Source organism: Lonchura striata, chromosome 3 (genome assembly GCF_046129695.1).
Source record: "Lonchura striata isolate bLonStr1 chromosome 3, bLonStr1.mat, whole genome shotgun sequence".
Taxonomy (NCBI): domain Eukaryota; kingdom Metazoa; phylum Chordata; class Aves; order Passeriformes; family Estrildidae; genus Lonchura; species Lonchura striata.
The window spans coordinates 70,790,380-70,934,558 of NC_134605.1; the positions used below are offsets into that span (position 1 = coordinate 70,790,380).

Sequence of the window (144,179 nt, forward strand, 5' to 3'; positions counted from 1 at the left end):
GAATCTTTTCAAAAGCAGGATATGGAATTGTTACCCCTTTGAGCTAACTATGGAAAGGCAAGCACATGGCTGAGCTTTGGTAAAATCATGTTGAAATACAATTCTTTTCATTTAAAGTGCTTCTGAAGAAGCCAGTTGTGATTTAAATGTCCATTACATGGGTTGTAGTTGAAGACTATCCAAAAGAAGGCTTCAAATGGGCAGATCTGCCCTCTGATGAGTCGGGTAATCTCTGTGAAGAGGCTGAAGGCAAATGGCTCTTGCATACATTAGCAGCTTAGCAATTTTCTCAGCATCCACAAAAAATCTGGGGATGATCACTTGCCAGTAAAAGGGACATTTTGCTAGCATGGACCCAGTTATTTGCTTCCCTGGCTGCCTGTATCCAGTCATGGAGATGTCAGTGCCCTGACAAAAGCACTAGCTAGCTCCATATCACTGGCTTTTCAGCTGCAGGGAAAAGTATTAGCAAAGGAAGATGTGTCAAAACAAGGGAAACCCTAAAAAATAGTTATTTGGTAATATCAACCCAGGAAAATACTGAAGGGAGAGCTTTGGCAGGGTGGCAACAGGCTTCCAAGGAGCCAGAAAGCATTGTGGATGTTACAGTTTGTAACATTGAAATTTCATGCCTCAGAGTAAAGTCGGAGATGAGAAACTCTGGACCTTTCAATGTGGGAGAGCTGAATCTATCAAAATAGTTTCACTTTGCATCTGCAGACTGTGAAAAGATGTTCTTCCTTTTTTTTCTTTTTCTCTTAGTTGTGTGGGTCCCCTCACTTATTAGGCAACATGTTATCCAAAGAAAGGTAGTGTTTCACTGCTTCACTTCACCAGAAATTCCCCTCCTGGGAAGACTGAAGAAACTGGTGGCCACAAACTTGCAGCACTGGCAGGGAACCAGGAGCCCCAGGGATGCTCACCTAGAAAGCAAGAGGACAGGGATGTGCACAGGGAAGGGGAGAATGAGAAAGGTAACAGAGGAAGAGTGGAAGGTTCACCACTCTCCTGTGCCAGTCTGTGTCACAGGTGACAGACTTCTCCTGGAAGCAGTGCCATGGCCAGCAGAGCTGGTGGATTGATGCATGGAAAGTGCCAATCCTGCTGTGTTGTGCAGCCATACCACAGGACAGTCACAGAATGGACGAATCTTACCAGTGCATGGGCTTTCCAAAGCCTCAGTTTGCCCAGGCAGCTGGTGAGGACAGCACTGAGGCAGCAATCTCAGGCACTCAGAGGATGAGAAAAACTGGAATTAAGGTTCAATCAGTCCTTCATGGATGTGCATAATGATGTGGTCTTTACAAGATGTGTGTTAGCTTTGCCCTTGGCCTTTGGAATTGGAACCAAAGGAGGCTCTAATGTGTAAACCCCACACCTTGGAGGTGGTCTCTTGAGAGAGGGAGGATAGATGGAGGGGCTGTCGTGGCCAGAGACTGGAATGCTGCCTAGGGGGAATGTTTTCCACTGACTGTTACTGAGGAGTTGTGCATTGCATGGCACAAGTCAACCTGAATTTTCACAGGTCATGTAGTGTAGTTATTCCTGGTTTGTGCTTGGTTTGAAGGCATTCAGGATCCCAGTTGACCCCTGAGGTTAAGATAAGCTAAAGTCAAATAACATGTGGGATAAACTGCCCTGAAATTCTGGGCACCCAAAGAGAGTTTTTTACTTTACACTCCTGTATTTTATTTCTTTTTCAGTCCTGCCTAGGGATACCACCTCCCTCTCCCATATGGATGCTGACTGACACAGGTGAAGCCTTCCGCCATCTTTCCAATGGTCCACTGAAAGCACTCTGGAACAAATGGCCCCAGCTGGAGAGTGGGGCAGGAGCACAAAGGCCAGAGCTATGTAGCCAGAAAGGAAAATGGGGTGAGAAGGGTGGCATCCCTCCCCTGTCCCATGCAGGATGAGCATTTCCTGCCTTGTGCACTGAGCAAGGTACAGGTCCTGTGGGAAAAGCAGTGTGTGATCCTGCAAGCAAGGGCTGCTCCTGAAGCCATGTGTGGACAAGCTTAATTAATTCTGTCTCTTCAGAACTCTCTTTGGTGCTTGACATTTGAACCTTGCTTGCAGTGCGGTAATGCAGGGAGAGAGGTGAGTGTGCATGAGCAAGTGAAAGTGGTGTCAGCATTTTGATCAGAACAAGGTTTCCATTCAGTGCAGACACATGTCCAACCTGGTACCTGTTTGTTTCCAAGCGATGCAAAGGCCCACTCAGTTCAGCACACTTCTGGGGGCCCAGGTTTTTAATAGCATGTAATATTAATTTCTGGCAACAGATGAGAGTTAATACATTTTGTTTAAATCTGGGATGAGTTGTTGACCAGCTGTGGTCTCTGTGCAGAGATACCAAATGCTTTTCTTTGGATAATGTCAGTTCCATCCTGCAAAACACATGTGGGTCAGAGGCAGGACTGAAGACCAGCAAAAATAACCCATTTAATGTTATGGATCCATGTGTCTCCTGCAGAGCATTTGGCGTAGTTGTCCTCTAATGATTTAGGAAATTCAGAAAGTTCTGGATGAGATGGCTTTTTTTTAGTGCAGCATGTCAGTCAGTGCTGGTGGGAGGTTTCTGCCCTTCTCTCTGCACCAGTGAGGTAAATTAGGTAAGCAGAGGCATGAATTATTTGCATGAAGCTGAGGTGGCAAATGTGTTATCTCAACAGCAGAAAAGGAAATGATTCTCTATAGATTATTAATTACCGAAAAAGCAAAGGCATGTCTTTTGTTGCCACCACACCACTGGTCTGACTGTTGAGTAGATATGGATCAATATATCCCCTTCCTCCTCAACCCCCTTGCTCTTCACATTTTCACTTAGGCTGAGGTGAAGAGGTTTCACTTTAATTTATGTCATTCTTGTATTGCCAAATGGCATGCCAGCGCAACCGATCTGGGTGTGATCTGACTCTCTGTTGTGTGCTCTCACATGCAATCCCCTCGTGGGAAAATGCTGAGAGAAAATGGAAATTTAAGCTGTGCACCTAGCCACTGTGGTTTTTTTGGTTTTTAATAGTGCTTTGTTTGTAAGGTCCTTCGGGCAGAGAGTTTGTGTTGAGTTCAGGGTAGTCATAGCCCATGAGGATTTCTAAATATTATGATATTGCAGATAGTACTGTAAGCAACTTGTTCTCTCTATGAACAACAAACTACTTGCAGTTACACATCAGAGGATCTCAAAACAAGGTCAAATATTAGTCCTACACCACAGCCTGAACAAGTCTTGTACCTATTCTACAAATGAGTTGGGTGCTCTATGGGAAGGTCAACTGACTTGTTCCAGACCTCACGACTAGTTAGTGGAGGTACCAAAACCAGAACACAGCTATCTTAGCTCCAGGGCCCTTGTTTTTATTGTTTAGCCCATGCCTTGAAGTACTGACATTTTTAGATTAAAAAGAAAAGTTTGTCTTTAAACTGTTAGGCAAGCTTAATCTTGGATATATTCCCCTGTGTAGATACTCATCGCTGTCTTAGTGTTCAGATTGATCTAAATAATTACACTGAAAATTAAATTTTTAAAATGTAGTAAGAATGGCATCAACTGGTATTCCCATACTTAAACATCCTGAATCTGGGGTAAATGAGAACTGTAACTAAACTCTGTGTCTGGATCCATCTCTTGGTAGATTTTTGAAGTCAGACTCACATGGGGTGAGGCATTTCTTTGTGGCTAATGGATGCAGAAGGAGATAATGGGCAAGAGACCAGTGGCAAAGAACTGAGATTTAGCTTGTTCAAGTCTAACAAGGCACTTAGATTGTTTTGCAGGGGTGTGTGCTGCTTCAGGAAATGGGTTTAATGGTCAGGAAAGGCCCTTGTTTTCCAGCCTTTCATTTTGGATGAGTAGCAAAGATTTTGAAGGAAACTGGAGAGCACTCTGCCTCCACTAAAGTTTGTCCCCTTCACTCCTCAGCCTGCCTCTCTGTTGAGTGCTCCCTAGCAGGATAAGGATAATCCTGCCCTACACAGCAGAAGGGCCTGGGCCATGTTGCCTGTGCTCAGCAGCTCTTGAACCACTCGCACCTGCAGCCACTGTTCCACCTCATCTCCTGGGCTGCTTTTTGAGGTCAAGCAAGACCAACGACAGTGCAGCAAACAACAGAGTCATTCTTGAATATTGTATCTGGAGGGGATTACAAACTCAAGCAGATGTGAGGGAGGAAGAAAATCTACATATAGCTGCTACGTAGGTCATAACTTCATCTTAGAAATACTCAGGTGTTTTATGAACAAGTTTCCCAGTGATTTGTGGCATGTGGCTCCCAAGGAGGGCAATAAGAACTGGGGTATCCCCTGGGATATGCTGAATTCCTGAATGGCTCCTCTCAGTCACAGCCCACGTAGGGACAGAGGGACAGCCAGTATGGACATTGGTGTGTAGTGTAAAAGCTGTGTGTTTATAGCAAACATATGTAAAGATAGCAACGCTCATTTGGAAATCAATTGCACAGCTGGGCACAGGGGTGACTGTTGAGACCACAAGCCTTTGGAGCAAAACCAGAGCTGCTACCCAAGGGCCATGGATGTACCTGCCCTGCCCTTCCCTTGCTGCCATCTCTAATCATGGGCACAGTTTTGGTCAGGGGCTTGTGGCTAATCTTACTCAGGGCCAGCCCAGGAAGAATGGGGATGGGCAAGCACCTCCTGCAGCTGCCCAGTTTGTAGCTGCCAGGCTGGGCCCCAGTACTGGGACATCAATGCAAGGGAACGGGGCTGAAGCAGGATTTTAGGGCAAAGGGGATGTAGGAAGAACCCCAGCCCTGAGATCCTGGCTCTGTTAGGTTGGGTCCTGTCTAGGGGTTTTGGCAGATTGGAATGCTCTGCTGAGAAAAAGCCCTCTGGTTGTCACCTCTCTCATTTCTCTGTGCTTAAAGTGTATTTTCTCAGTTTGCAGTGTCAGGGGGCTGGGTGCACTGTGAAGCAATTTGGATTCTGCATTGATAAGGCAAGTGCAAACTGTCTCCGCAGTTCTCGAGAGCAGAATCAAACTGAAACTTACCACTCAGAGTAGAAAGCACATAACACCCACAGCTACAGACATGCACAAATTGCTGTAATACAGGTTAGAAAAGGAGCCCTGTTCTGCACTCTCTGGTCTCATTAAAAACATGCACACAACACCAAATCTTCACTGAATGACTACAAGCACCAGCGCATGTTCCCTCCTAAACACCCAACTTACTTGTAACGGCTTATTGAAAGGCAAATTTTCACTTTTCACGTATTCTTGCTCCCCTTAGCACCTGGTTGCAGTTTCTACAACATTTTTAACTTCTTTTTTTATCATGACTGGTTGCAAGTAAAGTGAGACCTCTCTGGGACACCACCCAGCCTGGTTAACTGGGTCCCCACCTGGAGACATGGCTCCAGCGTGCCGGAAGAAACCAAACCTCCCCCTCTTAGTAAAACATCTGCAAGGGGCTTTGAGGATGACAAGAAGAGCAGATCTGGTCTGTAAAGATGTACAGAACCTGTCCCTTAAAAACAAAAGGTCATCAGAACACACAAGGTAGACTAAGAAAGTAAAGGTGGGGAAAAAATGTTTCCTGGGGCTTACAGAGGGACAGTTCTCAAGCAGAAAATTTTGCCATCGGGAAGTTGTTGGCAGACTGGGAACTATAATAGGCAAAAAATCACATTCAAAATGCTGCCTGCCACACTCTTCTTCCTGCCCAAAAGCTGACAACTGCTTTTAAGTTAGGATTTACTGTATAAGACCTAACTGGTAAAGGCAGGATCATTGGGTCTCCCTAACCCCAAGACTGATATCACATTTTGACAGCTGTCCTCAGCACAAATGAACTATGAAAGAGGTTTTTAGCCTCTGATTTTGCTGTGTGCGGTTTCAATATTGCAGGAATTGTTTCTCTTCCCAGTGCAGTGTGGCCACTTTGGGGCAGGAATGCTGTAAGGAATCTCACTCGGTCCTTGGATAAGGAAATGATCAAGGACTTGCTTATTCACAATTAAATGGAGAAAAAGAGCTGAAAGCCTTTATTAATCATTGCACAATAAGGAAGTCATACTGGTTTTGCTCCTTTCAATATGGCTATTTGGTCACACCTACCTAAGTGGTTTGGCATCCCAACCATCTCTCTGCGTGCAGCTGAGGAGGAGGAGGAGGAGAAGGAAGGAAGGGCGGGCCTTGCTTCAGCACTACCAAGGTGCCTGGCTGACAGCTCACAGGGAAGGGAGAGCTCTGAGTGTCCATCTCCCTTTCCTGAAGGGCCAGGCATCTCTTTTTAGAGATCTGTGCCCAGAGCACACACCACTGCTGCCTGTCCCCATGCTTTGGGCACAGGTTTCTGCTTCAAGCCCTGGTGGCAAAAAGGAGCAGAAATGAATGCATGCCCTGTGCCAGAGTTCCCCCTGCCAGCTGCAGGGGTCCCTGCCAGGGAGAGTCAGCTCTTGGGGGTGTGTGCCACCCACCCAGTCACTGCAGATCCTTGCCTCACTACTGGGCTTCTGCTCCCTCGTTTACCTATTGTGGCAGCCAATCTGTGTAACCCCCAGCTCCAGAAAGCAATTTGTGGCTAGATGTGGTGGCTGGCAGGTGCCTCTGAAGTGCCAGGAGACAGATGCTCAGGCTCCAGGCTTTGGCTGGCACAGGGAGCCATATTGCCCTAGAAAAGGGTGCTGAGGTGATGTCTCAGGGGTCTTTCCTAGATGAGCTTGTGCAGGCTGAAGTTTGTAGAGCTGCACAGCCTGAGCCAGCAGTGCCTGTGCTGCCTGGAGATGGAAAGCATCATCCCAGGAAAACCTGGGCTGGGTTTTCCTGTGTAGAGCACCACTGAACTTGTGCCAAGCTGCAAGCTCTCATGGTGGAACTAAGGATACCTTGGCTGTGAAGCAGAAGGCAATGTCTGCTTGTACACACCCCCAAGGAGACACCTGACCCCTCTGTCATGGGATGAGAATACAACTTTGCATCAGAGGTCTGCACTCGGGCAGCAGGGTCTCAGTGAGGCTTAGTGGCCCCTCTCCCATTTGGCTGCCACAGTGAATTGCTGGGAAATGTTCCCCAATCTCTTAAAGATGAGTGAAAGCAGAGTCATGCAGCATATTGGAAACTCTGTCATTGATGGCAGCTGGTACAAAGGTGGCCTCGACTGGTGTGCAGGTGTGCTCTTTGCCAGCTCTTCCATGTGCTTCTCGGGAGAATGGGAAGGGCAAGCAGACATGCTGTTTTCAGGATGGGTCTGTTTCAGCATCTCATGAAAAATTAAACACTTGTGATTTTGGGAAGTGCCACATCTTTGACAAAAGCTCTTGTTTTTCTGCTGTTCAGGTGAGATTGTGCTGATGTTACCAAAATGTCAACCTGTGCTCCCCACATCCCAGGCCAGGCAGCTGCCTTTTCCCTGCCAGCCTACCCCAACCTTGCGGGAAACCTCCCTCTCAATGCCAGGGCGGCTGCTTTGATGCTGTCAGTGAGTTTTTCTTTAGCCACCGTGACAGCCTGTGTTTTGCAGATACCTGCCCCATGATGGGCACATTCCTCAGCCGCACCGCATACACTCAGCTCCGGCTCATGCAGTAATTAGACAAGTGTTTCCTGGCTGCCTTTAATTACAGCCACAACTGTTTCCCTCACTCTAATGTAACGCCTCTGAATGACAGGAAAGCTTTTGGGCCGCATCCCACACGGTCCCAGCACGTGTTGAGACGCGGCCGTGCACTGGCAGACACTGACTTGAACCCAAAGGGCTCATACCCCCTCAGTGAGTCACATTTTTCATTTTCGACCTCAAGGCCATAATTGCCCACACTGGGAATTAGCGGTGCCTCCCCAGTACCCAGCCGAGAAGCAACTGGGCTTTATAAACTGGGCAGCATCCTCCCTAAATCTGTGCTTGAGTCTATCTCAGCTGTAATTTGCCCTGTCCTGTGGCAAAGCAGTTCAGCTGACAAGGCCACATTGCCCAACACTTTTGGCCCCTCAACATTTTCACACCGGTGGCAGCGAGATGGGCACAGGCAGCCGGCAGCTCTGCGCCGGGCACGCGGTCTCGCGGGGCCATGCTCCCAAATTGATGAGCTTTCCCCTTCCAGCCCCTTGCTGAGGCTGCTGTGGCTATCTGACCTGGTGGTGGTGGTGTTGCCATGGCCGAATCCCGCTGTATGGCTGCTCCGAGCCCCCAAGCCGTCAGCGGCTCCCAGCCGGCTTGGGGGCTGCCAGAACCCAAGGCAGCAGCTGGCGCGCTCGGCCTCGCGAGGCTGTGATCTATAACGTGCATTGTCTTTTTATGTAATGTGTTTTATTAAACATCTTCTAAAGCTTACAAGTGTCCCCAGGACATAACTCTCCAGCACAACGTAACGCTTTGCCAAGTAATGAAGTATGATTTATGGCGGTAATGGTTATCCTATGTTTTTTTAAAAAAAATATTACAGCAATAGCTCTGTCGAATATAGGAATATAACATGCTGCATTTGGCACGTTTATGACAACAGTGCTCTGGTTTTCTTAACTCCACAGTTCAGTGTTGGCAGTATTTCAAATTCTTGAGACAGATGTTTAAATGAATTTTTTTAAGAGGACAGTGAAATACTTTTAAAACATCATACGGCACTGAGTGTCTCAATATGTGCAGGAACGTTATTTCTTTAACATTCAGGTAGGGCAGGGCAGCACATGGCCTCTCTGGTTTAGATCTCACGGTAAATGATGGAAGTAGCAAATGTTGAATTACCTTTCTGGGGCATCCTGGCCTGCTGTTACTCTTGGGCTGAGGTGGGGAGGGAGGGGCAGACACTTGACCTTCCCCTGGATTTAGTGCAGTGTTCACATCTCCTTTGTGAGCACTTACAGCAGATCCACGTTTGTTTTGAATGCAGTTCCCACCATGCTGAGACAGGACTAAGTGGTCTCACACTGACATTTTGAGTGTGTCATTGTGGTCCCGGTGGTTAGGGTTTCAGGCCAGAAATGACAATCATTTGGAAAAATGTAAATGAGAACCCTGGTCATGTATCTCTGAGGCAGATAGCATTCAAGTATTTCCATTGAAACACTGAAAATTCTTGGCTTTTTTTTTTTTTTTTTTTCTAAAAATAGGTACTGTCTGAAACTGAGGAAACCTCTGTACAAAATGAAGCCAGGGTATTCAGCTCTGGCATTGCTGTTTGCACCTTTCAAAGAGGGAAAATCAGAACCCACAAAGGCAGGAGTCAGCACTGCTGAAGACACCATCACCCTCAGTGTACCAGTGCTGGGGCCACAACCAGGCTGGTGCAGAGAGATTGAAGACAAGGGAAGCATCAGTAAAGCAATGAACACTTATATTTAATTTACATTTGACAATTTGCACATAAATAATGATGTAAACCAATACGTAAACATATAATAGTTTGTTGTTCTAGCAAAGTAAAAAGCCTGTTAACTTTGGTCAGAGTCTTTCTTAAGAGAGACAAAAAACCCCCAAAAACACTGTTGATTGTTGCTACATTCACATGTAAAACGTCTAAGGGGAGGGGGAAACAGTAAAGAGAAGTAACAATTCTTAAAGCTGATGCATATAAATTCTTGTAAATTTTGTATCAAATACAAGAAAGCACTACAGGCAATTATAGGAAAAGTGTGTGTCCAGTGACAGAGTAGTGATACTTTGGTTTATCCTACAATTAAGTACTATATTTATGAACTATTGCTACATTTAAAAAGATGTCAGCCTCACAATTTGCAGGAGTGGAAATGTAATGAACTGGAGTCCTTCAAAAGCTGTGTTTAGAGACTTGTATTTCAGAATTGTTGGTTTTTTTAACAGAAGGCATTAAAATGAAGTTTGCTGAAAAAAAAAAGACCACCGAATCCTGAATTGTTGAGGTGGACTCGTAAAATTTTTTTTAAGACTATAACCAGACAAAAAGGGATACATGGAGGGGAGGTGTGTAATAATGCTACTTATGTTCGTGTGAGTTGACTGTGCAACTCCTTAGTGGCAGGGCACAATGAGACAAGGGCCTTGTCCCACCTGACTTCCATCCTGCCCTTACTGTGATTTGTGATCACGTCACGCACGGGTCATATTTGGCTTCTTTTCAAGTTCTTTCAGTACTATTTTCTAGTTGTCTGTTGACTGACCACCAGCCTCCTTCCCCCCCAGTGCAGACTGCCAGGAGAGTAGGGGACTGAAGGAGTCCTGGCCTGCAATACAGGGTCATTCCCACCAAATTCACTGAGATGCCACACGTGGATGCAGGATGATGTCATTCACGTGTTTGCAAGTTCCAGCTTCATCTTCAGCTCTGTGTGTGTGTATTTGCAAGTGATAAATGCCTTGGTACATCCTTCTGGTTTTGAGGTCATTGGTTATTTGCAAAACTGGATAACATTTGATTTTCACACTTAGATGAAAAATAGGTTTTATTACATGGTTTGGCTCACAACTTAAGTGGTATAAATATATATACATATACATATATCGTATAGTGGTATAAATATATCTATAAATATACATGTATTCTTTGCTACACCTCAAACGTCACCATATCATCTTTGGGCTTAGCAAAACAAAAAGATAAAAGGATGTGCATTCTATCTTTCCCTGTGCACATTTTGGTTTCTTCTCTAAAGTAGCAAAGCATTTAGGTAAAACAGCATTGTCTGCACCACTGGACACAAGCACTGAGGTAATTGTTGTTCAACAACTTTGCAATGCCCTTTTCTTCTTTAATTAAATTAACCACAAAATGTACAAACACAAATACTGAGAAAAATCTGAGTCGTACAGGAAGGAAGAAAAAAAATTTATGTGCCAGGAAAGGACTTTGTAGCCCACTTCTACCCAGGCGAAGTGGGAGAGAAAAATACAAGTAAAACTGAACCCCTTCTTACTCAGGGAATCTGACCATCATTTTTTTTAACCCTGGAAGGCTCTGGCCAAAAAAAAACCCCAAAATAAAACAAAAGTCGTAAGAAAGAAACCTGCCCAAACCCCGCTTTAGGCAGAATAATATTTGTGTTGTTGCTTTTAAATTGCTTTTGGAAACAAAAAAATGTGAGATTTTATTTTGGAAAAGCCACTTTAAGCTCATGTGTTCCTTTGGTCTTAAAGTTACATGACAATGTGTGGGGCTGGAGCTGTGTTCTAAAACCCTGTGGTATTGTCCATGGCAGGTCAGTGTTTGCTGTGCCACATCTGTTTCAGGGAGAGCTGCAGGTAGAAGAATCTTTCTCCTCCCCTCAGAGAGGCAGGAGAAAAAGCTTCTTCCCTGCTTGCTGCTGCTCTGGGCTGTTGGTTTGCTATTTTTTTTTTTTCTTCTTTTCAATTCCCACTGGGGTGATTTACTCATGAAAGTACACGGCCTTTTTTTCAAACCAACAGATCTAGGATTCCGTATGTCACATGTCCAGCTTTGGCAATATGAAAAACCACATTTGTTTAAAAGACATTGGTACATAAAACACATTTACTGAAACCCTAATCTTAGGTTCTTAAAACAGATGTGCAGAAAAAAAAATATCTACAAAGAATGGCCATAAAACAAAAAAAAAAAACCAAAAACATTTAAAGTAAAAATTACAATGAATTTTTCCAGTCATTGTAAACATTTTCCTAATTATTGCTTTTAGAATGATTAATTGCATAATAAATTATGAAGTACTATCATTGAAAAAATAATTATGAATAAATGATTGTCTCTTAGTAACTGGCGAGGCAATGCAGAGTCCTTTGCCCCTTTTTATGCCCTGAGAAAACAGTAACTTTGGAGTTCCTTCTTTTAGCTGGAGAGCGTAGGGAAAACTACTGTAAGCCAAGATTGCTTTGCAGCATTGAAACTATGTACAAGCAACTGCTACAGGCACCCTGACTTGCCAAGTCATAAATAAAAAAAATCACTTTGCCAAAAAGTCTTAAGGGTCCATTGGTTCAATTGTTTCTTGCTTGACCTTTACAGGTAACAGAGGTAGTGGGTGACCGTGAGGCAACTTCATAACTGACATATCTGACGACTCGTAAAGGTTGCATCCTGAGGAGATAAGCCCATTTCCCAGGTTCCTCTGTAGAGAGACTTTCAGGTTGGCTCCCTCCATTTCCCTCCTGAGCATGGTCAGTATATCCTTCTCCACGATCGATGTTAAGTCGATATTGTCCTCCACTTCTTCCAGCTTGTCAGCATTGTCACTGATGTCGAACTTCTCAATCTCCTCATTGATTCGGTTCAGGTCCTCCATGGAGAGGCCGGAGGCCGGGGCGACGGGGCAGTTGCCCTTCAGATGGACCTGGAGGCTGCAGAGGTGAATGTAGCTCTTGTGGCAGTGGATGCATTTATGGGGGCGTTCGCGGGTGTGGAGACGCTTGTGCAGCTTCAGGTGCACAAACTGGGTGAATTTGGCTGGGCAGAGCTTGCACTGGTAAGGCTTCTCTCCAGAGTGGAGCCGCAGGTGGGTTTTGAGATTGCTGGTGCTGCTGAACCGCTTGTGACAAACCTAATGTGCGGGTGGCAGAGAAACAGCAAATGAGTGGGAGGTGATTTTATAGTTTAAATCACAGACACCTAGGAGGAGATGGCAAGATGAAGCAGCAGCTTTCTACATCTTCACACTTTCTCACAAAGGGAAAAAAAATCCCCACCTTTTTTATTTTAAATATCGCTGAATGTCATTTTGAATGTATCTGACAGCAAAACTGTATCAGGCAGGTGTTGCTCTAGCAGGCTGCAGGCAATCGTGCTGTCTCATGGACGCTGCTGCACCAGGGCTGGGCCCGGCTGTGGTGCAGATTCTGGCCCTGAGCAACCAAGGGTTTTTCCCTCAGCCCTCCCTGCACACTCTAGGGGATGTGCAAAGCTCTGCCATCCCTTTGGCCTCCGAAGGAATCACCTCTCTCTTTGTGTAACATACCTGACACTCGTGGGGCTTTTCTCCCGTGTGTACCAGATAGTGCTTCTGGAGGTGAGCCAGCTGTGTGAAGCCCTTATTGCAAGTCTGGCATTTAAATGGTCTCTCTCCACTGTGTACTCGGAGGTGCACCTAGGGAGAGACAAAGCAATTAACAATTTGCAGTTTCCAGTACTACAACAAAAGTGCTTTCAGATGTTTCGTACAGTCAGCGGAAGAGTCCCATTGCCAAAATACAATGTTATCTGGTTAATTAGGTGGCGTCAGTATTAAAGCACACAACCACACTTTCTTGCTGGGGGATCCTGTATTAAGCCCAGACTTATAAACAGCCTAACAAGCAAGGGAGGCCTGACCCTGCTTTTCTTCGAAAACCTACAGGGAGAAATCTGAGCCTTCAAAAGAAGGCTCCTGTCTTATTCTCCACTGCCTACCTTCAGATTGGAGAGCTGGCCAAAGGTCTTGGAGCAAACATTGCATTCGTACTTGATCTTCCCATTCTGTTTTTTCAGTGGGTATGGGAGGGTTTTGTAACCGGTCACATTCCTCTTACTTTTAATGAGATTCATGGCTTCTTCACCACCGGTGGCAGCCAACACCACTGAGGTAGGTTTAGGTTGCATTATGTGTTCCGAACTGGCTGCTGTACCAGCGGTGGGGGACCCACTGGTAGGGCTGCATGGCTTGTCCTTCATGCTGGCAGCAGCGCCCGTGACAGAGAAGGCACTGTTGGGTGCTGGTATGAGGAAGTCTCTCGGATGATCAGGCTGCAGCAGTCGACGGCCTCCTTCACTGGGCAGTGAGCTGGGGAGCGTGGTGGGGTTGAGCATGTGGTGGGAAAGGCTACCTCCGCTGAGCAGGTTGCCATAAAGAGGGTACATCCTTGGGAAGAGATTGAAATTGTTGATGCCGTTGATATTGTTCAAAGCGCTCAGGTTATTACAGCTCATATTGAATGAAGGTAACAGGAATTTGGGATAATGGGGGTTATAGGATGGTAGAAAAGCAGGTGAGAGGTGGCCAGGGGGTGCATATCCGGGATAAGACCCCAATCCTTCTGAGCCATATGATCCATTCAAGTAAGAGTATGGCTCTCTGTGCTCTTGGGAAGTAGGTGCCAGAGGTGAAACTGTGACCCCCGGACTACTGTGAGGGCTTGAACTTTTTAAACTTTGGTCTGGGCTGCTCCTCCCGGAAGGACTTGGCGTAGTAGATGCCTGGATGGGCGAGTGAGTAATGTAGCTGGGTCTGTCCATGCCATATGCTAAGGAAGCTTTCAGATAGTCTTCTGGAATGTGAGGTCGGATCGGGTAGACAACTCGAGGGAAGAAACACCTCTCCGGGCTATAGTTCTTACGTAAATCATCCAAGTCTTTTTCTGGAGTAACTGGTGAAATGTTGGTCTGAAAGAAGTCTTTTCCTTTAGGAGGATTGGATTCCATTTTCAGGATTTCTTTCACACTGTGCTCCTTCTTTGGGATGCTTTTCTGATAAAGCTCATCTTTATCAGCGCTGTGCTGCTTTGGATTAATGTGGGTTTGTGCTGAAATACAAAAACAAGATAATGATTATTTAGATATGTCACTGGTGTTATCTCTTTTCAAAACAAATCTAACCCCTACAAGTTTAGTGGGAAGGAAGGGCTACTCTCAGAGATGAGCAATCATTCAACTTTCCACAAAACTAATGGTTGTGTGAAGAAATGCCTGCTAGTATTAAGTGTTAATAAAAAGCATTGTTAACTTAAGGGATACTGACCAGTACATAAGATCTGGATAATGATGCATTTGCAGAGTGCCAGCCTCCACTCCGCAAACTGATTTCACCTTCCCTCCCCCTTAAATTTGCCTAGCTTCGCTGTGGAATGCCTCTTTAAGCAGTATTTCTAATAAATGTGGTAATGAGCATTTGTTCACAAAACAGGTTTAACTGAAGGACTTTGCAAAACACAAGCTCCCAGAAATGTTCCTCAGTAAAATAACAAGGCATGACAAATCGGGTTTTGCCAAACCACAGCAGTCACTTCACCAGCCAGTTCAATTACTTACAGTACCAAAAAAACCATGGCTGGCTAGGATGAAAGCCTTCTTCAAAGAGAAGGTATTCTCCATCAGTAAACAGATCATTACTCATTAAATATACTGCTTAGGAACATCTACAACAAAGCAGACTATTTACTGCAGATTTCTGTGGCATTCAGTCTATGCAAAACTCCTCTGCTTACAGCTGTATTTTATAAAAAAAATGCTGAAGCAAAGCAAAAGAAAGCAAGACTGGTTGGCTCCAGCTTAAGTTGAAATGTGCTTTAAAAAAAAAGGGAAAAGAAATAGGTATTTTGAAGAAAATAGAAGCTAGCACACATTCATCTCAGTTCAGCACATACTCTATTTATCTGTATTCAAAGACCTTGCTGTCTGGACATAATATAATCTTAACAGCACACTGAAAGATGACTTCAGTAGAAAAGAAAAATCTGCCTTTATCTTTGTTACATAACCTTGATTACTTGTAAGATATCATATTATAGGGGGGGAAGACTACAAGAAGGTTTCATAATCATAGTTAGTTAGTGCAAGGCTTTCCATCAGGAGGTAGAAGCCAACACCAGTAGGTACGTGACTCAAGAACACTGCAGTCCTTTAGACACATTTCTACTTCCTTGACTGACTGTTCTTATTTCATTATCTGAGGTGAGAAACAGTTATTTCTGATTTTTGGAGGATCATCTGAACAAAGTGAGGAATGTGAGAACAGGCAACTACCATGCCGCTTTCAACACAGATTCTTTGCTTCACTATTCACTACCCTGATGGAATCTATCATTTAGCAACATTACCCTATAAGGCAAAGAAACAGCCATTTATTAAACATATCCAAGAAAACAGCTGCTTGCAAAGCATGCTCCTACTTACAGCAACCCACTTTACAGTAGCATTCTTTTTGAAATGGCATTAGACTAGCAACAAGAAAATTTAGTTTGAGATTTTTGAGTAGCTTTTGAGTAGTATACTTTCAAGCTCCAATGAAATGCAATTGAACACAGTTAAGTTCAATTAAAATATTTATGATAAAAATTAAAAGTGTTGTACAGCAAGCATGCGCATACATAAGCTCACAGGTAGCTTTCCAATTACTTCTCTTGGTGTCCAAAGTTTAATGCAGATATGTATCAAAAATGAAGTAATAACATGTTGTGTTTTCTGGCTTCAAAAACCATCTACTTTCTTTGGTAATTTTGTCTGTACTTCTGGACTGGTAACTCATTTTCTAAATGTCAGCCAGGTTTTGGGGCATAGCATAGAGGTCCTACTAGGTTCAAGAAGCTCTACAATGGCACTGTGAATAATATTATCTGTATCTTCTTATCAGCTGCCTTTCACCACAGCAGTGTCTCAGAGCAAACATTCTTGGTGACACTATCAGCATCAGGAAGTATCAAGACCAGGCAGTACTGAAAACTGGACATGGGGGTGGGAGGCAGGACTTGTGAAGCCTTGCAGCAGGAAAAATAAATAAATACCACCTTATCAGGCCCATATCAGTTTCTCAGTGGGGCCTGTCAAACAGGAAGTTCAAATTGACACTTTTCTCTTTTAAAGAAAAAAACCCAGGGGGAGGGGAAGAGGAAGGAGAAATGCTGGTGGTGCTGGAAAAGTGATAGAGAAACTGAGGCCTCTTCAGCTGGAGAAAGAGCTCCCACTGTCACAACATTAAACACGAGGGTGGGGATGTACGTGCCTTATGTGCAGGAGCAAGCCCAGGAGTGACAGAAAGGAAGCTCGTGCAGAGATGGTAACTTTCTTTGTGCAGCAATCCCATGCTCCCTCTTGACTGACTAAAGATAATTGCTCTTTTCTTCCCTTCTGAGTTATCCCAGGAAAGCTGTCCCTCTTACTCATTTCCATGTGTAGACAGAAGTCGTGATATTTAAAGATAATTTTCCACGTCCAACTGTGACAGCTCTCTTTAGTATGCAAGCTATCTTTGGTCCATAAATCCCCTCCTGGCTTTTTCCCTTATTACTGGAGCACAAAGGACACTTGGGAACACCAGAGAGATCAAAACATAAACAAGAGTGTCAGCACTGTGTAAAATAAGAGAAGGTAATGTCCGGGGCCAAGTAGAGGTTCTTGAGTTTTATACTGAAGGTGAATTTAAACCAGGGCTGAAATTGATTGAGAGGTTTACAACCTTTCTTGTTGCTCTTAAAGGAGCCATACTTCAAAGTTAAAGAGATATATTTCTTATAAATGGATTTTTTTTTTAACTTGTGGTCTTAGATTTAAGGTTTTACCAATTAGAATGTATCCCATTCACTCTTGAAATGCATTTCTCCCCCTGACTCCCATATACACATACATACACACACACACACAAACATATATATATATATACAGTAAATAGAAGCACATACTCTTCCAAGATCTGTCTCGTTTCTGTGGTCAGAGGGATGCACAGAAAAGAGAATCATGACAAAACAAGAATGGTGCAGCTGCATTTTTAAGTTACTGATCTGAGGTGGGGGGGAGGGGGGGTAGAAAGAAGAAATAAAACCAAAAACGTGCCTATTGTGGAGCCTGATCCACTTCTGAGGTCAACAGATTATTTGCTCAGATCTGAGATTAGTGAGTGCATGCAAGAGGAAAAGGGACAAAACTCCTGTTACTTTTAAGTATTTATAAAACCTGGGTGAAGGAGCTGCCTGAAGTCACTCCAGTGTGGGTGTTCCAGCTACAGACTACTGCAGAGCTATAGACTTTGCTCTCAGTTCTTGTGCTCTGAGCTGTTGCCTGAGAAACATTTCATAAAAACAATGATTTGTTCTTCTGTAAAAACTTGAAAAACGGTTGTAGGCAGACAGTAATTGCAATAGTAATTTCAGGAGTGAGATGGTACTGAACACTTTGAGTGGTAGAGCTTAATTATGCCGATTCACATTTTCGATCTAAATTAAGCACCTCTTTTCCTAGTAGAAAGAGAACCTCGAAGTTGTAAAGCGGGCAAAACAAAGACTGTTTCCACTCAAAATGAGAACAGAGACCAACATTTACAAGTACAAAATTTGATCATCTGTTTTCTAAATGTGTCTGTGGCAGTGTGACATGCTTTTGAAAACTTTTTGCTCAGAGAAGGTCTTTCTGGGAGCCTTCAAATAATTCTCAATATTAAGACAACTTCTGCCCCCAAATTCTGATTTTGTGAAGACAACTTCTCATATAATATAAAAATAATTTTCCTGAGCCCTTTTGAACATTCCAGGAGGCATTTTTTTAAGCAAGTGCAGATGTTTCCTCTCAACCCAAACAGAAAAGCTTCAAAACCAGAAAGTGAAACTGGCCATAAACAAAAGGGAAAGCGAGTGACAGGGCTGAGCTAATGGCCAGCATGTCAGGGCCAGCAGGAAGAACAGAAGAATAAATTATATTTAAGATAAAAGCATTAAAAAGTTGATCTTCATAGAACCAGAAACATTTTAAACCATGTCTCGCTAAACCTGTTAATGAAACAAAAAGATTGCCAAATATTTTGTAAATATGCAAATTATCTTCCCCCAGCTTGAAGTTTTTTTTCTGAAGCTTGACCAAAAGATGTCACCTGCCTGTACTTGACTGAGGAGACAAACATGACATGAGCAGCAGGAAGTTGCATCATATGATTGCAATATATGAACATTATTATCAAATAGTCATGTCCTGAGTCAATGCAATTGTTTGGATTTTGTTGGGTTTTTGTTGTTTGGTTTTGGTTTGGTTTTTTTTTGGTTTGTTTTTTTTTTTTTTTTTAACTGTTACCCTCTCCATCCCTCCATCCTAAAATAATCCTCCCATGTTGAGGTAAAAATGAAATTCTAAACCATTTGGAACCACCAAAGCAAATTTCCTCAGTGTTTGCTAAATAAAATATCACAGACAAAAAGACAATCTGAAGGAACAGTTGAATAAGGTTAAGCATATCTAACTAATTACTGAAAAATTATTTTTAGCAGAGTACAGAAATCTTGTGCCACCATACTGAAAACTATTTACTGGACAACGGCATCATCTGAAGGTGACATCTCAAATCTTGACAGAAAATATCAGAGGTCTCAAAACAGACAGGAAGGGAATGACACTTGAGTTTCCAGCATTGGGATAATGTGGAGTCTTGCCTCTACCACTGTTGTGCAACTCCTTGCAGGCACTTCAACAACTATTTGAAGTTACGTAGCTCCACTCGGAGCTAATCATGGCCATGAAGGTAGGTGTGTGCTCCAGCGTCTGAAGGACTGGGTCAAAGGCCCCAATTCAGGAAAACACAGAGGACAGGGTTAAACCCACAACTAAGTACATGCCTAATTGCTGTCTTGCATCTGGATGCTTTCCTTCTGCGGCACAAATGAGCTAATGCTGGGGAAGTTACCTTTAATTTGAAAGTTTGCTGTTACAGAGGCAAGTAGATGTTACATGTGGGTGTGTAAATACATTTATGCTCTAAAGTGGTAGTTCTCTCATTTTTGAGGCCACTAATTACAGGAAATAAAGCCAGAGAAATTCCCTGATACATTTTTCCCCAGAGGCCCATCCTGCTCTGGTGCTTAAAGAGGAACTAAGGTGCTGAACTCTAAGGCTGTGATCCCCAAACCCTTGAGGCACTTAAAGCAGCTGCCTATATTTTAAGCTGGCAAGACTGGAAGGTCTCTGTAGGTGTGTGTTCCAGGTGGTCTCTCCTGTGCTGGGCAACCAGCCAAGGTATAACTCTTCTGAAGCCTCCCACGGGCACCAGTGTGCACTGCACACCCGAGACACAGCGAAGGGAGCGATCTGGGTGCAACACACCATGGCTATTGCTGCCTCCCACCCAGACCAGCATGTATCCCATGGGAGGAGGCCCTGACTTCAGCTTGCCTCTTGGGACCTGGACCCCAACTTTCCCTCCCTCCTCCTCAGCGGGTGCCAAACCCAGCAGCCACAGGCTGGGAGGGCTGGTGATGCACCCCTGCTCTTCTGAGGGAAGCCATACCACTTTTAAACACCAAATTATTAGCAATCCATCTGGCTGGAGAGGACTTTCCTGACTTCCTAGCAGGTTGTGGGGGGAGGAGGAGGTCCTCTTCAGCAAGGCTGTGTTCAGATGCCTTGCTGGGCCAAAGCCCCAAATCTATAGCAGGTACAGGGTGCCAGTGTACTGGGGACAAACTTCTGCACTTTACTCATGGTTGCATGCAGTGCCAGGATACCTTGGCCAGCCTTTGTGACAGAGAGAGGCTGGAGAGGCAGTATGATGCTCTCTAATTCTAGATTTAACTAGTGGCCTGGGAGAAAGAGCAGAAGAAAGCAAAACAGTGCTGGCATTCACAGTAAACTCATCTGGTTCCAGTACTAATGCTGGAAAAACCACCCCACTTGCACCATTGCTACAGGGAATTTGACAAATAAAGATCTTTGGGAGAATTTTGGGGTTTTCTTCCACACTTTTCAAAAGGCTAATTTCAGAAAACCTCAATCCTTATGGTATCTGTAGGGTTTTGGCCCATCTGCAGGCTTTAGGGCTGAATGTGTTGCTCACAAGAATGAGGGGAAAGGAAAAAAAAAGTGAGAAGTTTTTCTCATTTTCTGAACTGCTATTTTCTTTAGGTGGAAGGAGCTAACATAAAATTTCTAAATGGTTTAAATGTAATTTCTCAAAGAAAATAATATCTATTTCAAACGCAGCATCTGGAAATACTGCAAATATTAATGTTGAACTACAAAATTGTGCCTCAGGTTCCCATTTCATTAAATCCTTATACTGAGCCTACTACTTTTACTAAAATTAGTTATTCTACCGTGTCCAGACACCCCTAGTTTTGACCTGATTAAGAGTAACCGGACAAAGTAAGAAACACTTTACAAATACAGTAATTGCTACTTCTGCAAGGAAGCCTAAGGTGCCAGCAGATGCAGGAAACCGATCCTGTGTTTGTGTGTCCTTCTAGCTAGTGACCAAATGTGCCTGACTCGATTTTAACAAACTCCTCATCCACCAGAGCCCTACATGCTGTTGTCTCATCTCACCTCCAGGTCCCACTGAAAAGCCAACAGTTCATTACATCAAGAAATAAAACTGCACAGAGAGCAGTGAAATGACATATGTGCAAAGATGACAGAATCAGTGACACAGTTTTTGAATAGAAAATATAGCTGCATAAGACATTCCCTCCCTCTCTTCCCTCTATCAATAGAAGACAACAGATTTTCTTCTATTAGTTCATAGGGAAAGACAGGAATCTACTGAAAGGATAACACCAACCGAATATAGACGTACTTTTGATTAATCTGAATGTGTGATCTGAGTTTTATAGTATGGGATGACAGCTCTAATGATTCAAAGTAAAACTGATATTTTATAATCCATCCCTTCTTGCCAAATAACTGTAAATAGTTATTTTTATAAAAAAACAAACAACAAAACAAACCAAAAAAAACCCCAAAAACCTACTTGCAGTTTTTCCTTCAAGTTTCAGTGTAGTCCCTGGTAGAAGGACAAAAGAATACTCTGCTCTATCTTAGAGTAGCAGCAGGGGAAGTAGCCTAAGAGTCCACTGAGAAGTCAGCAAGAATATTTTCTTCTCTAGAAGGGGCTTTGGATGAGGTGTCAGGCAGTGATTAAGTGAGACGTAAAGCACCAAGGCTAGAAATAATCAGAAACCACAGAGGAACACAAACTCCTGGAAACACCTCTTCCCTCTGCTACCAGTGCTATTATTTTTGAACAGAAAATGAAAGCTGCAATAAAAAGTCAAGAAATGGGGACAAAGTACACTGAGCTTAACCAGAATGAGAAGAACACAGGAGGTTTGCTCCCATAAGATAAGTAAGGGTAGATGCAAGGCTCAAAAGTGCATTATGCAGTAAACATATATTTTGTCAGACAGAGTCATGGCATGTTGCCACTTCTGGTACAGTGAGGGCAGCCCTTTGGGAGCATGAGTGGACAGCTTTTAGTATATGCTACCAAAGCAGGCTTTTGCTCAACACACTGTGAGATCTGAAATTGCCAAGTCTGAGAGCGAACCAACAGCTATGGTTAGGAAGACAGAGGTCAGGTTGTCTGTCTAGAATTTCACCAGTTAAGACTCAGATTCAGATATTATAATCTCTTTCCACTTGAACAGGCACACGGACCTCATTGTCTTGTGTTGGGTTTTTTAATTCCTTTTTTCCACTCCAAGCTACCCCCTGTGACACAACAGATGATGCAGCTGTATAATTATACAACTTATTATTAGATCTTATAGGCAGAAGAGACATTACTAGCATTCCTTGTTTATACTGTAATCCACTTACTGAGGTTCATCATTGTCAGCTCTCTGGAGGGGGGATAGTGCAGCCTTTCTGCAAAGTCTCGGCAATACCACACAAGCAGCTCTTGGTTGGCAGGGATGGGCTTGATGGTATAGAAGTAGATGTTCATTCCATTCTGACAAGCAGCCAAGTTCTGCTCCTGAACAGAGTAGCCAGGATTTACATAACGCATCCAATTGCTCTTGTCCTCGTTAAATCCATCAATGAAGTGGTGAAGTTCACCACTTGAATAGATCTGGAATAGAGAGGAAGTGCTTATGAATATATATACATATATATAGGCACAATATGCAGCATGTACGCACAGAGTCCAGAGGGAAAAAGTGATAAGCTCCCTTTTTTTTTTTTTAAGATGAGCACATATTACTGAAATAAGTGCTCAAGCTGTGTTCCTGCCTTTCCAACAACAGCCTCTGAGTTAAGACCGTATTTAAAGGCAAGTCCACAGTCACCTTTTCCATTTAATCTGAGCCTGTGTCTCTGCTAGCTTTGGAAAACAAGACCAAAATCCGAAATGCAGAATAGTCTCTCTGTGTAAGCTGTCTACCTTAGAGTCCTTTTCCTGGTGCTCTGATCAACAAGTGGGTGATGCTGATGACTGCAGGTCTGAGTGTATGCTTGCCTTAATGCTTTGAGTCACCTGCGTATAAGACTGACTGGCTACACTATGTCAGAGTTCTTGCCTCTATGGCCTCTGTACTTGCAGTTTCCTACCACCTCCACCCAAAGGTTTAAACTATGCAAACATTCTCCACCCCCCAGAGTCCTAAAGCAACACTTGCTCATAGTTGAACTGTAACCCTTTTGTAGGAAGGCTGGGCGAGGCAAAGATGAAATTCACCTGCCATAACTGAAGGAAGACCTGGTGAGGGTTTAGCCCATGAGATGTCACTTTTCCTACTAAGGGACATGTTCTGACTTGTCCACAGAGGGGCAAGAAAACACGAATCTGAAAACTGCTTAGCGGTTTTGAGGGAAAGAAGTTCCCATCACTGACAGAAGCTACTGTTTCTTGAAATGGTAATAAGAGAATTATTTTTTTAAAAAAGAAAAAAAATCAAGAGAAGTCCAGGAAACACTCTTGTAAAAACACCCTGCTTACTCTCAAGGGGAACTAGCTCCATGCTGGATGGAATGGGGTTCCTGGTTTTTGGAAAACAGATGACCAGGCAAAAGCCAGACCTGGAAGTGGGAGCAGCGTGCAGCAGCAACGCACCTCGCTGAGCAGGAAATGCCTTTCCAAAGGGGAGACAGAGCTTATCTCGGGAGAAAACACTCCAGAGGGTGCTGCTGCCCGTGTGCCGCCAGCACTGCCTCCCGCACCTCCCTGGCCGGGCAGCGCCCCCCGGCCGGCCGGGACCCTCCTGTGCTCCCCGGAGCCCGGCGGGCAGAGAGGGGAGGCGGCCTGGCCCTTTAACGCGGGCCGTAAACACCAGAATCACTTTCTTTTAGAGTAACTTCCTGTAAACTGAGAAGGGGGAAATACATGTGGCCTCATCAAAGCAGCTTGCGAGAGATTTTGCGGTGTGTTTGTTATGAGAAAATGGAAGGGAGCCGGGCGAGTTGAGTTGCATCAAGAGGAGCCTTCGGGTTTCTCTGCTCACCCCGGCTCGCAAACTTCCAGGAACGCGGGGCTCTGGCGCTTGACGCCTGCCACCACTTCCCAAACCAGCCCTCCACCGCTCCCACGTCAGGGCCACGGCTCCGAGTCCCCGGCAGAGGCAGCCCCAGCTCCCACCTATTCTGGGGAAGGCGCGCCCAGATGTGCCGAGTCACGGCGCGGTTCCCAGAAATGACGCGGCCCCGGCGGCCCCGCTCCCCTGGCGCGGGCAGCGTCCCCGGGCGCCCAGCAGATGTTCCCGCTCCTGCCAGCGAGCCCAGGATTCCTTAATAACATGTGGGAAGTCATCTCCCACAATTTCCTTTGCATATGCAAGCCTGTGTCAGACCCCTAGGACGGAATTAATTTTCAGTGCAGCGGTCTGTTTTGAACAAATCAAGAGATTATAATAGGGAATTTAATGATGCTTAGATGGCTCCTAGGATATTATTTCTGAGGATCCCTTCACATTAAGGCTCAAAATCACATCATAAGAATGATGTCATCTTTCTCACTGCAATGTAGGAATGAAGTCCTGCAAGATGGTTATCAGCCTCTCTTCCCTGTGTCAGCCTCCCGGTCTCTTCCTAGACTGGACACAAGCTCCCAAAAAGTTCAGCAAAAAGAAACATTTTGTGGCATTATTAATGTGAAAACAGTGCCTGCTCTGTAAAAACACTAATGCAAATAACTACCTATGCAAGGCTGTATTACATTGTACAAAGATGATCTGAGAAAACCAAAATTATTCAATTAGGTAGGAAGAAAGGAGTGTGGGGAATGCTGATGCATGCCCTGGGTTTCACCTGGATATGAGGTTGGGATATTACTAAGGCAGGCAGGCACCTGAGCACAGAGGCTTGGACACAGTCCCAAATCCACGGATTTAGACACAACCTGCATCGCTAGAAGGCAGCAAAACAAATCCATGGAATGAGATGGGGCTGAAGGAATGTTCTCTAACAATTAATAATGTGTCTGTAAGGAAAATGAGGATTATGTCAACTGATAAACTGGAGGCATATTCCACAGCACAGACTGCCTGCGCCAAAACATACTGGCTGCTGCTTTCTTCCAGCTTATACTATGGAGTACAAATTAGGCACCACCTCTGGTGTTTGTCTCTTTTCACTTTCCTAAGATCCATGAGCTGCTCTTTTAACAATTCTGAGGAGAAAAATCTATTCACTGAATGATACATGCTGAAGACTACCACCACAATGTTACAGCAGCTCTATACATGAAGCAGGAAAAAATGTCAGAAAATGTATCATAATTCTAGAGTGAAAGTTTATGCAGTACTTTAACAGCTTCTTCATGGTGGGAAAAATCAAGGACATGATACTTGCATAAATCAGAATGACTCTCCATTGTGAAGAAATGCAAAATAACCTGTCCTCACAGCAAGCAGCAGAACTATTTCTGTACAGAATCAGCATCGATACATTTTGGAAGAACAAGCCAGGAAAGGCTGTGCATCTCCACCGCTCTCTCCACCCACACAGTCCCTACATCCAAGACAGCCAGGCTTTTACTCGGCTTAATTCACCCGCTGGCCCTGTTTCTGCCTGGCCACATATGGAGGCTGTCCCCTGCATCACACAGCAGGAAGTGACCCAGCTTCTCAGCCATACTCATTTAGTGATCTGCTCACTGCAACAACGTGGTGCTGTTTTTTCCTACTTACCCGCCAAAAGTATTTTCTGTTTGCATTCTTGGGAACCGTATCACTGGTATAGATCTCTCCTACTAGGGGTCCAAAGCGTGTTCCTTTTGGGATGTACTCTTTGCTTATCACTCCAGTGACCTACAAGAAAAGCAGCACAGGATCAGTCCATTGCCAGTAGAAAATGAGATGTATCCCTCTTCTCCCTGCCCCCCAACATCACAAGGTAAAGCAAACAATGCAAGAAATTTTTTGTGACAGGTCAGCAAAGCAGAAATGAATAAATGGACTATTGTGTTGTTACTATACGAACAGTTTTGTTAGGTACTAGCATTTTCCCAAGACATGTGGAAGCTAATGACAAATACCACCTTAAAAATGTGCTTTTTGGAAATACATTTACAAGAAGAAACAGTAAGCAAACTGTACAGAGACTGGTATTTCCAGAAGTTATTTTTCCTATCAAAGGCAAAAGTCTAGCTCCAGCAAACAAAAATATTCAGTATCTATCAATCACTTCACTGCTACAGAGCTTGCTTTTCTAATAAGTTAGGAACTGGAATGACTGTTCTTCCAAATCAAAATGAAACCACCCTCCACCCCCCTCCATTCTTTGGTCTATACCCACCCTGATAGCTAAAAGGAGAACACCAAAAAAGACAGCCTTCAGTTCTCTTACCAGCATACAGTGGCATATAAAACAGAATATGAAATGGCTCTGGGACATATACTCACAGGTCACTTTCTGGTACAAAAAGGAATCATCAGTTCCAGTAACATATATTAAGTGGGTTTGGTCAAAAAAGGTGTAAGGATTTTGAAGAAACTGCTGCACTATGCTAAGTCTAAGAAATGTACTCTGGTTGTTCAGCTTCCTTCTTGACAGTAATTATACCAAAAAAAGTCACTGACCACAAATCAGGAAGCAATTCATCATTATTCAGAAGAACGTGCCTTGGAGTAACCCTTTGCAAAACACTGCTGAGTTATTGGTTTTGTCTCTCTGTTTCTCACCAATCTTCTTAAATTTAATGTATCTAAACAATGTTAGAAAACCAACGATTTTGTAAACCAAAAACCCCAAGCCTTTGCAAGATTGATCTTGCTGGTCAGATAGTAGAAAAAAAAAAGAAGGTGAAAAGCCCATTATTTTGGTATTAAAACCAAATATATTCTAAACTCTCATAGCAAAATGTACTAAACATCTTGCCACTTGTCTTGTCACACATCTTGCCACTTGTCTTTTTGCTTGCCAGGATTTCAGAACAAGACAGGAACACCAGAAATAATTGAGGAAGACTGAGAACTGGGATTACTGCTGTCTGTACCCCACAAGGAATCGATGTCCTTATCAAAGCAGATTAGCACTCGCCAGACCCTACAGGTAGTTTACTTCAGTGAGCTTTTCTATTTCTTTTAACAGTCCTTCTCAGCAAAGAGTAAAAACTCTGGACTGTATATAGACAGTGCTTCACAAATTAGCTAAGCCTTCTGATTTTCTCATACTACATTTTCTTATATTGTGTGATCCTTAATGTGCGAGAGGCAAACAGAAATCCTTGCCTGTGTACTGGTCAAGATTAGAAATTGCAGTAAAAATGAACACCTAGCATAATTTCCTGTTAAATGTCAAAACAAAGGGGCCAAATAACAGCCATGGATTCAAGGAATCACCTGGAAACAGATTGCTGGGTGTATGTGGTGGTTGTTTGTACTCGTTTGCATTTTAACATGTGTTTTCAGCACACTACAAAGAAAAAAAAAATTAAAACATCAACAGCAGAGGTAGTTAAATGCTCCATTGATCTGCGCATCTGGACTGAAGAGAGAGAAGAGGGACTTCCAGAAATTTTCTTACACCTACCATATGCTGAAACATGCTCAGTAGCTCAGTTTTATTTTTGTCTTGCTTGTACATGTCTCATAGAGAGCTGAAAAAGGCAGATGTTCTTCTCATTTTCCCTATATATCTTAATTTACATCCATTTGCCCTCTCAAGAAAAGTTCACAACCAAGCTAGTTTTACTGCATGATAGCCTGAGATTTTTCATGGTTTTAAAAATATCTCGGCCTTAATTAAAACAGCTTTAATGAAATTCTCAGAATCTCTAGAAATCACTCCTTGAACTAGTCAACTTGAAACACTCTCTGACACAGCAGATACTTTTTGATATCCACCTTATAGACAGCGTTTGTATTCAGCTGTGCCAGGGGAGAAGCAAAGATGATTTCTCAGCCTGTACCCATCAGAACTTGGCAGAAGAGGTTCTGCACATCTACGTGCACCAACACTGAAGTTTTGCTAGACCAGACTATAAAGCTGTCCAGATGACTTTTAGCTGACAGTGGCTCTCAGGTCAGCAATTCTCGGCCTCCACGGTTCCCTCACAAGCTCAGCTGTTAGGATAGATGAGGGGCACCCTCCAGGAGAAGGCTACCAGCAGTGCCAAGGCAGCCTGGCTGCAGGCTGCCAGCAGTCCCCCCGCGCAGCCAAAAGGGGCTCCTGCCCCGCCGCAGCTCAGCGGGTGCGGCTTAAGAAGAGGCCAGGAAGCAGGGAGCTGCCGAGGGCTGGCAGGCAGGACAGCGGCGCCGCTCCGGGTCCGGAGCCGGGGGTGAGCAGCCCCCGAGCTGCGGAGGGCTGTGCCAGAGCGGCACTTCGGAGCTGCGTCCGCCAGGTGTCCTCCGGCGCGGCGCTCCGCCCGGCGGGGAGCCGGGACCGCGGGGAGCCGGGCGCGGGCGCTCCCCAGAAGCGGAGCCTCCTGCCGCCGCCGCCGGCCGCTCCTGCGGGGCCCGCACCTCGCCGCACGGCAGCACGGGCTGCTTCCCCCCTAGTTCCTCTCCACAGGCGCTTACCCCTTCTCCCTTCAAAGCTCCCGGCCCTCCGCCGCGTCCCTCCTCTCAGTACAACAGCATTTCCAGCAGGGAGGTGCAGCCCGGCGTCAGCCGGAGCCCGCTGCCCGAGCGGGCCGGCTGCGAGCGGCGCCCGGGCGTGCCGGCGGGGACAGCGCGGCTCCGGCGGCCCGGCCCGGCCCGGCGGGGCGAGCCCGGGGCCGGCGGCAGCCCGGCACCGCGGCCCTGGAACTGACCAGGGTCCTAATGCGGCGCCGGGGGCCGGGCACGCCGGGGACCCGCTCAGCGCATCCTGGCCTGCCCGCGGCCCCCGGGCATGAGGCGGCTGGGCTCCGGTCCCAAATCTGATCTGAGATGGCGCTTCCGAAGAGCAGCGCTCCCTCTTTGTTTGGGGAGAGGGCACTGAAATAAAACGACTCCTGCTAATTCTGCAAGGGGACGGTATTTTGCAATGGGACCACTAACCTGCTTTAAAAAAAAAAAAAAAACCACAACACTGAACAAACTCTTATTGGCTTCGTTAAAACAGCAGTATTCTCCACACACAAACAAGGCAGGCTGTCATGTGTCCTGAATTAACACTGATTTCAATTTCTTTTTAGCTACTAGTTCTATAGTTATGTATTTTTTTACCCCTTTGTTCAGTGACCAGTTTTCTAAAAGTTATGCCACAAAATAGAATGCTTTCAGAGGGCTTCCTCGGCAGCCGCATAAAAAATAAAAGCAATAGGGGAGAGCAAGTGTCTGAGGTCAGTGAGGCACAGGTCATGACAGCTCAAAATCACTGCTTTCACCAAAATCACTGATTCAGGGTCTGTCTCTAAGAAATGGTCTTATCAGAGATATGCAACAGTAATGGGTGGTTTGCCAAGATGTTTCCCTCAGTCAAAGCTCACATATCAGGATGCGATACTAGTAATATTCAAGACAGCAGAGTAACTGTCATTTTATATCAAGAAGGCCTGTTGAGGCTATAAGCACCGAGACTAAAGGGAAGATTATTGAAAAAGGTATTTTTAAATGTCTGCATGAAAAGATCGTTCACATATGGCCTTCCAGAGCATAAGCCCAACACCACATTTCATCATTTTTTGACAATTGCCAAAACTGGGGGAAAGGATAAATAATTCACGCATAGAAATAAATAAATGACTTCATTTACATCTAACAGCCTAAAATGTTATGAGCAGTAGTAATTCATTTTTTAAAATGCTGACACATTCTGTGAACTCACAGCAAAAAATGTGTTCTTCAGAAAAGTCCCTGATCAAGATCCAAGAATAAACAAGAGTATGATGACGTGTCATGGGCTCCCTTGCAAATTGCATAAAACTTTAAATAGAAGCTCCACAAAGCATGCAAGGAGAAGATGTAGAAAAAGCAGCCCTCTCCAAACAGTAGCGGCCGTACTTCCTCCCTCCTAAGCAGGCACGCAGTACTTTTCCTGCTCCAGACAGAGATACAATACTAATCGTGACAGAGCTAGAATTTAATGATCTAATCATGACAGTATCAGCATTTCACAAGTGATATCTTATATATGTTTTTTTGACAATAAACTGACTCAGCATTTTAAACTCTCAACCAGATGAAGCCATAGCTCTTCCCAAAGTTAACAATGAAGACAGCTCACATCTGAAACCCACTGGCAAACATGCACGTATGCATCCCTCGAAGTCTTACCTCATCCTTTTGCAAGTGAAAAAAACCCACTCTCCCAAGCTGTCAGGACTCCAGTGGTTTTCCATGAGGTCAAAACCAGAATCAGGCTTCCTCACTGACCCACAAACACCAACATGCAAAAGCAACACATGTACCCAGTCCTGATCCCACTGAACAAAATTGAACTTGGAAGGCAGACAGAAAAAAACACACAGTGTTTCATGTCAGAAGTTCCTAGCACAAAAGCGGATTATGCCATCTACAACTACTTCACCCTGCGGACGAGTAGCAAATGAGACCTGTCTGTACATTCACTGGAATGTACCCTTCACAGAAGGTGGGCAAAAGAGCATGTCATATCAGCCCTTCCTTTCAGAGCTACCTTAAAGATAGTCAGGATTTAAATGGAAAAGCTACTATCGCTCCTTAGGGTAGGTGCAATTCAGCACAAATGAAAGACCAGGGGGAGCTTTGGAGAACAAAAGGAGGATGTCCTATATTCAGATTCCCACTAGCAGAGAGCTGCACAGGTCACATTTTACAAGAAAGAACCAGCAATCTTTCAACAACTTCTCTCTCCCCCCACCTCTTACACAGAGATGGCAGCAATCCTCCTGATTCACTGACCTGAGCCAGGGAATAAGGAAATTACACCTTGGTGTTTCCAAACACAGTGTTGGGAATTTTGAAAGCTCTCTGGATATCTCCAGCCACAGCAGCAGGACTCTAAAGGGGCAGAGAGAGCAAGCAGCCTCCGCAGCCAATCAGCCAGCAGCCAAGGACCGACCCGAGCTGTCACACTGCAAGCTCATCCTTCAGTCAAGAAATCCTCCTGTATCCCATGGCAGAGTCTCAGTTTTATTTCCCTCTTCACACCAAACTAAGACCTATCTAGCAATGCAATAACACAAAACCAGGTTTCACACTTCTTTTCTGGAGTATGACCTTTCTCTGCTGAAGTTCTGCAGGGCAGGGCAGGGCAGATGGCAAGAGAAGAGTGATTTTAAGGAGAATTTAGCTTTAACCTCTTACCAAATGTACTTGGCACTCTATTAGGTGCTGTCAAGCCAAATTCCATGGTGTCAACACCCTTCAGCTGGGGGTCTGGCCCTATTTTTGTACAGAGGATTAAACAAGTACCTGCTCTGGAAGCAAATATTTGATAGGCATGGATGAGTGTACCTCTTCTTTTCAGCTCTGTGGTCAGTATGTTTAGCCCAAGCAGAAGCACAGGTAATAGTTGCTATACCACAAGTCTCAGCACAGGGAGAAATGAAGGGTTGTCCCCTGGGTTGTTACGCTACTGAACATCACACCTAGCTATAATAGCTACTCTATATGAAGGAGTAAACACAAAACCAAATTGCTCATCCAGGCTTGTTTCTTTCCAGCCCTTCTGAAACAACAATAAAGAATGTACCCGCTCCAGGGACAAAGATGGAACAGACTTGCACGGCTAGCTACCGGTGAAGATACTGTCCCAGATAAACAAAAGTTAATTTAAGCTACGACCACACTTCTGTCAAGCTTGCTACAGTTCTACTATTTACTTCCTTAACTGACATGCCAGAGTTTCAAGAATTTAGGAAGTTGGGAATACAACATGCTCATGAAAAGAATAAAGCAATTTCATAACCAAAGGGAAAACAAAAAGAAATAATTAAACACATTTCCAGGAATTTGTTTTTTTTTTTTTTTCCCTTTACTTTTTTAAAGCTATTTATTGGACAACTGAGGCACTTTAATCTCTGAGCCAGAGGCAATGAATGGTCCTGGCAAACAGCAGCCTAGAAATTGGCACAAAGAACTACCCCACAGTTTAAATATGCTTATTCAGATGCTGTTCAAATTGTGTGAAAATTTAACTGTTTGAGAATTGGTACAGAACCAGTTTCAGGGATAGGTTGGCTACAGTTTTCAGTGAAAATATTACACAACAGATGACCAGCACACAGTTTCTTAAAAGAGTTATTAGGGTCGCATATTAAAGGCCAGCAGGCAGCATTTGTTGTTGTTGGTAGGGTGTGTGTATGTATGCTAAAGAATCAAAGACAGGGTGAGCACACGCTTTCCAAAGCGCTGTGATTTGGCTTGTCTGACTCCAACCTTCCCCAGAGCACTGCTGCTTACCTCTTTGCAGTTAGATGCGTATTTGAAAGTCAAGTTCCTTGGCAAGGAAGCCTCTGCCTGAGTTAGGGTGCCTCCATCGGCACTGGGATCCAGCGGATGATCATTTACAATATATGTGCACTTCTCTTCAAAATCAGCCTCTGTCCACAGAGTCATGTCAGCATCCTCCATGTCCATTTTCATTGTCCACTCTCTCCCTTTCACCAGATTCTTGAAACTCACAGCGTCCGAGCTACACTGCGTAGCAGCCTGGAAAAAAAGAAAACAGCCTTTAATCCTCATTGTCCTTCAGTGTTGTGGTTTCCGTTGATACAGTGTGACTAATACAGTAGTCTGTGACACTAAAAGCGTATGCAGGATAGTTGGTACAGTTGAGTAATAGCCAAAAAGCAGTGTAAACGAAGCTGCTCTGACTGAAGCAGCACTTTAAAATGCCAGCCTCTGTAGTAATGAGGGAACAAAAACAAAAAGGAGAAAATCCCTAGGCTGTGACAACCACTTTACCTTTTTCAGACCCTTTCCTTAACGCTTCAGAGAGAAAATAATATTCTGTGCTGAAGAAAATGTGGGGTCATGGCCGTGAGACCACTTAGTCGCCTGTGGAAAAGCTGCCTCAGAAAAGTGTCACACAAACAAGGAGAGGAAGAGGAAAGGAACTGCTGTCTGCGTCTGAATGAAGCTAAAAATGGAAAGCGCATGTTGGAAGAGCGGAACCCAGCCTTGCCTCTTCCAAATGGGGAAGCCTGAACTTTCCCACCGGCTTTCAACACACAAACAACTTTCAAAACAACCTGGCCCCCCCGCCTCCTCCTGACGTCCCCTTATCCTTTGGCATGGAAGGCTGAGAAAGCCGACATCCTGCCAGCATCACTGTAGCAGCAGCAGCCCTGCACAAAGCACTACAACATGTTCCTGGGGGGGGGGGGGGGGGGGTCAAACCAGAAAATGAGCAGGGGAAATAAATAAAATAATTGTTCAAGAAGTTATTCTATCCCTTTTGATTTTGATGGTACCTCCTAGAATTAGTATCCCAAAGCAGTGGCTATGAGCCTAGCAGAATAGTTTCTGCAAGTCTTTCAGCCCCTCCGTCTGTTCAGGACAGAAGCAATGTTATCTAACCTATCCTCGAACATGTATTAGGGTCGGGCTCTTTCCATAAGGTTCATGAGGAGCCAAAATCTGTAGCTGAGAATAACGCTCAATCCGGTGTAAATTCCCTTCATTTTTCCTTTTTGGATGCGCAGCTACTATGAAATTCACACCCCTCCTCCGGGAAAAACGAAACACGAAGACTGAAAGCGCACGATCTTCCGAGAAAGAGGTTAAGGGCTGACTGACTGCGTGTTCGGGGGAGACCCGCGGCGCCCCCCGGGACCGGCCCTCCCGGGAGGCACAGCCGGCCCGCCCGACGAGGCTGAGGCGGGGGTCACGGCAATACACAGCCTCCCCGCGGCCGCGGCCGCCTCCGGACCAGCCCCGTGCCCCGTCCTGACCGCGGTCGAGGCGAGCTGTGCGACGATGCCGGACCCTCGGCGTTGAAGGGGAAGAGGGGATGAACAGCTAAACTCGGGCCGGGGCTGTGACAGCTGCGCGGCGGAGCGAAAGGGTTAATGCCGATCAGAGGAGCGCTCCCGGTCCGGGAGAGGCGACGAGGAAACTTTTGCTCCGTCCCGCGGGCGCCGGGACGGGCGAGAAGCAAGAGCCGCAGAGGTGGAGACGGGGGTGAAAGAGGGGACGGCATCGCGCTCCTTACCGGGGCAGAGTCCGCGCGCGTTTCCACACCGAAGCCCACCGGCGGCGGCAAACCTGGCTCATTTCTACAGAGTAAACATTTCTCCTTCCTTCCAGCGGCCGGGTCCCCGGGAGACTGACTCACACCTCCAGCCGCCGCTCCCCTCCCGCTCCTCCCTCGGCTGTCACAGGTGCTGCTGCTCTTGCCGCTGGGGAACGCTGGGGGGCCGCCTGCCACAGCCGCGCGCTCCGCTCGCCCCGGCCCGCCCGCGCTCAGCACCGGCCCCTCCCTCCCTCGGCCGGCCCCGCTCACAGCGCGGGAGGTGGGGCCCTACCTGCGGACCCTGCCCCGCCCAGCCCACCCGCGTTGGTGTTTGTACATCACTGTTATTATTTTATTTCCCCCCCCCTTCCTTTCGGCCCTGTGCGTCAGCTGGGAGAGCCGCGGCGCTGCCCCGCCGCGTGGATCTGCCGGGTGGGCGGACACCGCGGCGTTTCGCGGAGAGCGCACCTGAGGCAGCTTTTACTAGAAATCTGTTTTCCATGCTATTTTTAAACTCCGGAGTTTAATACGTGCCCGCTTTCGTTCTTGCGCAATTTTACTTGATAGAACTTTATAAAAAATACCATCTAAAATTAATTTACTAGTTTACTGATTAAAACTCGATTCAAAGTGCTTCTCCCAAAGCTCAACAATTATAGTACTTTACTTGAGATGACAAATTTCCGAGTTTTAGAGTTTTGATTTTATCCCTTTCCAGAGTCTCTAATCAGTGTCTGTAAGAGGAACTGGGGAAAACATTTCTGTTTCTTCCCTTAAACAAAACCTTCCCCCTTTCCCTTGGTAACAGCAGGGAAGCTCACAGCAGCAGCACACGGCACAGAGCGTTTCCGAGCTCGATGCCCCTTTCGCAGCGCGGTAAGGAAACGGGTCTGCTAAGAGCACGGGCAAAGTGCGAGCGGCCATCCAGAGCCTGCTGAGGGAAGGAGGGTCGGTGGAGCAATCAGAAGATCCCGGCACCCAATTTTTTTTCCTCCGATCCAAGTCAGCATGCTGGCTGAAGGAAGGACATCCTGTGATGATGGCATACAATGTCCTGTTTGTTTATTATTAAGAGCATTCCTGCTTCTCATTACAAAACAGCCAGATGCCTTACTTCCTTCAGTGGTCCTGTCTCTTCAGCAAGGCGTCCTCGGGCTCAGAGGAACGGTGATGCACAATTCCATTTATAGCCATCCACAGCCCAGTGCAAATGCTAGCTGCTTCACCGTGAGGCAACTCTACTACTTTTTGTTCTTCTCACACGTCTGCAAGCATATTTCTCATCATCGGCCTGGCACTTTATGTGGCAGCTAGTTTCACATTCTTCTTCTAAACATACATGCACTTATATTCTAGGATGATCTCGGTGTATTTCTTCACAGGAGAAAGGGAGAAGCAGGGGGGGGCGGGAAGCAGGTTTGTGCATTCGGGTGCCTGCCTGTCTCTCAAGGCGTACACAAACCCTTTTCCCTGAACCTGCTCCTCCTCTCACTGATAAAAAGATGTGTGGCAAGGATTACTTGCCATTTTGGGCCTGCGATGCTGAGAATAGCATATCTGTGTAAAGACCTTCCGTGTGCGCGCGCTAACGCGGCGGAGCTCGTGGCAGCAGACCTAAGTAGGGCAACTGCTCGCAAGTGAGTGTCCTGGCTTAACTGCCACCACAGCGTAATTCCACAGGAGAGGTGGCCCGAGCACTGGGGCTCAAGGATATAAATGTAATTGGATATACCCTGTAAAACCGAGGCACATCCAAAATGAGGTCTAGGAAGGCTCTGAAGTAGGAAGAACCATTCATTAAAGGAGAGAAATCCGGCCTACTTGATTGGGTTAATTAACTGATGCTGAGTCACACTGCATAGAACAGAAAAACAATGTAGTCATACTGAAGGTGATTATTTTACCGAAAAATAGTCTCACTCCGAGAGGCAGCTGTTTCAGAGCTTTTCACTTCCCTGTTAGCTTGCAAGAAAAACAAAAAAAGGAGGGGGGGCGGGGGGGTGGGGGGAACAAGAAGAAAGGGTTGATGTGTTTCCTTCAGGGACTGATCTTCTTAATGTGAAGGAGAGCAGGGGAAAAAAGCAAATCTGCTTTTCAAGGAACTGAGAATGCTTTTGGGCTGGAAAACAAGAGGAAGAAGAGATTAGATTAGATCTGATGAAGTGAAATATTCATCAGGAGGATGCCAATATCCCAGGTCAGTGCTGCTCTATCCCTGGAGCCTGGGGAGGTAAGTGCAGCCTGTGAAGCCTATGGACATCAAATAACTCTGTGGCACGCTCTGAGGCTATCCTGAAATTAGCTCCAGGTGTCTCAGTGAAGCTGAGCCCAGAACTACCTTAGTGCAGGAGAAGGGGTTTTGCTGATGTGCATATCCAACCTAGCAGTGCCTGATCTGGAATAAAACTACGTTTATCAAGAAAAAGAGACAGAAACAAATTGTTAAGAATGTGTACTAAAGTAAGAATCACAGAGGAAACTCTGCCATTAAAGAAATATATAGATTGACCTTCTGACCTTCCTCCTTAAGAGAGAAACATAAAAAGACGCCGTGTTCAACCAGAAGTTTTCTGCTCTTTTACAGAAATCGTTTGCACCAGTAGCTGCTATTGTCTGGAATGTGCAATCTCAAAATGTTGCTCATTTCAAAAAGAACAGTTTTAGTAATATTTTAATTTTTTCCTTCTCGCTCATAGAAAACCTCAATTACTGTATTAATCAGCATTTCTCAGGCAGCTCTCTCTGCAGCAGCTTTCAGCCTGGCAACAAATCATGAATGGCCCTAACAGCTCTGATCTCAGAAATCCCCATCCATTTCCTTTGATGCTATCACCACTTCAGCTCAACAACAAGCCTGTGCAACTCAGCCTCAGCTGCCACTGCTGCTGTTCTCCCTGTGCCTGCTGTAATTGTAAGGGGAAGAAGGAGGGAAAGGAGGTGACTCTAATAGATGAAATTTCTTTAAAATTTAGAGGGGAGATAAAATGCACACAAGAGATTAAAGGAGAGTCTCATTTTCACATCCTCCCCTTCCCCAAACAAGGTCAGTGGCAGATTGACCACATCAAGAGAAACTACCAGACCCACCCCCATTTCCCACTTCCTGCATGTAGGCATCCTTGTGCTGGTAAACATTTGGGGACCAGTTGTGGTCATTACTGGAGAAGGTATACAATGTAGTTGCACGACTGCACATCTTTTAAAAGCCAACTGAGAAATCAAACTCTTAAGAAGAACTTGTTTTCAAGTTCTGATATGCACTCATGTTTTGGGGCCACATTTTTGAAAACATGGTTGCTGTCAGATTCAAGGGAAAGAGAAGAGACCTAGCACACTTTAGTGGCTATGCAACAGGAAAAGTTATACTTTATTGTGAAAGAGAAGCTGTGTTCTCTTCAGACTGGCCTGACCTTTGCAAAACCTGCCTATGGGCTTCAGATATGATCTCAGAGGCTTTGTATGCCCTAGACAACTTCAACTGGTATTGCCTACAAGGAGAGAAATTAAAATTGCACTTGAATCTACAAGAAGCTTTTTGCAAGGGCATTTGGGGTGGTGTGTGCTATAGCCAGGAGGCTTTTGAATTAACACATGCAGCTTTCAGGGACTGCCTTTAATTACAGAGCACCCTGGTCATTGCCTCGTAGCACTTCCAAATGCCAAACGTTTATTTTTATTTTTGTCTGGGCTGTGCAATACCAAGAGGAGATATTTTGGCTGCACTCTCAGCTACTGCCTAGTGCAAGCCTTAACATCACTTTTGGTTTCTGTTGTTTTATCCTCTCAAGAAATTTTCCTTAAAAAGAAAAAAAAAAGAGTCAAAATAAAATACCATATTCCTTTTTGTTTCCCACTAGGCCTTATTAAAACACTGCTCAGATGATGTACGAATAAGCCAAAACAATTCTCCTCCAATGGAATAAAAACATTCTCACAGCACACAGAGGCAAGAATTAAGCTTCAGCCTTTTCCTCTTGTTGAGGGCTTGAGTCTGAGAAGAAGGAGCTGAAGCTGTCCAGGTCTGCTATCAGGAGGGCAAGAAGGCTTTGTGAGAGGGTGGACCACAGATGTTCCCTTCTAGGTTACCATCAGCCTTCCCATCACACTTCTGAGCAATGATGGTCTTGGGAAAAGGAGGTATGATAATCAAGAGCCCATATAAGAACACTTTTACTGTCTTTGCATGTTTCTACCAACACAAGTTTATACTGGACAAGAAAATCTGAGTACAAATTCTACCTTTCACATCCCAGCCTTGAAGTTTTGAATATTCTGTCTATTGTAACTGAATCTGAGGAAAAATGAATGACAAGTGGCCAACCTGTTCCAACTACTTTATCTACTTTCCAACGTTACTGGTGACAAGAGGACTGATAAGAGTGTGCTTTGGAAAATTTTCATTTAAAATAGGCTGACTTCCCGATTGTCGTGGAGGAGAGATGAAATGGTATGCATGTATCAGAAGACTCCTCTTGTGAATACTTCAGAACTCAGCCCAATATCAAGCTCACAACAAGCTGAAATAATGAAGTCACCTCAGAAAACTGTATTATTTCAACTTTCATGTCTCTTCCCAAGTTGGCAGTCATGACACTTTTTAGGGTATTGTCTCCTCAACCTGACACAGTGATACGAACAATGGTGAAACTTCAGTTTCAGTTTTCATGTCAGACACTCTCCAGGCTGCCCAATCTCCCGGAGCTGATGAACACAGCAGAAGGAGGGCAAGATCCATGGGTGGAACTACGCCACTTTTCTGACAAAGAGCTGGCCACAGAGCGCATTTCAAAACAGATTAACCAAAACAACAGCTACACACCATGACAAAGTGCATGTGGTGGAAATGAAAATATTTACCCACAGATTATCACACATCCAGCAGTGTGACTACCATGCATTGAGCACTAGAAGATTCAAAATAGTGACTGTATGTTTAGAGATGATTAGGGAATCTGGAAGGCTTGGTCTGTAATACCAACTTTTTAAGCTTCTAAGAGTACAGTTGTCATTTCTCCACCTCTCCTACCCCAGGGTGGTGAAATAACAGTCTTTTCATACCTATGTGTTGGCTGGGGGAGGGAAGAATTCCTCTGCTATTAAACACAACTTCTCATTAAATAGTTGACACCTTATCCTTCTTTAAATGTTGTAATGTTTACTTTGCAAAACCCAGGAAAGCTTTTAAAATAAAGATAGCAGAGAGATTCTTAAGCCGGGTGTCCTTGCTTATCTGCTCTTTATCAACCAGCTATTGTTTCTGGAGGAGCTCGCTGGGGAAGGTGGAGCAAAGGGGGTTAATGTTCAATAGGTATCTATCAGTTCCCCTGAAGGAATAGCGCTGCTGACAGAAGAGCAACACTGGGTTCTCAGCTACTTCCTGCAAATGTGACAAACCAGAGAGGGGAAAAACACCCAAAACAACTGAGAGCTGCAGCCACTTCTTCTCTTTTTTTCTTCTTTTTATTTTTTTTCTCCCTCTCCCAAAACAACTAGTTTTAAGAAATACATTGTCCTTAGGAGAGATAATCCCACAATAGAGAGTCCATTAGAGGTATTAAAGCATTGGCAGCGCCTGATCTACAAGAAGGGCTCTGTCCTGACAATAGACAATTAAAGCTGATAAATCTGCACTACTTGTTGCCGTTCTAATTCCTCGTAATTGTATGCTACTTGTCCCTGCCTCCTGCGTCCAGGGATGAAGCATGCTTCTTTAATCTCCAGAGTACCTGACCTAGTTCCTATGTGGTCTTTTCAGGACCTGTTTTCTTCCCATCTGGACTTCTTCCCTCCTACTCTCCTTTCCTGCTTCTCTGCCCTAAGCATTAAGAAGAGGTTACGATAGAGGGCATAGAAAACACCAGAGCACAGCACCCGGATCAATAATTCTGGAGCCCCAGACAATGCACTAATCTGCAATAACAGCTAATCATGGTCAATTTGGCACACCAGTGATTAAACTGTACTTTTCATTAGGCTCAACAAGTAGAGCAGACGCACACTGAGAATTCAAATTGCCCTATCAGTAAGAGCTGCCAAACCCATGTGCACTTCTGCATTTGTAGCTGCTGCATCACTACACTTGCCAGACTAAGTGCTTTGTGGGGGCTTACCTGTTTTATTTTGGTATTTTATGAACTGGGACTCTTAGCTGTGTTTTCTATAAAAAGCAAGCCCCTCCTTAATCCACTACCACAAGTTCTCTTACTTAAAGGGCTCAGTGGGTGAAATTCTGATATGCAGGATGCTGAAAAATGATCATTGCAATTACATGTTCCCTCCTGGTCCTAATGAAATTCTTGGGCTTATTTTATGTCTCAAGGATATTTGGTGGTTTTGTGAAATTTCTTTTTGTTTTTCATTGAATAAATCTTGGAAGCCTGCTGGCAACAGAGCAGAAGCATGAAAATGCATCATAGGACTTAGAAGATTGAAAGCAAGTAAAAATTACTTTGTATCTATTAATTTTTCAAACCAAACTGTTCAGCCAACCTCACAGAGTATTTGGAGACTCGAGAAGGGTTTAGGGTTCTTTTTTTCACCCCTGAACTTATGAACTAACCACTACTGTGCCCACTTAGAAATCGACAGTTATTATCCTTTATACGGGGGTATTGAAAGTGACCTTCCTGTCACCCTCATAGAACAACTTCTTGTGACAACAGTTTATTCTGGTTGCAGTCATACCTAACGGACCCATTTTACAAACTGCCCTGAAAGTCTCACTCGAGAGTTTACCACAATCTTTCTCTAAAGCGCAGCACCAAATTCCAGAACTCCTAGAGACCAACCCCACGCACTCAGAGGTCTCCTTCTGTTTAACTTTAGCTTATCATCCTTGTAGTAACTTGAATAAGTGTTAAAACTGCACTTCAAGTTGCTCTTAAAAAAAAAAAAAAAAAAAAAAAAAAAAGGAGCTTGGAAGATGTCAAACGAAAGCAGGAAATGTCTATTCTACTATTAATATTAATGAGTCCCTAATGCATTTGCAACCCACTTGAGGTTAAGTCAGTAGAGTTCTTCTTCTGACAGCTATTCCTCATCAAACTACCACTGCTGAAGATGTTGATGCTTTCCCTTTTGCTCTGTAATCTCTAAATCAAGTTTAAATCACACCAGAGCCTACCCCAAAATAATGTATTTTATCCTAAGTGAACACAAAGCCCTGGAGACAGTGGTTTAAAAAAGCACACATGTCCGCTCAATTTATCATTTTAAGATAGGAAGCTGCTGCAACAAACAAAACACCTCCTTGAAAGTGGGACAGCAGCAGATTGCAGTGCAGAAAGCTCTGGGATCTTTTGTTTTCCTGGAGAGCAACAACACGGCTTTGCAGAGAAAGACAACAGCCTCCCCTTGCTGAAATCTAAATCAGTTCATATAGAAAAACCTGCCAACTGCTAGTTAGATGGTAGCAAAATATATTGCAGATAATTCACTTTTCACGATAAAGCAGGAACAAGGAGGCATGCAGCACCCAGCAGGGGCTCAACTGATAAAATGGTGTCAAACTCAAACCATTTGTCAATTTGGAGGGAAGAGTGCAAGCTGAAAGATGGATTCAGGAAGTAGATTTATCTAGTGCAACACATTAACTAGTATAAATACTAAGGAAAAAGTAAACACATTTACCCAGCAGTATCTCTAGCCAGCAAAGAAAAGGCTTCTGAGCCTCAGATTCATGCTGGCCATCTAACCACTCAGCTGTCAGCTACAACAGCAGTAGCATTTTACTTCTTGTGCAGGATTGCAGTGACATTTAATTCACAGCACTAAAAGGTTTTAATAAAAGTGTACATTATAATTAAGCAAAACAAAAGCGTGACTCGTGTGCTGTTCTAGTCCCCTCCCTCCACCCAGTAGCCAAACCAATAAAACCACCTTGGCAGCAAACAAGTCAGGTAACATACCCCGGAGAAGAGCACAGATTTGTTATAGAATCATTCACTTGGTGTCTGGCTTGTTCAAAACTGCCTTATCAGAAACTTCTGTGCCGGAGGCTCCCGAGGCAATGGAGGGGGCTGACAATGCAGGTCAGGCACAGTAATTTGCCAACAGCGTAATGTGGGGCACATAAACAAACTGGAATAATGCAGGGCAGAAGGGCTCTTTGGATGTATGCTTTCCATTGTAAAGTATAAACAAATAACACAGTCTGTGCACGGCACATCTTGCTACAATCACTGGGATGAAGGAAAACATTTCAAAGGGCTTTAGGATACCAACCTACAGCTACGTGGCAACCTGTAATGTTAAAGAATAGTGCAGCATATCAGCAAAACATTTTTACACTCAATCTAACGCAAACCTCAAAGATTAACAGCAAAGTAAGTAATCTGCATCTCCCCCCCATCATTCCCCTCAAAAAAAAAAAAAAAAAAAAGTTTGTTCATAAAGAAAACTACAGCACAGTTCTTTGTTCAGCTGTACCTTTATGTGTCCACACAGCACAGGTTCCCCACCTCCAGCTTATGCATCTCAGGGTTTTAGTCCATATGGAAAGTCTGTCATTCACTCTCACACTCTTACACACACACACGCATGCTCACGCACTCCACACCACACCCGCACTCTTGCTCCCCAACACACACTGCCTGGAACTGCTCCGAGGATTTTAGAATTTCCTCTTGCTAGCAGATTCCTCCCTCCCCTCGCATCCACTCCACCCCGTTCTGTAATTAGGCTTAACAAGAACAATTAACAAAACAAACTCCCCTCCGCCTGGTGGCCTGATAATTCTGATTGTCATAATGTATTAAGATGTGTTAACCAGTTTAAAATAAAGGTAAATTACAGCATTGCACAAGGGTCATTTTGCACCTATTTCTACTGCTTTTATCATAGGGATAATGAACATTCAGCCACGCCTTTAATTTAAAACATAAAACACCAAAACTCACATCTGAACAGCAGAACTCGAAATTGATGCTTTTGAACCAACAGGACTATTTTGATTTTTTTTTTCCCTAGTTTGCTAGAGGGCAGCTCCCTTCTCCTTTGCACAGCAAAATCCTTAGAAAGATTTTTATTTATGGAGTTACTCTGTGATCCTAAACATTCAAGGTGTAAAATCAAATTTAATGCATCTTCTGGCTTTACAGTTGTCCATGAATAAATGGATTGCAGTTGTTCCTTTTGCTGTGCCTGATGTCTAATGGCATGGTACAGGAGACCAAAGCCTCAACATTTTTCTGATGGTTTCTCTGTCCACTTTTAAGTCACCTTCCTTCAGCAAGCAAATCACATAACTTTAGTGTCAGAATCATAAAAAGACCCAGTTGAGGACTAACTGATTTCAGGTGGTCAGTGGAGAAACTTTGATGTTCTTTGATTTCAGTGAGCTATGGGTACAACACACAGAGAAAATTTACAGCCTAAATTCAGTTGGAAAACATATCTAGTTCTTGTTCTGCTTATACACTTTGTGAGTTTGTAATTAAAACTATCAACATGAAATGAGTAAACATATTAAAATCATAAGCACACAGAAGACATGAAAATAAAACCGGTTTTATATGTGACAGGGATTTGGGTTCATGCGAACTGAAAAAATCATTCTGTTCCCTCAGTTACGTACAGTCTGATTCACGATACCATCTGCCAACTAACCACAAACAATTTTTTAAAACAAGACAAAGAAGGAAAAAAGAAGGCTGGTGTTGCTAGTATATTGTTGGGATCGTGCAGTTTCTGATAAGCTAGTTGTGTTTTCCCAAGTCAATGATTTCATCTCTGCTGGGTGTTAACATTTACACAAGAATAATTTGGGGGGTCAGAAAGACAGCGGCAAATGAGATTTCAAAAGGTTTCATAACAGCACAGATTGCTCAAACCCAAGGAAAGGAGGGTTTCAGAAGTTCACTCTTCTGCTTCTTCATTCCTCCTTCCCTGAAGCTGAGTCAAAGTTCTGTAAAAACCTACAGCCAACCATCAGATTTGCAAGACAACAGACTCACATAAAAAACCCCAAGCTTTGCAGTGAGACAAACACTCCAAAATGTCAGTAAATGGGAGACCTATTATGGTGCAAACTCAGGCATTCTTTCAATTGGTAGGAGATGCCAGAAGATCTAAGATTTTGTACAGAAACTCAGTTCTGCAGTCTTGGCATAGGAAGCATCATCTTTTTCTTCACCTCATTCGGTGTTAAGAAAGAAGAGTGCTGACTAGAAGAGATATTTTTCCAGATTTTTTTTCTCTCTCCTTTCTCCTATAAAGGCCCAGTGCCTCTCTTTAACCACAGCCTGTTCAAATGAAGACAACTAATTTTGTCTTGTATTTTTCCACTTTCCTCATCAGAATAGCAGCACTTGAACGCTTCACAAACATCAAATAATGACTAATCTGATTTTCACAATACCTCCCCCATATGTTGATGAAGGTATTATTGCTATTCTCGCTCTGCAGAAGGGGTACAGAGACACAATGACATTAACATCAAAAGCATACATTACTTTTGGGATGCAGAGCAGCCGATTTACTCAGCACAGTGCATTATTTTTTATGTTCAAAGCATTTTTCTTGCTGGCATCTGTGATGGCTCTGTGTTTTGCAGGGCTTCACATCAGGCACTCAGGAAAGATGTCAAAATTATTGCCCACCCGCAAAAGGCTTTGCTGAGGTGAATTGGCCTGAATCTTATTCCAAATCACAGGTCGGAATAATACATAGTTCCAGAGCAGAGCTCACCTGCTCTGAGAGCAGCACTTCCTGCCATGGCCATCTTATTTCCTTATGCAGCAGCAAATGAGATGGCGGGAAGAGGTGTCTTAAAGATAACATTTTATTACACCACCCCACTTCATCTCCCCTAGCAAGCTTGTCTTACGCCTAAATGAGGCACGTAGCCAGCTAACAGTAATTAAGTGAGTAATTAAAGACTGGATCATAATGCATAAGAGGATCAAATTGGAGTTAGGCAAACCTTAAACTCTGAAGAACATGAATTTGCAATTTTAGTAAGGTTTTTCTATAGTTTTTATGCTGAATTTTGAAACTGCAAATAGAAAAAGCAGAGATCTCATTATCTGGCACTACTCTGATGTCTACATAGATCAAGAACAAAGCTGAGGTATTCTGATCTGCCACAGGCAGACCTCTGCAGGGACACTGGCAGACCTGGCTCAGAGCAACCATATGGTTGTTTATGGCAAGGTCAGCACAAGCATTGTAAGGGCTAGGACACTTCTGTTGATGGGTTTCATCAGGTGATAGGCTGGCAGTAAAAGAATGACTGCTTTCAGGCATCTTGATTTCATGCCAGGTGTGGTGTGGAGTTTGTTCTTCCTCTCCCAGTGCTCAACTCAGACTTCTGATTGGTTTCCTTGCCCAGCAAGTCCTGAGCTTGTTCCTCCTGACCCTTCTTGTAGTTTCCCGTTCCAGTCACTCACATCTACCACTCCCACACCCAGGCTCCTGTGCGCCAAGTCTTCTCATCAAGCCAGTTTCAGTCCCTCCTGGTTCCTCATCTGCACTGCACTTCTTTCCTGTCCCACTTTAGGCAAACACGACATGCTCTCCATCCGCATGTGCCCCTACTGCCCTGCTGACCAGCAGGCCTGGCCTCCACAGCCTCCTCCTCAGTGCGGTGCAGTCAAGTCTGCAGGCATCTCCTGGTGCTTCTGTGCAGGCATCTAGCCCTAAGCTCAGTTCACACATTGAGCAGACATGGTATCAGGCCAACTGGAACTCCTGTGACTATGTTAGTATGGCACTTAGCCCGAGCTAATAAGTCCTGGTGAGAAGCCGGATATATTAGCTTGGGCTTAGCACTGTGCTAATGCAGCCAGGCAGCTTTTGGATCAGAGCTGGCTTACATCCTGCCCGCTTTTAACACCGAGCTTGCTTGTCTTCGTCTACAATAACCCATAAAGATAAATCCCCTAGTCTTGTACTAACCTTACTCTCAGTTTCCCTCTTCCCTGACACTGCTGATCTCCAGGCATAGTCTCTCCTCCTTCATAATCCCCTCCAGGTTCAGCTCTTCTCCATAGGCTTTTAAAAACAGTTCCTTCTGATCACTCTCTGGCCTCAGGTTGGTTTGCAGTGAGCATGTGCTGAACACACACTCCTCTGCTCTCATTCTAGACCCAAGAGTGTTTGCCCATTGAAGGGAGCCATGATGCCCTTCTGCAGCTCCTGGGAGGGCTGCTCTGCCAATGCTCTAGGTTGACTTCTAGCTCAAAAGCAATTCTCCTACGTGTGGGAGTCAGAGATAGAGGTGGGAACATTACCAGAGTGTGTTCTGGTCTTGCTCTGACAGAGACCCAATGCAAATGAAATACATGTGAAGATCCAAGAACTGGGAAGTGCTCCTGACACAGGGGATGGCATTTGAGCATCCCAGACAATGACAGTCACCACCCTCTCCTGCCACATATGCTGCCCTTCCCCAAGCCACTGAACCTGTCACTCAAACTTTGCTCCAAAAATGGGGGCTGTCATGGTGGAGATTACTTTTCAACAGCAAAGTCATCACACTCCTAATGTTTGAGCAATACAATTTTTATCATAGCCAAATTCTTGGAAACGACAGAACAGATTTTGGAGGAAAATGCATCCATAGGAAAATAAAATGCAGGAAACACCTGGGGCACACGTTAAGAGTTTGGTAGATTTAGGAGAACCTTGAAGTGAGATCTCCTAATGCAAATTGTCTGTCTGTCTTGGCAGTAAATGATGCTAGCAGGGTACTAGATAGAGTTCCCTGAGATTTATTTTAAGGGCATGTTATTGAAAACTCCTTTGTATGAGAATGAGAATATTTCCATCAGACACCAGCCACATACAAAGCACATGCATAAATTTAAATCCTTTTTCCTTGGTCTGCTGTTCCTCTTTCAGTGACCCAGGCCAGTGCACTAGAATTTTATTACTCATACAACATGGCAAGGTTTGATAGAGACAGAGAGGATGCTCCTATTCCAGTAAGTTTATACAATTTTCTCCTTTTCTTATACTAAATCTTAATGGGAAATGCAGACAATGGAATGCTGAAACTCCTAATTTTCATCACTGTTAAGATGAGAAATTAAACAAGTGACTATGTAATTGCAGTAGCTAGCTGTAATAAAACCAGATCCTTAAATGACTAATCTCATCACTAAATAATAATAATAATAATAACAGAAAATCTTTTTGAAAGAATAAATTTGCACCAGTCTGTCTCAGCATATCCCTCTAATTTAAAACTATTAGCAATAGGTGCACACAAATCGGGCAATGGGGAGTAAGGGAAGCTTGCAATCAGACCTAATGTCTTCCCTTCCTCTCAGCCCCCAGTACAGGACAGCCACTTCCTTTCTACAAACGCTTTGCTCAGATCTGTACGCAAGACAGGCCACATCTTCCGGGGAGGCTCAAAGTCTTTGCAGACACACAGTTGCCTTCAAAGCATCACTGGAAATCTGTGTGGGAAGACTCTAAAATATTAAAACCATCCTATTCTCTTTTCTTCTAAGCCAACAACAAACCGCCTCTAAACTTATCTATCATTTCTCTGCTCATTTATTCGGGGCTGCAGAATAAACTTTCTGACTACTGAAAAAGATACACAAATGCATAAGCTGCACCACATGTGCAAAGGAAAACAAATAGAGAAAATGTGTATGTCCCTTCCAGGAAGACAGTTCTTTTCCAGAACATTAAAATTATGCACAAGCATTTCCCCTATTACAAGAAGCAGGCAAAAAGAAAGCTGGTGTGAAAAAAATGCATTTCTAAATGTAGTTTATCTATCCTAAATCCAAACTGACTTACCTCTTAGATCAACACTTCATTGCCATCTTGCCTGATTTTCTTTTTCCACAAGTGAACACTTGCCCTCTAGCAGATTCATAAGTCATTTAAGCCATTGTCTTCAGTTTTAAGAAATCCCCATCTGAAAGTTTGCTACGGCACTTGTAACCACAGCCCGGCAGCAACAGGACGCGATGCTGCTCCTCCTCGCGCAGTGCTCGGGCAGCCAGCCCGTGCTTACCGACTACAGACCAGAGATTGTCATGTTTTCTGTTTCCCCATTTCTACCCTGAGAGCCGGCCTGTGCAGCAGGATGACTTTCAGAGACACATCCTTCATACCCTCTCCTTGCTGCCAGATGTCCTCTGCAGCCAGTTCATTGCTTTCATTTTGTATTTCATAATAGCTTAGAAATTTTAATAAAAATTCCCAGGCTACTACTCCTGAAAAAAAAAGTTATTATTCTTAAAGAAGTTGGAGAGGCTGAAAGAGCTGATGTCAATTAAATCTTCTGAACTTCTCTAGTTTGACATTTCTTTCTGACTGTCAAATCCAGGCTGCTGACGGTCCTTTATTTGAAATATGTCAAGCTGACAAGGTGTGAGGCAATACAATGGTGATGCTGTTCCCTGAAATACCTGGCACATTTGCACTGTGCTATCACAACTCAGTGTGCAGAGAGAAGAGGGCACTAACAGACCCTCAGAGGCTCCTGATCAGTTTCTGTGGATGGATGCTCTGACTCCACAGATAATGATGAGGATGAATCAACTGGTTTAAGTCTGGCAAGGAAATAAAGACAAACAGGTACCAGAAATTCAGTGTACATACTGGTTACTGAAAACAGGCAAGGCACAGGTAAATATTTTTTCTGATTAATTTACATAAAAATACATTTGACTTTTGCAGAGTTGATGTGATTTTGCAAATCACCACATTGAAGACATCTAAACAAAGTCCATCTGCATGTTTATAAACATGTACAAGTGTTTAAGGGACGCAATATGTTAATAAAAAGTCAACAATAATGGTTAGTCTATGCTTCCAATTATATTCTTTCTTCAATTAGTCTTGAAGAAACTAACACCTCTATTAATCATTTCAATTAACTCCACGCACCACATGACATCCGCACCAGCAGCCCATATGTTGCGTTCCAATCACCCAAATATTAAAGCCTTTTTAATTGATTGATCTAAAGAACATTCAACAGGCTCAAGGTGGCAGCCAGCCAGGAAATCCCAAAAGAAGATGACAAAAAGGTGGGGGTGCTAAACCAGCTTCCCAATTTGTTTTTCCTCTTCCTCCAGGGTTCACTAAGTTAATCCAATCACAGCCCATAAAGCCCCTTTTTAATAAAATAAATAAATAGATAAGAGAACACACATGTTGGCTTTCCCCCAGAGAAGCCCCCTCCGCTAAAGCTGGAGAGCCATCCTGTTAAGAAAGTGCTGCATAGGAGGGTGCATTTTTTATCCAGCAGAAATATTTAGCTTGGCTGCCGGCCAGGGAATGCTGAAAGAATAGACTGAATTAGGGGATTTACCTTCCACGTGTTTGGCACGCGTCATTAGAGGCTCTGAAGAGCTTGACTCTTTCGCTCTCTCACTCTCTGTTTTTACTCCCCCCCAGCAGAGCTTTGATGCAGAGAATAAAGTACGAGCTATAAGAGCGGCTGATGTGTTGCAGTTCCAAATGTTGGCATGGTGGCTTTTGTGCTGTCGAAGAAAACCAATGCCCAGTTTTCTGAAGGTTTTCTTTTTTTTTTTTTAACTCCCATCAGGTATGGGGTGATACATTTTAAAAGCATTTGCTTTAACACAGAAAAAAAGAGCATGCTATTTTTCTTTCTCTCTTTTCCTAACAACAACAAGTTTCTGAAGTTTTCTGTAGCCAGATTTAAACTTGGAGAAAGTGGCTTAAAAGTAAATTCCATAACTGAAATTCCAACAGCAGAGCATTTTAGGAACTCATTTGAAAGGTTAGTTTTGTAACAATAACCCATTAATTGTTCTGTCATTTGACTTTTATACGCTGTTCTTTACCTAAGTACTTTGGTCTTGCAAAAACCTATTAAGATCTATAACCAGAACATGTTAGTAGAGGTGGTTGGTCTGTACATGAAGCAACTTGAGCACCTTCTCAGAATTTCTGATTCGTGAAAAGAAAGGCTATGTTTTAAGTTAGCCTCTCCCAACTTAAGACAAGGAAAAAAATAAAAAAAGAAAAGGAAAAAAACCCACAGTTTCCAGATTAATAAAAGCATAGAGGTCCTTAAACCAACAGTAAATGCAAATGTTTGTGTCTGGTACATGTGCCAACCCTGTTTACAGGGCAGAATGACTCCCAGTGCCATTAACACCCATTCACCGAGCTGGTGTGAGCACTGGACCAGCTCTGCTGCAGCTGCCTCTGCTGTACTTGTCTCATCATCTCATCACAGTATCACATTAATACAGACCCTATTCACTCACAGTTTTCATTGCTATCAATTACAGCACATCAGTGTAGAAGTTACATGCTGACATGCTTACTCAAAGCAAGACTCAAAGCAAGACTGAAGTACTTTCTGAACTACAGTACTGGCTGTATCTTTATCCCATCTTCACTTGCAAAACAATATGGGTCTGACTTCAGCTAATTCATGCCACCAGATGACAGATCACATGTGAATTTTCACCTCTCTTTCAGTAAAACTAGTTCATTGGGCCTTGCATATCGGGAGATCCTGTAGGCTGCAGAAAAGCAACTTCAGGGATGGATACTAGCCCTCAGATATTAATACAATATATTAACTCCAACATCAGAAGGGTGCTGAGATCCATCTCCTTGCTGAACCTAAAACACCTCAACTGTAGGGACCTCCTCTTAGCTTAAGGGCAGACCGATAGTTTATCACTTCTTAAGTAAATCATTCATAATTCATAGCCAGGTTGAAAACCACACAAATAATGAGCTCTCAGTATTACTCAGCGGAAAGTGAGAACTGGAGTTTTCCACCTAAACCTGTAAAGGCTGACAAGTTCAGACAAAGTTTTGTGAGCTCCTTCCTGGACCCCACGTTTTTAATTCAATTTAAAGAAAGCTAGGCAGCCACTTCCCCCCTGTCTTTGATGTAAAGATGTTAACATCCGTGCTAATAATACAAACTACCCCTTCTTTTATCAAAGGTTTCAGCAATTGCAAAGGCTTTCTTTTCATCACAAAGAAAAACTGCAAAGTAACCAGCTGCCTGGTTCTGCTACTAACAGGGCAGGTTTGGGTCTGTACACTGCACAGCCTGTGCCCAAAGCACTGCTTTATAAATTTATAAAATGGTTTCTGTTACAAAAGACCCTTAAGATCATATAGACCTTAAAGATCATTCCAACCCTGAGTCCAGCACTGCCAAGTCCACTGCTAAGCACTGTTTCTAAGTGCCACAGTCCTCCTAGGATGGCTGCTCCACCACTTCTCTGGGCACCCTATTTCATTGTTTGATGACCCTTTCAGTGAAGATTTTTTCCTAATGTATCCAATCAGAACTGCCCTTTATGCCAGGCTGTTTCCTCTTGTCATAGAGAACAACAAAGTCCTCACTGAGTCTCCTTTTCTCCTGGCTAAACCATTCCAGCTCCCTCAAGTGCTCCTCATAAGACTTTTGCTCCAGATCCTTCACCAGATTTGCTGCCTTTCTCTGGACTCATGCTGGCACCTCAATGTCTTTCTTGTAGTGAGGGGCCCAGAGCTGGACACAATGTTTGAGGTACAACCTCCCCAGTGCTTAGTACAGGGTCCTGGTCACTGGCTAGGTTCTGCTGACCACACTGCTGCTGATCCAAGCCAGGATGCCACTGGGTTTCTTGGCCACCTGGGCACAGCCTAGCTCTAGCTCATGTTCAGCCACTGTCAACTGGCAGCCTCAGGTCCTTTTCTGGTGGGCAGCTTCCCAGACACTCTTCCCCCAGCCTGTAGTGCTACATGAGGTTCTAGTGGACCAACTGCAGGATCGAACATTTGATCTTTTTGACCACAAACAACTTGCCTTGGCCCATTGATCCAGTCTATCCTGTCCAGATCTCCCTGTAGAGCCTTCCTATCCTCCAGCAGATCAGCGCTCCTGCCCAACTTGGTGTCATCTGTAAACTGACTGAAGTACTTGATAAAGATATTAAACAAATCTGGCCCCAGTAATGAGCCCTGGGGAACACCACTGGTGACTAGCTGGATGTCACCCCATTATTTTTACCCAGTGAGGAGTACCCCTGTCCAAGCCATAAACAGCCAGGAGATTGCTGTGGGAGACAGTATCAAAGGCTTTACTGAAGTTCAGGTAGACAACATCCACAGCCTTTCCCTCATCCCCTAAGCGAGTCATCTGGTCATAAGGAGACCAGGTTAGTCAAGCAGCACCTGCCATTCATAGATCCACACTGGCTGAGATTATTTGCTCCAAAACCTTTATGTTTCCAGGGGAGTGTCTTTGCTGCTAACTGAATCTCCAGGATGACTGGCCATGTAGAATTTGAGTACTGTGCACTAGTACCATTAGGAACTGCAACAGATAATTCCCCATCAGTTGTTTCCATCTTATTGGAAAACAGACCATGTACTCTGGACTGACAGTTCCAAATGGGAAAATTCCTCTGTGGAAAGACTGCAAGTCTAATAAAAGTTGAATGAGTGAATGAGCCACTGAGAGTAGCTCAGTTGGTTAGAGCATGGTGCCGACAATGCCACAGATATGGGTTTGATCCCTATATAGGCCATTCACTGAACAGATGATCCTTGTGGGTCCCTTCCAATTCAGAATATTCTGTGAATTGAGATGTTTCAGACTTGCATTCCATGACAAAGTGCCACAGGGCAGCATGTGCTTCTCAGTAAGGGAAGGCTTCCCTGTAAGGTAAGGCAGGCAGTTTTCCCCACACCACCGGCACAGAGCTGTTTTCCTGCGAAACACCCACTGACACAAAAGGTGCATTTCTGCAGCTCTGGCCCTCATCATGTATGATCCCAGGGACATGTGGATTTCTGTGACTATGACTGGAAAATGCCTGCCTTCTTTACCTCTTTCATTGATACAGTGGGACCAAGTGTATTTCAGTATTGTGATTGATAATTTGAAAGCTGGGTCAAATTACTGAGAACATTGGCCTGACAATGTCAGTTCCATGGCAAATTGGTTGATAAATGTGTCACCCTTAAAACAAACTTGTGTTTAAACACAGTCTGCTTATCATATTTACAGAATAAAAATATGACCTTTAAAGTGAAATAAAAGAGCTCCTTTTTCCTCCCCAGATCTCCTCCCCCTGTGTTTTTAATTAAAACCATGAACCAACACATGTATCCATCCTTCCTTCTGTAATAGCTTGGGATTCCAGTCTCAAATACTATGCAGATAAAATGAACATATATGTGTTAGTGATTCTCAGTGCAGTAAATTCTCCTTTCCAAACCTGCCGTCTTCATTAAAATCTTATTTGCTTTGTAATCTCCTTTGATCGCTAAAGTTATAAGAAGCCCCCTCCTCTTCTTTTGATACTATCAGTGTAGCTTTTGACCAGAGAGCGTGATGAATTAAATGTATGACAGATATGACAGGTGAGGAGTGCTTGGAGAGGGCTTAAACAGCAGGGATAAGACAAAGCCCCCATTTAAGAACAAAACCCCTACCCGATGGCTAGCCCGTTAATGACCAACCACTCTATTTGTCCTGGTGGATGAGGAGCAAGCTGATACTACAGACAAAGCTTTGTTAGCCATGGGGCTGTTCTTCAATCAGGCCACACAACCAACTAATTGAAATGTCCAGTTTTTCCCCCCACCAGGATTTGATATACAAACCAGGGGGTTTGTAGGTATACTCTTTTCTTTTTCTTTTTTTTTTCCCTTCTAATGTATTAATTCAGCCATCACAAGTTTACAGCTGGACTAAGTGGAATTACACCATATAAACCTAAAAATCTATCTGCAGGGATCCAGCTAAGCCCTGGAGAGAGACTAGTCCAGCAATATAAATCCAAGGAAATTTGGAAGTCAATCCATTAGGATTACCAAGCCTTTGATTTTGGAAGTCACAGGCTCAATATATGGAAGTGATGAACTCTATCTTCCTTCATTTTAGCCTCTTTTCAGAGGACTTATTGACCCCATTTTTTTTTCTGTTAAAACACATTGATAAATATGAATGGAATTATATTGGGTTTGCAATATATTTTAAATGAAGGAAGACCTGAAAATATCTTCCTTCCTGAACTTGTGGGTAACATATCCTTTAAAATTTCATACATATTTTCTACATATTTAAAACTTCCACAAGCAAAGTCATAACTCTTCTCATTAGCTAAAGGCCCCTGTCCCACTCTTTAAGGTTCATGTCAACTTCCAGTGTGGCGTGCTGCACCTAAATGTGGAGCTTCAGCCTGGGAACTGCAAACCACTGGCTGATTCCCAGAGCTGAAGAAATCTCTGTGCCCCCTGCAGACCAGGATTATATTCTCAATGGGCAGTCTCTCATTTTAGCCCATCAATCTGAGGTTAGCAGAAGGCCAGGAGTTTCCAGGGGTAGGTGTCAAAGCAATATTCACTGTTAAACACAAATGGTAAAGAAAAATTAGGTTACAGGGATGTAGAAATGATTTGGGTATAATGGAAAACACTACCTGAAACAAGAATTTTCACTTCCAGAAGAAATTAATTTTTTATCTCTTTGCTCCTTCCTGTCCTGCTCTCACAGTGTACTGTGACTGAATCATTTGTGCTGGTATCAGGAAACCTGGGTTCTATTCTTAGCTCTTCCACAGACCTAGTATGTGGCTTCTGGCAAACCTCAGACGCTTTCTGTGCCTCGGTTTCCCTATACAAAAATGCAAATATTCCTACCTATTTCAGAAAAAGTGTGGTCCAGTGGTTTAAACCATAGAATCAAGATGTCTGAATTCTCAAACTGAATATGGTATCAATTTATGCAGTCTTTGAAGCAACTACCCTTACTGACCCAAGGGGTCAGCTTCTCCTGGGAAATGCTGAATGGCCAGAACCCAGGTTTCCCAGTAGAACATATGTGCTACTTTCTGGGTAAGTGGTGTTTCTGTCTGGATAAGAGCTCAGCCTCACCTCACAGTGAGACCACTTATGTGGAATGCAAAAGAAAAGGTGGTCCAAGCTACAGCCAGCAAAGCTTTCAGGAGCTACTCTGACTAGAAGGCCACAGTGACCTTCTCTCTGAGTGTTTGTCTGCAGACCACCCAGCAGAGCGGGCCTGACTCTGGCTCAGCCATTACACTCCTAATTCAGCATGTGGAGGCGTAAGGCCAAAGTTCCAAAGCTTAACCATGCAGGACAAAGGGCTGAAATGACAGCTTTCCCCTTCCCCAGGGAGCACTCTGGAACTTTTGGCCATTTTGCAGCAAACTGCTGTGGCTCTCACGCTCTCTCGTCCTCCACTTCTCCTCCATGAAAACTCCCCCAAAGTTTTGAGTCCATTCAACTCAGAATAAGTAGCAATTTGAAAACTTCTGGAGGGCAGAAAAAGCACTTCCTGTCTGGATCTATCTCATGGTTCTCTGACTCACTGAATACTTGCAAATGTTAATTAAATAATCTTTAGATATTCATGATACGTAAAGCCCCAGACAAATGGTGTTAACATTATGATGTATAAAACTGTCATTCAAAGAAAACAACCGTATAGAAATAAATAAGAGGATATTGTTAACCTCACAGAAATAGACATTTTTTCACTATGGACTCCAATAAAGATAGGCAAAGTTGTTACCAGGATTGTCACTAACCTTGTACTGAAAAAAACTGGACTGATTTTTAGGATAAGAACATAGGGATTCAGATCAGTAAATCTAGGCGAAGGGGGGTGAAGGCAGGAGACAAAAAAACCTCATTAATCTGGTGTATTTTGTTTTCAAATGTGCAGATCTGAACGGAAGCTGCATTTTTTTCAGACAGCTTTCCAATCTCCCTATTAGATATAATGTTATAGTCTTATTACACATGTTGCCTACTAGATGTGCTCTGACTTTTATAGATGTCAACTCCATTTCTTAATTTAAGACATTTGTCTCTTGTGATCTCTGCGCCTCTGGGTTAGAGTTCCAGCCAAAGAGGTGAGCCAGCTTTGTATTTGCAAAGCAGCCATAAAATCCTCTGGTGCTACATCCCTGAAAACTGTTGCTGCCCTGCAAAAAGGCCTGGATTTTGTCTGTCTGCAGCTCAGCACCCAGAAAGGACATTTTGCAGAAGGGCTCAGTGGACATTCAGGAAAACTGCTTTCAGGACCTTATCTGAAGGACAATACTTAACTTTCACCACCTGGGCCTGGCCCCTGAAAGGAAACAGTCATACTCAATTATTGTCTTTTTCTAGACAATTACTATTTAATAAAACCTCCAGCTGATATTAACTGGAGGAAAAAAGGCTATTTTTAGTCAGGACAGTGATTCTCCCTCACTCCTTTCATCTATGAGTAATGTATTTCCTTTTGCTCTTAGTACCACAAACCAGTCCACACCAGATGCTCAGTATTAGGTAAAATTAAAAATGTGGGCATCATACCCTTTGAAAGATGCTTTGAACTCAAATTAATATACCTAAACCCACTATTTAAATTAAAGATATCCTGTCTCTCTGCTGTGTAGTTTTCCCTTTTATCAGAAGGGGAATTTTAGTCCATTTAAAGGTTTTTTGGTTCAGCTCCACAGACCACGCTTTGACTTAACAACACATTGTAATTTCCTTTTAGCCACAAGAATAAAGGAAATGTATGGAAGCAACACCATAATCTTGTCAAGCACTCTCTTTCGTTTCCCTGAACAAGCCTGTTTGAGAAAATGTGAAGCCTAAGATTTTTAAGATGTTATCTGGAAGATGTTTAGATCATGGAACAAATTTATTGAAAACAGACGTATGTATTTTTATGCATCTACTGATGTACCCACACACATAAAATATATGCCTACTAAATTCTTTTATGGACAAGAACAGACCAGTTTGAAACCTGAAGAGGTTTTTCAGACTTCAATCCTCTTGCCTCAGCATTTTACCTTTTCCAGACTTTTGCCCCAAATCTGCACGGATACTTAAGAAAGCCCCACCAGGGAAGTAATTACCATGGAGCGCATGCACTCACTCACCTGTGAGCAGGGCTCTGTAACTGCTGTCACAAGGAAAAATGTGGGAACAATGTAAAATACAGTGATTTCTCATGTATCTCTATGCATATATGTAAAATGGGCTCCTGCATGACTTGTGACATTTATTTGCATCTTTGATCTTTTTCAGAACACAATTATTTAAATGTGACTGCTCTGGTTCTGGAGCTACAGGACTTGAGCAGTTTGCTGAACATAATTAGACTTTACATTTCATAAGCAAACACCACCCACCTTCATGTTCAGTCCATCCCCTCCTGATGTTGCTCTTGATGTCATCACTGACAATGTTCAAACTACAGGCAGAGGTGTAAGAGCTGCATCTTCCTTTTGGCACTGAACCATGGAGCTGTGAGTGCCCTGGTTTAGGTTCCGTGGGACCAGGAGCCGCATCCTGTCACACACAGAAAGCCTGGAAGGCACCCCTACGTGCTTTGGGGCATCCAAGTGTGCATGGGATGCCGCTCCCTCTGCAGACTCCAAGGTCTCTCTTGGTCCTTGGTAGCTTTAGCAAGGTGCTGGTGAGGCACTGGAGGGCAGCTGAGCCCTGGCCACAGCACAGCACAGGGAGGTGGACCACAGCACAGGGAGGAGAAAACCCAACCACTGGGCTGTAGAAACTGGTGCTGTCGATCCTGCCGTACTGGACAAGTGGAGAGGTAATAGCTGGCAGTGCTAATGATGCCATGAAAACTACTTACGGACAAGGCAAAAGAGCAAGTTAAGCATCTGCAAGTTCTCTCAGTGCTGGTTAGACAGTGATAGAAAGTTTATCCCCAAGAGCTTTCTCCTCACTGAGGTGTTGAGTTAACTGGAGGTGACCTCTCACTGACCCACAGGCAGCATCTGCAAGTGGTGTGTGGCGGTGGTGGCCAGGAAGCACTTTGGCCAGGAAACACTTCTCCCGAACAGTGCCTTTCAAAATACCACTCTGAAAAGCAACAGCTGAGGTGAGCCAGGAGTCAGCCAATCAGCCCTGTCCAGCATGGAGGAGTCCATGCAATCTCCCTTCACCCTCCTGTGGATTTCATCCATCTTCATTCACTTTTTCTTGCTGCCATTTTCCTCTGTCTTTTCAAATTTGGGACACTGGTAGCTATCCATTATCTTGTTTCTTACCATCCATGCAGCTAAGAGTTAAAACTTTCAATCAATGAATACCACATCAGTTGTTATTTAGGCATTCTTTTAATCACTGCATTTTTTTCTCAGGTATTTCTTGAGCAAAACAGGGTTTACTACATTATTACAGTTAAGAAATCTAAGAGAGAAATATCTCAATGCAATTACTAAGTGCCACTCTGGGTAACCACAAAATAACTTGCTAATGAAAACTCTAAATAGGAATGAAAATATAACTGAGGTAGAAAGAAAGTAACTGTCCAAACCATTTGATTTTAAGCAAGTATGAACAAACCCTTTCATTGTGTACCCTTTTTGTCAATAAAAAGGGTGAAGACATCAAGCAGCAGGACTTAACGCTTCCACAACAAACAATGGTGCAAACACCAAGAGACTTTCCAATTTCCAGCTATAACAAACCATTTAGCTCTGGGTAATTCCAATAATTTTAGTCATCAGCTTTCAAAACTACGCAACTCATATTCAGTTGACATGAATTTTGAGTAATCTTGTTACCACGTCTGGTTAAGAGAAGACAGATAATAATATATTTTGGTTTCACAGTAGGGAGCGGGAAAGCTATCTCTTCCTCTCCACTTCTCAGTGATTCAGGAAGAACAGGGGAGAAATGGAGCTGTTGTGAGGGGAGAGAATTAGTGTGGGAGATGAAAAGGCAAACAGGAGTCCTGGTAGCAGATTTGGGCACAGGATCATGTTCACCATTCTAAGAACAGCCCCCAAAACACTAATACCTCAACTTTCCTCCCCGAATATGAGAAGGCAGGCTCTATAGCTTGCATTAGTGGATAACAATGGTGAGGAATGCATGCAAATGTGCAGCTGGTGACAAGAACCTCTCAGCTCAATGGAAAAGACAGAAGGAGTCTGGGATTTTGTGTAAGAGGAAGAGATCTAATGACTTCCCCAAGGTTTAACTGAAAGCAGACAGCAGAGATAGGAGCTGTACCCACAAGTCCTGAATCACAGCCCTTTGTCTCAATCACAGGACCCTCCTTCCCCTTGGATGTTTTGCACTATTTAGGGTAATCAAGAAAGAGACTGCCTTGCCCTCCTAAACTAGGAAGAAGGGCAATGGGTTCCAAAGGAATGACAAACCTTGCTATTGCTCCAGAAGCAGAGTGTTCTTTCCTATGCAGGTCATCTGTGTTGAATCAAGATCAATTTTGATTGCATTAGGTTAGAAAATGCAGAGCCTTTCTTAGAAAAGATGCAAGAGAGCAAGTCTAACCATGCAGCATGCTCTGTTGCAAAGCTTGCGGAGCCAACTCCAAGACACACTAGCTTTGGAAAACTGTAATGTCCCAAGGGATATCAGGGCATCAAGAAAGCAACGCAGATACAGTAACAACCAAGTTAATAAGCTTTACATCTCAGAAAGGCTCATAAATTTGCGTTCAGGGACATACTCACACAGTTTCTAAGGCTACCTCAATTACTACTCATACTGGTGAAGGTTGCTGAACCTTGTTTCATTATGAAATCATGTTCTTTCTTGCTTTCTGTTTTTGCCAAGGTTGGGAAAGGATGTGGTTGTGCTCAGTGTCATGAAGTAAACAGCAAGGATCTATTTTTTTTGAGATTTTTCAGCTAAGAATTTTCCTGAAGAAGAAAACTCTCCCAAGCAAATTCAGACAAGAAATTCGTTAGTCTAAGAGGGGCTTTTCCATCACAGCAGTGAGGCAAAAAAAAAAAAAAAAAAAAAAAGCCAGCCTTAGTAAGATAGGCCTCATACATTAGTAAAACAAATTTTCTTATGAAGTTGCCTTTTCTATCAGAAGACTGTGCTGAGTGGCTGAGGAAGACCTAGACTCATCTTTTCTAACAAGTTTTTTAAGGTATTTCTAAGAAATATCACAGTGGTCTAGACTTTCAGATACTTCAAAAGGGTGAATTAGTAAAGCATTATGCAGATTTTTTTTCAGACCATACATAATAAGTATGTATGGCAGACCCTACATAATAAATTTTCCATCTTTGGAAAAAATTCTAGCTGACTGAGCAGTATACATGCATCTGCATGCCCATGAACTCACACTATTTTCAATATCAAGACCATCTTCAAGCAATTTCTCACTCTTATAACACATTTATCTTATGTAAAACAGATGCATGTCTTTGGGGTAGGCTTTTGTTGTTTAGTCTTAAATTGTGAATACCCTTTTTAATTAAAACGGGAAATACAAATTTCCTCATTTAGTTCCAAGCCTGAAGCCCACTAGCATAAGCAACCATCTGCAGATTCAGCTGGAACCCTTTCAGCATCCCACAATAAGTCTGCTGGTTAAAATAAGAATCTTTGGACACGTATAGACCAGTGCAGCACCACTGAGCTGTGCCCTTGTATATGAGCTGTAGGAAAGCTGAACTAGTAGTGCTGTATCTATCCCAAGTCCTGAAACTCCATCTCCAATTGGAGATAAACAGTTACATTATCACAGTTTAAAAGCTGCAGAGCTGATGATAATGCCACCCTTGTTGGCAATGCCTTTTAATGTCTCTGCTCTATGCTGTGCCTATTGGGATGAAAAACAAAAATGGGAAAAACAGCAAGCATTGCAAATGGAGATTATCAAACTGCACAAGAGGCAAATAGAGGGAGGACACCTAATTATCCTGAATTCAAAATAATTCAGACCTAACTTTCTCATTAAAAATATGTATTTTTAAAAAGTCTTCCCTTTTCTTCACATACCCAAATGAAGGGGAAAGTAGTCATTTCCTTTCCCGATGATGGAAGTGATACCAACTATTATGTCAGTATTAAGTGAACTTCCTCCCATCCATTTCTGTCGGGTTAATGCCATCTGACTCAAATGAGATTATTAAAAGTGGGCTGTTCAGTTCCAACAAAGTAAAAGCTTGCAAGTTTATAGGTACAATTGCTTCAGACCCCTCCTACGGGTGATCAGAGAGGGTGTCTATTGAATGAACTCAAAGAAACACATTTTCACACCTGTCAGGCCTAGATTAATATCCCTGCTAATTGCACTTTAAGAACGGCCAATTAGTTCTAGTTATAGAAGCTTTCATGGGTAAGGGGGCGAAGCAGCCTGTTATCACCATCAGGACTCATTGTTCCTCTGAATAGATTTGTGTCCCAAACTGCTCGTGCCTCAGCGGTTTGACTGGAAGCCCTGCTGCACGCCACTGTAATGACGCCTTAATCCCAGCCCCAAACCCGCTTTAATGATGATAGAGACGACAGAGGTGACCATAAACATAAAAGGAAAATAAACTAGTGCTATGCTGAGATTACAAAGCCAGAAACTTGTTTTCAAGCCAGAAGCGGTTTGCTGAAATTTCTTAATAATCCAAACTTATTTTTCATCTAAAAGAAAATCTTGGTTTTGCTCTAAAGTGACAGTATTTTGTAATAAAACACTTGCTCCAGCAAGAAAAAAAAATCCAGTAATGTGGCTAAATTTGCGAAAGGCTGGTAAGTGAAGTTGTGGCCTTGAAGTGGCAGCCTGAAGAGTGACACTGCAATGCCAACACCACCGGTGGGACACTTGAAAACAAATCAGGGACCAAGGGTTAGTCCAGCCACTGGAACGTGACAGGAAGGCTAGTTAATAAACACCAGCTAACCCCTTCAATTACAGCAATAAATTGTTCAATTGGTTAAATGTCCACAGGTTCTGCCCCAAACACCTCTGTGAACTGTTTAATTAGCAAACTCTTGCATCACTGGACAATCAGATCCCAGTGAGCATGGGGGACGCTGGGTTCCTGGGGAGTGAAGGGCGCTGGTGCCCCATACAGCTCAGCTCCACAGGGTTTGCCTTTGGACCACGCAACCTGCTATGTTTTAACAGCTCTGGAAATTATTCATTCAGTTACACCTATTTTTTAAAAAAACAAAATTAATACTGTGAGGGCAAAATACAGCTTTGTTGCCATTCTTTCCACATCAGTTTTCTGCATTTCGATAAGAAGCCCCACAAATTACAGCTTCTCACCCGCTGCAAGATTAGATAGCTGTGCACGCGAGACAGGTTATGCAGCACAAGAGATACAGAGTACCTGGAAACTGCATGTGGTACAAAACAGACCTCCAGATTAAAAGTCAGCAAGCCTATTTCTTGAAAATATTTAACACACTGAATTGGGAATTATCTCAACAAGAGTTAAGAACATTTGAAACATTGCAAAATGATTTATCATTAAGATTATTGCTGACTGTGAGGAGTATTTAGAGAATATTCACTAAGCATATGCCACAAAAAAAAAATTTAAAAATCATGATACAAACCCACGTTTTTTTAGTAAAATCTATTCTACATAAAACAAACAAAGAAAAAGCCAATAGTTTTTTCCTGAAAAAAACCCCGAATTTAATTTGATCACTAAGGATCAATTCATAGTTAAAGACTCATGTGAGTTGCCTTCACTGGACTTTTAATCACTGTGATAAACCACTGATAGTACATATTGTGTTACCAAGTAAAAACCACACACTGATGCAGTGGAAAAGAATGTGTGGCTTTTAAAAATGTTTGTATTAAAAAGATCCATTTAACAGGAATTTCATGTCTGAGAAACAACTAGCCAAAGGAGATAAGTACTATTTATGTTTAGACAGTGAGGAGAAATTGCATTTCCCTGATGAAGTTTTCTTAATGAACTAAACCCAAGGTAAATTTATCACAGTTGGGAGCAAAAATACATGCAGTGTTTGCCTGTGGAAAGCTGTAAGTGATTGCTCTCTGTCTCTCTAGCAAAATTATTTCTTTGGAAAATTGCTCTAGGCAGAAATGTTCATTTAGAACATGTTTTTTAATAACATTGAAGAAATCTACTATTTTACACTTTTGCCTGAGAGGTTGAGCCTGTATCCTCAAAGGATATCCAAAGAACCGACAGGGCAATTCTGTTTATTGGGGAAGGATGTGGTTGGACTATGCCCTATCATCCACTTGGCAAAAATGCACAAATCATCGAACTAAACTCAGGATGCTTCTGACTGAACTTGGTGGCTCCTGTGATTTCTCTCCTGAGTACTATGTTCTCCCACTGAGCCACCCAGAGAGCCTCAGCAGTAACTCAAGCTCTTAGATTCTCCTCCAGGTACGTACCTGACGGGTCCATATCCAGTTTGGGAAAGCTGTAGGTTCAGCGTTGTTACTGTCTCAGGTTTAAGGACACAAATGGTCTTATTTGGTTGAACATGCACATCTTACACAACTAAGCAAAATAAACTCTTTAAATTTGAGTTCACAGGAAGATTTCTGTAGACTTTTAGCCACTGGGTAAATCTTGTACAGAGCAATTTGAATGCTTAATATTAAAGAAATTGTTCTGTTAAATTGGTGTGTATTAAAAACTGTTCTGTACTGACTATTGCAGAATCCAAGAGTTTAATGTCTGTGCTGCCAGAGCAGACAATGGAGAACTACTCTGGTGGTTTTTGTTTTCTTCTTTTTCTCTTCCCCCCCCACCCTTTTAGTTTTGTAATACTAAGCGAATTAACATCTCTGAAGTCTCGGGGTCTCAGGACAGGCTTTCAGGCGACACCGATTAGCATAGCCTCGCTGAATTAAACAGACTGAAACAATTCAGGCCATTGACAATCCACGGGGGCAGGATGGGGAGAAACTGCAAATTAGGAAAAGAATAGAGGACACAATACCAGCACTGATGTCCTGGCACACAGGCTTTTATTCTGGAGATAGTTTACAAGCAGTTCGTAACCTTTGGACTCCAGACAGTCTGTAGAACCAACAAGAGGAGGTTCAAGATTTGGTCTGAACTTTCCATCCAGCCCCAGCAGTGTCAATATTTGGAGGATGCACAGGAACTCATAAAGTCTCCGTAAAATGGATGTTAGTGAAACAAAACAAAACAAAAAAAACCCCTAAACTTGTATTGATAAAAGTCTTTTTAGACTTTGTCACTTTAAGCCAAGAAGGTATCAAGGAGATAAAAATTTAGAACTTTGCTGTGCTTTAAAGATGAGTTTTCCAGAAAAAAAAAAATGCATTTTTGTTTAACAAACTTGGAGTTCAAAAGCTGCATTTCTGATTTGCTTCAAAAATTTTGAATTATACATTTAAACTTTCTGCCATTAATAGAATAACATAAATAGAAATGCTGCAAGTGCGACTTTTCTGCCAAAGAAAAAAGTGACTGGAGAATTCATACACCAAAATAATTTATGTTCCAGGCCTGTCAATATTTCATTGATCTGTCTAAAATATGTTAATATCTTTCATTTTGTATTATCAATCAATTCAGTTATCATATCAGACCATACTCTGTCAAGAGAAAATTATTTAAACAAGATAACAAATTAAGATTTTGTACTTTGATAATAATTTTAAAAGACTAATTTTAAAAAATTACAGGTGCATATTTTATTCAGTAAATGCAAGATGATTAAAATAATCATTCTCTATGCTAAAGACTTTCATGTCAACTAGGAAGTGGCATTTACTATTAACTTAGTTGACAGCTTTTGTGCAACTGAAGTAAAATGAAATATACTGTTAATAAATAACACAAAACTAGAAAAAAAAAAGAGTTGCTTTTAAGTCTCTCATAATTTTGTTTCTTGTCACATGTTTAATGCTCTAAGTCACAGGGAGCTCAAGTGAACTAAATGTACTTATGCCGGTGCAAGGGTAACCTAAATGATGAGTGACCAACAATTTTTTAACAAAGAATTTTTATCTGGTCCAAAAAAATAGTTTAAATGCATCAAATCATAAACTTCAGTTCTGAACAGAGGCTTCTACTTAAAATCCATCACTTCATACAAAGCTAGTTTGTTTTCAGATGTGGGTCACTTCATTCCTTAAGGGAGGAAAAGATAGTCTCAAAAATAACCACAAAGAGACAATTTTTGATGCAATTAATGTATCTCCTACTAGTCAGAATCAAAAAATGAAAAACCAGCTTACTCTGCCCATAACTGAAAAAGTGAAACCCACTAGTTTTTGCTCTAGATATGCTTTTAAAGCCATCATTGCTGAGTTCTGCATTTCTACCTGTAGGAACAAGTAGGTTGTTTATTCTCAAAAATACCCCTAGTTTTTTTATTTCAAATGCATAGAGGGGAATTTGTATTTGCCATTAAAAAAACAAAAATGAAACCCCAAACAAACCCACACTACTACAAGTCATCCAGAAACAGTGTTTTTTAAACAGTTCAGATATAAGGTAATAACCCATTTTATAAGCCAAGATGATTAATCGAGGTGATCATACAATGCTATCATTGCAAGAACAGTACTTGGGTGAGAGGTCTCTCACGCACACAAAATGTAGATTTATGCCCTTATGGAATTTCAGAAACTAAGACAGTTATCCCTAATAACAAGCATTTCCCACAAAGTTTTCAAAGCCCCCAGCATACAAGATCCACAGTTTTGACTCACCTTATCTATTAATTTTCTGCCTTGTACAGAAAGCTCAAAGTTTCAGCACTATCTTGCCCCTTCATTCTCCATACAGAGTATCTCCACACTGTAAACTCCTGTGTAAAGCATGATCTTGCATGTTTCTCTGCCCTTTCCCAAAGCCTTGGCACAAAGTTACACCAGCTATCCTGAGAAGCTTCACACTGTGTCAAGCACCTGTTCGGCCCACAGTCAGCTAAAAAATCAAAATAACAGCTGAGTTGAGGTCAGCCACCCTACACACTTCAGAACATACTCAGAAACCCTACTAGCCCCATCCCTCCTGTTTTGAGTGGAAAACAGCAGCTCTAGTAATGCGATGCCTTCCTTCCCTTCCCTGTTTGAGCAGGCAGTGAAAGCCCTCCTGCTGTCTTCTACTCCTAAGAATAAAGCTTTAGTTTCCAACCTGAAGTAGGTTGTCTGCAGAAGTAAGACAACCCATATCTGATAGCGTTTGTTTAAGGAACACAGGTTCGGCAGAGCCAGTTAACTATTAGCTAGTACCCATGCAGATGATATTACACTCACTGCACCTACACTCTGAGCTACCCTTACATGAAGTTTAGTTGAAGAGGAGCACTTGGGTCAATCAATCTTCTCTGAGCATCTCTACAGCAACACAGAACATCATGATGAACACTGACCCAGCTCCAGGCACCAATTCCATGTTTGTAGAAACGATGGTTTTGAAATACCTCACTTAAACCACTCAAATGTTTACTGCCAATACCAAAAACTTCTCAGAAGGAATTCACAGGCACTGAAAACTCTAGATGTTTGCAAATTTAACAGACATCCCTACAACTGGTCCATGCAAACATTCCCCTGCATTCATCCATAACCTGCTCAACTCTACAGGCTGAAAGCTATCTTCCTAAAAAGTAGTGTAAAGTTACCACACTTCTTCAAATACTTTTTCCTAGACTCACACAAGTTAATTATGCTAGTCAGAAAACTACTTAATGCTGCCATTAGTTTGTATCAACCTAAAGCTTGACAAAAACTTCAACTGCAACAAAACTCTATCATGTCACACTAATAATTTTGTCATGCCCAAAGGACAGGATTTATTATTATGGACTTGTACTACAAAACCTTCTAGAAGGCACAAGCAAAAGTACTGTGCCAGGCATCACGATAATGTGCAGAAAGAAACCTCACCAGCTTAAAGAGTTTGAAAGAAGAGAAGTGGCATCACCATCCCTTCACAGGACAAATAAGTGTGTATTGAGGCTTAAAAAGATTAAGCCCCTTCTGCAACTTCAGACTTAGCATGGCAGCTATTAATATTATGGAACTTTTTATGCATGCCAAGGTTCACCAGCAGCAGGACTGAAACACAAAGGAATGTCAGCCTCCAGTAATTTAGCCTGAAACAGACACAGGAACACAATGTATATCTCTCCTATGTCCTACCCACGATTTTAACAGCCCCAGCTTCACCCCCTTTTTACACCTACATACCCCTCTCCTTGTGACAGTTGGTGCTACCCTGTTCCTGGTTTATATTAATTCAAGATCCAAATCTAGCACATAGCTTTCCAATCTTCGTAGTACAAATAAGATTAATTTTTAATTTTAAGGCCCTGATTCAGTAAAACATTCAACTACATGCTTAATTCTATCCCTATTCAGTAAAGTACTTAAGTATTTGCTTAATTCTCATTTACTCTGCTGAGACTTGAACATGTGCTTAAAGATAAGCCTCTTCTTAAGTACTTTGCTGAACTAGGGCCTAAACTGTGACCTAGGAGCCAGGAAGAAAAGAAAAAAATAGATCAATACTGTCCAGTGTTATTTCCTCAAAATATTAGGTTATTTGACTGCAAAAGACAAAGAAAAAATAAAAATCATATTGATACAAGTAGTACTTACAGCTAATACAGCTGCTGCATTGGAAGATACCAATTTTATAAAATCTTACTAAAAATATATTGTCAAAAATTCCTTCTTGCTTCCCATTCATATCTATGTATTTCCTTATGGAAATGTGTTGAACCTATCAGTCAGTCTGAGTTCCGTGGCTGGAACCTTGAAGTTTTTCATTTAGTAACCTGACATTTAGGAAAAAAATAAAATTTAGAGCAGAATCTAATTTAATAAGTATGGTTGAATAGAACTGAGTTTTGCATTATCTTAAAAGAAAATTAATGGAGAAGTTGGGAAGATGCTAGGGAAGGACTCTATATAAAAACAAAAGGAGAAAAAACAACAGACTCTGGTACTCTGCTAGAAGAATGGCCTGAGTTTAGTCACCATCAACAGAAACCACATTTATTACATGTACACTGTGTAATACATTTTCTTGTTAAAAGGTCTCATCATGAGTGGATCCTTGGGCCAGTGTGGAGATAATACAAAATCAGGATCAAAGAAGCCCTTAGCAGGTAGGAAAAATATGTCTAAATATCAAAGCTGAGGCTTAGACAGTAGAGAAGGCAAAATATTATTACAATTTTATCTTTTATAAAAAGGACAAATATATTGGCTAGTGTGGCCAGTGGCTTATTTCTACCTATTTGTCCACCCTATCCTTATCACCCTGAACCATTCCATTAAGCATCTTCCTCCAGCTGTAAGATCCTAAACTGACCAAGCATACCCTTTTAATTGCAGGCTCACTGTTCAAATGAAAACTACCTTGCTTGTTTCAAGGATATTCAATTCAACTGACATGGCCAGAAAGTACTGGGAAGGTGTAAGTCAGGAAAAGCATCTGCAGATGAAACTTATGTCCTATTTCTTCCAGCAATCTGTCATTTCTTGGCGAAAAATCTGTTGAAGCCCAAGTACTGAAATCAGATACAAGATGCTTTCACTGGGTGTGTGCCCATGCAAATGGAACTCAATGCTCCAGATGAATTCCATCCTTGGAGAAACTGACCCATTGGCATTTTGCCAGGAGAAGAGTCCCTTTTACAAATAAAGACCAAACACATGTCACTGACAGGTCTTCTGTTGGCAGGTCTTTCATGTCAGCTGCTGCTGCTCTTCCTTCAGGAACTACACTTCCTCTGTAGCTGGAGTCCCAGTTTTCATCTACCTTTTGATTTCCAGCTAACAGGAATGCTGTTTAATCTGCACAATTCCTAACTTACACATATGCTTAGCTTCATGTACTGTGAATGGTTCCACTGAAGCCTGAATTATGGCACATAAAGCTAAAACATATGCCTAAGCGCTTGCAGGATTGGGACCTGAAAAATGGAGTATTTACAAGCTATTACCCTTTTGATGGATCCCTCCCACTGTAACGATGGATAAAAGTGTTTATTAAAATCTTTGAAGATGAGAGGTACTCTGTAAGTACATGTGTGGGGTAGGGGAAGTGGAAGGACCCAGTGATACAGATTGGCATTGGCTGCCCTGATGTTTGCCATAGAAACCACACATCATTATTAGCAGCTGCAGAATTAAGAAGCTTACACGGTTGAGGTAGTTCCTCATATTATGGACAAGCACAGCCAGATAGCAGAGAATGCAGTTTCTCAGCTCCCACTTCAGTTCAGTGGGAGATGGCAGCAAAAGGAAGATGCCTCATGTGGGCACACCACTCCTTGGAAGTCTCTGTTGCAGCGACACCCATGCTCAAAATGCAGTCACCCCTGCCACCATGGCCTCTCTCTCCTGCCCATGGCCAACACCTGAGCGGATGGCGAAGAGATGAGAAATGTCTAATCTGTATTCCTGTTGTCAGGAGGGTAGGAAAGGTCACCTGGTGTAGAACCAGGTAGCTGCTGTCCCCTCCTGAGCTGCCAGGGCTGTGGAGGTATAAAATATTTTCTGACAAAAAGAAACTGGATCACTTGCCCAGGGGAGCAATAATGTTTATTCTGACGACAATGAAAGATGGCTTTGATCCCCACAGCAGCCACACATCTCTGATTGCAAGCGGCAAGCCCACCTCAACACATTTACAATGCTTGTACCAGCCTCCTTCCTCCTGCCAGGCTGGATGTCAGGCTAATCAGTTTGATCTGACAGATTTTAATTAAATTAATTTAGATCTTTCTGAATGGACTTGATTAGTATTCCACAAAGGAATCCCCCATGAAAAGGAACACTGTCAGGAAAAGCACTAATGTTTTCTACTCTCATTATGAAAAGTTTCTTAGGTTGTTATTGGATTTTTTACATCATTAATAAAAGAACTTTATAAACACTTAGCATATTATGAGTTTTGACACCCTGTTATATTAGGTTAACAATAGTCTCCTACACACAAAGAGAAGATTTTCATGTCTTCCTTCAAACAATTTTGTTTCTGCCAAATCCAGCATTTCAAATACATGATTTAAAGAGAAATATGAAAAATTGAGACATAAAACAATCCTGACCACTTCTAATCAACCTTCACAGAGCAGCTTCTTGTACAAATATTGGAAAGTCAGCATGTGTAGAAATGAGATGTTGCTAAAACTGTGAGACCACCTTGTTCCCTGCTTGGCTTGTGCAAGAACCAAGACCATTTTTGTTCCACTAGACTTGACTAAGATTGTATTGGCATAATTTTCAAAACGTTATGTATGCACAAACCCCTCTTTTATCTGTACAGATGAAGGCATCACCTTGCTTTCCATGCCTGCTGTGATCTGCTTGTCTGGGATCAGCTTTTGGGCTGGATATCCCCTGGTGCTGGTAAGTGATAAATGGCCACAGTCACAAGTGGCCACAGTCCACAAGACATCCCACCAGCCAAGACAGGCACAGCCAAGTAGCAGGTCCTGCAGCTAGTAATGACCTCTGCTCTATCACAGGCAGCCAAAAGGATGTGTGCTGCAGAAGCCTATTAAAAAGTGACATGGAATCCCAGGTTCACAAATAGAAAAGCTCATTGTACTCTACTCTGCTTATAGTAAGGGCATCCTTGACTACATGATAACCACTAAAATGCAGTTAATTCTTACCACTAGTTTAAATTCAATGTACTTTGAAAGATGAATTTATTTCTAAATATTTTTTAACTTTCCCTTGTATAGCAGGCAGAAAATGGACTTCTCTACCCACTTTTTTCTTTTTAATCCCCCATTTTACCCTACTTTGTAGGTTTAGTTCAATAGCAAATGAAACTTCCAATGAATTGCAAAGGATTTTTAATTCAATCTGAGAGGAAGTAGCAGTGATCTTGTTGTGACTGAAAGGAGTTCAGATAGTGAAAAAAACACTACTTCATCCACCAATACTTCCTTTTTCCCTGAAGCCAGAATGGTCATTCAGAATACTTTATCTGGAAGGGTCAAATGATGGTTAAGTCTATTAAATTTTTTTCTGACAAAGGCTGAACAGGGGAAGGGAACTCTTCTAAGGTGGGAAGATAATATATTTGGAATGAAAGTCAAAATGAAGGAGATAAAAAAAGCACTATGAAAAGGACAGGAAAAGGATAGAAAAAATAGGCAAAAAGATTGAAGGCATAAACTAGAGAGAGAAGATTAAGACTCAAGGTATTCTGAGAGATAGACTGAATGAGATGAAACAAGAAAGAAGACTGATGTCCCCCAAAGAATGAAAATATTCTGAAAAAGAGAAAGCAGTGATGACAGGAGATTACCTTATAAAATAAGAAAGAGGGAAGAAAAACAAAAGGCCATTTTAATTTTTAATCCATGACTCCACTTTGTTTTTAATTTTAAATTTTTTTCAACATGTCTTTTCTGCTATACATGTCACAAAAAAGTCTTGTGTTCTGATAAGTCAGCCCCCATTTACTACAGAGTTTCAACAAACAAATGCTATTACATCTTATCTGCTGATTAGTCTGACTCCAGCAGACACAAATGCATTTTCTGGTGTTATTTTAATTAGTCTCATGGCTTCCTGAAGTTCAAATTCATTTATTCTGAGTGTGAGCCAATATCTAAAGTCTTCTTATTGTACTTAGATTAGATTCACATGTCGATGTACAAATGCCGTTCTCAAAACCATACCTTGTTGCAGCATCTGTTGCTGTTTTATTCTCATGACCACACTCAGACAAGAAATAGAAGTTGGCTAAAATGTAATTTTGTCACTTGATTTCAACAGAAACATCTATTTTGAGGCATTTTAGGCTGTTTTAAAAATGCTTCAAGCAAAAAAGGCAGATAAACAAATAGGCATAGATTTGCCTCTGCCAGGAACAAACAAAAAAAGGTTTTCCTTAATAAATTATATAAAGAAAGATAGGATGCAATAAAAAAGACATAGCCAGGAAGAAAAAAGAATTCAGTGTGACTGACCTTCAAGTTCCCTCTGCTCTTTCATTAACTGTCCACTGAGGTGATCCCTGGCCAAATACGGGCAATTCAGAGCCTGTCATAGAATTACAAGATGAATTAGGGACTGCTGCCACAAATTTACAGCTACCAAGGCCTCTGCTGATTGCTTTTTCCCAGACTTGAAAGTAATTTCACTGGAAACACTCTTACCGTGGCCCCAAGATCAGCATCAGACAAATGAGGAACGGGAATAACACTTTTCCCTTCCAATTATCGGGTGATTTTTTTCTCCTCTGTGATTTGTACGCAAATAGACATAATTTAAACCAGTGTGACATGAAAATGCCAGATCTAACATGGACTGTTTGCTTCCTGAAAAACTTCCCAGTAAAACATGAGTTTTCAATTTCCTTGCAGAAAGGTGACTCCTGTATTTTTTCTTTAATTTCTGACTGGCAGAGCTTGTTAAATAACTACAATTATCAGCCTGAATAATTACTGACTCACTTCACAATCAATTGAAAAGCTAATGCAGTTGAAACTGTACACAGATAGCTCACTACAGGTGAGTAACTTCACATGCATGAGTAGTGTCACTGCACTCGGTGGCATAACTCATGTGCATAAGTATTTGCAAAACCGGGGCCTCAGATTGTAAACTCACTGAAGCAGAAACCAGATCTTATCTGCCTGTAAAGCACCTGGCACTGCACCTATCTTTGCCACTACATAAATTAATTATCATTAACATCTGAATTTTGTCAGCTCCAGCGTTCTCCTCCAAGCTCAAACACTGAATTTCTCACCAGAGAAGTATTGGTCCACAGCAGAGGATAGTAATATGTGCATGAATATTTAACTATTGTGGCATTTAATGTAGAATTATTTCAAAAATTTTAACACAAGATGAACATGTGTAAGACATCTGAAAAACTTCTAAGTCTGAGGTATGGGTGGGGTGAGGGAAAATTTTAAAGGTAAAAAATATACAGAATTGAAATCTTGAAATGCTTTGACCTTTAAACGGAACCTTCCTCCCCTCCTGAGGTTTAAGATAAGTTCAGCAAACAAAATTTCACCCTAGGCTTGACACATAATCTCCTAAATTACTAAAGAAATAAATAAACACTTTTTCCTTTAAAAAATCCAGCATAATTTCAAAAGAAAGACCGACACCAATTTTCGTAACTGTTGGTGTAGGTTGTACATACAAGCTTACCAACAATGTAAAGCCTTCAGATTTTAACAGGAAATAGATAGTTAGAATGAAACTGTTGTGAAATAGCACCTTGAAGATAAGGAACTCTGGACAAGATGACTTTTGGTCATCTGAAGAAAAGAAGAGTCATCTTCCTTAATCATTTCAGACTGATTGCTTCAGTTTGGTAATCTCACATTTCAATAGGTTTTTACTGCTGAACCTACAGAAACAGGGAATGGGACAGGAGGGGATGTGAGAGGGCAGGACTGGAAGTGCCAGTCAGTTCACTCAACCCTTCCCAAAAAACCCCAAACAAACCAAAAACACCCTACACAAACAAATCTCAGTCATGAGCTAATAAGTCAAAATGAAAAAAAAAAAAAAAAAAAACCCCACCAAGTGCTATGCAGTTTGTCTTCTCCTTGGAAAAGAAAATTGAAGGGAGCATTTTGGTGTTTGATGGTTTCCTGTTAAGTAAATCTTATTCAAGACAGCAGCTGGCTTTGATGCATTTAGGGGTATTCATTGCCACTCTTTCTTCTCTGCTTTCTCTTTCAACTTTCTAGTCTTTGCTAGTGGACTATTTAGATAGCTCCTTCAACAGGCACAAAGTACTGCAGTGAACAGTGAAAGCTACTGCATGTTCATCAAACCAAAACTAAACTGAAATTGGGAAAAAAAAATAAAACTGATCAAAAATTTGAAAGGATTAAGCTCTTCACTTATTTGTCTAGGTAAGACAGGAATCCTATCTTATGAACACCGTGCCAGCAAAGACATTATAACTGTAATCACAAATACTCTGATTAACTTACATATTGCACAAAAAGTATTGCCTCATTAAAATTAAAAAAGAAACTCCGTTATTTTTTATTCTAGTCTGAGACCTGCTTGGATATGTATGGACACAGGAGCTCTTTACTTGCTACCTTATGACATTGCTATTAAAAGCTGCTTTTCTTTTATTGTCCCCAAAATCACAAAAGCTCCACAAGTCAGTTTCTGGTAGCACATCTTTTCTTGAATTCTTAGGTGGGTCCACAAAAAAAAACCCAAAAAAACAAAAAAAACAACAAAACAAACAAAAAAAACCCCAAAACAAAACAAAAAAAAAACACCTTGAAGAAATTTCAGCATTTTTGCAGGAGTGTGATGCCAAAGTACTTTAAGTCAAAGAAAGAATAGTGTTTTTCATGTCCATGACAAAAGGGAAGGAATACCAAATTAAATCTGTCACAAAAAGATTTACAGAAATAATTGTATGATTAAAATACAAACAATGGCAATGAAATAGAATCTATTCTAAATCTTTACTCTTTCCCTTTTTTGTGTTGTGTAAAACTGAATACACTCAAGATACCTCACCCCAGAGAGAAGAGTTTTTCCTCACACAACATCCACTACTTTGCATCTAATAACTATGTACATTTTTAAAAAAAGAGAAAAGGATTTAACTCCCAAGAGTGACAAAAAGTACAGCTGATAACTTGACTACGAAAGCACTTCCTTAAATTGTACATCATCTTGAGGGCTTCATCAATCTCAAGAAGCTATCCTTGGTGGTAGCTACTACACAGCTCTTTCTTCCCGTGGAAAACACTGAGTGGAAACCTCACCTTGGATATAGGTCAGGACATCAAGTGTGGTCTGCTGGTCAGTGCCTAGGGCAGGTGTGAACAAGGGCCAGCTGGTCGCTTTCACGCTGAGACCTGCGCCAACACTTCAGAGTCTTTATGAAGTGAGAAAGTAGAGCAGAAGCTCAGAGAGTACATCTTTTAAGCAGGATATTTAGGAGCCTCTGCAATCCTTTTACCAGACACACAAATGCAACCTCGGCTGCTTGCTGGGTTTATTTTCCCTCCCCTCTAAAAATACTAACCCTTCTTCTGAACTAGTTGGAAGGGACTTGTGAAGGGGTGGAGTAAGGGAAATCAGTGCACAAGTCACCTTTCAGCCACCTATGACATCAGCTTGCTGCCCTGATTCCTTCATTAATACCTCTGAGCTGAAAACAATGGGGCTACCATTAAGCACCACACAGTTCGAGATAAGAAAGCCCTAAGCAGATAATAATCGGTGCATTTAGCTGGATTTCAAACATTCAGCTGCTTAATCATTTCTTCCTCACTGCATGCTACCCAAACACACGGGGAATGCTTTGGATGCCTTGGGCTAAGGAAGAAGGAGCTGGGGTGTGGGGAAGAGGAGGGAGAGAACGGAGCCACAGGATGGGGGCTGGGGGGGAGAGGGGGATTTCATTGCCAATCCTCTCCCTGGGAAATGAAAACATTTCTTAATTGCCATTAGGGAAATAGGTTAAATACAGGCTTGGTAAGCTGCTAAGGGCTGGCTAACAGATTAGAGAGGATGGCTGTTGAAGTATTCTCATTTCCATTATATGACAGAGCAGGGAATTTTTATTTTCTTAATAGTCTTCAGAGATTGTTCTTGTCAGGCACTGGGTGTGAGACTGCTAGTTAGATTTTAACTAGTCACCTTCCAGATGACGAAATGAGGCCCAGTTCTCTGGCCCTGAAGTGACTACTTTCCTGTCTCATCCAAGGAAACAGAAACTGCAGGACATGCTGACAGGGAAGGTATTGTAACACCTACTGCCTTTGCTCACCCAAAATAACAATGAGTAATCACAGAATCAGAGAAACTAAAGGCATGATGCAGCATACCTGTCATACAGGAGAAGGGGAAAAAAATACCTAAGGATCCCCAAACACTGAAGAAACTCATGAGCTAAGCTTGGGTTTAACAGCAGACCTGAGCAACTCCTCACCTTGGAAACCTTGGGGCCCACAGTGGGAAGAGTGTGGGCAACTTAAAAATCTCAGATGCAACTGCCTGCCTGCTAAGATCCTCAAAGCCTTGTCCTCCACATTCTCCCAAGGCACCTCCTTCGGGTGGGTGCCCTTCCTCCTCACTTTTAAGTTCCTCAAAAGCCCCATCTCTAGTTTATAAAGAGGATGATAAAGTTTTTAGCAAACTGATTGGGAGCAAAGTTTTCTTGTAAATGGGCACAGCCTTTATTAATCCATAGAACTAAAAAGCAGCTACAGGCAGTACACACAACAAAGCTGAGACACCATCCTGTAATCCTTCGTCATGCAAAACTCCCTGGGGCATGAGTGGGAGTTTTATCTGAGTAAGGTCTGAGTTTTTAAAGGAAAGTCTTTGTTCTAGGGCTCCTTGAAGCCCATATACTGAACTATTCAAACGACCATGGATTGTCAGGTAAGTGACAGGGGGTCATTTGAAGAACAAGTTTCTGGCAGCAATGCTAGTTTAAAGCAGTTGCTGCCACCTCTCTCTTTCTACCTGCTGACGTATTTACCTACCCCCACCCCAGTCTTCTCCAGTGATAAAGATAGAAGGATTTGCTCAGCTGTGAGCAAAATGGACTAAGGAACTACTCTAGCTGTAAACTACTCTGTCTGGGAAATCTTCCACAAGTTTTAACTTAGGCTTATAAACTGTTCTGAACCAGGGGACACTGTGGCTGTCCTTTAATAAACAAGGAGCAGGGACACACAGGTTACACACTCAGCTGCAACTATTTTATGGCACTTTAGACTACTCACCCAGGAGGGCCTATGCCACATGTACCAGCACCACTCAGACTCCTTCACAGGCTGCATGCAAGCCATGGCAACTACACCTGGTCTAGCTTTAACACCCAACCCAACTCTGTCCAGGTATTGTCCAAAAGAATGCTGGATGAGTCAGGCCACAGCTGCTAGCAACTCTCCCCACCAGTGAAGTGTAAATATCCAGCACCTAAGACTCCTGTGCCCAGCAGGCCAGCATCACTAGCCCAACAGCTCAGAGACTCATTGTTGAAGGTATTTCATCTTCTCAGGGAAAAAAGAACAGCCTGGAGTGATCTCCACCATTTTTTAACATACTCACTGTGTATCCTTCTGCATCATCAGACATCTATCTCAATACACTTTAAAAGTCTAAGTGTCAGTTCCATCTGACCAAATGTAAACTTCTCTGTTGCTGATGTCTGAAAGAGACTGATAAATGTGCTGTAAATGTTGGCTGGTTTTCTCCATGGACAGTAAAGGTAGCTCTGAGAAAACTGACTCAAAATCTGGCATGTGAAGGTGGGTGAAAAATATGCCACCCCCACTTCCTGTCCATGCTGGAGGCAAATGCCAGCCATGAAATTTAGTTTGGATGTTCTCTCTTCCAAGTAAATGTGCTTGCCACAAAATAAGACCCAAAGCACACTTACCTGGGTGTACAGACTGTGCAACAGCAACCACTTTGCTAACAAATGGTGTTGAAGGGCATTTGCTCAGCTATGCTGCTATCACAGATTCAGCCAGCATGGGCAGAAAGTCCATTCATTTACACAGCACTAGCCTGTGTTTCACTTGGCTGGCAACTCCATGGACCTCATTTGCATGGAGTGTATTTCCCAGGAACACACTGGATCTTGATCTGATGCCAATATGAAATGGAAAAGCATCACTTGGTTCTGCTTCGCTTTATCAGCTCTCATTCAAAAATGTTTGACTGTTTCCCATACATAGAAATTATCTATGAATGAAAATTAAACCTTGAGCTGGGTAGTCTTCCCAGATGATCCAAGAATTGATTACATACACCAGGGCAACTAGGGAACCAAGGTTATAGTGTGCTTATTCTAAAGAGCCTGGGACAGATCCTTCACATCTGCCAATCATTTCAGGCCAGAAGTTTTTAATGCATGGTTTTCCTGTGACCACCTATTTAGTCACAGCCAATCTAAACCAGCCACAGCAGTGCCTGAAAGACAATGGATTAAAGAAAATACATCTTTGTGTGGTGGCTGCACACAATATCTTTAGCACCTGAATGCAGCTGCTCTGGCTGGGTGTAAGAAACACTGGTTTAGGTCCATGGAAATCAGTGGCAAGTTGAGAATGCGCCTTTTGTATGAAATTCTATAATAACACTGAAATATCTTTCTTAGAAAAGAATTATTAACACAGGATTAATGTATGCTGTGGTGTTGGTTGTTTTTGTTTGGTGGGTTTTTTTTGTTTGTTTTTTGGTTGACAGAGAACAGGAGAACAGCGAGAAAGTAAAAGAAGAGTCTACTGTTATCCCAGAGTTTCGGACAAGACCTTTTTTCCAGCATAGGTACGGTTCAAGACTGTGCACCCTTTATTTACATTTGGACATGCAAGTGTTAGCCTTTCCAAACATAACCACGCTATGGTGCAACCCTTCTTGGCAAACACCACACATCTATTTGTGTCCAAGACCATCTGAGTGCCTCTGAAAGGCACTGCAGGCTAAGCCAGCACAATCCTGCTTCCCAATGAAGAAAAAAGAGGCTGTCATAGTTAATTTGTTTTTTTCTCTCGTTAGAGAAAGGAGAGGTACTCTTTTGAAGTACCAGTACAGTGGCAAATAGGGGATACACTGTGCTTAACATGAAGTACTTTCCTTTACAACTGAAGTAGCATACAGGTAATTTCTCTCTTTCTGCAAGTTACAGCAAGTCCAATGACTCTGAACGTTACCTTTGGTTTAAGGCACTTGAATTCTCATTCCATAAACCCTCTAGCATGCACATTCCTGTAATATAACAAATTTTTTTCCCTGCTTTTTGCATAGGCATTTATACTACATGTAACTATAGAAATAATGTGTCTACATTAATGAATAGTCTCCAAAATAGTATCATAACATCAGAAGATTAACCTTCATAAAATTAGAATGGTCAATGGAAGAAGTGGCTTTGTGGTAAGCATGGAACCTATTACTGTAAACAGGGCTCCTGATTCCTAAATATAAATAACTCCAGATAATTTTTTCCCCTAAGTTATTTTTTATATGTTTTTTTCCATCTCAAGCATCTGTAGAGAACATCTCTATTACAGTATTATATTCTACAAAAAGGAAAATTAACCTCATCAGCAATTCTGGAATCCACCACATTATTAATTGCATCTCAAACCGCATTTGGCAAACCAAAAACTTTGAGTAATCCTGGACAAGTAGTTGGACAGAGGTCTACTTATAATTACATAAAAATGTTGTGCTGGGAAATAAGTTGCTTGTGAATTAACTATTAAGAATAGACCATTTTTCATCAACATGTTACTTGCATCCAGTCCCTTACACCAAAGGAAAATGAGGAACAAATGGACTATATGCCACAATGGATGAAAATCATCTCAACTACAGTAGAGTCACTCCACTGCAGCACAGTACAGACAACAGCAAGAAACTGTAACTAGATGAAATTGAAGAAAAATAAATTTTAAATACTAGATTTTATTTTAAACAAATAATAAAGTGAACAGTCTGACACAAGGGATTGTCTGTGTTACTTAATGCCTTTAAAACAAAATTAAATGGCTTCCTAAATACAAGCACATTCATTTAGGATATGACACCTGTGCAGCAATTACTGTGTGAATTTCTATTAGTGATGCTCTGCTGAAGATAAAACTATGTGATTGTAACAAATGTAAATGTTTTAAATTCTCTAAGTACGAGGAATGCGACCCAGCACTACTTATGATGTGACAAAAAACTTCCTTGACTATTAATTAGAAAAGGAAAATTAGCTTTAAAGGATATTAACAGAGTTTTTCATTATTCAGGTATATATTTTTCTCCTGTCACCCTCTTATCCCCCCTTTTATTCAAAACACTAATACACAAGCTTATTTTACCAAATTAATGTGAGACTGACTTTGTGCATGAAAGGAAAACAAGCCTGAGTTCCTATAAACCTTTCAAACTTTCATTCCATCTCCTTCCCAGTTTGCACGGAGGAGTCTATTTTACAACTTTATCCATGTAATGATCCTTGCAGCCTGCTTCTTCATGCCAGAATTTCTCTTTGAAGTTTGCTCTCCCATTAGTGTTTCAGTGTAGGTATTCAAACTGATGGCGCAAGCACAGCAGAACTCCAGAACTGTCCATGTTCCATCAAATACAGTTGTTTCATGTTGCTCATGATTTACAGTCTTAATTAATGCTCTCAAAGAAGAAGAGCACATCTTGTGGAGCATCCCCCTTACACACACATGCATACCCCTCCTCTGCCTTTTTTTTTTTTTTTTTTTTTTTTTTGGTACAAACCAGTGCTCTCAGGGTTTTGTTGGACATTGTGCAGGATGGCTTTGCCAAGTAGAATGGAACACACTTAATACTTTTCCTTTATAACCTTTGCAATAAATCAGCTACCACTCCACTTACACAAGAACGGCCATTAGTGTCCTGTCCCCTCCCCCAGCACTTCCCGAATTTTAAACAAAGTAGGAATAAACTGAAGCTGAGCAGAGCCAGCGAGCCCAGTAAATCAGTTTAATGAGAACTGAATCAATCGTATGAAGTCCACTACTGAACAAATAAGGTGGACAGGAGAGGCTGAGCTTTCTGTGGAGGTACTGGGGATGGGGAAGCAGGAAAGCAGGGCTCAAATACTTCATCTTCAGCAGTGACACATGTCTGTTGTGAACACTCTGTTCTTTCAAATCACATTTGCCACTGCTTGCTGATGAATTCCTTGTTTAGATTTGGCTGTTTCCTCTCCTGTTTGTGGTTTAGGTCCTCCATGTTTTCCCACAGAAGTAGAGTTTTCTGTTTACCCATTTTCACTACTTATCTCCTCTAAGATTCACTTTGTCTCTCTGTTTATCCTTCTCAGGTCTTCCCTATTTCCACATTTACTGTAAGCGAAGACATCGACACACACACACACACACATATGCATATACACACACACACAAAATCCTATTCCATTACAATATCAGAAAGTGAATAATCATGTATTTTCAGGAATGCACGGTATTAAAGAAACCACAAACTTTCGTGTATGACAGCATGTAGACTCTGGACCTTCAGCATTAAAAGGGCCTTACCAAAGGCGTAAATACCCACCCAACAAAACAATTAAAACAAACAAACAAACAAAACCAAAAAAACCAACAAAAAAAAACAGAAAACAAAAAAACAAAACAAAAAAAACCAAAAAAAACCAAGCCAAAACCAACCAAACCAAACCAAAGCACAATGCTTCAAATGTGTTTTATTTCCCCCAAACCAGAGGCAGTAACTTACACAAGTGGGGCCAAGTATGGATTTTCTCAGTCAAAGGGTACTAAGAGGTTTTTTACTTCACATACATCAGTCCCCATCTTAGGGACTTTTTGATCATTCTGTCTCATGTACTCAGAAAAAGAAGCTGCTAAAATGCATTAATGAGCAAAATCAGAAATTAGTATGTCCTCTTGGCACAGGGTTGTGCTACTGTCCTGCTCCAGCTACAAAAACTGATGGAAAAAGGAGTCCACGGCCCCATCATTCAGGTCACCACCAGTTCCACAGGACTGCCAAACCTCCTTCACTTGGGGCTCAGACAACCTCATCCAATCTCAGATATCCCGAGCTCAGCTATAACTCTTTTCTCCTTGAAACAGTCATCGCTTTTCAAAATTAAGGGCAGAAATATGGGTCACATTTTCTCTTCTGTCTTCTTAGCTCCTCCAGAATGAGCAAGCAGAGGCCATTTGTGAGATCCTGCTATCACAAGTCCCAAAGTTTGGACTATGATAGAAGCCTTTAGAACTTATTTATGAATGTGGTCCTGTTTCCAGAACATTACTGTCTTCACTCTGAGTCTAAAAGAAGAGTGCACTTTGATTCATCACTCTGAAACACTTCAAGGTCATACAGCCATACTTTTAATCTCAGCACGTCAGTCAGTGAAGACTACGAGCATCCAGCACTTCTTCTCTGCCAGTGCATCAATTTCTCAGATGTGCTATTGCCCATGAAAAACTTGAGTACCTATTAAATTTCCACACTTGGCAATAGGAAAACCTATTACCACTGTCACCTCTCTACCATCTGCATGGCTTCTGAGAAAAGGCAACTAATTAACATCACTAATTAGAGAGACAGACAGGGCCACTTTGCACCCTCCTTCCCTCTGCTTTCTCCTTTCCCAGTACAAAGGAGAGAAGAGGACATACCCAGAGCTGCCAATCTGATCTTGGAAATGGAGACCCTCTGCCGCTGCAGGTGCAGCAGAGACCATTCTGCACAGTTAAGGGTGGCAGGTGCTCCTTAGGTGTTTATGAGCACAATATTTAAGGATTTTAAGATGGTATGTATCCGTACCAGGTGAGGAACAGAAAGCATTTATTAGAATAAGTTTGGAAAACCTGCTTATCTATCATCAACTTGTACTTCATGCAAGACCAATGCTGAGAGCTCTTTGAAATTAATCTGTGAATTTTACAAGATAGACTTTTCTTAAAGCCTGTATTTAAAATAAAAAATGATTTTGTGTGAATCTCAGTTGTCGTGAAAGAAAGAAGTTAGGTGTCTAGCCTTAGTGATAAAGAAAAGCCTGACACGGAAATCTATTAGCACCAAGCGCAGAACTCAAAATAATTTTTTAATGGAAATAAAATAGTTATTTTCATAACCTGTGATTTTTAAGGCAACTTCACGACGTGACTTTCAGTTCTTGAAAGCTAGGGTTTGATAATATTATAGGTGATAATCTAAACCACTCACATTCTCTGAATTGGTTTAAATGTTTTTCTTGGCTTTTTTTTTGTAGGTAGAATATTTTGTCATCATACCCTAAGACATAATAAACTCCTTTCTCCAATCTCTAGACCAATGCTTTGCTCTCCACTGCATTTAGCAGTGAAGGCTGTGGTTTTCTGACAAAGCAAGTGCAGTGTCTGCTGTTAACGGTAAAAATACCCAAACCCAAATGATAAAAAAATGAATGCAAAGCAAATGACACTACCAAATATGCAGTTTCAAGCTCCTGATATGCAAAAGCACATTGAAGAACTCAAGATAGAGAACATTAGGACTATATCTGAATTTTTTTTTTTAGTCTGTTTGCTCTGTCTTTTCTTCTGTATGATAGGTATTTAAACTACCTAGGATGACCTGTGGATTCAGATAATCAAAAGAACTGACCAGTTAGAAACAACAAACAGAAAAGGAAATTAAAAGCAAGTCCTTGACACAGCTAATTTACTCTTCATTCTAAATGGTTACATATATCTCTAATTTTTGTAAAAAGAGAGAAGAGGTACTGCATTCAAAACAGAACCATAAGAGTCATAAACTCTAGTTTCAAAGAGTTTGGAAAAGAGAAGGAGATTTCACTGCAAGATTGTTCCTTTTTTCCTACTCTTACCAAAACTTTGCAGGATCGGGAAAACATGATTCCAAAAATTATTTATTGTAACAGACCATTGCTCTGGTCATAGCCACCACAGTGGGTCAGTCAGATCCAAAGCTCTCTGTTGATTTCATGGCTTTGGAGCCAGACCAATGTTTGTGCATTTCTTTCAAGGAACAGTTTTTCCAAATAAGCTGGGATTCTTTTGGAATTATTCCAAGGGCTACGTGACACTTTTGAGAGTTTATATTCATCCAAGTGACTTTGAGGAGCCAGCTCTCTTATTTTACATGGAAAAAACTTGGCAGATGATGGGAGGGAATGAAAAGCACTGTATGAATCCATCTAGGTATTTCTAGACTCTTCTTTGGAAAGTGTCCCTCAGATTTGCTGTCACAGGCAACGCAGATGGCAGCTTCCCTTCCCTTCCCTTCCCTTCCCTTCCCTTCCCTTCCCTTCCCTTCCCTTCCCTTCCCTTCCCTTCCCTTCCCTTCCCTTCCCTTCCCTTCCCTTCCCTTCCCTTCCCTTCCCTTCCCTTCCCTTCCCTTCCCTTCCCTTCCCTTCCCTTCCCTTCCCTTCCCTTCCCTTCCCTTCCCTCCTCTCCCCTTGTTAAAGTCATGACTTTTGCTTCCCCACAAAGCAATCTGGTAACTGCTCTAAAGCACAAAGAAGCAAAAATTAAACACACATTCTCCTAGTCATGGGGTGTAATTAGAGATATGGCTGAAGAACAGAAGTCCCACTCACTAGCTGCAAACACAATTTTTTTTTAGTGCTCAGAAACCCTTGTGATATGTTTAAAATAAATACCCAGCTACAAAAATACTGTTAATATTAAAATTATGTGAAAAAATTCTTGGTAGACCTCTGGATCTACCCAACTAGCACTAGTGTCAGAGTGCTTACAGATATATAATTAACACAGCTTGAAACATTCAGTACAAATGTTGAGCAGCCTGAAAATTTTACTTTTACAGCAGTAGTCCTGCACAGATGGAGTAATACCATGACTTGTTACAGCAGCAGCCTGATAGAATAGGAGTGTAGACATGACAACATCTTTATAAATGAAAGCACTACCTTCTGCACTCTGTTTTTCCTTCAGTGGACACAGAAAGGTATTCAGGCCCTTCAGTGCTGGAAGAGTATTCAGATAGTCCTTATGCCCAATATCCTCAGGCAGTTATGGGTTTAACATCCATTGAAATCAAACTGTTTTGCTAATATGTGAGGGACTATACTTTGACTCTTTGGCAGATTTTTATAATGTTCAATTAACAAACTTTCTGCCAAAAAGCCAAGCCAAAGGGTCCCACTGCATATGCAGCTAGCTAGATTTATCACATTTACATCAGCTACTCTGAGCAGAAAATAGCGAGTTCATAAAAAACCTAAAAGTGTCTTGATTCAGCAGAAGCTGTTGCATAGACCTGCTCTTATTCACTTTGCTATTTTGACTGCCCCTTGCAAGCACTACTGTGAATACTCAAAAGCACTTTTTCAAATGAAAGAAAATCAGAGCATCTAGTGTCGGCAAGCCTTGTAAAGTCCATACATGTTTACACTTGGCATCAGATTACACACATTTGACTTCTTGATTTACTGAGCACACTTGTGTTTTCCTTTCTTTTGTCAGAAATAAAATACAGCTATTCTTAAGAGAAGTCTTTGTTTTTAGAAAGACCTAATTTGTACTGTATGTTAGGAGAGTTCACTTTTCGCCCCACCCAGAGAGAAGCCTGATCCACATACCAGGGGAAAAAAGAGAAACTCAGAAGAGGTTAATTTGGGTAACGGCAATGTCTGTTTGCAAGATGTAAAAAAAAGAGAAAGACAGAGAAAGAAAACAGACAGTGAAGTCCTTGGACAGGTTCTGGGGGTTTTTTTTTTGCTGCATCACAAAAGCAATTCTGCTGAAATCTTAGTCGGAACATTGCCTGAGTAAAAAAGAGAAAAACAGTTCTTAAATTATTTTGTACTTTCCACGTAGAGGAACAGTCAGAACTGTATGGGGTTTTACGCCTTCTTAGTAGCCAGCTTATAAACAGTGCTGCTACCAGTCTTTCCATAGGAAAAACAGTGTTCTGTGGATGATGATAACATGACTAACTGCCCGAGCTTCAGAGGCATAGAAGGACTTCTACCTAAATAAGGTGGGGTGTCAGGCTATCTATTAACTAACAGACGACTGGCAATCAATAAACATTGGATGAGAGTCAGAAATCGGAGAACAATCTTACACAAGCGAAAAATTTGCATGTTTACTTTTCTATCTCTTATTTCTGTGATTCCCCAAGAAGAATATTACATTAAATCAGATGAAAGGGAAGAGGTTTTATTTGAACAATGTGTGTTAACAAGCCATCAAGTGAAACATTGGTATGTAAGAGTTTGAGAATCAAACTCATAAAGATAGCAGTAGCCACAACAAAGTGAATAACTAGGTGAGACCTGACATTTTCAACATATTTTTATGGATATTTACATGCAGGAAAAGGAAACTTATCCAAATATAGAAATCAGGTCAATTAAAAACAGTTGTGTGATTTCCAAGCTAATTCAGAAACTGCCCTACTGATCATTATGCAAAAGAAAAGCAAGATAAATCGAACACCATTTGTTCCTGCTGATAATTTGAGGACAAACCATAATCCAAACAATTTTTTTCCAAATGCAACAAACCTGAACTGCCTCAAAACATGGCTTGATGCCCTCTGTACACAGGCAACCTAAAATCAGCCCAAAATAAACCATTTATGAGCAAGTAAACAAACAAAACATTCGGTTATAAATCCTACTATCACTAAATTTCCTGACAAATGAGCACACTTTGCTGCCATGGGGAATCCTACTGAAGATTTGCAGTACTGGAGCTTTACTTATAGCTCCCATAATCTAAACACAATATATTCATCTAGATGGAAAAAAAAAAAAAAAAAAAAGAAGAAAATAATGCTTTATATGTGCAATTGAACCTATAGGTTTTCCTTCTGTCCTAACCCCACAGCATTTCTCAGATATTTCCTGCAGTACCTTTTCCAGAAAAAAATATTTTCACATAGAGCTTCTTTCCTAAGTCTATCACAGTTCAGTATAAAATTAACAGTGACAGAGAAATGTGGATCTTCTTGTTTTTATGACCATAATGTTGAAGGCTGTTGTTCAGAGCTACTGTGAGTGCACCAAACAAATTAGGTCCATATAACATCTTCCTGATAATGTTGCAATTAATAAAGCTATAAATGAAATTGTGTGATTTTTGTATGTGCTGTGAAGTTGCTGATGGCTTCAAAATTTACATTAATTCATGACCTTGCCTCAAAATTTCATGAGTGAAAATAAAATCAATACATGGCCACGTCGTACTACTCCCAATTTAAATTTTGTCATTTTTTCAGAGTCAGAACATAAGATTAAATCTGTAAGAGAGGATGCAGACACAACCTGAATACATTAATCACATATAAGAAAATTTTGATATTTTATTTTCAGCTGAGATCTAAAATATCCTCCTGGAAATTACTATTAAGCTGTGATTTGGGACCTTTGCATTCAATTAGAAGAGTTATTATTTAGATTTAAAGGCTACCACAATAAATAGTTGTCTTATCCCTTCTCAGGAATTCTCTTTGGGCTGTTAGAAATCTTGGCTTGGGCAGTCACCCCTACATTGGGAAAAACTGCAGCTTTGTTATTCATCACTTTTTCTTCATCTAGCAGATGCTAGACCAGTAGTAAAGCATGGCATGCAAACAGCTTGTTGAAACAGGGAAACCACATTTAAAATAATATATATTAGGGTTCAGTTAATGAGTTTCAAAGAATTTTTCCCGTCTGTTTTATTATATTTTGGAAAATAAACTGTGTGATGTACTGATGAAATCCAAAATAGAAAGGTAACTGTAGTTGCTTGTTTATATGAAGAACAATTGTGTTTCTCTTTAGGTTAGCAAAGACAAATAAATTTATTGTATAAGAATTTTTTTCAATTGCTGATGTGCAATCATTTTAGCAACTGAGCTGTGTACTTGAATTTTGAGATGCTGCTTGTCTGCTTTAGTAATCACATTAATTATAGTTTTATTCTGAATTCTGTGGAACAAGAGATGTTACAACAGTAGAAGAGCACACATGCTAAAGGAGCCTTCATCATTAGGAATTTTGATGGGACATTGATGGGACACATGGAGGAATGCTCACAGAGCCTGTGAGCAAAAATCCCAAACTACTTTAAAGTTTCATTTAAACATTTTCAAATAGAGATACACTAATTGTAATTCTTTGAAGGGATGTCCTGAAAATGTGGATTCACTGCTTAGAAGCCAGAGCTGCCATAGTACACATTCCCGTGGTGGCTGCTGCTTGGCCAACACCAGGCATCATTCCTAAATCACTAATCTAGCACTGTCTGAGAAGGTTTGCGGGTTGATCACAGCTTCCGCAAGGAAGCACCTTGGAAAGAGGAAGCTGGGTAAGCCCATGCACACCAGCTGAGCTAAGGCTCAGTCACTCTACCCTGCAGAAAACAACTAATGAGAAGGTCACTGATATCTATTTTGCACTTCCACCACTTGTGATACTGGAGTGCCGTATGAGCTGAGGACCTGTGAAGCTTTTTTTTTTTTTTTTTTTGGTCCACTCATATTTTGTCCTTTTTAATAATAATTTCCCAATGTCTATTGGCATATTTTAAACCAAACAGAAGGGGTATTTTCAGTTTCTTCATTGTCAGGATACAAAGATGAAAACGTCTATGTATGGGAGCCTCCCCAAAAGCTTGTATGAGACAGGTGCAGGAAGAAACAGTCTGTCTAAGAACTACAAGGGTCTGCAGGAGACATTGTTATAAAGTGTGCTATGTGTCTTGAGACCTATGGTTTCTGGTTAAAACCTATAACCTTTAAAGTATTGTTTCTATGCTAGGCAGGATGGAAATAGAGTAACTGGTATGTAAGAGCCAAAACCAGAGAGCTTTGCAAGGCATTTGTGGTTCAGATACTAAATTACATTAACCTACTTAGCAATATTCACATGACAAAAGCAACCTTGGTGAACTTATTTTCTTAAAATAAAAACTTCTGCAGAGTACTTAAGGATATTAAATACTGTTACAGTGATTTAATGAGTGTTTGGTTTCACTGTTACATTGGAAAATCAAGTAAGAGTTTCAGTTTGAGCTTGAGTAAATTCTGATCAAAGGCTCTCAGTATTTTCAGTTTTATTTTAAGGAAGTTTATAATTTTTGTATTGCTGAATTTTCCTTAAATTAGTAATGTAAATTGCCTCCATTGTATAAAGTCTGCACAAATTCCTTTGCCTCACAGTGACATGCTTCACATATAAGCCTTTCAGACTGCTCCTCTAGAGACAAAAATATTTCAGTCTTTGTATCTCCCTCCAATCCATCTGCTAAGAACTGGCCAAGGGGCCAGTTTGTTTTGCCCTCACATTTGACTCTTCTTGATGAGCTGGTGCCTGCAAGGCCTCCACCTTCCAATGACTTCCCTGCTGAAGTACAGTGCACACCTATGACTGCAGTTTTTGGAGTGCACTTGCTTCTAGCCCATCACAGCCAAGGCCCTTTGTGGCCTATTTCATTCACATTGCTGCCTGACAAGGACTGCGTAGCTTCACTGATACTTTTGACAGGCATTGTCTCACCTGGAACCTTCAAGTTCCAATACAAACTAAAGTAACTGAAGCAGGAGTTACTAAAACTAATTACAGGAAAATTTTGTGGCAGTTGAAGAAGCCTCAGAAAAAAAAAATAAAGAAAGAAGAAATAACTTCTAGATAAAATTAACAATTGTACCAAATACCTCCATCATGGCAATCAGGTGACAATGAGAAACAGGAAATCTCATACTTGCATAAGTGAGAAAGTCTGGAGACCTTTAATAGTCTAACTACAATTTCCAGTATTTTGTATGCTCACTCTGTGGAGCCAAAAAAAGGCAAAACACTCTGTATAAACATGAAGCAGTATTACAGGAAACATGCATTTTTCCTAATTTCAGGGAGTTGCTTGCCACATTTGTTTACAGAATCACTCATTCTGTTTACAGGGACATTAACTGCATGAGTATAATTTTTCCTCTCTGTGAGTTTTATACACTGTGCACTCATTCTGAAAGTAAGTCAGTGGACCCTCTTTTATGCAGTTCAAGCCTAACATTGCAACATAGTCATTATGGTGCTTCCTATATGCATTAGCTTTTGAAAGGGCTGACCCCAAAATAAAATGATGCAAATCACATTAGCGCTCAAGCCGAATGCCACCGTGCCGGGAGAAGCGGAAATGCACGAGTCTGTCTCCGGTACTGCAACAGCAGCAGGGGCTCAGCCAAGCTGCAAAGTCCTCTGCTGGGGCTGGGCAGGGGGAAGCAAGCAGCTTGGAAAGGAGGAGAGAGGGGACCAGGGGATCTGGCATAATCACAGAGGAGAAACGAAAAGCAAATAGCAGAACAAGAGAAAATGCATGTTGAAACTTGAAGGAAACCAAAGTGAAAGAAACAGGTGTGGACAAGTAGATAAATGATGAGAGGAAAAAACAATCGGTCATTATTCTTATTTTCAAAAATAAAAGAGTAGGTGAGAAGGGAGGAGTGAGCCCACCCTTCAGAGAGAACACAGGAAAAGGAAAGGTGAGAAGGAAGGTCAGCATGAAAAATGGAAAAGCAAATCAGGAAAAGAGAGAAAAATCTCAAGAAATATGAGAAAATTATGATGCTTATCCCTCCACCCTCCTCCCCAAAAAAAAGCTTCTCCTTTGTCTTGTTTTTCTCTTGGCAGAAAAAAAATGAAGACTGAAAGAAAGCAAAAGGATGATTACATTCTCACAGTAAGGAGATAAAGGACAAGAGCAAATTGGATATGAACCGTATTCATCAGAGGATACATAAGGAAGTAGCTGAATTCAAGAACACTGCAATGCAAAAAAATCTTTTCTTCAAGAAGGAAAAGTGTCTGTCCAGCAGAATTCCTAAAATATTACTGCAATCCCACAGCTTTGTCCAAAAACCCAGTATGTCTGAAACTTTTCCCACCATTCCAAGACAGTTGGTATTTAATCTAAATAACCTCCTGCTGAGTGTTGATCACAGGCTGTAGCTCTGCAATTCAGCCTCATCACAGCCCAGTCTAAATAGACCTTTAATAAACAGTCAGCTCAAAGTCACTCAAATTCCAACTTGCTTAGAGTATGATCTCTATTTCTGAGCTCATAATGGCTGAACCAAAATCTGGAACTTTGAGATGTTTGTGGAATGCAGGATTTTTGTGTTGGGTCTCCAGCTGTTGTGAAGTCACTGCTGTTTAGTGTATCAGCAATTTTGACTGGAAAAAATAGAATGTGTTTTCAAATATGTGATGAAGTCTGCAGCTATGGCCAGAATAGAATATAAGAAATGCCTTGATGGTAAATAGGCCACCAGCACTGCATCTCAGGTAGAGGCTGAAAAGGGAGACCAGAACTCTATTTGGTTCAGCCCAGGTTCTTCCCACCTCACTCCAAATGCTGCTTTTGCAACTGGTTTGCTTCTGCTCATTATTCATTTTAATGGCATAGGCACCTCACTGCCTGTCCCCTGCTCACCTTGAATCCCCCTGAGCCACACCTCATCACAGCAAATCCTCCCTGAACAATGATGGCTTTACTGACACGCACAGGGGTCCAAACGTGAGAAAATTAGATTTGTTCAAATCCAAACTTCACAGGAACCATGAGCCCAAAAAGCTGCAGACACAACTTCTAATGACATGGACATTTTTAAGTGCCACAGTCCCACTGCCCCCCTGATATTTTTACCTTAAAGAAAAAAAACAGAAAGTGCCTGTTTGCAAGCAGATGAGGGCTCTCCAGTCCCCACTTAAATGCAAAGCCCTTGCTGCTGCAAGAGAGCTGTGACTGCAGTTGCTCATTCAGCCAGATACCTCTTCCAAAATAGCCCCTTCCCACCTGCCAGGTCCAATCAGTAGCCCAGAGGAGGGCTCCTATAGAGGCCAGCTATCATTTCCTCCTGCTTTAGATCCAATGACCCAGTGCTAACACCATTCCCCACTCCCAGCATTGCTGCACTGACTGACAGGGTCAGTCCTCGCTAGATGCCACTAAATCAACATCCCTGAAGGGTCTCTTTCCAAAGGGAGAATACGCTGTCCCGGGTGACCTTCAGAGTTCACAAGTGAGGGACGCAGAAGCCCCACACCATCCATCACTCCGGCAGGAAGGGACATTTGCAGAGGATCAGAATGGCACGGGACTGCCATGAACTTCCTGCACCCTACTTCCCCTGCATACCGAGCCCCACTGTTTCCAGTGGTTAATTTATCAGGAGAAGGGAATAGAAGGTGAAGTCAATGAAGCTGCACTGAGTGCGGCAGAGGTCAGGCCCAGGAGGGAAGCCAAAGTGCACATACACACATACACAAGAGACACAGAGAGGGGGCAAGTATGTTTTCTATTAGCTGCCTGCTATAAATATTACAGGTCAAATATTTTGTTTTGAAAATAGCGAAATCCCAAGGACTGCTTCCACCCATCAATTTAAAAGGAGGGGAAAGAAATGTCAATGCTTTCTTCATCTGAAAATTAGCTCAAAACAAACAAGGTCATGGCTGTTTCATGGCTAACAATGATGAGTGACTTCTATCAGCTTCCTCTCTCCTAGGTAGGAGAAAAACCAGATTTCTGATGCACAGAGGAGCAATTCCCAGGACAATACCTAGACAGGCAGTCCTTCATGTGAACTGCGATCTGGACTGCCTATGCAGCAGGTCCTGAACTGACCAGATTGATTTTCAGCATGAACATGTGATACAGTTAATGCCTTACCACACAAAGATATTAAACCATAAAACTAGAAGTAATGGATTACATGGTAGATTAATTTTCCAGGAGATATGACCCTGCTTTAATACATCTTTTACAATTAATAATGGCCTTATTAAAGTATAAAAAACCAATAAACACTCCTTCATTATACACTACCTGCTCCTGGGGAATATTTGTGGAAACCTAGCTGCTTGGCTGGCAAGTGACACCTGATAAATAGCCCTGTTTTCCATAACACAGACGTTATCGGGGATAGGTGGAGTCTGGGGGACACAAATGAAGAAACTGCTTTCTGAAACTCCTCTGCCCTGCTGTTTCAGTATCTGTAACAGCTCACAGCCCCAGCTGCAGGCAGGCAGTCAATGGGAGCACACCTGCTGCCCACATGCCAGAGCAAGAACCACACTGGTCGCTTTTCCCACTGGCATCTTTTCCCTCCATGTGCTGAACAAATGACAGGGCGAAGGCTGTGTTCCTCTGCTCACAGCCACACAGAGGGATGAAGTCTGGGCAGCATTGCAAGTCAGAAGCTCTGACTCATACACCCCTGTTTGAAGGCTCTCCTGAGAGCGGAATTTTGCTGGGAGCTCAAGCACTGCACTGAGTTTTATAAGGCAGTGTGTAAACATCACATCAAAACCCAATGCAACTCACTCCCTTCTAAATACACTATCACCAGCTTCACAAAGACAGGTTTTTTCATTCTGGCAGCTGCACTTACATATGGCAACTCCTCACAGTGTATTTTTTATGGCCTGGTAAATACTCTGCATATGTTTTGAAAATAAGGAGGTTAATAAAAGGTGAAAACATTCCAGTCCAGGACCAGAGTGCCCTACCTGGCACTCTAGCTCTGTCCCATGAGTCCATGGGATGGGAGGAGGGGACTCAAGGCACACCTCACCCATGGCTCCTCACTCTTTTACTCCCCACACCAAAAGTGTAACAGGCATCTTTGTGCTCTGGCTCCTTCCTGAAGTCCAAATATATTCATTTTCACCAACCACAGCCATGCTAATAGTTACACTACATAGCCAGTCACTAACAATTTTTATACACCAGTGAAGGCAGAGTTGGGAATATCAGCATTTTCTGGGATGGAAAGGTAGGAAGTGGGACAGCAGAAACAGCTATCACTACCAGTTCACCTGTGCCATTCATTAGTAACTTGGCAGCTGAAATGCCATTACAACCTATCTGGAAGCCCAGGCTTTGAAAGTGCTTTTACAGTGCAAACTTTATGCCTTATTTTGCTCTGCTCCGGCTTCTGGTACAGCGAGGGCCAGGGAAGACAAAATTGTCAGGACAACCCTTCTGTCCCTGCATGTCAAGTCTCTGCACTGAGAAAACATGCCAGTCACCACAAGAGTGACTATTCTGCTGTGATAATGTGTGGGACCCCTTTAACTTTCAAAACTCAAGTGGAGCATGTCCTTAACCAACTGCAAAATCCCCCCCTTCTGCCATCTTCATTGACAGCCTGAATTCTGGAGGAAGTGAACACTCTGATCATATGCATCCCTGACACCCTAACATGTGCAGTACCTATGCAGGAGCTGAGGACTTCTCATCAAACCAGCCAACACCAATTCATGCTGAAGAATGAGGACCAACGATCCATGCAACAGATTAAAGACAGCAATGTGATGGGAAGGATGTTTCTTACCTAGCAGAATACCTAACCTATTTTTTACAAAACTTAGAGGCACTTCAAAGACAGTGGTATTGTGAAAAAAGTATAGCAGACAGGCTATAACATAAGGCTAACATGCGCCACTTAGTTATGTCGTTCTCTATCATTTTCCTACCACATCCATTGCCTACAATAAATACAGCATTGGAAGATCTACCATGCTCACATAGCCAGGGATAGAAATCTAATTTGTCAATAATTATGACTCAAAGAGGGGCACTGTCTTGTCTTATGCTGTCAGATCAGGTGTATCAAAACAAACTCCTTTACAGTGAGAAAACGCCAGGGCAAACGAGGACTGTGAAGGAGAAAGGTGTGAAACAGGGGTCCTTATGTTCTATGTAGGTCTTGACCCAGGCACAGAAACAGGTATGAGCAGCAGTGGGGTGAAGGGAAATGCTAATATTAAGAAGCGGCATACATTCACCAAAGTATTCAACTCGGTAGGCATGGAAACTGCTATATGTGCTGGGAACCAGAGGGAGACACGAGGCCACCTTGCCACCTGAGGTGCTGCTGTCTGGGCAGCAGCATTTGATGTCCATTGGCCTCTCCAGTGGGAGTATGTCTGCAATAAGCAGCTGCTATGCAATTGTTTACTGCTGTTATGGCTGCCCTGGTTTATGCACTGGAATGGGATTATCTGGGGGGTTTAGGTGATTGGGCTGGGATGAGGACTAGCTGGCTGAGACACAAGCTAGCCAAAACAGAGATCACCTGAGAGGTGCAGAAGGCGGCTGGGGGTGGAGAGGACAGGAAGGATAAACCTGTACCAGCCCTTCCACCCAACAGTACAGCCTTTTATACACAAATCAAGTTTGAAGCAAAGGTCTTGTTACAGACAAAGCTGATACTACACTAGAGCCACATCAAAGAGCCTTTTTTCTTCATCTGTGCTTGGTAAAGAGCATGTGACCTCTTATTTCAGATGTGGATTTCTGACATTTACCGTATTTTGGTCACCTCAAGAGCGGGTTAATGTCATGACTTTACTTGCTTGGGTCCTTAAGATTACACAGGAGCTGAAGTGAAATCAAACACACAGGGCAGCCTTCGTGTGGCTCTATGATTACTTATGCACGACAGTTGGCAGGTTGAACTTAATGCAGTGATAAGGGTTTAGCTATAAGTGCTTTCACTTTCCCCAAGACAGGGCTGTGTACCCTGCCACAGCTTAACTCCATGGTCCCCTAGGTCTGCATAAGTTCATTTATATGCAAGAAGCAACACTGTCTAAATGCTAATCTTAGATTTGTAATCAGTTCACTGGGAAGGCTTCTCTTCCTGAGATGCCTTTTGCTATCAATTGATGATTTTTGCACTATCAATTCTTCCTGATTTTGCTTGGATTTTCACAGTTGGCTTCATATTTTTTTCAGAGAGATAAATTTTATACTAAATATAACCAGGCAGGAGGAGGACTGCTAGTCTGTGAATCTCTGAAGTAATAATAGAGCTGTCATAAACTGTTAGGTAGCGAATACTGAAATTCAGTACTCCAAATTTGGTGGTTATGCTGTAATGCTGTATAGACCTGTATAGACCATGAGTTACACTGCATGATCATAAACTTTCACACTTCCCTCCTGAGTAAGATGATATTTAATAAGATAACTTCTTCCCATAAAAAAATTCCTCCCCAGGAATTATGTGTATATAAATACACAAAGCTAAATCACAGTGCAAGACACATCACACTAAAACAAACTCAAAATATTTCCCAATATAAAATAATGTAGAAGGTATTACCTCTAACACCATAAAATATTTTTTTTTCTAATCCTGTCATCGTCAATCTAAAAAGGACTGCAGTGAAAAAAAAATCCAGTTTTTCTGAGAAGAGTTTTCCAAAACACACCAGTTTACCAATTTCTAAAGAATTTAGCAAGCATGCCCATGGAAACCAAAACCTATGCACTGTTTCCAGCTTTAATGGTTCAGCAGGGTACTGAGGTATGAGAATAAGAAAGTGAGCTAAAAAGAGTAACTTTAGTGGGAGGTTTTCAGCTGAGAAATGCATGGGAAATAAGCCAAAACCTGGGGTAACTAAAGAAATAAGAAACTTATTTTGATTCTAAGAAATACAGTTTTGCAAAACAGGCATTTTGTTTACTATTAATTTTAATTTGCTACCAGCTCTGAATGCACAGTAAGTATCAGCTCTTGCCAAGTGCAGCGCAAATAATAAGTTTACTTTTTCAAGTAACATTCTGCTACACTGCTTCCCTTTGTTTTTTTCCAAAACTCTGGGAAGTTTGCTTCAGTAAAGTCATGACACACTGAGATACCAGACACTCTACTTACTCAGATCCAAGACAGTGACATAGAAAAGGAAGTGGAAGGAAGAAGGAGAATTGTCTTAAAACCAGTTAGGAAGGCAGGAGGTGGGGGTTTTTCTGCACGTTGTAAAAGTTTTGTTTTGGAATGAATGAATAATGTTAAACAGTGTAAAAAAAAACAACAAAAAACCCCAAAAAACCCTAAAAAAACCCCAAAAAACAAAACAAAAAAACCTCTTAAGTGCTCCCAAAGAAAGTCTGAGTATTTTTAAAAATACATTATTTATTTCAAAAGGGACGCTCTTGAGATGCTACGCTTTGACAATGATTAATGAAATTAAAAGCTTTAAAAAGTTTCAGCTGAAAACTCTCCAACTCTTAATCAGAACAACAAACTGAATTCATAATCAACCAAGTTAATTGCTTTGCTTTCCACAGCAGCACGTATTGGCAAAGTCATTTGTCATGAAAACCTCCTTTACACAGCTCTAGCTGAAGAGCACAGGGCTGTTTCCCCGAATCTGAGGGATGAAAGAGCTGCTGTGACTTTGGCCAGACCGCAGTTTGCATTTCTGGTTGCCAAAGGCAGCTAGTACTCTGCAGAGCTCCAAATACCCCTTGTTTTTCCCCAGCACACTCTGGGGATGGGATAGGCAAGAGATAAGGGAGAGGCATGGAAATTCCCCTCCAAGCAGAGGAAGGCTGGAGAGGGGGAAGCATGCGGGGAATTTCCTTCACAGGAGGTGAATTTCCTGGGAGCAGCACTGGCTGGGATCTTTTCACAAAAACCATACTGACCACCTACAGCAGGACATGGTATTGGCCTCACCTCCATGAAAGGGAATTGGCAATGCCACTGCATTGATCAAATCTGGCTTGTGATGCACTTCAGATGCATTGTGTGTTATTAGGTTACCTCATTTTCTTGCACATTTTTCCAGTCATCTTCCCCCAGCAGTCTTAAAATATGTAACTTCAAACTAGTGGCCAGGTACCCTCAATGATCCAGGCTGCTTCTTCATCTATCACATGCTTTAACACATGCTGCTTGGAATATTATTTTTTTAAGTTCCATTTAAATAGCATTCAAGAGCTGAGGACTACACCTTTTACACCTGTAATTCCTGATCACACTAAACCACTAAACCATTAACTTTGGTACCTCTGTGAAAGAGCATATCAAAAACATATCCAATTTTTGTTTTCACACTTTCTTTCCCTCCAAGCAAAATCCTCAGTGTCTACTACACTTCCTCCTTTTACCTGCTAGGTGAAGGTGACTATTCTTACACCTACCACAACCATTTAAGTCATACTTTGCTTTCTTCAGAAGGTCCACACACATACACAAATTCCTCCCTTGCATATGTTTTAATGTACATTGTAAAGTTCTTTACTTTCATTATTTGGGAGAAGAAATAAGGGAAACTTTGTTGCATTTTGCCAATTCCTCATCTTCATAACTGGCAGTGAGTAACTCTTAATTCCTGTATGGCTATTTTTCTCCATCATCCATTGGGGTGAAGTTGACACAGTAATTCCTAGCATACAGTTGCTAGAAAAAAAAAATCCTAATGTGTTTATTTTCATTATATGGTGCTAAAAGGATGTGCAACTGCAGCTAGTGAACTATTGTGTAAAGCATTGAACAGTTATTTTCTATTTCATCCAAGCACTAAGTAAAAGCCTAACATCAAGGATACGAGTCATCCTACCCATTGAATCAGTATCCCTCATGGAAGTAAAGCTGAGAATGCCAGAGGACCATGTGCCAGTACTGAGAAGCCTGTGAGCTGAACACATGCCTTTCCTACATCAGTCGAAGTGTAACACTTCTATAAAAAAATACCCTTTACCTTCTGACTCTCAGTCACAAATGTACCTGCACTTTTAAACTCAGTTGAACAAACCACAGCCAACACTGTACATTTGAGGACTGGCAGAGCTATCAGAGCTGGCTGAGGAATTGTGAGCTCACATCAGCGCTCAGCAATCCAGAGAAAAATTGAAGGAAAAAAACCCAAAACAAGCACCCGTCAGGGATTTCCCGCATAAAAAGTTGTTGCAAGGGGTGCCAAAAGAAATAATTTCGAGCCAAAGAGTTTGGCTTGATGGCTCTGCTAATTACAGGCCAGGGCTGCTCCCGCTGGGCTGAAGAAGGCCAAGGCTCGCTGTCAGGCAGACGGATTAGCCCCTGCTGCCCATTAAGGGCACCGCTTGAGTGTAGGCAGGGACACGGAAGGAAACATAAGAAGGCGGCATGTGCATAACCAAACAGGCTACCTTGCTGAAAAGAAAACCCCTAAAGCCACATTCTGCTTCATTAGCACATGAAAATAAGGTAATTGAATACTTCATTCTCCCGTCCAGAGCCAAGATCCATCACTCAGGGAAATGGAGTTTTGATAAGGTGGGGTGTTTAAATGAGGCAGAAAGAGTCTTTGAGTGTGCTTACTTTGTTTATCTGAGAGAAATCCCACTTAAATATAAGCAAAAAATATAGAAAAATCACTTTATCCCATGAATCACTCTAATATGACAAAGCCCCTCCAGAAACGGAATTTATACTAATTTCAACGTTAATCTGAAGGCAGAAGGTATCACATTTGTTGCCGCCTTTATTTTTGTATCAAAACCCACTTGGTCTCTCTTGTTTAGCTTTTTTCTTTCTTCCTCTCATTGAACTCTCTGTCCCGCTAGATATTTTTGCTGGCTTTTAGCATTTCATACATCAAGAGATGAAAACTTCAGCAACTGTCAGGGCAAGGTATTTTAATCAAATTTCTCTTGTTCTTTTTTTAAGTTATACATCTAGCACATTCGGGTTTTGGTGTTTTGCTTTATTCAACATTCCAGCTGATTACCAAAATATGAAAATAAATTTTATAAAGTATTTGTTGTTACCAATTTCAAACTCAGACAACTCCTATTTTAGTTTTTTAGTCTTGTTTTGGGGGGAGGGGGAGAAAGGTTTAAAAATCTGATATTTGAAGGGCAAAAACATAAGCAGAATTTGTTTCATTGTCTTTAGCAAGCTAAACAGCAACAAACTCATTTTCTCCCACTGGCTAATCACCTAAAGTATGAAGTGCAGTGGCTGGCATTTCCTCCAGAAAAAGATATTTACGTAAATACTGTAAATAGACCCCTTTCCTCAGCCAAAAATGCCTGCTATGGTATTAAGTTTTTTTATAAGAAAGCAGGAACTAGAGCTGCATAGAGCAAGACAGACTGCACCCTTGCTCCTTGGTTTCACTGGTATAGTTTCCCAGTCTGCTGTGCTGATATATTATCTTGAACTGTAAAGGAAAATAACATGACATTACAGACCAGCTCTCAGCACTGGCAACAACAAGGACTGTGATAACATTTAAGAAACACCCCGCCCCAGCCTCTCTAACAGTGATGCTTAACCATGTCTCAGGCTTTTGTCTTGCTCTCCCATGTGTCCAGACATGTGATAAAACAATTAAAAGGCTTTCTTGCTTAGAAATATGGGCAATAACCACAGTACTAGGAAAGAGCTGTGTTTTCACAATACTTACAAGGTAACAACTAAATTGTGTTGATGCTAGGGTTTTGCTATCATTCCCCCTTGTCCAGGCTCTGCTCCCACCATCACATCTTTGTTGCTGGTGGCAGAACAGGTCCACAGCTGTGAATAGCCAGTTTGGGGAGATAACCCTGCAGAAATATTCTGGATTTTCTGTGGTTTATTCTGCAGGTTGAGGTCTGTATGGTGGATTGTATGGGATCAGCTGTGAGCCAGCTCTAGAGCAAAGGAGAAGGTAGGAACTGAAGGAAAGAGGGAGTTCAAGCTGCTGTGGACCTACACCTTCTGGAACAATGCCACTTTGGCCAAATGACTGAAGATGGACCAAAGATACAACTGAAGGCCTGGGGCAGGGTCCAGGAGGTAAACATCTCATCACCTCTGCTCATAGTCAATAGAATGGTGAGAAAATTAAAGGGCTTACATCTGAAGGTAAACATTCTTCAGCAGGCTGAAGCTTCAGGAAGCAATCTTTAAGGTAACTAGGTCCTACCATGTAGCTTTGAAATGCAAACAGCAGAACCACCACCTTGAAGTTCAGTTACCACTTCACATAGCTTGGCAACCCAAAACCCAGAGGAGTGACACAGGGAGCACAGACTGCTCTCCAAAAATGCAGTGGGCAAGCAAAGGAAGAGCTGGGCTGAAGGCTTTACTGAGAGTGAACTTCAAGAGTCCAGCCTTGAGACTGATCGAGCAGCACTTGCTGGTCTTGCGCCATGGCTGCCATAGGCAACAGCAAGGCTGGCAACCCTTTTTTTGTGCTGCTGGCTGAATAGACCTCCAAGCAAAATTAGCAGGCCACGAATTAACACCCCCTTCAGTGCCTGCCAACAGAAAACAAAAATAAAACAAAACCATGTGGCCAAGGGTTGTGTAAAATGCTGTCACAGGCCTTCTTGCATATTTTCCCCACCCTTCAACTGGGAGAACACACTGTGAAAACTTTGCAGCTAAAGAAAACATTTGCAAATTATACCCAGCTTGTGATTTTCTCTGGAATAAATCTGGGTAAAGCAAAATAAGGGCTTGATCTCAATCTCCATCTCAGAAATAATACTTAAATCAAACTGTCTAAACAACCCTCTTTATCAACTAGTAAGGTACAGATTTCCCAGACCTGAGTCCCAAAAGCAAACCATGTGCCCCAGAAATTCATCCAGAGCAAACTAGAGCTGCAGAGCCCATCAGGAAAGAGAAAAATGTGCATCATCAAAGCACTGGTAACTTTCCACAACATGTTAAAAAATGATTGCAAGAGGTCTTATGCACATTGGGAACAGACACCAAACTAAGCTCTTGATGACCACAGTTACCCAACACCCCTGGCTTACTTCTTCTTACCAAACATGCACCCAAAATCATAAGCAGTTTCCTTCATGACGCATCTACATTCAGATTTCCATGCAAAAGTCTAACAGTGTGTCTGCTGGCTTCCTGGAGCCAGTGGAAAATTCTGCCTGAAATTCCCCATAATTAACAAGGTGCCAGCACTGAAGCAACATAAAAAATAATACCAGGACTCTCATGTAAAACACCTTTTGTTATACAGATAAATCAGATGTGTCACAGAAGCAAGAGAGATATTGATGGTACAAATTTCTCTCCCTTACTAAATTTTTTTAAAAGCTAGTTTTTCAACAAGTACAGTTAAAGAAGATGAGAGTTACTGCCAGGAGCAATAGCATACATTATTATAACACAAATATGTACCAGCACACATCCAAATAACCTGCATAAAAAGAAACCAAGCATAACTCTACTTATTCTGAATATCTAAAATTAAATCTAATTTTTTCTAACCAAGCTCAACAACAGAGGAAAATTTAACAGGTGTCATTGTTTCTCCAAAGTGTAATCATCTTTTTAATTTGCCCATGTGAGAAAAGAAAAAAGTCATTTAATGAGAAGGATGAAATTGATGGTTAATTAAACATCTTCAAGGGCCTAGAGGATTCCCCTCCATTTGGGATAGATTTTTTTTAGCTTAAAGCTAGCTGAAGGGCAAGAGACAGATGCTTCCTTTGCTTTTTGTTTTAGCTGGTGTGTGTTTGCAAAGGCTTAAAGACATTTCTTAGTTTACTTGTCAGCCTTTTTGGCATCGGTCATCTAGAGGTCTCTGCCCCAAAACACAATGTTTTTTTTTAAGGGCTTGTGACAATATCCCAGCACAGATCAATGCAAGACTGGACATTAGTTTTGGTATTTAACGGCAGCACTTGCTAACAGTATTTTTTCTTCTGTTCACTGCCAGTTTTTTGAACTGCATATTTGTATGTAGCAACTGAAAGTAAGTCACCACATCGAAGCAAAGTCATGACTGATTTTCTAGTGAAAACTTGCAAACAACAAACAGGACGACAGGTCAGAGTTGCCAAGACATGTGGCCCCTTTCCCTTTTTCTTACACCACTACCACCTAAGGGACCTTTGATCTGAATGTCAGCAGTGAAAATACACAAACAGATACTCTCTTATTATATACTCACAGGTGTACATTCCTAAAACTGTTACATTCCATTACTTTCAGCTGTGCTTGAAAACAATACCTTCAGAAGTTGACCCCTTCTCTCCTCTGATATCAGAGTACAAAGCATCACAGTGAGCACGGTATTCCAAACAGCAGCAATGATCATGCCACAAATCCAAGCAATCTTGAAAGGACAGGGCCTGAGCACTGACTGAAGTTTGTTACTTACACTGTGCACTTTACAGCTTGCACAGAAATGCTTCTTTCACTCAGTGGGAACACTCCTGGGCCAGGAAGCTGGAGTTTTGATGCAGAGAAGGCTGCATTTAAGGCAAACTCAGCTGTTTTACCATTGCAGCAAGAATTAAAAATCTTACTGAAATACATTCAGCCCCAGTGGATGTTCAGATCACTTCCTATAACAGCATGCAACAAATGATTGTCTGGGCTCCAATTTTGGCAGCTTAACATAAGAAGTGCTCTTCTTCTGTTAAAAATATGATGGTATACTTCAGTAACTGGAATGGAGGAAAAAAAAACGTGAGGGAATTTCTCCATTCTTTTCTCTGATTGTTCCGTACAGTGTTTATCAGCAGGCTGGTACTACATCTCCTTTTGTTAGAAAATTAAAAGTTGAACTGCAAACATAAAAGCCACCATGAACCATGCAATAACCTTCAGGCATTTTAAGAGCAGCAGAGGTTAGAAGGGCAGCTCCTGACTCTAAACAGCACCTATTGTTTCTCTTTCTTCTTGAATAACAAAAGCAGAGCTGAAAGCTATTTACCTGGTTTTACCTCTGTCAGATCTCATTTCCCCCTTTATTTTCAGCAGATGATCTTATCAAATAGTGTAATTTCTAACAATTGCTTTGATCAGATTTTGGTTTTTAATTTCACTGTGATAGATTATTTCATTCTCAAATAGATAAGTCAGTATACAAAGTCACAGCAGAAAATCACTTAGATCTCAGGAGTCTGTCAATGTGTATTTAAATTAAGACTAAGTCCTTTTAAGCTCATAAGTTAAAATGCTTTCATTTTGAAATCATAAGAGCCAACTCGCAGTACAAGGCTCTGATCCTGCAAACATTCCCTCACAAACAACTTTCTGTCTGAACCCTCCTGCTACAGATTCATATAAACTGGATGCTTAACTTGCCCAAAACCAGCAGCAGAGCAAGGCTGGAAGGATTAAACTCCCGACCCACAAACTTTTCGGTGTTCTGCTATCTAACGTAGCGTGTCCATTATATTACTCAAATGACTTATAAACAAAAACCTTACATGAGTCAGCACCACGCAGATCTTTGTGAGTGGCCGGGAGGGGTCTGTAGTTAATACAGAATTACAGAATCATTTAGGTTGGTATATAAAACCCTCAGAGATCTAGCCTTAAGAAATCCTCTTGCTAACAGATAAAAGCAATAAACAACATATAAAGTTCTTCCACCGTTTTAAAATATTTCTAAAACTTTTGAAGGAAAAAACTACACTTTTTGGGGGTGTTTTTCTCTTTAGGAAAAAAGCTCATGCAAAACAAATAATTTCTAGCATTACTGACTTTCACTTAGAAAATTATTTTCTTTTTTTACATTCTCTCTTTCTCTAAATCACTTCACAACACCCACCTCTTCTATTTTATATACTTCTGTAATTTTATTAAAAAGGTGGAGGAAAAAAACCCTTGAAAATAAGTAGCAGAAATTTGAACTGAGAAATTATTTTACTGCTATAGGTTAAATGCCAGTGAAGTATTTGCAACCCTAAAAACACCTTTAGACATAACAATCTATGATGCAAGTTTACAGCATTTGATTCTTTGTCAGTAGCTGCAGTTTGTAAATCCATATGGAAGTTTAAGAAAATCACTAAAACCTGTGAAATAACAGGACTTCCCTCTCATATGAAATCATCTTATAAATTTATATTTTTACTGAATTCTAGTATAAGTGTTTAGAAGTTCATTTTCCTTACTGTAACATGCTACGTATGAAATCTAGCAATGTTACATTAGCAGGATCAGGTTCTTAAGTTAGAATTCTATCAGATACTCAGCTGCTATGAACTGTCATACCTCAGCTGGAGCTGATGTCCCACTAGGACTAATTTCAGTGTTTCTGACAATAAAATAGGTACAAAACCAGGAGTGAAAACATGTCTTCTTATACAAAACGGAAATATATTGAAGAGGCACATTTTGGAAGTGGCTCACTCTTGCAGCTTTTTGGTCCAGTTCAGAGTTTCATTGGAATATTTTCACTTTCTACAAAGACAGCATCATCAATAGAAAATAAAATCAAGCCAAGTTCTGAAATGTGCTTTACTTTTTTGGTATCAACTCTTGCCCTTTTCCAGACCCATTTCTATCCAAAATTTTTCCTAATTATGAACAAAAAGAAAACAGACATCCAAGTCCTGTAAAAAACTGAAATTATTGCATACATTATTGGTTTTCTATATATCTCTATTGAGTCACTTGAAATGTTGTAATTACATATATTACCTGCTTTCATAAATGTTGGTGAAAGGTTGGTTACTGTGGTCCTTTATAGCTCTGGAAGAACTGACAAGTGGAAAGAGGAAAGTAACTTTCCAGTCAATTCAAAGGAAATGGAGTATGGTCATTTCCACTTGCAGAATCCACTCTCTATCAGGCTCTACAGACATTTCTGTGTCACCTTCTGCAGTACAGCGTCTGGGACAACACTTTCCTCTTACTACTTTTATTTGCAGTGAAGGTATTATTAGTTTATAAACATCAGGAAAAACGACATGAGGTGAGAAGTTTGAGAAAAAATGTATGGGTAAGCAGTTAATACTATTTTCCTCAGAACATGCCTATATCCCTCTGTCTTAGGATTTATGATTTATCTGTTGTTTCAAATCTCACACACACAAGTATCTCAAATCCTTCTTCAAAACCATCAATTTTGGGTAGGCATCTAAGAAACTTGATTACTTTTCTGTATTACTTAACAAAGCAAGTTTTGTTAAAAATATTTATGCTGAAATTCTAAAAATGGCATTGTACTTCAATGGGAAACAAGATTTAGCTTGAACATTTGAAAAGCAATCAGATTTCCTATCTCTAATCAAACAGATTTCCCATGTCTAACAAGAATTAGTTTAGCAACATTGCTTTCAAGAATATTTATTAGTGGCTTGTAAGAAAGAGAAAAAGTTTATTTCTCCTCTTTTCTGCGCAAGTATAATGGAGGTCATCCCACCACACAAGACAAACTCAGAATTTTCAATAATTTTGTATACATGATGCAGTTTAGTAACTAAAGTTATTACGACCCTTAGCAGACAAAATAAAATTACTCTGGGAAATAGATGTGGGGGGTGGGGGGGGGAAAGGTTTTAAAACTTCTTAATGTGACACAAATTGTTAATAAGAGGGTTACTAACAACAGTATTAAAAATCTTTAATTACAAATACACCATGATCTGGATGCTATTTGCAATATACTTGCATCTGGCAAGCTAGACAGGACTGGAGTTTTTCAGAATATAATTATACATGTGATTTTGAGAAGGGCAGCTATCTTCACTGGCTTGAAGAGGACATGGAGCATATATAACTAATGAAGCATATACCATCACGCAAGAGAAAAGCCTCCAAAAGCTTGAAAGGAGAAGGAAAGTAAGGAAACATTATCCCATCGTCCATCCATGCTTCTGGAATGTGGGCAGATCATAGTAAAAGTTTAAGCTGCAGGAAGATTAAAGGAAAACTGTTAAAGCCAAAAAGGACACTCACATCATCTGGCGTAAGTCAGTCGTGCCTCTGCAGACTTCAGTGGAGATTCGCTGATTTACGCCAGTTGATGTTTTGACCCGACAGCTTCACAGAAGATAGTATCGATTAATTGTGCGTTCTATTCTGATTAAAAGCTTCTCTTGCCATCACAGCACATCCTGCTCCAGCTGGAAGCCACTCTGGCATTTTTCTTTTTGCTAGAAAGCACCCCATAGGCAAATTCCAAAATCATAGTAATAATTAAAAAAAATAGTCTGTATAAATTGTCAACTACTGGTTGTTATTATTTACCATTTTTTGGCACATACAGACATGTCAGGCACTTTATAGAAAATACTTCGAAGACAATTCCTTCCCTGCAGAGCTTAAAAGACAAGTCCATTCTGCAAATATAGGGCACTGCTTTACCAAAAAATATTGCAATTACTTCAGCGGCATTCCTCACAGCAGTAAGACTGTGTTTATTATGTATGCTGGTAATTTCGGGTCTTGTGATGAACATGGCAAACAAGAGAGGGTAAAGGACAAAGATATTTTATAGAGAAATGCTTCAGATGCACTACATTTCCAAAGTTTTTTGAACCTGAACATTTTTCTGTGCATTTAATGAATGTTCCTAGTTTTAACAAAAATACCAAACTAAACCAAACCAACCAACCAACCAAAAAAAAAAAAAAAAAAGCCCCAAAAAACCCCACCAAACCAAAACCAAAAAACCGACCAACAAAACCCCACCCAGAAAAACCCAACCCTCCAAGGCTTGTAATTTTTCAAGTACATGATGCTTAGTGTGTAGTTTCTACTGTGATACATTATTATTGAAGTAATCCTTAGCATTGGATTTAATAAAAAAGTGGACTTGGGAAAGGTGGTAAAAGTTCTGGAAGAGTAATACCCATATGGTTTCAAGCATGGACACCCAGCTCTACACAGAGCAGTACAACCACAGACCCTGACAAGACTTCTACCCAGCCTTCAAATTAAAAAGAAAAGTGGGCCAACTGTGGAATTAAAATGCTATCAGGTTTGAGGAGGGCTCCAGGGAAAAAAATTCTTAGCAATGAAGTTCACTTTTAACTTCACATCCTGAGTATCAGAAAGCCACTATCATAATTTCAGAGCATCCAAAAAGAGGAGTGACCTAACAACTCAATTAAAAAGTATCTCTAGGAATACTTGATGGTGTGAAGGCACATTATTTTTCCAAATATTACTTGTAACTAACAATTATTTAGTTTTAATGAACAGGGCAGATTTATGCTGCTGAGGAGTGGCAAATATTATCATATTTGTTATACAGTGAATTTGTACATAAAGGCACATTTCCTTATTTGCCTTGTTCTCTGGTCCACGAGCTTTCTTCATGGTAAAATTTCATTACTACCTCAGGTTGGGTTATTCGCTTTGAAAAAGTTAATAAATTTAATATTATTAATATACACTTTAATAAATTTTGGTGTGACTGTGATATGATCTGAAACACAAAGTTAAAAAAATCTGTTAGACTTCTTAATTTGTACAAGGCTTTTAAGAAAGTACTATTATTTATCTATTGTTACTTTTAAGACACAGGTAGTATCTTATCAGTTTTCCAGTCTCAAAGGAATGAATTTTGCAAACAAAGCTACAGGAAACAAAATCTATGATGACAATTTGCATTCATGTATTAATTTCAAAAAGACAATTTTGACCATTAAGAAGAACATTTCTAAATTTATCAGTTAAACACACAGCACTATATTTCCATCATAGTCACAAGATCTAAAACACATTATTATTAGGTGCTTTAGCAAACTCTTAACAGCTGCTGAGAACAGGAGCATTTCTACAGCTCTTGGCAAGATCTAGCAGGTTTGAAAATCAGGAAAATGAGTTCTGGCAGTGATATTTTTAGGATAAAAACTTTTCAAAAAAAAAAAATAGAGATCATAAACTAAGCAATCATACATGGAATTTGCAGTTAAACTGTCAATTGCACTACTCTGTCTCTTCTTATGTAGTTACATATTATGCTGTAGTCTTTTAATCTGACAAGGGGAAAAGTTGTTATGATTACCAGAGCTGCTCAAAAAACATGAAAATTCCCATTGTGAAACAGCTGTGTATCACTGTATTTCTGAAATTGTATTTGCTGCTCTTTAAAGGTTACTTTTTTCAAACTGAAAGTGATGGAATGATCTCTTTCACTTCCATCCTAAATGCTTTATAAGAGTTAGAGTATTTTAATTTGTTGTATTTGCTATACTAGCTTACCTAATTTATGTAAAGTTGTTTCCTCTTTTGATGGGTTTGATAAAGATTCATTTGAAGGATGCAGAAAGACTTCCAAAATATTACACTGTTAGCAATAGAATCCATGAGAACACTTCAGGTTTAGAAATACTTTCAAATAATCTATTTGGCTCCTATTTGTCTTTGAGAAATCACATATTTAGAGGAGAGAGGTATATTTTGCAAATCCTTATACTCCATCTGGAGCTAGCATTTCATATTTACCAACTGGTGCAAAAGAGAGGTCATCTGAACACAAGAGCTAGGATAGGACACCACTTAATTTGTCATCTGTGATTATCACTTGGAAGCCTCTGAGTTTATTAAAGACAACTACTGTGTGATAAGGACAGTAGAGACACTATTAACCATGTCATTTAAATTGCTTGAGCTGGCATCCTGCCCAAGTCCTTCAGATCCATATATCAACACACTTGTTGCTGACAAGGACTCATTTTAGGGGGGAGATGAGGAACTCCCTTCAAACTGAGTATGCTGTACAGATTTCTACAATAATTCATGAGAATAAACAGTATTACTTGGTCTTTGTATTTTTGATTCCTACACAAGGGAACGACAAAACAATGACAAATATGTGAAAGACTGTTCTTACTAGGGAAAAAAAAGGGAGAAAGCATTTTTTCAATTTTCATTTAAAATTACTTGAATTTGCATTTTACAAGCATATTTTACTTTTAACTGTGATGCTGACAAACTTACAAAGACACTGCACTCAATCACTTGCTCTGCCAAATTTTATGATCCTGTATCTCTCCCACCCTTGTCTCTGCCACAGGATCTCTTGCTTTCACTTCATTAAGCCTGTAAGAAGGAGAAAACCTCTGGTGGCTGGACATAGTTTTTCTCCAAAACTAGTAAGAGTAACTTCACTTCTGGCAAGAACCATGCCACAAAACAATACCACCACATTCGGAAAAGATGCAATTACGAACATGCCAGGATAATTTTATCCCAAATTCATACCAAAATAAATACTAACAATCTTTGATGGAAACAACATACATGTTAAGTTAGGCATGCTACTTTCACTGTGGAAAAGAGTAAGAACAGAAACTTTTTCACGGTAGTCTTCCTATGCTGTTTTCTTCCTGAATAAGAAAAGAAAGGCTAACCCGTTTTTGGAGGGGAGGAATTCATTAGCTTAATAAGCATCTCGGTGTGTAAAAGCAGCAAATTTCTTTCCTAAAAAAAATCCTGTGCTTCCCAATATGCACACCGTGTCCAGCAACAACTCGACAGTCTCCCGTTTATCACTTCTCAGCGCAGGTGCGCTGGCTTTGCGGGCCTGAGCAAACACCCAGGTACTCACAGCACATGTGGGCAGGGTATAAGTGCTGGGGAAGAGGCTCTCTTACCTTCCACAAACCGTCCTTCGCCGTCTTCAAGTGAAGATCTGGAAACACAAATCCAAACCTCCTAAAGTAAGAGTACAAGCAGCAGCTGCACTTCTCTGCCGTCCCCTCCCGGCCCCCCCCCCGCCCTCCAGACCACTTTCCCACCGCTTGCACTGCAAACAGCAACTTTCCCGTGGCATTTATTTTTTACTGGTGAGCCATAAAATCGCCTACTTTGCCAATTAATGCAAGCATCATTATTTTAATTTACCTTTCACCATCTCAATTGAAGGAAAGAAGAGGGGGGAGAACAGGAAAGCAAATGTATAAATGAAGCTTCAGAAACATGACTTTCAACTCATTTATGAGCCTAGATAAAGGTTAATAGTTAAACTCCTTCTTCTCCCTCCCACCCCCACAATTATTGATGCCCTTCAAGAAATGAAATATTTTTTGTTCTCGTTTACCAGAGGCTAGACAAACTGTCAACATCTCCACTTTATTTACTGGTTGAGCAAGAGCAGTTCCTCAAACATCAACATTTTTTACGTTAATCCTGGAGAGAATCTACTTCTCTAAATCTACAAAATTTGCCAACTTCTGTAGTATTTATTTTTAACGAACGAGAGCAAGAGCCTTGAGCTATCCTCCGCTGAGGAGGGGAAGGGGGAAAGTGCAGCTCCACTCTCCCAACTTTAAAGCGCTTTCCCCCACCTTCCCACACCACTCAGTCCCTGATCACTCTCCGTCTCAGCACCCCCTTCCACCCCAAAACTTTCCCCTCCCGATCCCCCACCTGCTCCACGTCCAGTGGGATTTCAAGGGAGGAAACAAAATTTGCGAAGTGATTCCTTTTGGGCGACTTCTTCAACCCGTCTGGAGATATAAACCTGAAAAACAAACACCTCTATTGAATGCAAACGAAGCTTTGGGGGTTGCCGAGTTAATTCCTCGGCAGACAGCTACTTTCAGTGTCTGGTTACACAAACATACCTACAGACAGGTTGGAGGGGAGTCCCTTAGAAAGAGAGGCAGGGGGAGGAATAAAATCAGAATAGGCAGAAAGGTTGGAATGAAGGACTCCGGGGGGCAGCGGGGTAAGCAGGCTAGAGAGAGGGATGATTCGCAGCTGGAGACAGGTTTAATACGCAGCAGTTACAGGGAGACTCAAAGCAAGGGCCAATGCGGGCAGGGTCGGAGACCCCCGAGGTCTCGACTGGGGATGGGGGGAAGGGAGGGAGTGTCCTTTTGGGAGGCGGTGATAACAACTTTTTACAGACCATCTAAATAAAACAAAGGAAGGCACAAACGCGGCCGGGCGCGGAGGCGCGGGAGAGAAGCGGGCTGTTCCGGGGGCGGGCGGCTCCGCGCCCTCCTCACCGGCCCCTCCCGGCCCGGCCGTGCCCCGCCAGCCCCGCGCCGCCGTCCCGCTTACCTGCCGCTGCCCCCGGGCCCCCGCAGCATCGCGCCGGGCACAGAGGGGCGGCGGGGCACGGCCGCGCCGGCAGCCCCGGGAGGCGCGGTGCTAAGAGCAGCGGTGAGAGCGCTGACAGCCGCGGCGAGCAGGGGAATTGGAAAAAAAAATAGTTACAAGGAGAAAAAAAAACAATCCCAAAAACAAAAACAAACAACCAAAAAAGAGGTGGAGAGACGACCACCCTAATGAGCCGCCGTGATCATGCTGGGGAGGCGAGTCCCTCCTCCCGGGGGCAGCGCTGCGGGGCGCGCTCCTGCCCGGCGCTGCCCTGCCCTGCCCTGCCTGAGGGGGACGCGGCGGAGGGGAGGGGACAGGAGGAGGGGGAGCCGCCCGGCCCGGCCCTGCCCGGGCTCCAGGGACGGGTGCGAGTGCGGCTGCGGAGGGAGATGCCGGCGGTGCGGGACGTGGGGCGGGGAGGCGGCCGCGGCAGGCGGCTCGGGGGCACCGCAGCCCTCAGGAGTCACCCACACACGCCCCCGCCCCGCGTTGTTCGCCCCCCGTGCGGCCGGGCTGCTTCCCGGCTGTCACATGGCTCCTGCCGCCACCCCCAGAAGGGTTTCGGGAGTCGCTTCACTTTCACTTCGGCCCCGCCGAGGGGCTCCCGGGCCGCGGCGCCTGGCAGGAGCCCTGGCAGCGAGGGGCTCGCCCGCTGCCCGCCTGCCCCGGCTCCCCAGGGGGATGAGCCCAGCCCCCTCCGCAGCCCCGGTCAGGGTGCGGGGCCGCCCTTGCGCCCTTTGCATCGCTGTGCTGTCAGGAACGGCTCTGCTTGTGTCAGCCTTCCTTTCGCGTTTTAAGTAGGAAAAAAGGAGAATAATAACAAAAATATAGCCCGGTCCGTGGGAGCCCCAGGCTGGGGAATCGCGTGCAGCGCTGCAGCAGAGGGGTGTGGCAGGGGGACTGGTAGGAGTGGAGCATTTGAGAGCTGCAGACGAGCACGCTTGCTCTGTTTTCTGGTGGGACTGATCCCATACGCATCCTGCTTGATCCCTTATGTCAGGCTATCTGAAGGGGTTGGGGAAAATCCCCCTGGGAGCCAGAGCCATGCCTTGCACAGAGAGGGTACTCTTGAGCAATCTCCAGCGTCTGCCATGGTGATGTGGAGGTGCCTCTGTGGAGCCTTTCCATGCTTCCCACCAAAACGCTCTGCACCCACACCTATGGGCACAGACTGCTCAATACCCCACAGTGTCCAGTCCAGAGTCTCACAATGAACACCAGGGATGGATCTGGTCCAGCAGCATTATTTTCGAGCTCAGGATAAATATTTCCAGGATGGGAGGCATGCTCCATATAAGTATGTCATATGCTGTTGCATCCCTGCCTCATTTTGAAAGAGCAATTAAAAAGGAAAAGGGAGTTACAACTTCTGTCTGGCTGCCCTCTTCTACTGTAGGCACCCTGCTTTTGTGCACATGGCCCTCTTGATGTGATTTTTCCATTAATATCCCTGGTCTTAATGCTGATACCATTGAAGGGAGAGAGCCAGAAAAGAGCGGTAGGCTCCTCAGAGAAGCTCTCCATGTGCCTCCATTGAAATGCCCATCACCTGCCTGACGCTTGTGGGCAGGTGGTCACTGACGACCTAACAGGACTTGTAGCTCCCAGCGCTTCCCGAAAGACACAGCAGCACTTCCTGCACTCATTATGGCTACATGTGCCCTGCACAGAGGCCACCTTGTGCTGAGTGAGTCAACTGGCGTTATGTCCTGGCTTTTATATAAGCTCTTTCGCTCTGGCCTCTCTCAACAGTCATCAAACGTGGCACAGCACATGTCCATAATTTTTATGAACTGGCCTGTAACCACCTTCACCTTGTCACAAGCACAGCAGCAATCCCTTGGTTTTCTTGGCTGGTGGCAGCAATCAGGCTGCACGTGCTGTGAAACACTAGCATGTGCTCATGCTTGGTTCCTCTGCACCTCAGCCTGCTCTCCCCAAATGTCTGACATGTTTTACTCAGCATGAACAAGCAAAATGTAATTACAGTGGGGTTTGGTTTGGGGTTTTTATTTTCAGTGCACAACTAGATAAAAGATTACCACACAGAATATACGTTCCAGTGACGGCAAAGTCCCAGCACCACACATTTCAGTATTCTGTTGTGAGGTTTCTGGTTCTGAACTATAACTGTTAGCTTTGAGTTTCACTGTTAAATGGAACAAAGATGACTGTGATGTTGGTGTTTGTGTTTGTTTCTTCTTTTTTTTTAGTGTTTATCATATGGCAACAAGAAGCACTAATAAATCAGTCTGTGAACAAATGCTTTCTCAAAACTCACCCACTTCATGAGTATTATTCTGAGTATTATTTTGTCATTCTGAGTATTTGCTAACTTGAAAATTAAATTGCCATTTGAGACAATTCCATATTCCATAATATTAATTATCTTTCCTCATTTTCCAATTACAAGGCCAACTTTGACTCCTTTTATCCATGTTTTTTCTGCTACAAACTGCCATGAAGTCAAAAGCACTTGAGAACAAGCTACTGCTAACTGGCAAAATATGGCAGAATCTGTCCCAAGTTACATAGTTCCAGCTTCTCACCCTGTCTCTAATGACAGCATGCTCACTACTCCAGAAAAATGGCCTGAAGTTAAGAAAGAAAACATTTTACAATAAGTGAAATACAGGGAAAAATAGCCTAATTTACCAAATAGGAATAGTGAGATATCATCCCTGAAAAAAGCCAGCAGTAATCCAGATAAAAGAGGAGAGAGTGAAGAGATCATCAGGTGCTCATTCAGGCCTATCTTCTGATGCTGCCCAAAGATTAAATCTGTCCTAACAAAGCAGTGAAAAGACCTGAAATAATGTTATCTTACCTCTCCTCTCCTTCCCCCCATCCCGCTGCTCCATTTTTATCAAGCTCTTTTACCTTTGAATGCTTGGAAAGCAAAGGGAAAAGGCTGAAAATACAGAAAGTGAGAAAAAAGAACATTACTTTTTAAAAAAATTTAAGAAGAGGCACGAATTTATTTAGATGTTGTCACACCTTCATCACAGGGCATTTTAATTTAAATATGTGCACTTAAGCTAACATCAGTTGTACTGACAAAAGGCTAGAATTAAAGGAATATCAAGTTAAGCTTCCATCAAGTGTCCATGACATCTTAAGTAGATTGGGTGACTTTGTTTCTTGGCTTTTTTTCAACATCAAAAAAGTGTTCTCAAACAAGTGAAACATGTTTTTAAAATCAAATTACTCAAAGGCTTTCCATCCTCAAAATTACAGGGAGGGGTGCTGCCTGGCAGTAAAAATATTTCAATAATCAATAGCAGAATAATCTGAGGCAACCAACCTGCATTGGCATGTCAAGGTACACAGAGAAGGTCTGCCAGGGTGTTAAGGGGTGAAGGGAGGAATGAGCAAACTCAAAGCTATCCCTTTATGTAGTTTTCACAATATTCTAATTTAATTTGTAAGCAAAAAAAAAATAACAAAAAAAAACCAAAACAAAACAAAAATCAAACCAAACCAAACCACAACAAAAAAACTAAAAAAAAAACAAAAAAACACAACCAAACCAAAAACAGAAACAAAAACAAAAACAAAAAAAAAAAAAAGGAGGAAAGGTTAAATTAAAATGTATACATGACACACATTTTTGTTTACAAACACTTGAAAACTCTTTTTGTGATTTAAGTAGTTCTGAGGTTATTTATGTTAATGGTATGCATGAGTCTAAACAGCATCCTGTTCTGAAAAAAAAAGCTGAGGGAAAAGTGCTTTGGGGCAGTCTACAGCCTTTTTTGTCCTCTGGCCATAATGGCAACTGAAATGGAGAAAATGTGACAAAAGTGTGTACTGTGTGAGGTAGGCTGGCTGGATTAAATACTGTGTGGAATGGTGGTCTTCCACCATAATGGGGATTAGGAAGAGCTTTCTCTTCCTGAACTAGACAGACTTCCTTTAGGCTTGGGCAGGATATTGTACCTTACTTTTTCTGTACAAGGTAAATAATATTTTCCTCTAAAATAGTCACTGTATCACAGTTATTACAAGCGTGGCTGTTTTCAGGTTTGTAACCTGCTTCAGCAATCCCACTTTGAAAGTATTTGATTCAAGGTGGCAGAGTGTGGCTAAGAAATTTTAATCAGCAGAGAAACTGGTATTGAAGCACAGTCTCTACTGAGAGAGAAATGACTGTATTAGAATCCTGGAAATTTGCTGCTTATTTTTCTTTTAAGCTTCAAATAGCTTCAATTTACTGATGGTATTTTCTTTCAGGGTACAAACCCCTTGTTCTTTTTTCCTCTTGCCTAGAAGAGATGAATGTTTGGAAGGGCAAAAAATATTGTTGCAAATCTGTAAGGGCAGTTGATGTCTATCAGTTGTTGCTCTTGGGTTTATTTAATTTGAAATTAAAAAAAGAAAAAACACTTGTTGAATCACTGTATTTGTCCAGACTGCTTAGAAGAATGGATATGCAAGCACTATCTGACAGTGCCCAGATGTGCTAAATTAAAATTATTATTACTAAATGTTAAAGAACAAAAATAAGGGTGGAACTTTTCTCTTTCTAGTTTAAAAAAAAAAAATACATTCCATGCTGACACTCTTTCTAGTTCCACTAAAACCAAATTCAAGTCTCAAAATTAGTATGCAAATATAAAGATTTCCTGTAGTGATTACTTGAATTGGAAGAGAAAGTCAAACAGACTCTGCCACATGTGCAGACCCAGATTATTGTTCGTGATTATTATTTTGAATAGAGTGAAGAGGTTATTATTATTTAGGCAGTGGGTTTAATATTTTCAAAAGCTTCCCAATCCCATTTTCATAAATCTAAAGACTTAATATTTTCCTGACACTAAAATGAGATATCCTAATTCATATAGATGCCATAATAACATGAAGAAAAGGGGGGTAGAATTTTATTTGATTTGTTCTGCTTAATATTTTAGTGTCATATTCAATATTTCTGTGAATTCTCTTCAAGACTTGCTGCTAGCAAGCTGAACTAAAAGCTTTCCAGGAATGAAAGCTGCCTCCAGAAGAGATTTTAAAACACAGTAATGGTCATACTAGCTCAATACAAGGTGTATTCAGTCTCAAATTATGACTACTAGTGGCTGCTTCTGGGGAAGATGCAAAAAATGCCAAAAATAACATTTCTAGATTAATCACATTTCTTCCTAAACATTCAGTTGCTTAGGCTTAGAGATGAAGATTCATTTTACTTCCAAATGGGATAATATAAAAATATTATTTTCATTTTAAAGTATAACTGTTTGTCCATCTATGATTTTTCCCTGTAATTCCATCAAGACCTTCCCTTTAATGGCATCTGATGACAGTGTTCCACAAGTTAACTCTCCCTTGTGCAGAAAATTCCTAAGATCTCTTTTCCATTTCCTCTTGTCTTACTTATATATTACTAATACAAGTCATGAGGGCCAAGAAGTTCCTAATCTATCTTCTACACCCATTGTATTTTACACATCTGTGTTAGTCATCCTATGCTCTGATTATCCCAAACTCCCCAAAGCAGCCAGTGGTCTTTCCAAACTTAGGTTTTGTGTAGATCACTGACAATTTGTGGCGCTTTTCCGTGAGCCATTATATTTTGCTCTTTTCTTTTTGAGATCCTATTTCTGGCAGGGGCTTCCCGCTGATCTACACGATGACAAAGCTTATGTAAATCTTTCTCCCATGCCTGCCTCCCCTTTCCATTGCTATCCAGTATTAAATTAGCTTCCTTTACTGTCGCTGCCCTTTGACCAGAGGTTTTCACTGTATTATCCACAGTGATGTCCAGATTTCCATCCTGAATCACTAGAACAACTTGAGGAGCAAATCAGTGAATGTGTTGTTCTAGTTTTATGCCTGTTGTTTAACATTTCCCAAGCTGTTACCCATTCTTGTGGCTGCCTTGGGCCTCTTTGACATTCCTCTCAGTCTGTCACGCTTTTGGCCAAGGTAACCACTTGCACCAGTTAAGATGGACACCACTTAGCTGAGTTGCACTTACCCTCCTTTTGCCTGTCAGACTGTGGGCAGGCTGAAGTTACTCAACTGAGTTTAGGAAAGAAAGTAAAGGAGAGCTGGATGCTTGGGCCATCTTTGTGTCACAGGGTCTGAAGAACATAATCTCCTGATTATGTTCGTCCTCCTTAAAGAAAGATCCCTCGTGCCTCCTCTCTGGAATGGGATTGTAGAAGCAGTGCTTTTGCAGCCTTTTGTGCTGTTTGTTTGAATCTGCTTATCAGCAGGTAGACCATGGCTTTTGGAAACACTTTTTTTAGCAAAGGGCACACCAAAGCAAAATCAATTTTTTTTTGTTCAAAAACAGCCTTAAATATCAGAAATACTACAAACAATTAAACAGCTCTTTTCCGCTTCTCTGTTTGGATATATCTGCTGCAGGCACAAGAGAGAGCCCATTCCCTCTGGATTAAAGTGAGAGACATGGTTAAAAGGCTAATAAAAAAATCAAGGAGTAATAAATACTAAGTGATTTTTAAGTAAATATATGTGGGTTGTTTTTTTTTTCTTCCAAAGGAATGCTCAGCTGTTAGTGTCACGTTTGACAGCTTGTAAAAAGGTGAGTTTTGCTGAAGAGCAAGAACAGGTTGAAGAGAGACAAAGGCATGGTCTAAGATAAAGAAACTGAGAGGTATCTGCTCCACAGATTGAAGGTGTTACATTACTCTGTGCAATGTCCAGAGAGGGAGAAATCTGCACAGCAAAATGGTCATAAAATACATTTTTGCAAAGAAGACAGGAAATGTTTCTGTTAAGAGACCTCCCCAACAAGAAAAAACAAACCAAAAAACCCACCAATCCCCCTGGTACAGTTTTCCCATCTGGAGAAAGAAAGTGAGACAGATCTCTCTCCCCTCTTTCAAACTACATATCTCAAAATGAGCCCAGTACCTTTTGGCAGGAGTTTCAGAACCAGAGCAGGGCACTGTGCCCTGGGCCTCTCTGCAGTGAGGCTGTGGGACATGCTACCAGCCCTGCACATGCTGGGACACTTTTGGCATCTTAACCAAGACAGGGCAATCAAGCAGACTAGCACTGAGCTTGCTGTAACACCATGGCGCATTTAAGTATGTAACTCAGAGGTCACTGCATTACCTCTGAGGAAAAAACACTTGCTGTGTCATTCTTCCCTCAGGGTTTATTGCCAGCGTGGTTATATTTTCAGGAGTGACAGGGAGGCCCTGAGCTATAAATCTAAGGGAGACAGAGAGTGAGCTGATTATCAGATACCTCCTTCCCCACTCCAAAGTCAATAACCTCAGCATCTCACAAGGTTACTTTCTGGAGGAAAACAATCTCTCAGCCAGGTTCTGTCTGTTTGCATCTGCTGAATTGTATTCAGTCTGTCTTCTCAACAGCTGGGAAATCAATATCTTGCCAACCATCCCAGAGCCCCAACAACACAATCTTTTTTGTGCTAGTGAGGAGGAGGCTCAGGTGGCACCAGGATTAAGTGAATTGGGTTTGAAAAGTGATTTAGGAGGAAAGTAAATGCTTGCTTGAGCACAGGTCTCTGTTCCCCTCTTCCAAAATCCAGTATATATATCTCTCTTCCCCCTGGACACCTGGGGGCCCTCTTCTGTGAACCCCCACAAATAATTCCGTGGTGTTTTAATGACCAGGTAGCCACTAAAGACTATGCAAAACGTTACATTTAGGACAATCCAAAGAAGACATTAGTAGTCTCCCGGAATCTGCTTTTCACCCCCGGGGGTAAGTTTATTTACAGAAAGTTAGTTTTGTTTTACCCTAATGGCAAGTGGTAAACTCAGCCCATAATAACAAGTCATTTATTTAGCTTCTGAGGAGCTGCTTGCAGATGGGAATCGGTTTTTATAAACCGTGTGTAGAGGGACACATTTGAAGCAGCTCCCAGAGCTGCGGAGCCGGTGAGGAGCGTCAGGGCTCGGCTCGGCTCGGTCACCTCTCGTCCCTCCCGCCTCCGGCACCGCGACGCCGAGGAATGAGTTAACTCCTGGGAGCGAACATAAACCCCGTGCCGAGGGACTTCATGTGTTATCATAAATTCTCGCGCTTTACAACGTACTTAAAAGGGACTTTTTTTATTTCACATAAATCCCCGGGAAAAAAAAAAAAAAAAAAGATGCCCGCTTTCCTTCCCGACACCCGCTCGAGCGTGTTTCCCGAGCATCAGGGCTCGTCCCGCCGGTGGCTGATTCACCCCTCAGCGCAGGAACCACCAAGCCGTTCCCTGTTTGCGGTGCGCGCTGCAGAGCGGTCAAAGCCCAAGGCCGTGCCGTAATCCCGCCGGCGGCTGGTGCAAGGGGAAAGAAAAACACCCACCGGCCGTGGGGCCCGTGCCGGGCGCGGGGGACAGGCACCGCCGGGGCGGCGGCGCTCCCCGATCCCCGCGCCCCACCTGCGCGATGCGCCCCGGCGCTGCAGCGGCGCGGAGGGAAGGATCACTTAGCGCTAATGAGCCCTCAGCTTTCGCACAGCCCTCCTTTCAGCAGTCCCCTCCGCGGCCCCAGTCCGCGGGGTCCCGGCTCGGCCCGGCCCGGCCCACCTGCTGCTCGGCGGGCCCAGAGCAGCGGCTCTGCCCGCCCGCCGTCCGCGGCGGCTCCGGCGCCGCAGCGTTCCCCGAGTCAGCGCGGAGCAAACACGGGCGGGTCTCCCCGACCCGCCCCTCGGCAGCATCGAGAAAAGTACATTATTCCTACTCTGTGCTCTTTTTCTTATTATCTCTTCCTTCCCCCATTCTTTTTTTTTTTTTTTTTTTTTTTTTTTTGCCTTACGCACACACAAAGTGCTGCGACGACGAGTACGATTTAAATTTGAGCTCCGCCGTAGTCCTGGCACTATCAAACCACACTCATTTTCACATCCTTCCCAAAAGTTTTGCGCGGTTCCCTCGCTGCAGTTTACGCAAACAGCTTTACTGAGTAACTATCGGGAAACATAAATACACGGAAATAAATAATAGCGCGGCAATCGGAATGAATAACCCAGGGCAGATCGGGTAAAGGAGAGCAGAAAGTAGAGATTATCTCCCAGAATGTTTATTGTGTTTTGCTGTTTTTTTTTTTTTTTCCCCTCGCTGTGCTTGCGGGGAAAAATTAATTAAAATAAGGGGTGTTTCCCCCCCCCCCCCCCACCTTGTTTGATGTATCTTGCTCGCGTAACAGCAACGTCTCGAAGACAAAGCAGACGGATTCGGGCTCCGCTAATTAGAAAGCAACGAATGCCGGCATATAATAAACATTTGAGTGGCCGGTGGCACAGAAGGAGCCAGCGGAGGGGTGGCAGTTTCCGAGTGCTGTGGGACCAGCGCCGAAACAGTTCCGCGGGACGGGAATTAGCGCGGTTCTCCCCGCCGGGCTGCGGACCGAGAGCGGAGTCGCGAGTCGGGCAGGGAATCTTGCCCACCTCTCTCCTCCAGCTCCCTGCCCGCGCACACGCTCCGCACGGCGCCGGGAGAGCCGGCGGGACATCCACGTTGATTTATCCATGGGGGATCCAGCCCTCCCCTCCCCTCCTCTGCTCCGGGTTTCTCGGGGGTCTGTGCTGCTGCCCGCCCGGCCGCGCACTCTTTCTCTCCCCCGAGAGGTTCCCGTCCTCGCCGCGGGTGGCCGGCGACAGCCCCGCGCACCCCCGCGGCTCTCCGCTCTGGGGCGCGGGGCGGCGAAAACTGGGCAGGGGCCGCGCAGCTGTTGACAGACAGAAAGCCTCGATCTCCCAACCCCTCCTCAATCCATCTTCGCGGGATGGCAGTGGACAGCCCCAATGGGTTAAAGTAAAAGGCTTTGTCACCGCTGAAAAGAGGGAGAAGTGGGGAGAGGCGCGGGGGAGGAAAGAGGGGTCTGATGCTGAGGAGTATAGATACAGGGTAGAAGGGGAATCACCTGAGATCAAGCTGCGAGGGAAGTTAAATACACATCTCTCCAGTCCATCCATCCACCCATTCCACTGCCACCCCCCCGGTGCTTCACCCCTGTGCACCCACAGCAGTGTTGCCAAGTTGGGACCCACCTGGGAAAGGTGCAGCGTGGCCACGGGTGTGCGGTGCAGAGCAGAGTGGAGCGCTGTAGACCAGGGAGGAGAGCTAAGGGCAGCCGGAGAGGGGGTGAGGGTCTTGACCTGCCTGTACACCCTCAGCACCGGTGGCCTCCATGGATGGAGGGTAGGGGGTTTACCTCTGTGGGTTGGGACAGGGTGGATGAAGTTTGCCCCTTCAGCAGAACCCTGGGTGGTGTGAGGAGCTGGCAAGGGAAGGGTTCCTCACTTGAATTACGCTGGCTTTGCTAGTCCCACAGAAGGGACTGCAGCAAGTGGGGAAACGAGAGCCAGCTGAGCCCTCCTGCCGGCCTTGTTGGGGCTGAACTTGAGGTCAGTGGAGCGCAAAACTCCTCCAGGGAAGGAGGAAACAAATGTTCATGGATCGGGTATCGACAAACTTGAACAAGTGGGAGGGAGAGGAGGGAAGGGGCAGTCAGAGCTGCCTTCATAAAACTGTAAACAGTGGTGTTGGGACAGAGTTGAAAAGAAATTGCCTGGCAGCTGCTTGGAGTTTCCCTACTATGTGCTTGCCCTAGTGAGAGACGAGAGAGCCCTTTACTGGAAACGTGAAGTCTCCCCCCACCCCCGGGAACTGCATCCTGTGGCAGAAGCTGTCCATCCCTCGCAGCTTCCCCTCCAGGTTACAGTCAGGCTGGTGGGGGAAAGCTGGAGAGAAGAAATCTCGTCACTGCTGATTCAGGCCTTCGCACAGGGACACAATGCACTCCAGTGTCCCGGCCCTCGCAGCTCCTCCTAATGCCAGGCGAAAGGTGACTGCCCCTTCCACAGGCCGCCTCTCTGTTCAGGTACTTATTAAATTGGCCCAGTATGCTGGCAAGGAGAGAACTTCCCATTGATTTTTACAAACTGTGAAACCTTAAGCCTGTATCAGGTGATGAGAGAGAGGGGGAGATCAGGGGGTTTCAGCACTTGCAAATCTCTTCATTTCATCACTTTAAAAAGGAATTTTTATCTCCAACCATATTGAAGATAAATGATCTATTAATAACAATAAAAGAGAGTTCGAAGCAGAGAGACCCAGGTATTCAGTTTTTTCGAATGGACTTCTGGTTTAGGATTGATTTTTTGAACAATGCTTCAGCAACGGTTTTTCATAAGATACAATATTTGATTTTTTCACAAGATATCAAGAACAGATGCATGTAAGTAAACAGATACATGTAAGTACAGACTCTTGCAGAAGGCAGTGCTCATTTTGTCCATGTGAGCTTTGCGAATGATTTATTTTTGTAGCCTTTAAGCATAATAATAATAATAATAATAGAACATATGTGTCCATTTTATTGCCATATTTCCAAAGTTCATACAACTCAGCAAGCAATGAGCATTTTTGTTTCAAGCTGGGCCTTAGACCATATACTTTATTAAAAAGAGAATTCCACAAAACCTAGACCTGGTAAAACTGTGTACAAAGGGCCAGGGAGCTGCGTTATTACAATAGTTGCACCTAACATGCATGAAGGTTCAGAACTGGCTCTATTCTTTCTTATCTTACCAGCAGGCCTGTGGCATCCCAAGCTAAAGCTGTATAATCACTCCATTATAAACCACACATTTCCCAGTTGTAAATGGGCATGGTAAAAAATGTATTTGTGGCTTAAATTTGGTGTGGAGAGTCTCAGACGGGATATTTGTTTCCACTTCGTAAGATTTTGAAATTAGGCAATTTGGTCAATTGTTTGGGTTTGGAAAAAGTAGGAGAGGGAATTTATTTTCCAGGTTTTGATACTTAGAAGAGGTCTGGTTTTTAAGAGTGATCTTCAATCATTTGAGAAAGAACTTGAACCTATGCATTAAAGGTTAAGGGGAATTTATGATGAAGTTCAGCAGAAATGGGAGAGAGCTCAAAGTCTTTCCTGACAGTTATATGTGGTATATAGGTTGTGCATTGTAGGTAAAACATAGCTGAAGTTCCAGAAGTCAGTCTGGGAATATAAGGGCAGTGTGAGTGAAAAGTTATGATGAGATAAATACTTCAGTGTGATACATTTATACTGCACATGATGCTCCCAAGAATCCAGTTCTGTATCACCTTGTATAGATGGGAACACTTCTCAATTTGTCAGTGAAACCTGGGATGCGGGATGTGGTAACAAACAGCCTAGCAACATAATAAATTATGGGGGAAATTAATTTTATTAACATTCATGATGTGATTAGCTAAAACTGACACTCTGTAGCCCAAGGACCTCCCTACATCTCAGGGTCTTGTGCATCACTTCTGAAAATGGCTCTCAGAATGGGATCAGAACAATGACACACAGGTCCAAAGATTTTGCAGCTGGACAGAGTGATCCTGGAAATATTTCCCACCTTGGATTTTATTTTTGCCATAGAGACATAGGTAGTAGTGGCAGGATACAGTGAAACCCCAAATATAAAAAAGCAAAAATACAGGTGTAGGAGATGGGGACAAAAGAAGGGTAGGAAGTAGAGAATAGCCAGGACACTACACAGTAGACTGACTGAATTGAAGATGCAACTAGTGAAACTTTAGGAAAGGTCTGCTCCCAAAAGCCAGTCAGTCAGAGTCCCTAGACTCATGTCTCCATCTCTATCTGTACTCTGTGCACAACTATCTACCTACCTGTGGGACTCTGTCTGCATTAACAACTTATGTTTCTGAGCTGTAGGCTGGCAGCAGGCTGGAATTTCTGCCTTTCCCATGTGCTAGGAGGAGCAACTTCTCTCTCCCTCACAGAATTAGGGTGAAAGCTGGAAAGGGGCACTGAGAAGGCAGAGGTCACCATCCTTCTGCAAGCCAGGATGCATCTAATGCATCCTGCAGTGGTGGAGAGCACTGAACTTGTGCTGGATGAACTGCTGTGTCAGCTCCAGAAACATGCTGTGTTTTCTCAGCAGAATGGGTATCAGCATGTTCCACCAACACCCACAGTTGTCGCTGACACTTAAGGGGGTTGCCTTAAGGCCCTGCCACAGAATGACTGCATATTCCATGTTCATGGAGACTGGACTTCTGGCACAAGCCACGTGTAATGGTGTTTCACTGTGCATTACATGGGCACGGTCACGCTGCTCATGAGTACCACTTAACAGTGCACATCACTCAGCACACCCACAATACGATGCTGTGAGACCTCTCCAGCATGGTCAAAGTGTCCAACAGAATGCACACTGAAGACTGCTCTTCAGCTAGGGCCCAGGGCCAGATCCTCTGAGTTCATGCTTGGCATTCACTGTCATTATTCTGTTCAGAAAATGACCTCTTAGCAGTGACATATCTCCTAGGGTCACTCCTACCCCTGTACTGGTGCATGGTAGTGGTGAGACCTGTGTTGACGTGAATGGATCACAGCTTGAGAAGAAAGGATGCATGGACCAGAAGGGGGTCACACCCACCTCTCTGCCAATGTCACCATACTGCAAATATAATGTCTAAAAAACGTTGCCTGAAAGGAGTAAAGAAGACTGAAGGAAGAATGTGAACATGGAGGCAGTTGCAATTCTTCACTTATCCTTAGGCTGATGTTCCCAAGAGCAAGATGAATAGCCACAGTTCTGCCAAGAACAGGAGACAGGCTTAGCTAGCAAGAGTTAGATAAAAATTGGCAGTGTTAACAGTTGGCCTTGATGATCTTACAGGTCTTTTTCAAACAAAATGATTCTATGAAAATGTGGCAGGTTCTGTATGCAATTTCTGTAAAGGCTCTTAACTAAAGCAGTAACTGTATTTTTTTTGTCAGCTGGCCTGGTGCATGTTGTGCCCTCTCAGTAGTTTCAGTTTTTGTGGTCCAGAGGTCCTGGAACAAGCAGATTGTGTTCCTAGTCCAGCATGGGGATGCTGTGCCTGGCCCTGCAGCCATCATCACCTTGAACAGCTGAGACACTGCCTCGGGGCACATCATCTGGCCCTGCTGAATCTCCTTTTCTCTTTCACAGGCTTTTCTTGTCGGCCTGGCTTGTAAGAGCACCATGGTGTCACCTTTTAGTAGTGTGAGTGGAGCAGCCCTTCTGCTCCCCTCCCGGGGTCATGCTTACAGAACCTGAAACAAACGGCAGGAGGAAAATCGGTGGCTGCATTTCAGGGTTCTGTGAATTACAACGTTGTGCCATCCTGTGGAATGAAATGTACTGGGGGAGGGAAAGAAAAAGGAAACACTATTTAGTTTTCCACGTGCCTTAGTGCACAACAACTGAGTGTGCTACTCAACATCTGCTAGTGATATTTAATTTAACTTCCGAAAGTGTGAGTTTAGGTACTATCAAAGGGATGGTTCTGATCCTGGAAACCTCTTAAATGCATAGCTCTTACATACATTAATTGCTTTAATTTTAGTAAGAAGATTATTCCTTTATTATCAGGTAATTGATTTAAAAGTGTTTCACTGTATGTTTACACTTGATATGAATTGGTGTGATGAATGATTTAATTATTTAATAGATTTAATAATTTAATAAAATCTGGTGGTCATTGCACTACACTAACACCTGATGACATTTATGCATTTCTTTCTTGAGGAGGAACTGCACAACTCTGTATGCAGGAAGAACATTTCAGGGACTTCAGCCTCCATTTTTACACCAAAGGCTTTGAAAGGGCTTATTGTGTTTGAGAGGTAGACCACTGAGCTGTGCATACACACAAAGAGCAAATATTCACAATGCACACTTTTTTTACTGACTATATCAGTATATTCTTTGTGGCATTGTTTTTGTAGCATTGTCCATATATAGGTTTTCTGTGTTTTATGGACTTTTTTGTGAAGCTGCCTGCTCATCATCAGCCTGCCCTGGTGTTTTCTAGTATTATTGTCTACCTGGTAGGTGCTAGTTAAGATAGTCTCCAAGAAAATAATAAAATTTTAGACCAGTTGTGGAGATGAAAATCCGCCAAGTATCAAAGTGCCTTTTAAAAACCAAATTCTAAAAAAAGCTTTTTACATTTTCATCTTACTAGATGACCAGCAGGGTAATGCAATAAAATATACTGCATTTACCCTTGTTGTTGTAAACCAACTTCTATTGATATGCAAGAATGTGTGAGAAGGCTTTCATTTGACTTTGCATGTATCTTGGGGTCATTTGCAGTATTAAGCAATCTTAGAGCTGGTCTTTAGCAATAGATTTTAAAAGTGACAAAGTAAAAATGCTCTGTAAATATATTACCAGTGGAAAATGCCTTTCTGACCAAAAGAGTTTATTGAATTTTCTAGTTTGAGTTCCCATTTATGGTTGATGGTATTCATACCATTAAAAGCAGTTCTGTCAGGTTCTCAGTCAATGATAATGGTTAAGGATACTTGTGCGGGAAATGCCTTTGGTCTGTACTCAGTTTGCAAATAATTCTTCTGGTTTCAGAGAAGCATTGTAACTGCTCTAAAGGATGCACAAGCATGGACTTCAGTTCCTTATACTTTTGCTTAATATAGTGTTATTTCTTCTCTTGGTATGTAAAGGTGACATAATTTTAAGTTTATAGCTCATTTGCTTATGACTATGAATTTTTCCCTATATATTCTACATTTATTTCTCCACTGATACTTTAACTATTCATATATTTGTTAGTTTCCAAAGCAGCATATATCATACTTGTTACTCTGGAGTTACCAAGCTCTTCAGTGCCTCATAGTAGTTGATAAAGTGCATTATTATGTTGAAGGAAGCCGTAGAAACACACCTTTAATTCAGCAAAGTGTAACTCCCATCTACTTGGATGTAAAGACACCTTCTCCTTCTCCATCATTGTCATCTTCCCTTAAAAATTGTTATAAACGACCCTTACTACTTTGTATAATTCCTATTTTTAAATCAGCCATCTTCTGTTCCCTCCTCCCCCCCACCACAAATATGTTACTCAGCTTTTGAGACAATAGCTGTAATTTGACTATAATTAGAATCTGATCAGAGCAGGGAGAAGGGAGAATACAAAAAAAAAAAAAAAAAAAAATCAGATTCCAGAGATGTGATACCATAGGCCAGATCACACTTGTTTTACTAATGAAAACTGATTTGCATTAGTTACATGAATATAATTTTAATCAAAAGGAAAAAAAAAATCAAGTAATATCAGCTGTTACAGAGACTAAAAAGAGAGAGAAAAAAAGAGCTGAGGTCTTTAAGTAAAAAAAAAAAAAATCTTCAAAGGCATATAAAGTATTTTGATTTAATCCTGCTGACATCTGCCTGTTTTGAGCCCGAAAACACCCTAATGTTTATCTAATAGTCTTAGTGCATTTTGTAATTAAACTAATTAAGGAAAACATCTTATAGCTTTTCCCTGGAAAGGACTTCCCCCCTTCTCACTCTCATAACAGAATCTGAAAATAATCTCTTTTGTTTGCAGGGCAGATAAAATGAATTCCTTCTTATAGGCATATTCTCCAGCAAAACCCTTTTAATATAGGAGACTCAAGAAGCAATTGAGTCCTACCCAGAGGAGGCAGAAATTGCTCTCTCCTGAAACCTTTTTCTACAGAAGGAAAGTTTTTGATCTCAGGAGCTCTGCTTCCCCCCACTCTCGACTTCCAAAGTCCATAAAAATGCTTCTAAGCAAAATTAGCTTCCAAGTCCATAAAATTGCAATATATCATTTAAATCATGACTTTTATAGCATCCTTTTTTTAGTACTGGAAAGGGGAAACCCATGAAAGGGTGTGAAGACATTCTAGGCTTTGAAGATGGTTAGAGATATGATGGCTTTTTCAGCACACCTTCTCATTGCCATGAAATGAAAAGTGCTTAGTTGATTAGCAGGCTGATCCAACAGAGTGAACTACAATTAAAGTCAGTGGCAGTTCTGCCAGAGTAAGAATTGCATGAACAGCCATCCTGGGACTTCTTAACTACTTTTTCAGAACTGTAATGAAATCTCTCCTGTTTTTTTTTTTTTTTTTTTCCTCCTAGTACTCTATCTACCTTTCTTCTTTGTTACAGCTACTCCTGCTTAGACTCGATGTGTTCTGCTATTAAATAATTTATATCACCCTTATATATCTAAATAAAACCAAATTTGCAAAGAGCATGGGCTTTTTTGGTCTAAAGATTGTATCTATTTTCACAGTTGAGACTTTAAAATTCTGTCTCTGCTTCATGAACAAGAAAGTCCAGAATTACTTTGTGTGAGAATTGTGGTGCACTGAAATAGCACATATTGTGTTAACAGCTAGGCAGTATTGGTACTAAGTGTTACTGATATGAATTGTGTATCTAGCTCTCACTCGTGTGTGTCTGTGAACAACCAGGACAGCGTGAATTCTAAAACCACAAATTTTCTGAGACATCTGCAGGTAGAACCTTAGATGGCATTAGGAAACTCTGCAAGAGTCTGCTCCCACTGAACTCTGTGACAAAATTTCTGTTGCCTTCATGGGGTAACATGCCTTTGTAAATATATATAACCTATTAATGTGGGCCAAGCCTGTTCTTGAGAAGCAGGGTTCCCTTGCTTATATTGGAAGCCCATAGTCAGGAATTGTGTCAAGCCTTTGTTCTCTGTACGGTCTGCTCTACTGAGTGGTGAAGACATAGAAGGACCCAGTATTCACCCATTCTGACTTTGAAGGGATGGGGGTAAGACCCCTAATAAATATCACTCTCTCTTCAAGGAATAAATAATTTGTTCCCCCCAAGAAACAGAGAGGTACATTACATTAAGTGATGCAAAGGACAGTACATTTCACGTTTTGAAAACAAGTGTGAAAAATGTCAATTGCTATTTCCAAGATTTTTTCAATAATTTCCCCAGAACTTAATGCTGTATCCCCATACACAGCCTGTTCCCTTCCAAAAACATATGGTTATGATCATGTTTTCACATCACAGTGTTTGACACGCAGTTGTTTTATACATTGTGCAAGTGAATGTAAATGACACTGCTAACTTTATTACACTTTACAATTTCATTGACCAGATCAGGTGCAAGGGCTGAGAATTGCTTCTGTCAGCTTCAGCTCATCTCCGCAGTGTCAGAAGTAAATCAGGTTCAAAATGCTTTTGTGTAAATATATACAAACCAACAAGATAACCAACAAACTCCTCTCCCTAGCAATATTTTCACATATTGTTTCAGCCAGAGAAACCAGCTACAAGGAGGGATTGAATTTCTAGAGGCTGCCAAATGTCTGTGCTCAGCCAAGACATTTTAATTAGTCAAGATGAGCCTTTTCACTTGGCCAAAGCAAAATAGTACTCAAACCAACATTAAAAAAATGGGACACTGCTCTGGCAATTAGCAGTATTTTTTGCGTGCATCTCTCATCTTCACTAATGATACTATCTGTTGGTAGTATTAATGCTTTTTAAGTGAAGCTTATGAACAACAAATGCCAGCTAGACTGGACACAGTTCAGAGTGAAGGTGTGATTTTGCTGATCAGCTTCATTGCCTTGTGTTACTGGAGTCCTCTCTGCCTTCTTGACTGTTAATTCCATCTCCTGGTTTCTATTCTTCTTTTCTTCTCTCCTTGTGTTTCTAATGTTGTCAAACTGATTAGCCACTAAATTACATTGCATTCAGGTAACAAGATCTTTGTTATTGATTTGCTCTGAAGGCTTTCTTTGACAGACAGACTGTCAGAATCCTTCATCCAGGTTAGAGAATAATCTATTTGAAGGATTCTTCCAGATGTCACTACTATAGCAACAGCTTCTATAGTGTTAATGCTGATATTAAATAGGGTTCAGCCCTGCATTACCATCTAGCCATATGGCTCTGTTTTTTTAAACTTGAAAATGAGTTTGCTGCTTCTTCCATAGGGAGAGCCGCCTGTCTGTACCTTCTCATTATTTCCACTACTGACTCCTTTATCACTTCCAAAGTCAGATTGTAAGCCTCTCAGAAGACCATTAAGAAGGAGTTCAAATTCTTTTTTTTCATCTGTAGATCTGATGAGTCTTCCTCAGGAAATTATGGAAATCTGTGAGAGTGTATTTTCTTGTTTAACTTGGTATTTCAGACATTTTCTGTTTGCTGTCAGTTGCTTTCTTTCCTAGGTAGGCTGAGTTGTGTCCATTTCATTTCCTCTCATCTCTTATTCACAGAAGTCCTAACCCAACTTCCTTTGTCTTCTGATTTCCAGGAGCTCCCTAAATTTCCAGGATATCTGATTTTCCTGGAGACCCAGGAATATCCTCCCCCTGCTGGTAGAAACCTTCTGGGTAGATAATTTCCCCACTGGATGTGGCCATCTTTAGGTTTTTTTCCTCCTTTTGCTTGAAGTATGAGGGATAAGATTTAACCAGCCTGTGTGTGTTGTGACCCCATTTTTTATTTCAGGTAGACTCACTAAATGCACCACAGCATCAGCCCTGAAGATCACCAAGGCCTCCTCTCTGATCAGACCCCACTAGCCAGATCCCAACTCACAAAGTGAGGAAACCCCACCCAACATGATGGGAGCAGCGCAACTGGTTTGGATGCCACTATGCAGGGCTGTGAGATGAGCAGTGGCTATGGACCAGGGGAAGGTGGTATGAGGGAGTGGGGCAAGGCATAAGCTGGGTGGGAGGACCCTGTGTGACTGCAGGCAGCCTGGTGTGGATGAAGAAATGCAATTTCTCAGTCAGGCTCCTAGGACATGGACAAGAATCCAATGGTGGGAGTCACCCGAGATCATGCTGCAGGATGCATGCAAGGCTTTTTGTTCCTATAAAGCATTGCCCAATTAGTGAGGTACTTTACAAATAGAGTTAAAAAGGACAGGAAGGATGGTCTTGTAATTATAGGATTCAGTGGCAAATCAGGAAATCTGGGTTTAATAACCAACAGTGACAGATTTCCGTTGTGACCTTCTCTGGATCACTTCTTACTCATCCTGTGACTCAAATCCCAGTTCATAATATGGGGCAACAACACTTTTCTCGCACCTTTTAACTGTCTTGTCCATTTGGGCGGCTCTTTCCATGGGTAAGGATTTTCCTCCAGCTACATGTAGCACCTTTTCCCAAAGAGGTCACTTTTAGTTTGGTTCCCTCCTCATAAGTGAAAGTACTTTGCTGTTACTTCAGTTCATACAGATTGTCATGGATCTGGCAAGACTAATCATAGAATCATAGAGTCACAGAATCATAGAACGGTTTGGGTTAGAAGGGACCTTAAAAACCATCTAGTTCCAGCCCTCTGCTATGGGCAAGGACATCTTCCACTAGACCAGGTTTCTCAGAGCCCCATCCAACCTGGCCTTGAACACTTCCAGAGATGTGGCATCCACAACTTCTCTGGACTACCATTTCTAGGACCTCAGCACCCTCACAGTAAAAAATTTCTTCCTGATACCTAATCTGCACCTACTCTTCCTGTTTAAAGTGCTTCCCCCTTGTCCTGTCACTACCTACCCTTGTAAATAATCTCTCTCCACCCTCTAGACTTCTTTCAGGTACTGCAAGGCTGCAATCAGGGCACCCCAAAGCTTTTCTCTCTCCCTGAGTGGATATTTTGATAATATGCTTCATGACCATTTAACTATGAGAAGCCCTTTTTCATCTGAAATAACTGTATTTTTCTCAGAAGAGAAATTCAAGTGCAGTAATAAGAGAGGCGATCTCACTGATATATCACTAAGTAAAATCTGACGTGCAGCTATAATGAAAACATGAGGCAGTTTAATAATGAAAAATGTATTGTCCTTAGCTAATGGCTGAAAAATGTTTTGTGAAGGATTACACTGAAGTAAAAAACCACAAGAAAGACATTCAGATAGATTAAACATTGGGAATTCATTTGTATGTCCAGACAATCTATGGCCTGTAATGTACTTTTATAGTACGACAGGATGCAAAGGAATAATTTTTCAAAAGACTTATTATCCTTCTGGTAGGACTTCTGTAGCCTTCATCAAGTGCTATGGACTTTGAAACTCCTCTGTATCCCCAGAGTACTTTGTTGCCATACCTGCTGAGGGCTGCACAGTGGACCAAGAGTCCAAGGCTGCCTGAGGGAGAAGAAAAATGCTGGATATACTCAGGGGAAGAACTAAATATTAGTGGAAGACTTTGTAAGACCAAACTGAATTGATTAGTGGGTGAATCCCTGGACAAAGTAGTGCAGTGGGACTGGTGAAGATGGGCTAGGGCTAAAATGCTACGTATGCATTGACTACATGCCCTATAGAGACACAAAACATTGTTTCTTTACTGAAAATCTTGATTCGTGCTCTTTGACCTGCCTCGAGGCATTGCACACTAACTTACTGTGTCTTTGGGACTTTTGAAGAGACTCCAGAGAAAGAGTCCTGCTTAGCCTCAGCCCTTTTTTATCCTCTGAAAACAGGCAGGGAAGGGGAACTCTCAGCCCACTCTATGTCTCTTTCAGGCTCCCATGTGTCTTGGTAGGGCACATGGATGCCTTTGTCAAGCACACAGCAGACTTGGTTTCTTTCATGAGCCTTACACTTCACTGCAGGCTTTCATAAATGTTCTGTCAGGAAGCTTTGCTTATTTTTTCCCTGCTCCTGACCAGCCTCATTTTGCCAGCTATCCACAGTGCAAGGATGTGTAAATTGTTGTCTCACTTGAAACTGAAGGGTATCTGCTCAGTGTCAGCTTTGAGAACAACTCTTCTGCCCTGTCCTTGATATTTTTTATCTTGCTGCTTCTTTTAATTTCTGTCATATCCTTTAGATTTTGTTTTCCCTTTCCCATCACCAATGACTTCATTTTTAAAAAACTTTTGCCCAGCAGTATGCACTGTTGGTTGGACTATGAGGAGGGTGGTGCTTTCACAGTATTGGACAGAGTCCAGTGAAGGGTAGGGGCCAACGGGACCCGCTCTGCAGAGTTGTGATCAACTTTTATGGGTAAGAGAAGAGACCTGAGATGCGAGGGCCTGCCAATGAGCCTTTTGTCTCAACCCTTCTTTTGCCTGACATGGGGTGTGTCAGATCCCGGCTGGCATGATTCCAGATCTCAGGAGGCCAGGCTGGGAATGGTCTGATGTTCCTCATTTGCTGATTATGGCTTAGAGCCATTTCTTCCCTGCACTGAACACTTCTTTGCACGTTAGCATTATGAACTATTAACTGGTAAACTATCTCTAACAAAGTTGCTGTCTACCACTTAGGCACATCTGTTGCATCTTAACCCACCTGAGTGTCCCAGTCGAAGCCTTTCCACAGTTGGGGCCAGCTTGTTCATGTTTTTTTGTCTGATTTTGTGGTCTTGGATTAACCCTTGTCATGTCTTCACATTCTAGAAAAGTGATGTCTTTGCAGGAATAATGATCTCTAATGCTTTCAAATGTGCCCACCAAGTTTTTATTTGAGGAGCACAGTGAGCAGTGAAGATGCCTCACATTACCAATTCACTGGGAACTTTGTAAACAATTTTCTGTACAATTTTCTGCTCAATTTTATACTGTAGTTTCTCCATTGTCTCTTTGCTTTTTAAAATTTATAAGGTTTATTTTAAGAAAACGGCTCCCTGAGCATAAAAATCAAGATAAAATCTTTTAAGAGCTAGTTTACATTGACCAGCTGTCACAGAAACAGAGAAATGTGTGGGATAGTGGTCGACAACATGTGTATAGAGGAAGGTAGGCATTTTAGAGTTGTTAAATCCTTTTGCTAAGCCCAGGGCTTAACAGGCTTCACATTTTTTTGCTCCAGGGTATCATGGTACAGTGAAAGCAAGTCGATGGGCTCCATTAGCATGAATGATAGCTTCCTTCTACACACGAGTCAATTTGCAGGTAACTCTTCTTTTTTCACACTGTCAAGAGATAAAGGAAGCCTTTCTGAAAGTGTCCCAGAGCTGATCTTAGGGCAAGGGAGGGTCTCGCTTCAGTCAAAGCAAATGTTTGCTGACGTTGTTCAGCTATTTTGGAAACTGTTAACCATTGTTTTCAGCCTGACAAAATTAATAAGTAGATTCCCAGAATCTGAACATTAATCTCTGTCATCACCAGCTTCACTTCTTTAAAATTCAGGAGTGTTTTTTTTTTAATTCTTGCTTGCATTTAGCTAGTAAAAGGACTTGTGTTCTTCGCAAACCTCTATTCACACAATAAATGCTGCATGCATTTCTTGAAACTAGTTTTTTAAAGATATGGGTGCTTTTATAAGTTTTCCTTGCAGACTTGTGCTTGCTTCCTTTGCCTTTTGGTTCAATTGCGTCTTTTGCCAATGAATAAGTGGGACAAATGGGAGGACTTTAAAAAAAAAATAGACTGCAAAAGAAAGCAGCATATGTGTTAGGCTATGGAAATCTAAAGAAGACATTATTAGGGCCAGGCGTAGAATACTTGAAGGATTAGATCCCAAACCAGCATGGGTGTTACATGCAGCATATTCTAGCTATTAGGCAATACTTGATGTCACAGTTTGCACTTTTAAGGACAAATTTCACCTGCATGCTCTAATGCATCAGAGGAGTTAAAACATACATAAATTACAACCTAAGAAGGCCACATGTGAAAACTCTCAAGTGGCAACACTGCTGTAAATATTTATGCTGGAGTCAGGCACCTGCATATAATGTGCCCACAATTCTTTAACAAGCTGTGGTTAGATTAGGTGTTATGGAAATAGCAAAAATGTAATTAAGATAAATTGTCACAAGACTGATCCAGAAAGTGAGTACAAGCTCAGTGGTGAATCTTCATCACTTCTCAAGACAGAGAAGAAAAAAAAGGTGGTTGGGTCAGACCAGACCATCAGTTTGTGGTTAATCTCTGCTTGTTTTCCCTCAAAAACTTTCAGGGTCCTGGTGGTAGCTTTGTGTTGCTCCTTTCATTGCAGCTCTGCATGGAGCAGTTGAGGGTATTGATTTAAGCAAGGAGAGTTAACAGGGCTCATGATACTATCACTCAGGCTGTTTGCATCCTTCTGTTTCCTGGGGGTTCACCCCCTAGGGCTTAATGCCATTGAAATTGCTGAAAATACTACAAATAACAAGCGTAGCAGCACTTTCCAAAGACTGATGAGATTGCCTGGCAGCTTGTACAGATCAGAGTGAAACTCTGGCCCCATGAAGTCAGACTTAACATCCTGCTAACTTCAAGAAAGTTAGATTTTTATTCTTCATATGTATCTGTCTGCTAGAGCATGCCACTGCTGCCCCTTCATGCTCCTTCATTTTCCATTTCATTACTGAAAGGAAACCCAGCCCCAGTTCATAAGGTACCAGGAACTAGAAGTGTACAAGGAAATTGGCAGGAACTGACTTTTGGTTTATGGGCAGACGGTCTGCATTTGTAATGAAGCTTTTTACAAAAACCTCCATGGCTTTATAAAAGTTCTGTTCTCTCTCCAAGGACATCATGGCTCTGTCTCATTTATGGGCATGGTACAGCATGCCTTATTCACCCAGTAGTGTTTGCCATAGCCAGACATAACCTTTAATATTAATTTATTTTGGGGAGATAATACAACAAGGTCTGCAGTGGCTTACCAAAGAAGGAGAATTCTGATGAACAATGTCTCTGAAGAAAGTGTTTGCTTACATCTCTGACCTGCAAGTTGCTGGAGGCTAGGAGAGTATTATGGTTGGGAAAGGGTACCAGGAAAACATTGCTGTATTTTTCTTTGTTTTGTAGCCCTCCAAAGTTATCTGCTTTTGGACCCTGTCCCCAAGGTTGTGGGTATTTTTTTGTTGTTGTTGGTTTTTTTTGTTTTTGTTTTTTTTTTTTTTTCATTGTAGGTATGGGAAGCATCCCATCACCAACAGAAGCTAAAACAAAGCAAAACATATTAAAAAATTTAAAACAACAGCACAGGGGGAGGAGGGGAGAAGAGAAGACACTGGGGAGGAGGAAAAATACCTTGTGATCACAAGAGACAGAAATTATAAACAAAGATACAGAGGAGAGACTGTGTGTTGAAAACAGGGAAACATAACAGGGGGCACTTGGCAGGGAAGCCCAGCTGCCTTCATTCCTCCCTTGAGGCACCCAAGAAGCTGCCAGATGGTGACCAGGGGTATCCTGCAAGGGGATATGGCAGGGCCAAGTATTGGAAACACTTCTACAGTCCCAGGCTGCCAAATTTTCCAGGCACACAGAATTTGCTCATTGTGTGATGGCCCGGTGATGCTCCCACCTTCTTGTGGTAAGGAGAGCTCTTAGCACATTGTGTCTGGGTGGGATGGGTTGGTGAGGCAGTGGAGTGAGCACAAGGACTCATAAAAATATCATCAAGGTGTGCAAAGCAGTCTCTCTGGACATCATGTTTTCCTGTAGAGCAGCATGTGAGAGGGAACCTGGCAAGGCTCATAAACTGGCAATCCAGCAGTAGATGGGAATGCTTTGGAAGGGCTGAGGCTGCCAGCAGCATAGACTGCTAAAGTATGAGACTCGTAGCTCTAATCTGCTGCAGTCCTGCCTCTAAAGCAGTTTTGCATCACTCTGAGGCAGGGAATAGTGTGCACCTCTTCTTTCTAGTTCCTTTCATGGCACCACTCGTATCCCAAGAGAGCAGATTAGATCAGTCTGTTTCCAAGTGTCCAAAATTCTCTGTTTCTGAACTACAGAGGATCTAGGGAAAAGCAAAATCAAACAGAGCTGATCCATGGCTACCATGGCTAAAAGATGGACTCAAAGAGTGGGTTAGATCCTGGGCTACCTTTTCTGTACCATTTGGACTCTGAAACACTGTACCTTGTGCAAGAAACTTATTCTTAGCACCAACTTCCTGGGAAAACAATAAACCCACTGAGTGGTAAGAAATCTCATGTATAACTTCTGAGGCTAAAAGTGGAATTCATGGTATTAGAGGTCTCTGCAATATATTTTTGACTGAGTAATTTACTTAGCAGTTTTGAAAACAAAGCCATCTCCTTTATGAAAAGAAATGCTTGTTCACCTACACCTTCTGTCTGCCTGACAAGGTTTAATTATCAGTTTTAGTGGGGCTTCTCTCTAGTCAAGTGTGGGACAAGAATGAAGACAGCCTTCCTTAGATACAAACTGCTGCAGCTGCTTGTATTTTTCTTGCCAGTCCATGTTGTGGGAGAGGACTCTGCACCAGTCAGGATGTCAGTCATTACAGGTGAGGCAGTGGAAGATCTGCACTGATGGAGGAAAGGTCACTGAAAAGATGGACAGTTAATGCAGGCAGAAATCCTCTTTTTAGTGTTTTTCTGAAGAGTTTTACAGGTGTTATAGACAATGAGCTGCCAACCTAATGGCAAGCCATTACTTGATTGAAAGCTGGGGATAGATCCACCTTCCTCCTTTCCCACTGGTCCTTCTGTCCTCTGCTGCATCCATCTCTGCTTCCTTAGGCACTGGGTACCTGGTTCCTTGCAGTGTGATAAGAGTTAGATGGGCTTAGCTTCTTTGGCAGGTTTGTTACTTCAGAAAGATCTTAGAGAACTAGTTTGGGAGGAACTGAAGTACAGCCCCTCATGAAGAAGGGATTTGCTGGTCTCACCACTGACCACACTGGGCTGACTGAGGAGTCTGACATGCTGTGAGAGGAAAATCCCCTTGCTGAACTATATACATATACATATACATATACATATACATATACATATACATATACATAGATATATATATAGATATATATATATATATATGTAGAGAGAGAGAGAGAGTCAGCTATTACCTTTCCATGCAGTATTTGCCTTAAGGAAACATGACTGAATATCTCTCAGCCTGTGTAACCTGGGTCTCAGCCTGGGTCTCAGGAACTAGCAGAATGCACCTACTACATCTCTTTAGGGAATTTGTCTGTCCTCTATCTCTTGCACTTGTACTTATACACAGAGCTATAGGGGTGACCATCTCTCCACCCATTTCTCTCTCTTGCATGGGATACCTCACAGGGGTGCACTGCCCATTCCCATACCTAGTACAGAGATGATCTGAATTACCCAGTGTCAACAATCCTACTCATCCTAACCTTAAATCCAAGGCAAGTCAGATTCAGCCTGGTGGGAAGAGATGAGACCTCTCACTGGGCTGTGGCTGCTCATCTGCATCCTGCTTACCTGCACTGAGCGATACTCATGTTATTTTTCTCAGGTTATTCAAATGGGATCATTATGGGAATATTCCTCTCCCCTACAAAGCTTCTCAGCAATTTGAATTTCAGTTGAAAAGGAAGTTATTAAAATGTGAACATTAGAACTGACATAATTGTTACAGGAAAATTTAAACAAAAGCCTGAAACTTTGCCCAATCTGCACAGTTGAGGTTCAGTAACTAAACAGATGCTTGTGTGACTAAGGGGTGTATGACCCCTGGAACTAAGAAATAGAGCCATGTCAGAATTTAAATCTGTCAGCTTCTATAAATATGATTTAAATTATAGAATCCGGTGTCTTCTTCAATAAACTTTTGGAAGAAAGTAAAACGATGTAAAAATATTTGTTTAAGCCTCCTCAGACTTATCCTTTCTCTGAAGTATTTTCTTCTTTGAAATTTTAAAATATAACATGTTATTATTAAGGCTGATCTGCATGTACATTGGATGGAGAAGGTACTCCAAATACTTCTTTATTAAAAGAGCACTAAAAATACTTAAGTTCTCTTTGTCTTCCTCAGCCTCTCAGACAACTTTGTGTGAGAGAATACCACTTAGAGACTGCTGACACAGATCCTTATGAAGATCTTTGCTTGGATCTTTGGCTTCAAATCAACAAAAGAAAAAAACAAGAAAACAAATAAGCTCAGTCTGTCTGTCTGATTATCTGGGCACCTATCTGGGTTTTATAATCTTGTTAGTGCCTGAGTATGCTCTACCTAAAATCAGCAGCAACAGCACAGTCTCTCAGCTGAATTCTCTCACTTCATATTTGGTGTGGTTTTCATATTCCTGTGACTTCACCAGTAGATTCCCCTCTTTTTCTGTCTCAAATTTTGGAGAGTAATGGCAGATTACTGAATGTGGGAGGGTATTTGGTCTAAGTTATTTTATTCTGGTGAGAAGAAAATTTCTAAAAAGAGAGATGTTGCTGTGTTTCCTGAAGAGTCAAGCTCTGGGCTCACTCAGCTGATGTCCTCTGGACACGTGCTGCACTGTGGGGTCCTGTGGCTGGGACTTGCATTATCTTCTCTTCCCTCAGTGCTGGTCAGGCTCTGCCTGTCTCCTGGCAGCCACAGAACCCCAGTCAGGCAATGTCACACAACAAGACCTCAGTCAGAAAACTAAGAACACCATCTCATCTCATATATACTTAAGGGGTTTCAGAAGTTTAAATGAGTGATTAGAAGTACTATGTTATACCTGTAAATTTAGAGTTACTTAAATACCTTTCTCCCTCTTAAAAACCTCCTGAAACAATTTATCTCTTACATAACTGACTTGGACTCTTTATTGAATAATAATGTTTCAGTTTACATGAAGCTTTAAGTAATTTTTCAGTATGTCTATAATCCAGCTCTGAGGTAAACAGGCTAAATTCTTTAGAAACTACTATGCTGGGAAAAAAAAAAAAGGCAAACCTCTTGTCTTTTTTCTGGTAAATCAGAGTGATTCATACCCCTTATGAATGGTCTTGATATGTGTTTAAAGGAAGTGTCCAGTAACACACTTCAAGGTATTTCAGAGGGGAACATAGGAGCACTAGGATTCTTCTATTCTTTAGAGGTATCATCTCCAGCAAGAGAAACTAGTCCCTGTATAGAAGACTAGAAGTCCCTTTTTCCTTTAATGAGGAGTTATGCTGCTATCCCTTTACCTGACAATGATTTTGTCTTAGCTTGTTTAGTATGGAGTTCTGGGATTCTCTTGTGGGCCACTTTCACTACCATCTGGTAATTATTTTGGTTGTGTTCAGGCACAGACAGAGAATATCTACACAGCTAACATTTCTGCTGTCTTGCACACACTGCTGAGTGAAGCACAAACACAAATAACTTTCCAGATTTGGTTTGACAGGTCCAATCCTATAGAGAACACAGTTGCCTACAGGTTAAATGGCACAACACCTGCTAATATCTGACTTCCCAATCCTTGGATGAGGGCCTTGTGATGCCTGTTGTGTCCTTGAGGCGCATTTGGCATTTCAGAGTAGGTTTCACCTCCTGCAGATATCCTGCCCATAACTGCCTGAGTTAGCCAAGGGAACACCTCGTACATTGTGGTTTCTTGTCCTCCAGCATCCAACTTGGAGTGATCTGGCTTCTCTTGCTCTAGATTTGTCACTGTGAAAAATGGTGTAAACCTTTCTGTGATGACCCATGCACCTGACTGAGAATGGTCCTTTTTCTTCTGCAAGTCTGCAGGAGCATTGAGCTGTCTCACTTCAGTGCTGTGGGTACCTGTAAGGGCCCTCACCCCAGAGTCTTCCTAATGTATTTTTCTACCAGTGAGCATGAAGTAGTCCTGAGACCAGGATCAAAAACCTAGAGCTTTTGCTTCCTGACTCTGCCATGTTACCTCCTATTTGGGAAGCCAACTTTGTGGGGTAGGCATGAAGTTCCTCAGCTTTCTGTGTCAGAACAACCTTGGCATTGTACACAGGTCTGGAGCTAAAAACCTCAAAACCTTTTGGCCAATAAAGACCTTCTGGGGTTTTGATGGCAGCTGAACAAGGTCTTCCAGTGTGGTGGGTGTGGATGTGCCTAAGGAGTGGAGAGAGCTGACATAACAGCTCAGAGCCACTGCTGGGGAAGGTCTCACTCTGCCCTTCCCCATGCCTACTGCTTCCCATCCCCATCGGTATGCTCCTTCAGCTTGTTTTTTGTCATTTGTCAGTCTCTGAGGATGTTGGCCCATGGCTTGGCTCAGAGCTGGGGAGATGGAAGGAATAGTGACTTCCATGCTATCCCCATCTCCTAATGCCCATTAAGGCCCTTTTTGAGTCTGGCTCAAGAATCCCCACAAAAAAAACCCAAATCCATTGAAAATTGAGTAGTGGTCCAACCTACATAGCACCCAAGGCATTCTATCTGGAATTATTCTCCCATCTAGCCCTTCTGGAGACCAGGGCTTGAGGAGGGCTGGTTGAATCTCCACCAGTGTCTGGTGAGTCAAATTCCTGTTTGATAGTGATCAGCATTTTCTGCACAGTATCATGAAGCTTCCTCATCACAAATGAGTTGTAATGATCTGTGCTAGCTGAGATTTTGCCTTTTATTCCTCTCTCAAGTTACATGGAAAATCAATTTGTTAATAACATCATAGTTCCTAGAATATAAGGGTGCGTCCCACAGCTGGTAACCTCTGCTGTGGAAAGAGGAGCAGGACAGTGTGCAAGTCAGGACTGGAGAGACCTGGCAGGGCTGTGGGGAGCTGGAACAACTTGCACGGCATCTGCAGGCACACCACATATGTGGAGCAGCCGTCAGAAAAAACCCAGGTTGTTAATATGCTATATGGAGAGATAATTTAAAAGCCTGCCCATAAAGAGAAAAGCATTATTCCCAGAGCAGTAAAAGGTATTCTCAGTTGTGCTAGTTCATGTTTCTCCCACAACATGCCTCAAGCTCAAGCATTGGAGAGGTGATTATACGCGCATGTACCTTTGAGGTCTGCCCTGGTTCAGGGCCTCCCCCTCCACCATGCGAGTCTGAAGCCATGATTAGCTACCTACTTACATAGACGTCAAAATCTGGCCTTTAACCTCTTTCCTTTTTAGTTAAGCTTCCTGTGAAATGGGTTTAACAAATATAAATGGCACATTATTTAGAGTAATACTTTTAATGAGGTGACTAATCAGTGTAAACAGTTACTTAGCTGTTAGCATAGGTGTATCTGTTTAACCCAACTTATTTTTACCCAAGGAGTTTTTCACTGCTGCAGTACTGCCAGGTTGTCAAGTCCTTGCTATCAAAGATTTCCCTGTTAGTAAGAAGCCTGATGCTGTAAGAGGAATTGGGTATTTCAGGTCAGTGTGTCAGGACGTGAGAGAATTAATGCTATCACAGGGCTTCTTCAACAATCTCTTTTAACTGCAAGACATAATTGTTTAAAGAGTTTGCACCTGAAAACTGTAATGTAACAAGAAATTACAACAGGGATGAACTGTCTCATTTGCCTTTATGTTCTGGTACCTATAATGTTACAGTGATTACAACACTGCAGTATTTTCACTTCCTTCTGTGAGGACTTCAGGCTTCCTGTATTTTGGCTGTTGGTCCATGTATCACTAGAGATCCTCAGACTTCTTCTCCAAGGGTTCCTTGCAGATATGAGGCACAGAGCCTAAGACAATGCTCTACATGTGCACTGCAGGGGTGCACTCTGCCCCATCTCCATTCTTAGGTACACAATTTGGGGATATATAAAGTGATAAAATCTCCTGAATTGAACGTTGCAATTAAGAAACTAGGCTCATATTCTGAAGGTGAAAAAACAAATGCAATACCAGAAATCAGGCTGTTGTTGCTACATTTCTCTCCAAATGAAAGTAGCTCTGTGGTAATTGCACGACAGATCTGATGACTGATTCCAAGAAGAACAAGGGTTTCTTAGCACTTGCACTATTTAAGAGTCAGGCTGGTACAAATACTTGAAAAGATTACTTTGGCACGTGACCTTGTCCAGAACATAGTTGTTGCCTCATCTTTAACACCACCCTGTTGAGTTACTGAATGCTCAGAAAAACACCAAGCTCCACAGGAAACTACATTGGAAGCACTGGCCCTGGCTGCCAGGCCTAAAATCTTTCAGCAGCTTTACTAGTTTCAAAGTGCAGAAGTGGTTCAGATGTCTATTCAGCTCCACCTACTCTTTTGGGAAGTTGCAGGTGTGTTTTGGCATGGCTCAGCTTTGTTGTTGGTTACCTACTCTGTGTCTGGAACATATGGTATTGATACGATAGTCACATCGATATGAGCATTGCAGCTCATATTGCCATGATGTAGGGAGGAATGGAAAGGAAAGCCAGCTAAAGGTCATCTGGGAAAGAAACCAGATCTGAGTTCACTTTAGAAAGTCATTAGAAAGCAAATGAGGACACTAAACGGATGCAAGGGTGGGGAAAAAAGCAGAAGGCTGATTGTGAAGAGCAGGCAGTGGAATTAGGACATTCTCCAGATGGACTTTACAAGGATTAGTCCCTAAGGCCATAGTTAGCTAGACTGGCCTTGGAGGTTAAGCTTTCTCAGTAAGCTACTAGTACTTTTCCTCTGAGGAAAAGCTATCTATTCTTTTTTTAGATGACTAAAGTTATTTTAAGTTTTGGTGTTTGTGATACGTCACCTTTTAATTAACTGATTATTTAAGGACAAGCCACAGTATAAGGTCAGTTGGAAACCCAAAGGCTATATTTGGTCAGACTGATAGGAGAAGAGGAGTATATTCCATTTGGATCTAAAGTTGGTAATATTTTAATTCTACCTTTTTTGGAGTGTGAACAGGAAGAACAACAGGCGAGTGAGGAGATGTGGTTTAATGTAGGGAGTTGCCCCTTCTAGAGTGGACATTCAAAACTCCAAAATATTCTGTGCTACATAATGATTTCACAAGCATAGGATGACACTTGATGCTGTTGTCCCAAATTTACAGCTTCCAGCCAAACAGTTTAACAAAAGAAACAAAAGAAATAGTTTATTGGCATTATTAAAGGTTCCAGCTATTGATATGCAATGACACTGGTCACAGTGTAATTGAACCAATTCTCCTACAGCCAGTGAGGGGCCATTAGAACCTAGTTAAAACTGGGTTTTATCTTCTGTTCTTTCAAAATTTAAAGTTTTACAAAGTGACCACTTGAATAAAACGCTTTCTCCCATGTCACTAGAGAATATTTCAGGAAGAGAGCTCTGTTTAGCAAAGGCCACCTAGTTCCCATTTCTTGAAAGGAAAATATTATGTTGTAGAGTAACCCAACATCTACTGTCATAGGAAATGGCATAGGAAAATGACCATAAATAAATATGTTTTTGACTTGAAGTTTGTGGTGTAGCAGTTATTTTAATGTCGGGGGAAAGATTGGGGAAGTATAAAAGATTCTATTTTTTGCCTTTTTTTTACATGCCGTTGAAATTGTTAATAAACATTTACTGTATCTATTATTTGCAATGAAAGAAGTAGACAAACATAATGTTCCTTGACATTCTACCTTCATTGTTCTGTTTAAAATAAATCGTGTTCTAAAAATTTTTTTTTTTTTTTTGGTTCAGTAGAAGCTCATAATTCAAAAGAAGTTTGAGTTTCTATACCATAAAGACACACTTTCATTTCTTCCTTGGTAAAACAGGAGTGCTCTTTGACATCCCCAGTTTTGTGTCTGGCCACCTTTGATGTAGCTTGAGATAAAAATTCCCTTTCATTTCAAACTTTTCAAATTGAGAATATCAAAATATTTTTATGTAAGGAGACACTGGAACAATTAGTTTAAAATCTATCTAAAGAACCCTGTTCATTTTGACCAACATGAAATGATTTACTTTTTTAGCAAATAAATTACCCACGTAAGAAGCAAAATATTGTTCAGATTTCTCCGTGCTCTCTTGTTTCTCTTGTAAGTCAGAAACTTGCCATCCCCCTAAAAGCAAGGAGATACACTTGGGAGCTACAGGGATATAAAATTGTAATTAAAAACAGTAATTTCAGGATATTTTCAATAGTAAATCATGGTCTAAACAAATTTCTTCAGATTTATCTAAATAATTAAAGATAAATAAATGAAAATCTGCAAGGTCCTACTTAGTTACCCCTTAACAATCAAATAGTAATAGGAAAATAGTCAGATTGCTGCCCAGCTGTGCTATGTGCTCAGCCTTGGGAGCACCTTCAGGCTCATATTTTACTCTCTTT

At 42.1% G+C, this 144,179-nt stretch overlaps 1 protein-coding gene across 4 annotated transcripts; it reads right to left on the minus strand.

Moving 5' to 3' along the window:
* Window positions 1-11,869: 11,869 nt before the first annotated feature.
* Window positions 11,870-109,947, minus strand: PRDM1 (PR/SET domain 1). Of its 4 annotated transcripts, XM_077781801.1 has the most exons (8): window positions 109,871-109,947; window positions 109,096-109,133; window positions 32,088-32,336; window positions 25,467-25,586; window positions 22,162-22,414; window positions 13,291-14,399; window positions 12,860-12,988; window positions 11,870-12,445 (listed from the first exon to the last, which is right to left on the minus strand). In XM_077781801.1, the coding sequence occupies exons 3-8, from the start codon at window positions 32,268-32,270 to the stop codon at window positions 11,870-11,872; spliced, it is 2,370 nt and encodes a 789-aa protein (XP_077637927.1). In that variant the 5' UTR covers window positions 32,271-32,336; window positions 109,096-109,133; window positions 109,871-109,947. The 4 variants fall into 4 exon arrangements, with proteins under 4 accessions (XP_077637927.1, XP_021409470.1, XP_021409469.1 ...); XM_021553795.1 differs by lacking the exons at window positions 109,096-109,133; window positions 109,871-109,947 and adding an exon at window positions 71,503-71,541; XM_021553794.3 differs by lacking the exons at window positions 109,096-109,133; window positions 109,871-109,947 and adding an exon at window positions 33,841-33,989.
* Between the last annotated feature and the right edge of the window lie 34,232 nt (window positions 109,948-144,179).

Coding starts and splice junctions, on each gene's coding strand:
- PRDM1 (XM_031504398.2), bottom strand. CDS start 32,369: ATGAGGATTAAAGGCTGTTTTCTTTTTTTCCAGGCTGCTACGCAGTGT. Junction 14,400..22,161: donor GCTGACAATGATGAACCTCA/GTAAGTGGATTA, acceptor TTTGTATTTCAG/CACAAACCCACATTAATCCA. Junction 12,989..13,290: donor GCCAGCTCTCCAATCTGAAG/GTAGGCAGTGGA, acceptor GTCTCTCCCTAG/GTGCACCTCCGAGTACACAG.